The sequence below is a fragment of the Solea solea genome, chromosome 20 (genome assembly GCF_958295425.1).
Source record: "Solea solea chromosome 20, fSolSol10.1, whole genome shotgun sequence".
In the NCBI taxonomy this organism is placed as follows: Eukaryota; Metazoa; Chordata; class Actinopteri; order Pleuronectiformes; family Soleidae; genus Solea; species Solea solea.
The window spans coordinates 21,509,721-21,641,567 of record NC_081153.1 but is presented as its reverse complement, the minus strand read 5'-3'; the positions used below and the strand labels follow the sequence as shown (position 1 = coordinate 21,641,567).

General features: G+C 41.9%; 1 protein-coding gene across 1 annotated transcript; it reads right to left on the bottom strand.

Annotated features, from left to right (window-relative positions):
* Positions 1 to 11,454: 11,454 nt before the first annotated feature.
* Positions 11,455 to 121,001, bottom strand: ext1b (exostosin glycosyltransferase 1b). Its single transcript, XM_058619016.1, has 12 exons — positions 120,024 to 121,001; positions 119,004 to 119,952; positions 40,494 to 40,587; positions 37,105 to 37,212; positions 35,800 to 35,919; positions 31,527 to 31,659; positions 29,491 to 29,609; positions 23,583 to 23,678; positions 17,168 to 17,257; positions 14,498 to 14,658; positions 12,910 to 13,081; positions 11,455 to 12,580 (listed from the first exon to the last, which is right to left on the bottom strand). Exons 1-12 carry the CDS (start codon positions 120,040 to 120,042, stop codon positions 12,395 to 12,397), a joined length of 2,247 nt encoding a protein of 748 aa, XP_058474999.1. The 5' UTR covers positions 120,043 to 121,001; the 3' UTR covers positions 11,455 to 12,394.
* Positions 121,002 to 131,847: the final 10,846 nt, after the last annotated feature.

Below are 131,847 nucleotides of genomic sequence, written 5' to 3'. Positions count from 1 at the left end.
AAATCAAGAGCAGACGAGGTTCCAGAGTCGTCGCAATCAACACTAACTGTGTGCAACAATGTTGGGGGTAAACCTTCCATCAGTGTTGAAACGGAAAAAATGGTGACTTTTGCATAATGTTCCTCCCGATCAAGTGAAAGCTGTGTTTCCACAGAGTGGAACGGTTCAGTTTGGTACAGTACAGTGCGCATTTTTTAATTTCCATTAGAAATAGTACCAAAAAAATAAAACCCCAGCCCCAAATCGTTCCATTCTTTGGCACCCTTCGATTGGGCGACCAGAGTAAGATGGTGCAGTATGTCAGGGTGGAGCTCACCCCGCCTACCAACAGCCAGACCCAGGGCTTCACCACTGGACCACTGTACCAAACTGAACCATACCATGATGGAAACACAGGTCTAACCTCCATCACACTCTTGACTTGATGATAAACTGAATGGCACAGCAGAGGAAAGAAGCTGTGAAAGAGGCTATTTAAATACAACTGAGCATTACAGCCATTATAATAATGTGGTGGGAGGAGATGTTAGAGCACACATGTAAAAACACTTCCATCTGCTAACAGGGCTCAGCTGCTTATTATTTCCCATGTTTCACTTGGTCTAGTCTTTATTGGGACGTTGCAGTTCGACTCCCGCAGAGAGTCGAGATGGTGTGGCCTAATCCACCTAAGACAGATGACTCTGGAAATGTTCGCGAAAAGCGAGCGTGATAGATGCTGGACAGAGTGAAACCTAATACGAGTTATATACTGGCATCTGTGTGGACTTAATGTGCACAGCGTGTGAAAAATAACAAAGAATAAATAGCATTAACTCTGCCCCCAGCGATGCAGGATCAGTCGAAGGCTCTCGCCACTACATCTCAAATCGTACAGTCTTTTTCTTTCTCTCCTTTTTATTTCCAAAAATAAATATGTCTATATACAGAGCTGAGATTTGAAATGGTGGTGGTTTATGTTGGTTTTTTTTCTTTTTGCAAAGCTGGGGGATGTGGTTCTCTTGTGACTCAAACAATCAAGACATAAAAAGGCAGATTCAAACAATACAGTTGTCTGAAGATGAAATGGGGACCAGATGCAGACTAAGTGAGGGCGATGTTTGCATTTCCCACAATCACATACTATAGATGATTAAACACTTTTTTGTTGTGACTTCACATTAAACAGATCATAAGTCTCTCTTAATAAAAAACGTTTGTAAAAAAACAAAAGAAAAAAAACAGTAGTGTGGAGGAAAACATGAATATCCTGTTGGATCTGATATGATATTGTGAAAATTTGCTGTGGCAGCATTTTACCATTTACTGTTACGTTTGTTAACACTGCCAAGGCTTTATAATACATTTCCTGTTTGTGAAACAACAGGAAAAACAAATGAGAAATGCTGAACGTGAAGCAGCCGTTGAATCAAGTGACTGATATAGATGTTGATGACTGCTCCACACACTGAAAAGCTTTGGCTGAGACGTCTCACTGAATATACACACTGCTTTCGTTCAAGTGTCTGCAAACCCACTGTGTGTGTGTGCGAGAGAGAGAGAACTGTGCTCCCTCTCAGTCTGTACAGATGAAATGAAAGAGCCACTTTCTCAAACAGCCTCAGAAATCTTCAGTTGTGAAGGTTTATTTTGGGTGTTTGGGTGTCAGATACCTGTGAGGTCATTTAAGGTGCAACATGTCAGTCAGTGATGCAACTCTAAGGCTGGAGCCACACTGGATGTGCAAGCAGAGCATGGTCTTATCTGCGCCATATCGGTATTGGTGATTTTGGCTTTGAAATGTATTATAGGATGTTGGCAAACACAGCAAGATCGCTCCATTATGACAAATGACTAGGCTGAATAGGCTGCTATCTGCTTGTGCCCTCACCAACTATTATTATTAGTGCCTGCTGCTGCAAGGCATACTAGTCAGAACTCCCTAGAGTTGTCACTAGAATTCCTTGCAGCGCAAGCATCTGTTGTAATCCTACGCGTTTATTCTGCTTCTTCTTGATATTCCTCTTCCTCCTAAACTTTGCCGCATAAGTCCTCCCACAGTTTTTTAAAAAAAAAACACACGTTGTATGAAAACATGCGGTTTGATCGAGAATCTTAACAAAAATGTCATAGTATAGTATGTTGTCCAAAATCAGTCAAAAATGTCATGTATGTCGTCCAAAATTTGACGAAAATGTCATAGTATAGTATGACGTCCAAAATTTGACAAAAATGTCATAGTATAGTATGTCCTCCGAAATCGGTCAAAAACGTAATAGTTTAGTATGTCGTTCAAAATTGGACAAAAAAGTCATAGTATACTATTTCGTCCAAATTTGATGAAAACTTCATAGTGTAGTATGTCGTCCAAATTTGGACAGAAATGTCATAGTTTAGTATGTCATCCAAAATTTGACTAAAATGTCATAGTATAGTATGTTCTCCAAAATTTTATGAAAATGTCATAGTTTAGTAAGTCGTCCAAAATCGGTCAAAAACGTCATAGTATAGTATGTCGTGCAAAATCGGTCAAAAACCTGATAGTATAGTATGTCGTCCAAAATCGGTCAAAAATGTCATAGTATAGTATGTCGTCCAAAATTTGATGAAAATGTCATAGTATAGTATGTCGTCCAAAATCGTTCAAAAAAGTCATAGTTTAGTATGCCGTCCAAAATCGTTCAAAAACGTCATAGTATAGTATGTCGTCCAAAATCGGTCAAAAACCTGATAGTTTAGTATGTCGTCCAAAATTGGTCAAAAATTTCATAGTATAGTATGTCGTCCAAACTTGGACAAAAATGTCATAGTATAGTATGTCGTCCAAAATTTGATGAAAATGTCATAGTTTAGTATGTCGTCCAAAATCGGACAAAAAAGTCATAGTTTAGTATGTCGTCCAAAATTTGACGAAAATGTCATAGCTGAGTATGTCGTCCAAAATCGGTCAAAAACGTCATAGTTTAGTATGTCGTCCAAAATCGGACAAAAAAGTCATAGTATAGTATGTCGTCCAAAAGTTGACAAAAATGTCATAGTATAGTATGTCATCCAAAATCGGTCAAAAACGTCATAGTATAGTATGTCGTCCGAAATCGGTCAAAAACGTCATAGTTTAGTATGTCGTCCAAAATTTGACGAAAATGTGATAGTTTAGTATGTCGTCCAAAATTTGACAAAAATGTCATAGTTTAGTATGTAGTCCAAAATTGGACAAAAATGTCATAGTATAGTATGTCGTCCAAAATTTGATGAAAATGTCATAGTTTAGTATGTCGTGCAAAATTGGACAAAAATGTCATAGTTTAGTATGTCGTCCAAAATTTGATGAAAATGTCATAGTTTAGTATGTCTATGACATTTTTGTCAAATTTTGGATGGATTGCTAAAATATGACATTTTGGTGTCATTTAGGACATTCGATCGAATATGTATGTGCCATGGTGGCGAAGTGGTCAGTCACTGTGACTTTGGTTGTTCTTGTCAGAAAGTACCATGTTCGATTCCCGGTCTAAGATCTTCTAAGTTATGGTATGTCGTCCAAAATTTGACGAAAATGTCATAGTATAGTATGTCGTCCGAAATCGGTCAAAAACGTCATAGTTTAGTATGTCGTCCAAAATCGGACAAAAAATGTCATAGTTTAGTATGTCGTCCAAAATCGGTCAAAAAAGTCATAGTATAGTATGTCGTCCAAAATTGGACAAAAATGTCATAGTTTAGTATGTCGTCCAAAATTGGACAAAAAAGTCATAGTATAGTATGTCGTCCAAAATCGGTCAAAAAGTCATAGTTTAGTATGTCGTCCAAAATTGGACAAAGAAGTCATAGTATAGTATGTCGTCCAAAATTTGACAAAAATGTCATAGTTTAGTATGTCGTCCAAAATCGGTCAAAAACGTCATAGTTTAGTATGTCGTCCAAAATCGGTCAAAAACGTCATAGTTTAGTATGTCATCCAAAATTGAACAAAAAAGTCATAGTATAGTATGTTGTCCAAAATTTGACAAAAACGTCATAGTATAGTATGTTGTCCAAAATTTGATGAAAATGTCAGTTTAGTATGTCTATGACATTTTTGTCAAATTTTGGATGGCATGCTAAAATATGACATTTTGGTGTCATTTAGGACATTTGATCGAATATGTAGGTACCATGGTGGCGCAGTGGTCAGTCATGGTGACTTTGGTTGCTCTTGTCAGAAAGTACTGTGTTCGATTCCAGGTCTAAGATCTTCCGTGGTATGTCGTCCAAAATTTGACGAAAATGTCATAGTTTAGTATGTCGTCCAAAATTGGTCAAAAAAGTCATAGTATAGTATGTCGTCCAAAATTGGACAAAAAAGTCATAGTTTAGTATGTCGTCCAAAATCGGACAAAGAAGTCATAGTATAGTATGTCGTCCAAAATTTGACAAAAATGTCATAGTTTAGTATGTCGTCCAAAATTGGTCAAAAATGTCATAGTATAGTATGTCGTCCAAACTTGGACAAAAATGTCATAGTATAGTATGTCGTCCAAAATTTGATGAAAATGTCATAGTTTAGTATGTCGTCCAAAATTTGACAAAAAAGTCATAGTTTAGTATGTCGTGCAAAATTGGACAAAAATGTCATAGTTTAGTATGTCGTCCAAAATTTGACAAAAATGTCATAGTATAGTATGTCGTCTGAAATCGGTCAAAAACGTCATAGTTTAGTATGTCGTCCAAAATTTGACAAAAATGTCATAGTATAGTATGTCGTCCAAAATTTGATGAAAATGTCATAGTTTAGTATGTCTATGACATTTTTGTCAAATTTTGGATGGATTGCTAAAATATGACATTTTGGTGTCATTTAGGACATTCGATCGAATATGTATGTGCCATGGTGGCGCAGTGGTCAGTCACTGTGACTTTGGTTGTTCTTGTCAGAAAGTACTGTGTTCGATTCCCGGTCTAAGATCTTCTAAGTTATGGTATGTCGTCCAAAATTTGACGAAAACGTCATAGTTTAGTATGTCGTCCAAAATTTGACGAAAACGTCATAGTTTAGTATGTCGTCCAAAATTTGACAAAAATGTCATAGTATAGTATGTCGTCCAAAATTGGTCAAAAAAGTCATAGTATAGTATGTCGTCCGAAATCGGTCAAAAAAGTCATAGTATAGTATGTCGTCCGAAATCGGTCAAAAAAGTCATAGTATAGTATGTCGTCCGAAATCGGTCAAAAAAGTCATAGTATAGTATGTCGTCCGAAATCGGTCAAAAACATCATAGTTAAGTATGTCGTCCAAAATCGGTCAAAATGTCATAGTATAGTATGTCGTCCGAAATCGGTCAAAACCTCATAGTTTAGTATGTCGTCGAAAATTTGACAAAAATGTCATAGTATAGTATGTCGTCCAAAATTGGTCAAAAAAGTCATAGTATAGTATGTCATCCGAAATCGGTCAAAAAAGTCATAGTATAGTATGTCGTCCGAAATCGGTCAAAAAAGTCATAGTATAGTATGTCGTCCGAAATCGGTCAAAAACGTCATAGTTAAGTATGTCGTCCAAAATCGGTCAAAAAGTCATAGTAAAGTATGTCGTCTGAAATCAGTCAAAAACGTCATAGTTTAGTATGTCGTCCAAAATCGGACAAAAAAGTCCTAGTATAGTATGTCGTCCAAAAGTTGACAAAAATGTCATAGTATAGTATGTCGTCCGAAATCGGTCAAAAATGTCATAGTATAGTATGTCGTCCAAAATCGGACAAAAAAGTCATAGTATAGTATGTCGTCCAAAATTTGATGAAAATGTCATAGTTTAGTATGTCGTCCAAAATTTGACGAAAATGTCATAGTTTGGTATGTCGTCCAAAATCGGACAAATAAGTCATAGTATAGTATGTCGTCCAAAATTTGACAAAAATGTCATAGTTTAGTATGTCGTCCAAAATCGGTCAAAAACGTCATAGTTTAGTATGTCCAAAATCGGTCAAAAACGTCATAGTTTAGTATGTCGTCCAAAATTTGACAAAAATGTCATAGTATAGTATGTCGTCCAAAATTTGACGAAAATGTCATAGTATAGTATGTCGTCCAAACTTGGACAAAAATGTCATAGTATAGTATGTCGTCCAAAATTTGATGAAAATGTCATAGTTTAGTATGTCGTCCAAAATCGGTCAAAAACGTCATAGTATAGTGTGTCGTCCGAAATCGGTCAAAAACGTCATAGTTTAGTATGTCGTCCAAAATCGGACAAAAAAGTCATAGTATAGTATGTCGTCCAAAAGTTGACAAAAATGTCATAGTATAGTATGTCATCCAAAATCGGTCAAAAACGTCATAGTATAGTATGTCGTCCAAAATTTGACGAAAATGTGATAGTTTAGTATGTCGTCCAAAATTTGACAAAAATGTCATAGTTTAGTATGTAGTCCAAAATTGGACAAAAAAGTCATAGTATAGTATGTCGTCCAAAATCGGTCAAAAACGTCATAGATTAGTATGTCGTCCAAAATCGGACAAAAAAGTCATAGTAAAGTATGTCGTCCAAAATTTGACAAAAATGTCATAGTTTAGTATGTCGTCCAAAATCGGTCAAAAACGTCATAGTATAGTATGTCGTCTGAAATCGGTCAAAAACGTCATAGTTTAGTATGTCGTCCAAAATCGGACAAAAAAGTCCTAGTATAGTATGTCGTCCAAAAGTTGACAAAAATGTCATAGTATAGTATGTCGTCCGAAATCGGTCAAAAACGTCATAGTATAGTATGTCGTCCAAAATCGGACAAAAAAGTCATAGTATAGTATGTCGTCCAAAATTTGATGAAAATGTCATAGTTTAGTATGTCGTCCAAAATTTGACGAAAATGTCATAGTTTGGTATGTCGTCCAAAATCGGACAAAGAAGTCATAGTATAGTATGTCGTCCAAAATTTGACAAAAATGTCATAGTTTAGTATGTCGTCCAAAATCGGTCAAAAACGTCATAGTTTAGTATGTCGTCCAAAATCGGTCAAAAACGTCATAGTTTAGTATGTCATCCAAAATTGAACAAAAAAGTCATAGTATAGTATGTTGTCCAAAATTTGACAAAAACGTCATAGTATAGTATGTTGTCCAAAATTTGATGAAAATGTCAGTTTAGTATGTCTATGACATTTTTGTCAAATTTTGGATGGCATGCTAAAATATGACATTTTCGTGTCATTTAGGACATTCGATCGAATATGTAGGTACCATGGTGGCGCAGTGGTCAGTCATGGTGACTTTGGTTGCTCTTGTCAGAAAGTACTGTGTTCGATTCCAGGTCTAAGATCTTCCGTGGTATGTCGTCCCAAATTTGACGAAAATGTCATAGTTTAGTATGTCGTCCAAAATTTGACGAAAATGTCATAGTTTAGTATGTCGTCCAAAATTGGTCAAAAAAGTCATAGTATAGTATGTCGTCCAAAATTGGACAAAAAAGTCATAGTTTAGTATGTCGTCCAAAATTTGACAAAAATGTCATAGTTTAGTATGTCGTCCAAAATTGGTCAAAAATGTCATAGTATAGTATGTCGTCCAAACTTGGACAAAAATGTCATAGTATAGTATGTCGTCCAAAATTTGATGAAAATGTCATAGTTTAGTATGTCGTGCAAAATTGGACAAAAATGTCATAGTTTAGTATGTCGTCCAAAATTTGACAAAAATGTCATAGTATAGTATGTCGTCCGAAATCGGTCAAAAACGTCATAGTTTAGTATGTCGTCCAAAATTTGACAAAAATGTCATAGTATAGTATGTCGTCCAAAATTTGATGAAAATGTCATAGTTTAGTATGTCTATGACATTTTTGTCAAATTTTGGATGGATTGCTAAAATATGACATTTTGGTGTCATTTAGGACATTCGATCGAATATGTATGTGCCATGGTGGCGCAGTGGTCAGTCACTGTGACTTTGGTTGTTCTTGTCAGAAAGTACTGTGTTCGATTCCCGGTCTAAGATCTTCTAAGTTATGGTATGTCGTCCAAAATTTGACGAAAATGTCATAGTATAGTATGTCGTCCGAAATCGGTCAAAAACGTCATAGTTTAGTATGTCGTCCAAAATCGGACAAAAAAGTCATAGTATAGTATGTCGACCAAAATTTGACAAAAATGTCATAGTTTAGTATGTCGTCCAAAATCGGTCAAAAAAGTCATAGTATAGTATGTCGTCCGAAATCGGTCAAAAACGTCATAGTTAAGTATGTCGTCCAAAATTGGACGAAAATGTCATAGTTTAGTATGTCGTCCAAAATTTGACGAAAATGTCATAGTTTAGTATGTCGTCCAAAATTGGTCAAAAAAGTCATAGTATAGTATGTCGTCCAAAATTGGACAAAAATGTCATAGTTTAGTATGTCGTCCAAAATTGGACAAAAAAGTCATAGTATAGTATGTCGTCCAAAATCGGTCAAAAAGTCATAGTTTAGTATGTCGTCCAAAATCGGACAAAGAAGTCATAGTATAGTATGTCGTCCAAAATTTGACAAAAATGTCATAGTTTAGTATGTCGTCCAAAATCGGTCAAAAAAGTCATAGTATAGTATGTCGTCCGAAATCGGTCCAAAACGTCATAGTTTAGTATGTCGTCCAAAATTTGACAAAAATGTCATAGTATAGTATGTCGTCCAAAATTTGACGAAAATGTCATAGTATAGTATGTCGTCCAAACTTGGACAAAAATGTCGTATGTCGTCCAAAATTTGATGAAAATGTCATAGTTTAGTATTTCGTCCAAAATCGGTCAAAAACGTCATAGTTTAGTATGTCGTCCAAAATTTGACGAAAATGTCATAGTTTAGTATGTCGTCCAAAATCGGTCAAAAACGTCATAGTATAGTATGTCGTTCCGAAATCGGTCAAAAACGTCATAGTTTAGTATGTCATCCAAAATCGGTCAAAAACGTCATAGTATAGTATGTCGTCCGAAATCGGTCAAAAACGTCATAGTTTAGTATGTCGTCCAAAATTTGACGAAAATGTGATAGTTTAGTATGTTGTCCAAAATTTGACAAAAATGTCATAGTTTAGTATGTAGTCCAAAATTGGACAAAAATGTCAGTTTAGTATGTCGTCCAAAATCGGTCAAAAACGTCATAGTATAGTATGTCGTCTGAAATCGGTCAAAAACGTCATAGTTTAGTATGTCGTCCAAAATCTGACAAAAAAATCCTAGTATAGTATGTCGTCCAAAAGTTGACAAAAAAGTCCTAGTATAGTATGTCGTCCAAAATTTGACGAAAATGTCATAGTTTGGTATGTCGTCCAAAATTTGACAAAAATGTCACAGTTTAGTATGTAGTCCAAAATCGGACAAAAAAGTCATAGTATAGTATGTCGTCCAAAATCAGTCAAAAACGTCATAGTTTAGTATGTCGTCCAAAATTTGATAAAAATGTCATAGTTTAGTATGTCGCCCAAAATTTGACAAAAATGTCATAGTATAGTATGTCGTCCGAAATCGGTCAAAAACGTCATAGTTTAGTATGTCGTCCAAAATTTTATGAAAATGTCATAGTTTAGTATGTCTATGACATTTTTGTCAAATTTTGGATGGCATGCTAAAATATGACATTTTGGTGTCATTTAGGACATTCGATCGAATATGTACGTGCCATGGTGGCGCAGTGGTCAGTCACTGTGACTTTGGTTGCTCTTGTCAGAAAATACTGTGTTCGATTCCCGGTCTAAGATCTTCTGTGTTATGGTATGTCGTCCAAAATTTGACGAAAATGTCATAGTATAGTATGTCGTCCAAAATTTGACGAAAATGTCATAGTTACGTATGTCGTCCAAAATTGAACAAAAATGTTATAGTTTGGTATGTTGTCCAAAATTTGATGAAAATGTCATAGTTTGGTATGTCGTCCAAAATTTGACAAAAATGTCATGGTTTAGTATGTAGTCCAAAATCGGACAAAAAAGTCATAGTATAGTATGTCGTCCAAAAGTTGACAAAAATGTCATAGTTTAGTATGTCGTCCAAAATCGGTCAAAAACGTCATAGTATAGTATGTCGTCCGAAATCGGTCAAAAACGTCATAGTATAGTATGTCGTCCGAAATCGGTCAAAAACGTCATAGTATAGTATGTCGTCCAAAATTTGACGAAAATGTCATAGTTTAGTATGTCGTCCAAAATTGGTAAAAAAATGTCATAGTATAGTATGTTGTCCAAAATTTGATGAAAAAGTCATAGTATAGTATGTAGTCCAAAATCGGTCAAAAATGTCATAGTTAGATGACTAATTAAACAGTGCATTTGTATGTAAAAGTTATTGTTAAAAAAAGGTGTGAAGTGACCATTGTCCCCCGAACATCTTCACATTATCAAATCTGGCCCTCGTTAGAAAAAGTTTGGACACCCCCCAGTCTAAAAGCTTTTTTTTTTTAAAATTTAAATCCACCCAAAATCGGAAGCTAGAAGCTGGCTTGATCGCAATTTCGCCGCAGAATTTTCTGGTTCTTTTTAATGTTTATTTAATTTGCAGCTTGAAGATCAGATTCTACTTTGAATGCCCTCCCTGCACCAAACTCCGAGATAAATGGATAAATGAAGGACACAAGGTAATTTGTCCTCTGAGCAGACAATCACGACACCAAAGCATCAGAAAAGTGACGTGTGGAAGTATCACAGGTTCTAAGTGGTCAATGGCAATTAATGTACAAATGTGCTGACCCAGCTTAGTGCACCCAAAGTTTAGCAACCGTTACGCACATCGCTCACATCCAGTGTCGCCCCAGCTTTAAAGGTCGTGGATAAGCGTGAACTAAAACAGAGAGAGGGGTTTCGTTGGCTGAGGAGCCAGAAAAAAAGAAGCTTTCCTCTCACAGCTAGCATTAGCCAGCAGGTCATATTTGAGGGTCAGTGCTTTCACAACACAATGGTCCATAATGTTAGAGTGTTTCATCAACAGCTTGTCCCCGGGAATAAAACAGCACTCCAAATGAAAAAGGCTCACCTAATTGAAGCACACACACACACACACACACACATATCTCTGCCTGACAAATGGAGGAGAAAACCTTTTGTCAATTTAATGGCTCTGAGGTTCTCTGATATGTCACCGGGCGAAGGGAGGGGGGAATATATAATATTTCAACCGGAGAGCATGACGGCGACGTGATGTGCAATAAACAATTTTAAAGGCAGACTCTGATGTCAGAACACTCAACGTTAAAAATCTCTCTCTCTCTCTCTCTCTACACACACACTCCTGTGAAATGACGGCTTCTGTGGTCAGAAATGTTTTCCCTGTGATGATGGAGACAGGAAAAAACACACGTTTGTGTTCAAATACAACGTTCTGCTCCGTTTCATCCAGAAATGTTCATTTCACTCATTCCGTCGGAAATGAAAATGGACTCGGCTTCAGCTTATGGTTGGACGAGCCATCTTTTTCACACACACACAAACACACACACACAGTAAATGAGAGAGTTAGTAGGGGAAATAAAAAGATGATGAAAGTAAGTGGAGAAAAAAAATCTGAAAAGTAAAACAGCCACGAGTATAAGAGGAAAATGGGATATGAAACAATGTTCTTTTCAAATTGATCTTGGCGATAACAGACCGTTGTACACACTGTGCATCACCACATCAACGATGAGGCTGACCACATGTTTTCAGAATCCAGGATGTGTGTGTGTGTGTGTGTGTAAAATATCAGAGTATATAACAGCTGCTTTTCTGTAAATACCTTGTAATGACTGGACACTGATGTAAATGTTTGAAAACATATTCAAGACCAAAAACTCATCTGGGAGTGAAAAAAAACCCAAGAGTTGATTTGTACAATGGAATCAAATCAGAAGAACAGGGTTTCCCACACTGAAAAGCAGGGGTTTGGTAGTGAGTCCAGGCTTATGACCAGTAGGATTAGTGGTGTGCGGGGTGGGGGGTTGCCAGGTTTGCGGTCAAGAACACCTTCCCTCTTCTACCATCCTGTACATGTGCCGAAAGAGCGGGAAAGTCAGTGTCGCTCTTGTTCGTGTTGTACAAAAAAATATTCTATTCCAGAGTTCTCGTCACCGTCGTCGTCAGTAGTGCGCACTGTGTGTTTGTGAAACACACAGAACTGTTTGGCTTGTCTTTGTGTTCTCTCTCTGTCAGTGTTTTTCCTTTTTTGTCTGAGGGTTTCAAATCTAAACACCATCTGCATTTGTCCTCATTCGTCCCTTTCCACGTCCAGTCCGGGCAGAAGCAGCAGCAGCAGCAGCAGCAGCAGCAGCAGCAGCAGCAGCAGCAGCAGCAGCAGCAGCAGCAGCCGCAGTGGCACTGTAGTCATTGGCAATGTGCTGAATGTCACTGTCCGTCCATCCGGCTACAGTCCTACTACTCCTGCTTCCCACCGAGTCAGTCTCTCTTGGCTCCCCCAGTGCGAGGTCTCCGCCCCCCAGGGGGCGCCGGTCCTGTCAGAGCCTCTCGATGTCCCTGTATTTCTTGCGAAGGATGGAGACCTGGTCCTTGAACAGGACGGGGTCCAGTCTCATCTGGGAGTGGACCAGCGGCATGGCGCCAAACCAGCTGGCGAACTTGTTCATGCAAGTCTGTCTCTGGGCGAAGTGGTCGGGGTCGGCCCAGCGCGAGGCCCTTGAAGACTGAGGCAGGACAGACACCAGAGACACAGTCATTACAATACAAGAGAATATGTGCTGTGTATACAGTCAGTCAATGCAATCATTGATAAAATATAGATATATAATTATAGTTCTATATTTATATGGATATAAATATAGACATTCTTATTCTTATTTTCCAATAATCAAATATTTAAGCCGGCTTCAGAGTGAATCAGATAGTATGTGAAGCAACTACTGGATGATGTGCATGTTTTATATTTAAGTTGTAAAATAATAAAAACAAGTGCACGGTCCAGTCACAGTCCAACATTCATACAGTCGTATGAGGGGACTTGTGTGTCTCTCACCTGTCCCATCATTGTCTCCTTGTACTGTTTCTTCTGTGTGACCTTGATGGGCGGCAGCTTAGTGACAGCAGAGACCAGGAAGTTCATCAGGATGTCCTCACAGTTGGCCAGCTGGTCCACCATGTTCTTCAGACTGCTGGGCAGGAAGCTGGTGTAGAGATAATGGTAATACCTGCAGGAGGACACACACACACACACACACACACACAGCAAAGAGTCAGCAGAAGAAGAGGGAACAGATCATCTCATCTTTCATCACAACAACATGTGACTGTGAGACCATGAGTCATGATATCATATCATTTATCCATCTTCTACCACTTTATGAGGGTTGCGGGGGCAGCAGACATGAGGTGAAAGGCGGGGTAGACCCTGGACAGGTCGCCGGTCCATCACAGGGACACGTAGAGACACATTACACACACACACACACAGGGAGAACATAAAAACTCCATGCATGAAGGTCCTTGTTCTGGCCGGGACGTGAACCCGGGTCTTCTTGCTGCAAAGGCAAGAGAGCCAAACACTAAGAATCTCTGCTACTTTGCTGTTATTGCTGTTTTATTTTACACTCGTTGGAGTCATTATTGGATTATTATTTTAAATAATGTTCTTTGTCTTTATTTACATATTTATTCACATTTATTGTGATTAAAAATGATTTGCATTGTTCATTTATTAACTGCATTATTTCCTCTTCTGAGTCTGTTGCCTGAGTGGACTTTCATATATAATTCCATATTTACTTTGTTATACTTTGTATTTTTTCACTTTGTTTGTGTCTTTAGTTTTTGTCATAATCCCGAGTGTGTTTAAAATAGTCTTTCAAAAACATCTGTGATGAGATTAACATGATATATTCACACATTTTCTGAAGATAATGAAACCATGTTTAAATGTACAGATTAAACAAGGACACAATTAATCTATTAATTGACAGAAATGATTTAGCTGATATTTAAATAATCAATTCTTTAGCAAAAACACCAACATTTCCATATTTCCAGCTTCTATTATGTGACATATGAGGGATGAAACAATTAACTCATTAATAAAAGATAAATAATAAATAATCTCAGGTATATTAAACAAATATTAATTTCAGGTATATTAAAATGAATATTTCATGAAAACAATGTGTTTTGAATGCATCACAAATGTTTGACTCAATTCAGCGACTGCCTCGTTCCTCAAGTCGCTGATGGATTGAGCGCCGGACTTGTTGGAAGCGATTAAGCGCCGGGCCGCTGTGATTGGCTGACGACAGATTAATGGAGCGCCGCCATCACGTCTGAGTGAAGCCACATTAAAGCCGACGGGGCCTTAGTTTAAATAAATGCAGGAGCGAGGCTCAGCACACAAACTGACATTTTGGATAAACGTACGCGGCTGTTTCCTGAGGCTGTGCTACAACCGACATCACACCTACTGCCGCGACCTACACATCATCAAAGTGCATCAAAGTGTGCTATCAAAAGAAAGACGAGCGTCGAGCAAAGCTGTGATCTCTGTGCAGCAGATGAGAGAGAAACACAGAGACACATGTTCAGTGTTTAGAAGACAATCACAGGTGTTTATAGTCTCATACTTGTGGTAGATGGCAGCTCCAGTCAGCACCATTGAATAGTCGTTGGTCCATTTGGACGTGTAGCCCCATCGCTCCTTGTTGCTGTCCCAGAAGTGACTGCGGGCCGGATAACCAACGAGACGCTCGGGAAAACTCTGCCACACAGTGAAGGCGAAGTCCACCTGTGCAGAGGAAGATAACAAACACATTTATAAAAAACAGTTTGTAGAAGAGCTTGATTCATTGCAACCAGTGGCTTTATTTATGCTTAATAACTCATTTATTATTGCTTTAAATATTAGTTACAGGACACTGATTATAAAACCCACATTTACAGCCATATCTGTAAAAATATCATTTTGGATTGGTGAACAAATTCGAAATAATTAATAAAAACTTCATTTTCTGTGTGTGAGCCTTACACATTTATCCTAATTTTAAAATACACATAAATCTTAACTTAAATTTCTTTGGGGACCCACAGAGAAAAGTCTCCTGCAACCGATCCTTATCCTTCACCAGCAGGATATTCTATCATTTATTTAGCCAAGTATTCAACTGTAACTTCTAATGTCCACTGTGTATGAATCAGTGACATCTAATAGTGAGACTGCAGAACTCAACAAACAGAGGACGTTACTCATTAGTGCAGTCATAAACGACGGAGACCTCCTCAAAGCAAAGCACTTGCCCTATAAGTATAATAATAATATATAAATTCTCTTTTTCTTTTCATGCAAAAACACAGCGATACAACCACACTCTATAATCAATTTCTGCCAATAAACCCACTTATGTTACACACTGGACCTTTAATCAGTGTGAACTACATTATGTTTTAAATGTGTCACCTTTCATTAAAGTAAAGCATATAAATAAACGCTCCATAAATGCCTTATTAGACATTTGCTCTTCATAATAAAAGAAAACTGTTTGCAAAAGGAACTAAACAAGCTGAAACACGGCGTTTTAAGTGGTATATATTGTGTATAAAGAAATGGAGTGATTACAGAGAGAGAGAGAAGCAACAAAGGAACTGCACGCTTTAGTGAAAACACTGGCGACGCAAAAACCTCATCAAACACAAAGCAGTCTTTCCTCAGCAGCAGCAGCAGCAGCAGCAGCAGCAGCAGCAGCAGCAGCAGCAGCAGCAGCAGCAGCAGCAGCAGCAGCAGCAGCAGCAGCAGCAGCAGCAGCAGCAGCAGCCAACTCCTGTGTCTGCGATCAAAGCGCTCAGTCACTCAAGAGGATGAAAACATGTAAAGGCCTCAGTGTCTCTGCATTACACCACATATTACAACACTGCACTTCACTGAGAGGCTTTTTATGTCTATGACTTAACTCTAAATCCACCATTAAACACAACAAACCTCCATTTTATTTGTCTCCTGCCAGAATTACATGTGCAGACACACTCGTCGCACAGGAAGAGAAGGAGAGACCTGACTCTCTTCTTCACTAAAAAGTGACCATAATCAAGTTGCCATAATTCTCCCTACACATTTAACTTTAACCACGATACTGGTGTGAGCTTTCAGGGGGGCTTTTATTGTGAAGGAAAAGTAAAGCTGCAGGGGGGAAAAAAGAGGAAAAAACTGAATGTGTTCATGGCAAGAGGCCAACAAGTCCACTGAGGTCACTTTAGAAGCTTTACACTTTTACAACAGGGGCCACAAACTCCTGTGACCTGGGGGCCACAGAGCGTCTGGTCAGGTCAGTAAGTGTCGGTAAAATAAGCTTCAAATGTTATCACGATTAATCACAATTATGATAATTGTGACAATATTTCATTTCAAGTTTCTTTTGATATGGAACAATAAAAAAAATGCAACATAAAAATGCATTTATGACACAAAATGAATCTGTCAAATAAAAAAGCAGACAGAAATAACTAATTATCCTCTTCTTTCAGATAATCTGCCTCCTTCTTGTCCTCATGTCCTCCTTTATAGCATCCCTGAACCTTCTCTGTGGTCTTTGTCTTTTTCTCCTGCCAAGCAGCACCATCTTCAACATCCTTTGTCCAGTATAACTTCATATGAAGTGGGAGGGCCGTCTGAAATTGACTTAGGGACCACAAGCAGCCCACAAGCCGCATGTTTGACACCTCTGCAGTAGAAGATTTCAGCCAATGAGAAGAATGAGGAGACGTTTGAGGAATCTGACGTAGGATTTCTGGTCTTAATTTCCCCTTCACTGGCAGCTCTGCGTTGCCATCTTCATCCTCGACACAAACAGACTTTTATGGGATCTAATTCTTCGCTGTTCAAAGCAGCATCTGGCTTCCCATGGTGCCGCGCCAAAATGTGTCCTCGGGAAAAAAACAGCAACAATCCCGACAGCATGTGGAACAAATATGCCCATAACTGAGGAGTTACAGTGTGATTAGACACAGACAGTGAAAGAAAAGTGGAGCAAGAGAGAGAGAAGGATTGATGATGAAAAGAGGGAAAAAGTCAAGCTTGGAGCATGAAAGTTAAAGTAGTTTAAGAGTCAAGCTGCAGAGCCATAAGTGGAAAACACCAGGGACGGAGAGAGAGATAAAAAAATAACAGAAAACACAATCACAGAGTTGGAACGTGTCAAGTCTGCAACTTTGTTTTGACTCAAGAGGACGAAACTTCTGAGGCAGAGAGAAAAAAAGTTATAAAAGTTATAAAAGTTTTATATTTGATGGCATTAGGAGCTCACCTCTGTGGTGGACAACACCGTGTCTTCATCCAGACTGAGGACAGCGTCGGTCACTATGGTCTCATAGGGCAGGAAGCGGCTGCTCATCACCTGCAGGGGGAGACACAGAGCACAGCAGGGGTTATGACAATGAAAACATCCTTCATCATACAGCAGAATAGAGGAGGATTAGGACCACAAAATAAAATGAATGAATAAATAAATAAATAAGACAGAATTCTGAGATTGAAGTCAGATTTATGAGTTTGTTTTTTTGTTTTACAGAGAATTCGGACTGTAATCAGAGAAGTCTGAGATTAAAGTCAGAATTCTGATTTTCTTTCTCTCAGAATTCTAACCTTACTCCCCCCAAAGTATGAAAGTTGAATGAATGAATAAAGCTCTGAAGCAGCACATGTTTTAGTACTGATACACTACAGTAATGAGATGAATGACTTTGATCATTAAGAAATACTGATTCATTCATGTTAAATATGGCTGAAGGAGGAAGTAAATAAACCTGTGACAAATAAAGACGTTCAAACACACAGATTGCAGCTTCCATTGTAGTTGATTTAACATGATTATTATGAGCAAAAATTTACTTTTTTCATGTTGACACGAAAGTTGCCAGCGAGCAGTTTATATATATTATAACATAACATTTTTATACAACAGGCATCGACTTCTACCTTCTGTGTTGATAAAACTAACTTATTAACGCGTGTTAACATCAACATTCATTATCAGCCGTACTTCTTGTCCGATATTCACTCTCCATTAAACACTGTTTTCCCTCGTCTCCATTAACTCGCTTTTAATAGCTTTTTTCCAATGAGCTTTTTAGCAGTTAAGTGTTCGGCTGTGTTCACACGCTAGTTACAGAGTTCCACTGTGGACTGACGCTCCGCTGACTGCAGAGCGATGGCTTTATTTCCTGAAAACAGCTGCGAGTCAAACTGAGTCCAGAAAACAAACGCAGAGTCGCAGCAAACGGTTGTTTTACCAACGATATCCAAACATCTGGGAGATTCATCGTCACTTCACCTGGTCCTTGTAAATGTTCTGGTGATAATATCAACATGTGACGTACAAGAAACAAGACACACTCAAACTGCAACACAAACATTCACAATCTTCTACCACAAGCTTGAATTCACTTATATGAAACAAAAGCAACATGTCATATTAATAAGGTTAGGTTGAACTTTACTGTCCACAATGTGGACAAACAAAAACACAACATCTATCTATCGTTAAATAAATATATCAGTAAAAGAAGCACACATTGGCTTTCGCTGCTCTACTGTAGCCACGCCCCCTCTCACTCACACAGCACTGTGGGATACCTGAGAGGATAAGCACAAGTTAAGTGAGTGTAAGATGTGAGTGGGTGATTCTTACGTCTGACCTCAACAATAAAGACTCCCTAAATGTTGTGTGTCTGCATTAAAATGAGTCAGCAGTAAACAATAAACTGACACTTCCAATAGCCCAGCCTACTTTGGACAATCTTTAGACTTTGAATAAACAAACGACAATTCCGACGGCAAGGTCTCAAATTGAATCCAGCGATAATGGTCGAGAATTTAAGGACGTTTCAGAATCCTGTGGCAGACAGAATAGCATCTTGCCACTCGATTTGACATTGACGTCAAAAACATTTTAAAAGCCGCTCATGTAGCTCTTCTTTGACATATTCACACACAAAAATACAGGAAAAACAGGCACAGACTGAACAGGCTCTGTACTAGTTAAGGACATCACAATTTAAGTTCAATTTACGGGCAAATTCAGTTGAACCTTTTGATAATTTAACTACTTTAAAATTTATTTGCACTTGGTACAAAGGATTATTTGTGTATTTGTATGTTTGTGTGGGAGGTGGAGTCTAAAAACGCCTTCCTGAAAGAAACCAAACTGCATCTGTGTTTGCATTTTTTTGTTTCTAAAATACACTTACTTTAAATTACTTTACTATATAATTCTACATAGACTTATATATGTATATATATATAAACATACATATATACATGTGAAAAATAAAAAGTGAAATAAGATAAATCGAGAAAGCTGAAAAGTAGAGATTGACCAATTGTATTTGTTGAAAGTTTGAGGCATTTAAAAGCATTGGGGCAAAAACTGTGCGATAGCCCCATACATACTCCAAACGTTGTAATAAGACTGTAAAGTAAGTAAGTAATTGTTTCCATTACACATACCAGTTCTCTAAAGATGGGATGTCCTGGTGGTTTAAGCCAACCATCTTTTTTGAATTTGAGGTGTTGAACATTCACGTCCAATTAAACACAGTATTTGTCCCACATCTGGAAACTAGTTTACAGAGTGCAGTTTAATGGTACGTTGCAAATACAACGTGAAGACGCCACAACATCAACACAACAGCTGAACACAGAGAAGGAGAGAAAAGTCTCTCCTGTGTGACGCGCCCCATTGTTTTCAACACTGACAGAAGCTGCTGAGAGTTTTCCATCGCGGCCTCAGAGTCGTCTGCTTCAGATCAACACACAAACACACAAACACACAAACACACACACACACACACACACACACACTACACATGTTTTCTCCTCTGTTGTTGAACAACAGGACATGTGTATTTAATGGTGGCTGAAACCAAAGTGTGTAATTCATGACAGGCCTGAAATATTTACTGGAAGCAGAGGGAGTGACGGTGGGTGGATGGAAGGATGAATGTATCTTGTCTTCATTTAAACAGGAAAGATGTGACATGAAAAGCCCAGCAGCAGCTGCTGCTGCTTATTGAAGAAGAATTCAACCTCACTCACACACACACACACACACACACACACACACACACACACACACACACACAGCACTCACAACGTTCAGATACACAAGCACACATCAGCAGACAGATGTATATATACATACATACACAGTTTATGTATATATATATATATATACAGTATACATAAAAATATAGAACACACACACATGTACACACGCACAATGTTGTCTGAAGTCAGCTGTTGGTTTCCTCGTATCTCTGAAAAACACTCCAGAGGAAAGTGCAGCAGCTGAATGTTCTGACTGTCCAGACATTTACCGGGAGAGAAAGTGCAGACGTATGTGAGTGTGAGTGTGAGTGTGAGTGTGAGTGTGAGTGTGAGTGTGAGTGTGAGTGTGAGTGACACTTGTGTTTACAGGAGAGACAAAAACAGAGGATAAAATGTCCTGCGGGTATAACCAGAGAAAACTGTCTCCTCTCTGCTCTCTAAGTCTTTTCCCAAAGTTTACAACCAGAACATAGGAGAGGAGAGGAGAGGAGAGGAGAGGAGAGGAGAGGAGAGGAGAGGAGAGGAGAGGAGAGGAGAGGAGGGGAGAGGAGAGGAGGTGAAAGTGACAGCAGGACAAACCACAGAAAAATGGGGAACAGAGACAGAGGAGGACGAGACGCTGGTGTTTTAAACCCCCAGATGGTTTGTAATGTTATGAGTGTGACACAGTAGCCTGGGGCTTCCTGGCTCCTGCTGCTGCTGCTGCTGCTGCTGCTGCTGCTGCTGCTGCTGTTGCTGCTGCTGCTGCTGCTGCTGCTGCTGCTGCTGCTGCTGCTGTGAGAGCAGGAATCTGCCTCCAGCACTTCACCTCTCTTCTGAAGGACGTCAGCAGAGGTGACAAGAGAAGGACAGGACAGGACGGAGACCACCATATTTAAGCACTTTAAAAATGACTAAATGATTTCTTTACTCCGTATTTACTCTGTATTTTCTTGTAAAGTATAGTGTAATAGTGTATTTTTTGTTGTTGTATGTTAACGCATATTTAGTGTTTGTCTGAGAAGCAGAACTGTTAATTGTTATGTTTATCATAACAATGTTGACCCAGAGTAAGTCTTTTACATTTTACATTTACCTGGGTAGAACAACACTAAACATATCCTTAAGTTTTTTATTTCAATATTGAGATGATTTTGAATTAAAAAAATCTTTTTTAAAAGTCTTTTAAATAATTTTTTAACTAACCTGACTAACCTGGCACTTCTGTTGCAGGTATACATATGTACCACAGAGACTAGTACTAGGACTGCTACAACTAATCAATTATGAATCGATTACTAAACTATTTTGATAATCGATTAGTCAGTGTTTCAATATTTATAACGAGTTTTCTGATTTTTCAGCTTCTTACATGTGAATATTTTCTGGTTTCCAAAGAAATCATTCAAACTGTATCATTTTAGTTTGTGGACGAAACAAAACATTTGAGAACCTCATCATTTCCAGGTCTGACAAACACTGATCAACACTTTTAGGGACAAAACTAGAACTCAAGATTCATTGAGACCATAATAGTTGCAGCTCTGGGCTACAACACTGTGTACATGTACAACCTGTTGACAGGCTGTGGAAAAGGAATGAAGCTAATGTTTAACTATTTTTGTTGGTTATTTGGAGGCTTTGCAGCAACATTTAAGCATTTGAACACTTGACTCAAATATAATAATAATAATAAAAAAGAGTGTGATTTAAATAAGTTTAAGAGAAGGGAAAGAAATGAGCGACAGAGAGTTAGAGTGAATGTGACAGTAAGTGGCAGGAAACATGAGAGAGATGAAAAGTGTTCTCTCTCGCTCGCTCTGTGGGGAGGACCAACACAGCTTGGCTCGCCATGGTAAACACAGAGTGCACCACAACCACAACAAACCACACACACACACACACACACACAGCTACATAGTGACACAGAGCCGCACAGCTCTGATTGACAGCCGGCAGGAAACCACTCCGAGCCACAGGGAGAGGTAAACTCTGAACCCAGCCTACCAGTGCGTGACTGACACTGATGTGGAAACCACTTCCTCTGACTGGCAGCTGAAGTTAAGTCGTCGTGAGCGACAGCAGTGGATGAGTCTGACGTTTCACACATGAGCAAACACTTCCTTCTCCTCACGTTTGTTTGGAAACAGTGAAAATAATCTCAGATCAGGCTAACGTCGGCCATGTCGGACCTTTGACTACACAAGGAGAGGTCACGGGGAGGTCAACGTAAACAGAGAGGCTCAGTGAGGCTGTCATAATAAACTTCATGGTCTGTGACAAAAAGCAAAACAGAACAGAAATGGATATGCACATCTACAAAGCTCATACTCTAAGTGGGGCTGAATATGAATGGATTATTTTCAGTTCTCTGATTCTTCAGCTTCTTAAATGTGGATATATTCTGTTTTCTTTGCTCCGTATAACAAATAAATCATTAAAACGTCATCATTCCCAGGTTTGAAAAACATTTTTCACCATGTTCTGACGTGTTAAGGACCAAACGACTACACGATTAACTGAGGAAATCATCAAAAGACTAATGGATTATGAAAATAATCCTTAGTTGCAGCCCTAATTTAAGGCTGCACTGAGTAACTTTTAAATTGAAACCACTTTCACGTGAGTATCAGCTCCACACGACTCAACTTTTATTGTTTCTCATTAGAGTGTTTGGTGTGACACATTTCATAACCCTGGACATTCAGTAGTACTTTTAATCTTAATCTGATTTGCGTCTGATATTGAAAATGAGTGCTCGGCAACACCTGCATGCTCCTGTTCCTGCACTAAGCAGCTCCAAGTTTCTAGAGGTAGGTCATGTCGAGACAGTGTCTCCAGAGTCCTCCAGAGGGCGACAGACGTTCCACGCTGCAGCTTTAATCCTTTCCTCACACTTTTTTTTCTAATTAGCTGCGTTCATCCATTTAATATCACAGTAAACAAAACACCTGAAACAAAAGCCATTTTAAGCCTCAAATCATTTCTTCCATGTCGCTATTTTCAACTCACAGACCAAAAAATCGATGAATTGAGAAACTAATCAGCACATAAAGGAGCTGAGGTTCGGTCGCAGCGGTGGAACGCGCACATTTAAAAATAGATCTGGCAGTTATGAGTTTCTGAAATGGTGCCGAGGATCACAAGTTATTAAAACCTCAAATTAATAAAGTCATAAGTCATCTGCCGGGTTTATTTGTTGTGCATATTATTACAGTCTATTATGGCTCAAGTGTTACTTATTCCTCCAGAGATTCTTCAACTTTATCACGTTCATTTGATATTCAGCATAAAAAAAAGGAAAGAACGATATAAATAAACGCCCCTGTGCATTTACGCTCCCCCACTTATTGCCTCCCTTATCTTTCCTAACAATACACATTAGGCTGTCACGCTTTTTTAACAGTGTATATTATTCCCATTACTGAGCTTTAATTAAAACCACACAAACTGTCCTTTTAATGGAATCACTGCAGCACAAATCGAATCTCATTAAGTCTCAGAAACTCTCACACGGGAGAAAACGGGCCGAGATACAGTAGCAGTACAGTTGGTGACTGTGCATTAGATGAACTGTAGAATAAGAAGCGTAAATGAAAGGATGGAGAGCGCGGGTGAACGTTTTTGAGGCTCACCTTATTTTCCCCCTCGATGACGATGACGGGCACTGAGGTGGCAGGCCAGCGCTGCTTTGCAGGGAGAGGCTTGTCACAGTTCCACAGGACGATGATCTGCAAGACAGAAGAAACACGGGTTTCACCACAACTGGGTGTCAGCAGAGAGGAGCCGAAAAAAGGACTCAAGTAAGAGTACTGTTAGTACTCAAATTATTACTCAAGTAGAAGTAAAAGTACTGTTACTTTAACATAATTATTACTCAAGTAGAAGTAAAAGTACTGTTACTTTAAGATAATTATTACTCAAGTAGAAGTAAAAGTACTGTTACTTAAACATAATTATTACTCAAGTAAGAGTAAGTAAGTATGCAGTGAAGTGACTACTTATGTACATATCAGAGTTGGTGAGTTTCCCTGGAAGAAATCAATGTGCATGTATGTGGATGAGCTGTATGGGTGTGTGCGGTGTATTTTTATTTATTTATATATAATATTTGCCTCTGTTAACATCTTTGGGGACAACAAATGGAAACTCACCTTTGGCTACAACATTGGCTTAAATGTTCATTAACAGCACTGTCCCTTCCAAATAAACCACAAATAATAATAATAATAATCATGATGATGATAATAATAATAATAATAATAATAATAATAATGATAATAATAATAATAATAATAATAATAATAATAATAATAATAATAATAATAATATTCTGAGTTCTGACTACAAATGGATCACAGTGCAGCTTGAAAACAGCAGTTCTAAAAGGTGCTACTTGCCTGCACCAGACACCTGCATTGTAGCTAATACGATTTCCTTTAACCCAAACAACTCGCAGCACACTTTCCCAGCTCGCTGTAGAACCGGCCCACGGAACATGTGACATTTACGCGGCAAAATGTCACCTCATTACAGGATGTTAAAAGAGTCTGAAGGGCAACTGAAGTGATAAGGTGAACAATTTGTACCATTGTGTCCGTAAGCAGTCACAGCACATTTTCAGGTTTGTAACAATAGAAGAACATGCTGCTGAACATGCTGTGAATCAGATCACGTTAGCAACGACTGCATCTCTCTTTCAGTCACGTGCAGGACAGTGGACGTGGACGTGTCACATGACGTTCCCCGTCCATCAGCAGTGGCTGTCGTTAATGTCTGATGAAGAACACGCTCATAACAGCACTTTCTGTCCGACCTTACGTCCATTAAAGTGAAACGTGGGAGACCACAGACACAAACAAACTTTGTAACCCATTTTCAATCCCGTTTTAATCCTGAGACGATCCAGTCAAGACACTGGGTGTTTACTCTTCAACGCCCAGCTGATAAATGAACAGACAATATTCAATTTTAACCCTCAGTCAGGTCTGATAGTATTGTTTGACAGAGCTTATTCACAGATTAAGGACATACTGTAGCATACAAACAATTACATCATTAGGACCAATAAGAGGCAGAAATATCAACACCAACAAAAGTCACTAAGAGCTTTATAAAATCATGGAATTAGCAGTGAAAGACAACTGGAATATTCTTTCATAAAACTATGCAAACATCTTAATCTGAATACTGTTTTATTCAGACTAAGGCCAGTAGTTGGATTATTGGTTTGCATGAAGACAATGTTTGTTAAAATAATGAAGAAAAAAACTTTCTTAGGTTCAAAGTAAAAACACTCTTTCATAGCTGTGTGTGAGTTCCTACACAAAATGTCCTTGAACGGTAAATGAATCCAGCGTGCAGCACTGTGGCTGACGCTGAGCACAGACATCGCTGATGGAAATGAGCCACAAGAATATCCCTGCAGGGATCAGTGGAGTTTCACATTATTCTAACATCAACAACGTCACTCTCTGTTTCCCCCTGCGGGGAATCTGCACCCTGACTGCACCCTGACTGCACCCTGACTGCACCCTGACTGCACCCTGACTGCACCCTGACTGCACCTGCCAAATGATGAGCGAGAAGCTGTTCAGATGTTTGTGTTACGGTGTTAACACACAGGAATATGTCATCAGTCTTAGAATAACACATGAAAAGCATCTTTCATGGGTCTCACGTTGTCAACAAGACAACAGGTATGAGGCCACTTTATTAGGTACACGGGATGCCTCTCAAACACAAATGACCTGCCGGCCAATGAGTATCTAGTCTGATCAAGATCAGGTCAGGTCTGAAAAAAATAAATGGACAACGTGAACTTCAAAATAAAACACAATATTCCACCATGATATTGCAATAACAAGATTTATGATATTTCACAGAATTACTAAGTAAAAGTGTTTGTTTTCATGTACATTTATAATGCAAAACAAATCTAAAAACAGCCAGACATAAAATATAATCAAAAATCAACAGGTAGACAACTGTAATGACACACTAAACAAGCTTATATGTGCATATAAGACGCCTCAGAAGAGAAACGAGAAACTTCAAAATGTGAAATCTCCACACAATCCCACCATCCTCTTTCTTTATAGAAAATAAAACACTCACGCATCAGCCCCTCTGTCACCAACACCCACGTCACATTCAAAGCCATTTAAATGCCTTAATGCATGGAGTTGCTGCCATGTGATTGGCTGACGGCGTTAACAAGCTATTAAACAGGTTTGCCTAATAAAACAGCCAGTGAGATCACACACACACGTGACAACAGCCTTAATCCATTAGTCCTGTTGGAATAGAAAGATGCTGTAACTGCATCTCGTCATGAGTGTGTATATATATATATATATATATGTATATATACACATGTACATAAACATATATACTGTATGTATAGGTACACAATCACAACAGGGGTTCCAGTATCAGAAAGCATCCTCCTCTGCACCTCCACATTCTCTCAGTCTCATTCGTTTATTCATATCCATGTCTCTTTCTTCATGCGCTCTAAAGCCCCCACAGCTCCCTCTTTCCTGCACAATGAGGGGGGAATGAACGAAGCTCCTCGGCTGTGTACCTGTGGAGCTCCACTTTGCATGCACACATGAGGAACCCAAACACAAAAACAGGAAAATGGGAGTGTTTTCTCATCCAAGCCGCTCTTACTATCGAGACTGAGTCTGACTTCGAGTGTGTTGATAATGGAACGACAGGCTGGGTTTTACCACTCGGTGACACGGCTGGAAATAACGCAGGCCTCAATACTTGATCGACCGACATGTGTTTGCAGCATAGATGACTAATGTTTGTCCATAATTGTTGTTGTAATTCATTGTTTATCCACATCTTTACTTTTATGAAAACACAAGTTGTATACACATCTATATAGAGGTGAAAGTGTTGTTTCCTGGTTGTGTGACTACATCACTATATGTGTATCATAACTATCAATTAAAATGTTCATAAATCACAAAGTTAAGTACACTGTGACACCTGTGATAAATATGTGGCAGTTTTTAACATGATCTCTGTAATTAGAGGGGAAAACGTTAAGCCAGAGGCCGTTGGTGAACCGTTCAGAGTCTTTCCATTGTTTCCATCTCTCTCAACAGTTATAAAAGACCTGCTGGCTTTAAGCACATTTCTGTCCACAAGGCTCATAGTAATGAAACGAAGGTCATTCACTGGCTTGGAGACATTCTCCACTTTCTTAAAGTAGAGACACTTAGACTTTCCTGCGTGGTTCCACTAGTGAATTTCAGAAAATATTGGATAAATTAAGCAGATCAGCTTCCCATTTATCCCAGACTGATGCATCTTTTATGGTAGTATAGATATTGGCTTAGTGAATTTTAATTATTGGCTTTGAAACGTCTGTTTGCTGACTGATGGTGTGTCTTTTTTTGTTGTTTTTGTTTGTTTCTGTTGTTTGTTTGGTTCTTTTCTTACAGTATATAATTAAAAAGGCGTAGCTTTTATTATACATTTAAACCTTTTTTGTAAACTTTGGTGACACCCTAGTGGCACGTTTGTATTTTCTTGTGAACCTGAAACAAATGTTGGATGATTATTCTTTAAGCTACATGCTGTAGTGCTCCAGCTTTTTCATTAGTGATGGCATCTGGTGAATGGGTGTGAATGAGTGTGAATGAGTGTGAATGGGTGTGAATGGGTGTGAATGGGTGAGTAGAAAAGCACCATATAAATTTCACTCAAGGTCCACTTGTTCTGCCACATCAGAGTTTTTGCAAAAGTTCTCTTTCTTAAGGATAAACTTGAGAATCTGACATTTTTGTATTTGGTATTTTGTGAATTCTTTTGAATCACTTAAAACCTTTTTCACATTCCCAGCCTTTCATTCCTTCTTATAATTATTTTCACCCTGTGTTCTATTACTTTGACCACCTTTATTTAACTTTCCATTAATTCTCTTGTTTGCTCTTTACTTGGTCTTGTGTGACACGGTCTTCTTTTGCCTTAATTCCTACAGATATTTTAGTGTTCTGAATTGTGTGGCTTTGCCCTTGTGTTTCTTTTTCAGGCACTTTATAAACTTACATATTTACAGGTTATGTGTAAACAACATTATTCTTATTATATATTATTACAAGAGTGGAACCAACTGAACCAGACCAGCCAGAGCTTTTGCAGTTTATGCCAAATATGTGTGCATATTAATCATCACAATATTGCAGTGCCATGTTAAAATCTGAGAAACACAAATTCTTCTGTTTCATTTCAACTAAAGAGTCTTTTAAAAATAATATGTTATTATTGTGGTATGAGAACTGGCTCGCTCGCATGGACCACTTCATACACAAAGTAAACACACACACACACACACACACACACACACATAAATATCCCTCCCACGCAGAACAAACATTCATACGCATATCTGTTCCAACACACAATCAAAGCATCGGACACTCATGTACAGCTCTCACACGGAAATGCATGACTCCCACACACACACAACACAAACTCCTGCTGCTTACTCACACACACACACACACACGCACACACACTCACACACGCACATACACACCCACACACACCTTCACTCACACAAACACAAAGCAGCCATCGGGGAGGAAACTCCATTTCATTTCCCACACTGGTAAGGAACAAGTAAGGGAATCAATACGTGCCATCTCCCTCTGTCCTGAGGGGAATTTTGCTGCCATGAAGACAAATGTATCACTGCAACAAAATGTTGCTCTAATTCAATCTACTACACTTAACACACACACACACACACACACACACAGGGAGGATGGAGAATGAGCTCTGTTGTAGCCGTATCATCCACATAAAGTGATGCAATTTTGGGAGTATTTTACTATCCCTGTGAGGGGGGCAATCATTGATGTAACGCATGCCCCCGTAAATCACAACTACACGCTGAAACAAAAGCTAACTAAGCTGTAGCACAATGATATATAAGTGTGCCGAGGTTCGCACCATGATGATAAAACAATAAAGGTTTTTTTAAAAACATGGTTGTAGCAGCTAATGACACCGAGTTCACTAAAAGAATGAGAGATCATGCTCTCGATTTTAGACCGGGTTGTGAACCCGGGTCTTTGTTGCTGCAAAGGCAAGACGCCAACAGTGTGGCTCCAGCAGGGACAGAAGAAATAAGAAATATTGTCACATTAACAAAAGGTTCCTTTAATAAAATCCATTAACCACATTAACGTGCTGTCGCGTTTGTCTCGCGTTGTAAACCAAACTAAACTAACTCCTCACACCAAAGTCCATGGAGAAAATCAAAGATTTGACATCACGGTGAACAGGAGCTGTTGATCCACTGCTTTCTCCATCAGTAACTGTTTAAAATCCTTTGTTCATAATAAGCTAAATAACAAATGCATCCTTAAAGGTATCAAATACTTAAGATGACTTTTGTTTTATCAGGTGAGTCTTTTATAAAGAGGCAGAAACTAGGATTCAACAAGTTTTGACATTCATTCATTCATTCATTCATTCACTCATTCATTCATTCACACACACACACACAGTGTGCTTTACCTGTGCACAGTACTGGGACTTGGCCACCGCTGCCAGGAGCTTGAGAATGGGCTGTGACTGGGACACCAGAGGCGAGACGGCGTGGATGACTGCTGTGAACTTGGGGTGCGGTTTGATTCCTGAAACACAGACAGACAAACACTCATGAAAACAATGTTGTAAAGCGAGTCGACTCAAAGGCCTGATGAGAAATGAAGGCACTTTACATCACATACACAACTCCGTTAAAGGCAGATGATTTAAATGTCAGCGATGTGAGGTTTTTTGAAAATGGCAAATGTCTTCATCACTTCTGTAAACTCCTCGGGTTTAATCTCCAAACCACGACTGATGGGACTTTGAATTCACTCTGACGTGATGTTGGATTAGAGTAATTGAGACTGAAAATTAGAGCAGGAAATAAGATATTGAGCGAGACGGATCACAGAGGGCGTTCAACTTTTCTTTTTTTTGCTAAATTAAATCTAATCTAACCCAAACCAACAAAGCATAGCATGGAGGAGATAGCATTAGCGCAGTCTCCTTTACGCTGAGCAACCTTTATATGGAGGATACACACTGTTTTCAGCAGTAATAACAAAGTATCAAACTTTTAAAACACCTGGGATCTACATGCTCATATAAACAGAACCTGTGACGTAACAATGAAGAATGGAGAAGATTTACTGTTCTGCTAAAGACAGACTTTTCACAGGAGGCAGATTTATTCCCAGTAAGATCATTTGCTCTCATCATCCTCCTCTTCCTCACATATACTTCACACACTGGTATAGCGACATTAGATTAAGATAGAGCGAGAGATGAGGCGACTCTAATTATTATTATTTATCAGTTTCATTTTCTATGCACTCCAGTCAAAATTCCGCAACTCCACTCCAATGACAGTATAAACAGTATTATATACAGCAGAACAGTATTTCTGATTGTCCTCCAAGTACCACCAGAGGAAGCTCACGTACCACTGGTGGTACACGCACCACAGTTTGAGAACCATGGGTACAAGCTATGTCTGTTCTGATTGACTTGTATTTTTTCAACCATTTGCTCCTAAAATCGAATCCACTATCTGATAAATAACTATATATGTATATATATATATATATATATATATGTGTATATATATAAAAAAATTGTTGTTTGTTTTGCTGCAACCCTCTCATTATTCATCGTATAAAATTGCCCATATTATAAATGTGTGTAAATGGAAAGCAAAAGGGAAGAAGCTGTTAGCGACCACTTAGCCATGACCTCAGTAATGACCACAAATCAATGTAATAATTTAAGTAATACCTCTGGGACAAATCTAAACCTTATTATCTTTGCAGAGGCGAATGTTATGCCAGGGCAATTACATTTTTAAAGGTGTACCTAATTAAGTGACGCCTGAGAGTATACAAATCATTCTTTTCTTTATTGTAAGTGTGCGGGTGTGTGTGTGTGTGTGTGTGTGTGTGTGTGTGTGTGTGTGTACGGCATATGTGTGTGTGTGTGTGTGTGTGATGGCCTGGAAGCAGAGGATGATGATGATGGAGTGAAGTATAGAGAGGAGCCTGGGTCACAGACATGTGGGGGGGGGAACCAAAGCAGCTGAACCATAGCAGGTGGAATTGAGGAAATACCATTGCTGCTGTAGCAGCAGCAGCAGCAGCAGCAGCAGCAGAAGCAGCAGCAGCAGCAGCAGCACTGCTGACTCAGAGACCAATGATGGACATGTTGGTGTGTCAGCAGGACTAATACAATCATCCGTCAAAGGCCCATTCCTCCACTGCACTTGCTACTGGAGGAGGGCGATAGATCAGGGATGAAGGCCAGACATCAGCTACTCAGACCAGGTCCAAACCCAGTCACAGCTGGATGCAGATCTACAGGAGTAACAGTCATTGTGACTAAATATTTGGCTGCTGTGTGATGGATACCTCTTTGGAGGACAAACCTCCAAAGAAAACTCTTCAGCCTAAACCTTGTGGACGAGTTCATATGAAGCGTGACAGCGGTGATGTGACGGCACTTTGTCCGGTCTGTGATGTGTTACTGACCCAGTGTTGCGTAGTAGAAGGGGAAGTCTCCCAGGTATCCAGAGTACTGCGGCAGGGCAAAGAGTCCCCCAGGGTGACTGTTCCACATCAGGCTGCTCCTGGAGCCGTGCTCTAGCACTCTGTCCTGGATGATCTGCACACACAGCACACAAGAATGAACACAGATTAGACAACTAATGACATCATCGCCGTTTCAAGGACATGATGTCAGATTAAAACTTCTTTTTTTCAAAAACTTAAAAATGTACTGTTACAAACTGTAATTGTGACAGTATTTTCTTGTTAATTTAACAGGTTTTTTTTCTAGAATCAATGGTGAAAACCTTTATTGTTACGGTGAATTATGGTGTTGAATCCATTTCTTGACTGTTAAATTTACAGGTCTACAACTGTCCTACTGTAATTATAAAAAATGTCTCACTGTAAATTTTACGGGGAAGCTCTGGCAACCACAGCTGCCGTTTTTTTACCGTAAAAACAACTGATTTTTTTTTTACAGTGTATCTCATGAACACAAAAGGGAGATATGATGCACAATCCTGCCAATAATTGAATATCACTCAACTATTATAGGCATGAAAATGATCATTTAATAACAATTTAGTAAAGGGTAGGTTGACATATTAAAATATTTCAAGAGGAATTTAAAACCTATCAATACAGTTATTGTTGGACAGAATCAAACCGCACAGTCTCCATAAACCGAGAGTTGTACCAATTCCTACCTACATAACTGGCAAACAGTCCAATATTCAACAACGTGTTTGAAGAGACCTAATAAATTTTTGTCTGGGGCTAAAATAACCTCATCTGCCCCAACCAATCAGAGACCAGGACAGGAATACAACAATGGTTCCTCCTGGTGAGAGATTACGCAGTGAGAGCATGGACGTGTGAACTCAGAACTTTAGAGTCCTGATCATCAGACATGAAAACACACAGCGATCCTACATCTCTGAAAGTTCTGTCGTGTGAACTCGTGTGGACAGGACCGTGATTGGTGTGGCAGCCGTCTTTCGTGATCCAAGCCACTGAAGGAGGAAACTCTTCATTCAGACTGGGCGCCTCGTAAACCTGAGTGGCACTTACTGGGTTGTATTACTGGCTTAAATCAGATTATTTGAGCAAACACTAACTCAAGATTAAAGTCAAAATTTCCCTTAAATTGCAGATGACTCATGAAAATTCTCTCAAGAAATGATCTGAGTAGATTCAGGACAAAATTAAATATTGATTTGAACGATGGGCCTGGTAATGGAACACTTCACCCCACAAAGACGTCAAGAATGTGAATGAATGTCAAAACATCACCAATGTTCCGACTTCCACTGAGCCCATTTCAGTCCACAGTGAAACTCAGAGTATTCAAGACTCTGTCAGTGAACAGGAACTAAGAGCATGCTGCGGGCGTCGAATGGAAACTAGAAGCTAGCTCAGATTTCCAAATATTTGCTCCGTCATCGCCTCAATAACAACGACTGAATGTGTCAGGAGTGAGAAAAGAGGAGCTGAGAGATTTCTGTTATTGTGTATTATTTTCTCTGCAGGCAAATCAAACGTAAAAAACAAATCAGAACGTCACAGCCAAACAGCTAAAGATCCTTTCTTTGCTCAAATACAGTCCGTCTTCAGAGGAGAGACATACAGTTGATGTGCCTTAATATAACAAGGATGCCTTTTTTTTTTTTGTTACTTAAGTTTTATTTAAGTTTAAAGAAAGACATTAAAACTGTCTTTGAATTTAAATATACTTTTTGTGTTGATTCTACATATATATACATATTCTACATATACATATATATATATATATATATATATATATATATATATATATATATATATGTATATATATACATATATATACACACGTGTGTATTAAATATGATCTACATATTAAAGTCAGTAGCGTCAGGATAGTCAGACAGGAAGCGGGTGAGCAAGTAAGAGCTGATCAAATTGTAAAAAGTGAATAAAACAGCCAGAGGGGGCGTAATGTAATAACACTGACAAAGGCAGGTTCTATAAATTCATCATTCAGAGACATAGATGATGAGGAAGAGGAGGGGACTAACATAACAGCCCAGTGTGAGTTTGTTTTTACTTTCACAAGCGTCGTCCCTGAGGGAAGTTGATGACCATTTGCCTCAGTGGAACAGATTAACTTGAGAAGCCTTGACTATAAAAACACTGGCTGCCACCTTAAAAACCCCCAGCCCTTTTTACGTCTTATGAGGGGCAATTTTGCTCGCTTGGCTGCAGCTCCTCCCCCGTCGGCAGCCCTCAGCCGGGACATGATGGACGACTCAATCTCACCTCGGAGCAGCTACAATCAACCAATTAGAGCATGATAGATAAATCCTGCTTCCCTGTGAGCACACTGTGAGCCCGGCTCTAATAGGCCGCTTTAATAGGTGTACCAGTGCCGCAGATCCGGAAATGTTGACCTTGTGATTGGTCCAAATTAGTACAATTTCTGACAGGAAACGCGGCATGATAGATTGTGTGTCTTTGTTTTGCTGTGCACGCACGCACACGCACACGCACACACACACACACACACACACGCACACGCACAGTTCAGAGTGGATGTTGAAAGTCATTTTAGCGCCGGGGTGTTTGTGAATGTGGGCGATGAGATCCACTCTGTGTGTGTGTGTGTGTGTGTGTGTGTGGTTACAGATGTGTAAAGAGGGCGAGGGAGGGACTGTGGGGAGGGACCAGGCTCGACAGGATGAATAAACCATGTTGCTCGTTATCTCGGGGGCCACGGCAACGCCACACACATATGTCACCCCTTCCCCTCGTCACTCTCTCTCCCTCACAACCTCCCCCTTCTGTTTTTTTTACATGACAATCACTGAGGATTAAGCGTTTAGGCATCGTTATATTCAATATAAACACACACAGTCCAGGCACAGGTTTCCACCATGTCACCGTGCTATTTAGTGTGGATCGACAGCATATCAGCGAGGTTATGGCTGGGTGGTGTCATGTGAATCTGCACCCTGACACACGCTGGGACAGATACACAAAACAGACTAAACTCTAAGAACGTCGCTACTGATCGCAACAGATTTACAGCTAAATCCAAACATGTCCCAAGTCCCTGTTTTCTGGTTGTTAGGACGGAGACACTCTTCCCTCACAGCTGTCCACTGTGTTCAGGCGTCCTTATCACCAAAGTATAATAGTATCAGTATTGATAAGCAGGACTGGTATCAGTATCTGTAGCACTAAAGTAACAGTGATACGTGACTGAACACATGTGTGTCACATTCAGATGGAGGTCGAACAGTAAATAAGATTTCATGATGGAGAAGAGTCTCACTCCACAGCTTTAGAGCTGCATGATCAGACCTGAGAGTGGATTGAGCTGCAGCAGATTTAAATGATGGCTGGAGGAAGCTTTCCCCGGGTTCCGTGGTGGTCCCACCAACACAGGTGAGGCCACCACGGACCATGTGGTCAGTCCGGATGTGACCTGGTCACCAGTCTATCACAGGATCATACAGAACATACAAAGCCACACAACCATGTTTGTCTCTGGACTGTGGGAGGAACTCGTACCTGTGGAAAACCCACTCAGACACAGAGAGAACAGGACGCTGATGCTGAACCACAATCTGAACCTTGTTGCTGTAAGGCACAGCTGATTTTATCACTTTTATTTCTACAAAAGAGTTTCTCACATATTGTGAGAAACGACCTCCCACTCCTCCTACACACGATTACTGTCATCGTGTTTTTGCTTGTTTTTCCACACGTTTTCAGTTTTACGTCACAGCACATTTCCTTGGAACAACTTTGTATGTTTTAGTCATTTTCTGCCAACTGGACAACTTTAAAACAAGCATTATTACACAAGTAATGGCGTCTTTGACTCTGTGGCCCTTTGACCCCCTCACCTCTCCTAACAATGCTACTACAGAGAATGTGATGTGATAATACACAGTAAAATGAGGAGATTCAGAGTCGTAACGCGAGACGAACGCCCTTTGAATAAAACAAAAGAAAGCAGCTCATGAGAACGTCTTGGTGAACATGTGCTGGGAACTCTGTGTAAATGACACTTCCCATCGGTTTATTTAGCTTCAGGCCCTGAATCACAGAGACTGCAGAGTCTGCCGTGACACTGCAGCTCTCTGAGAGAAGGATTGATGACGGAGGAGGCAGAGCGGTGGAGAGAGGCCAAGAGGGCGGCTGGTGTAATGTATGTGCATGCACACGTGTGTGTGTATGTGCATGCACACGTGTGTGCGTGTGAAATCCTCACCTCCAGTGTGCTCAGCACTATCTTTTCCACAGAGGAGAAGTAGGCCTCCCACAGGAACTGCGTCTGTTGTCTGAGGGACAGGATCTTGTCCTGGTGGATGGAGCGCACCGTGGTTGGAATCTGTGAAATGACACACAGCAGTCAGTCAGCAGTAAACACTGAAGCCAGCGTTTAATGAGTGAACTGGGACCTTCAATGTGGTGATGGGAAGATTAGAATGGGTCCCGTGGACACACTCACGAAGCTCTATTAAGTGATGGGAACTGCGGCGGATACTGTATTGTTTTTTGAGCAGCAGCCACAACTATATTTAAGTAATCTGGGTCTGGTCCAAGTATTTAATGACTCTACAGAACTCCTCAGACGAGCTCAGAAGACCTGGAGGGAAAGTCCAACTCATGTTTAGTCACTTATTGTAAGTCGCTTTGGATAAAAGCGTCTGCTAAATGACATGTAATGTAATGTAATGTTTAAGTTTGATCTTTGAGGATCCTGAGTGAAGTGAAGTCTCCTGACTATCCAGTTGGTCGCCAACATGAGCCAAAATGTAAAGAGCTGAAGAAATCAGTGTAGTGTATAGTGCATTAATGTTAATTAAATGATCCTTGAATGAAGTGACCCCATGTGTACAGTGTATTGTTTGCATCTAACACAAATAAACCCTCAGAAATATGGCGTCTCCTGCACAGTGGCAGCTCTGCAGCCAGCTCGTAAATGTTATAAAACTCAATGTCAAACAATATTATCACACACTTACATACAAATGACCATTTAATGGGCAGATAATTACCTTTCTGACGTACCCCCGTGAAGTTCACGCAATATCAGGCAAATTCATTTTCTCATTCTTATTTGCCCTCACCAGGAACAATGACAGGCTTTAGCTCTATTCAGATGGGATTAGTTTTACATGGGTCGGTGGAGTAATATCATTTTACCACAGGACGACTTCCTGCTCCATGATATCACAGACACAACACAATGACCCACAGCGTGAAACTGGACCCGGGAGGAAACGCTGCGGTTCATTTTGGTTTGGAGAGAACATCGGTATCAGTGATAGACTATAGTGCATCACCACACCGTCGTTTCAGACCTTTATTTACCTAAGACGATTACAAGTCTTGTTTGGGTTCAGTATGGTGTTAAACACCTGAGGTTTGCCACAGACTTGTTTTTTATTTTATATTTTTATTAACATTAGAAGAACAGGTTTTATTTCAGCTGCAGGATTCGCTGTTGTTTTTTCCATCTGGTAAAGTTTCAGGTGAGACTTCTGTGGGGGCGTGTCTTAAGGGCCGTTACCTGCAGCAGGAGCCTCTCGTCGCCGATGACTGCAGCTGTGTTCCAGTCAATGATCTCGGAGAAAGGCAGCTCCCAGCCGTTACTCAGCATCACCGGCACACATGCAGCCTGAAACACAGAGAGAGACGGGAACTTCAATTAGTTTGAGTCAGGAATCGTCTGTTCCTGCGACTCCTAGAGAGGCGCAAGGATTCGGAAATATTCTAACCTCCAGCGTGTGAGAGCTGGGAAAAGTAGATTTCTCTCAAACTTCTGAAAACTTCAAAACTACGTCACTGCCGGTGCTGACACCACCGAACAATCCCTGAGTTTTCAGTAATTCCTGGTGCAACCCCTAGTTGAACTGAGTCCCCAATCGCAGCGAGTCTAGCGGAGACTATCAGGTGTGAAAACGACCTCAAACACGAAGCAGTTGAGGATTTTACAACCAAAACAATGAGAGGGAAAAAAAGAGATTTGGGTAATGAGTTGTGTGAGTTCTGAGCGTTCACATTACACGCTGTGTCATGAATTTTTCATAGAAAAACATCGACATGTAGACAGTCAGATAAACATAAGCCAACTAAGCGACAGTTTGGGGCCCCCAATATATTCTATATTTATATTCTATATTTAATTTAGTACACAAAAATAATGTCTTTATTACAAGATGAACAGTTGTTTCTGGTTGTGCTCGTGTTTATTTGATTTCTAACTGAGAGGCTTTGAATCATTTATCTGTTGTGTGAATAACAGAAGAGCAGCACGTTCAGGGCTGTGTGTCAGTGAAGCCGCACCTGTTGACACTTCAATATTAAACTGTGACTCTGGGAGCAGGAGAGTTTATTACTCAGAGCACGAGAGCACGAGACGCGGCAATGAGAGGAGAAAGGGAAATTCAAAAAGCAGAGGAAATTGGATTTAGATGTATGAGTGTGTGTCTGTCTGTGTTACCTCTTTAGGACTTTTTCTGGTCTAAACACCTCATTTTTGAGTATCTGCTTAATTCAGATGTGATTGTGGTTACATTACGTTTAAGGCTGGAGTTAGGATTAACTGGTTCAGGTTTAGGTTTTTGGATAAAGTTTAGTTTAGTCTTTATTCCAAATGAATGGAAGTCACTGCAGCCGAGCCTGAGGGTCACTTCTGGTTTAACTGACACCTCTATGACCCTAACCAGGGGTGATGTCATTACATCAAACACACACACACACACACACACACACACACACACACACACACACACACAAAGGACAGGAGTATAATCCCGAACCTTAATCCTAACCATACAACATGTCTCCACTTTAAAATGCAAGTCCCCATAATGTGAGATAACAAAGTCTTATCCCTAACCTTAACCACAACCAGGTAATGCCTCACCCTAACCTTAACCTAACCATAATTCAAATCTTAGTCCTAAACCTGACTAGTGCCTCATTAGGTCCAGGTTTTGCTTCCAAGAGGACTACTGGTCCTGACAAGGTGATGCTTTCTCATGCAAACACTAAAGCCTGACTCCCTCCATCTTCCTCTCTGGTGTAAGATGATGGATGTGGTGAGTCAGACAAACAGAGAGAGGAGAAGAAGAGAGGACATCTGTCCCTCCTGAGTGAAGCGTGTGCGTGTGCATGTGTGTGTGTGTGTGTGTGCGCGCGTGTGTGTCTGTGTGTGTGTGTGTGTGTGTGTGTGTACGTGTGTGTGTGTGTGAGGAGAGGTAAAGGACAGTGAAGTCGCTGATGCAGACGTGGACAAGGATGAAAGTGAGAGTTAAAGTCTGTAAATTTGAAGTTGATTGTTTCTGTTGTGGTTGTTGATGTTATTATTCTGCCTCTGTTTGATCGAGATGAACAGAAACAACGTCACATGACTTGTTTGCAGCAAGACCTACTCTTTTAACCTGACTGAGGGAGCGTTTGTGTGTATACAGCAGCAGTACAGGGGCGGGCGGGGACAGGAAGTGTTCATCCTGTCAGAACGCTTCTTTATCATTTCACTCGTCATACGTTACTCATGCGATGTTGCTGTTGCCTCCATCTATTTAAATATAAAAGAATCACTACCTCTGGGTTCTCACACCTTTTTTGACATCAATTTCAATGGCTTTTCAAGGACTTTCCAGGACCAATTTCCTTAAATTCAAGAGCTGGGAAGGTAACTTGTAAAAGTCTACTTTTATCGATTTGCAGCCACAACACTGCTATTGATTATGACTCCATGTTTGTTTCGTGTAGGCCTCGTCTATATCAGCATTTAACAAAAAAAAAATCCAATTCACAAACTTTCAAGGAATTCAAGGACCAGTGGGACCTGTGATTTTTTATTTATTTATTTAAATTATTATTTATTAATAATTTAAGCAACACAATTTAAAGTGGAGGTAAAACGATTCATTGTATAAAAAAGACAACAAATGAGTGGAAATGACCTCATTGATGCAGTCATAATCAGACTATGAATCACATTATGTTAGTCGGACTAAAATCAGACTTAATATGCATGTAAACACACGGATTGTTAGCATCTATCACCGTAGCTCAGCTTCTCTGCACTCATTTCATTCAATGGAAAAAGCTCAGTTGCACAAAGTCAACTGGTTAATTCAGTGCTTCATTTAAAAAAAGCCTCTTTATTTGTAGGAGGGTTATAGCAACACTACTGTCCTCTTGCTGGACTCTCTGATTATTCATTCACAAAGAGAACATAAGGAATAAAGAGTGTTTCAAACCTTGGACATTTAATCCCTTGGAGTATTTTTGTGAATGTATTGTTTGTATTTGCCCGGTCTCCCTTGGAAACGAGGTTTTCTGTATATTTCAAGGGTCATCCTGGTTAAATCAGCTTAAATGAATAAATATGACGAGTCAAAATGAACCTTGAAAAGTGCAGGCGTGACTCTGAACTACATAAAAGTAAAGAGAGGGATGACGGTTCATGATCATGGACGTGCTTTTCTCTCTAAATATAGTTTTTATTCATTCAGGAAACTTCAGGATTATTTTCAAAATGAAACCCTTACATTACTACACACATGATGTACATGTGAAAAGTGGTTTAGGGGTTAGTCACACTCTAAATCCAGAGTTAATGTAAGAATTAGCTTAAATCCCTCTCAAGGCTTGGTTGATAAATTCAGGGAAAATACTCAGCTCACTTCCTCACCAGGTAAAAGCGTCGATCACTAATGAAAAGCAAAAAACAAACAAACAGTAGAGCGGAGTCAAGTCGGGCCGAGTAGTGTTTCAAATGTTTTTCTTGTAAAGAGTTGGCTCAACAATTCAGGAAGCATCTTAAGTTCAGCACCAAGTCTAACTGTATTTCAATTTGTGGCAATAAATGTGTGACATGGACGAGGGTGCAGCGTTTTGTCATGTTAGTGTGTGTCTTTGTGTTGTTGTTTAGTTGTTGTTTACCTGCAGCGCCTCAAGGAAGCGAAAGGAACCCAGTCGTCTGCCACGAGGCACCAAACAGAAGGTGGAGTTGTGAAGCATCTCTTTATAGTCGTACCTGCAGAGACACAGCGGACACACGTGATGAGTACATGGTCAGAAACGAGAGCTGCACGTTCAGATAAACACGATAAATCATTATTATCTTGTCACAATATCAATCAACATTCTTCAATAACACAAACAGCGGAAATGAGCAGCGTAAAAAACAAGGAAAAACAAAATCATGATTTGAAGTAAGGCTGCAAATTCAATTGCAAAATAATCGTAACCACAATTTTCAATTCTAAAATATCCAAATCGACGGAATTAACATATGCAATTATTTGATAAAGACAGAATGTGTGAAAAATCAGCCATCAGATCAGATTCTGCAGTTCTGCGGGAATTTAATAACCATAAAATCGTGGCCTACAGATGAGAAACATGTGTTGTGATTGTGACAGACTCAGAGTCATGCTGATTATCAAACATAATGCAACAACAACACAACATATTGTGTCGCTGTAATTTGAAGAGGTTCATATTAAACCCCAACGCTCCCTGTGGCTCATAATTTAAAGGACAGTTCCATTTTAATCCACAAAAAAATGAGGCCTTCCAACGAGTGACAAGAACATAGTTTTTTATTTATTCTTAACTATTTTCCTCGGAGATAAAACTTCAGCCTGTCAGTGGTAATCCTTCATTTTACAACAATTCCTTAGTGAGCGATCACGACCACATACATTCAATGAATTTGCACTAAATTGTGATGAAATGAGTGAAACTTTAACCTTTCACATACACACACACACACACTCCTGCTCACACCGCCTTCACACCCCTCTATCTTGATGATGATGATGATGATGATGATGATGATGATGATGATGCCCCCATCCCTCTATCTTTCCACTGAGCTGTGCCTCTACAAACAGAGTGATCAACCCTGGCAGAGGTAATGAGCTGAGAGTGACACCTGCTTCCACCACACAGCTGTCTCCCTCTGTGTGTGTGTGTGTGTGCGCGCGCTGAATTCATCATTCATCAGTTGACATTGCTGTACTTAAATGTAAGAAATATAATAATAATAATAATAATTATGATGATACATTTTATTTATATATCACTTGTCATAAACTCAAAGGCGCTTCACATTAAAAGCATAAAAATGAATGCGACTGAGATTATTGTAACGTTGAGTTCTCATCCTTAAAGCTCGGTAATATTTTAAGATATTTTAATGTTATTTCATGTGCTCCATTATTTTTATTCATTAATTAAAGCTTGGCTTATGGAAGGGTGAGGGTTCGATTCCCGGCTCAGCTGACGTGTCCCTGGGTGAGACACTTAACGTTGCCCATGTTGCCTGTGACAGCAGCGTGTGAATGTGTGAATGTGTGAATGTGTGATAGAAAAGATAAAAGTGCTGCACATCGATGCACTGTATGACTGTGTGAGTGAACGTGTGTGAATGGGTGATGAAAGGCAAAAGCAGCTCTTCCCACTTTCTCTTTCCTCCACATAGAAACAGATGAGGTCACTTCTTCAAACAGATTTTTAACAATGGCCACATTTATTTATTACTTTGTTTCCATTGTTAAAAACATAAAAATAGAAATAATGAGGCCCGAGGGTTGTGAAGGTTGAGGGTTAAGAGAGTGGTGAGGCAGAAAATCATTTTTCATTTAGCCATCGTCTGTACAAGGTGAAGGTTATAAGGCGCGCGCACACACACACACACGCGCGCACACGCACACACACACACACACACACACGCACACACACACACACACACAGCTCTACTGATGATTCTGTGAGCGTACTGTAGATTGTACAGGAGTGTGACAGCGACTGCTGATGCTGAGGTTTGTGTGCCAGTGAATGTAGACTGAAATGACAGGGTGAAGCTGGAACAAACAAACTAGAGCTGCAACTAAGGATTATTTTCATAATCGATTAATCGGTCGATTATTTTCTCGATTAATCGTTTGGTCCATAAAATATCAGATAACCTTAAAAAATGTTGATCGGTGTTCGTCAAACCTGGAAATGATGATGTCCTCAAATGTCTTGTTTTGTCCACAAACCAAAATGATTGACTTTTAATGATTTCTTTGTTCATCATGACTTAACTTAACTTTGACCTAACCATAATTTATTAGCCCTACACCAGTTCCTCAGAAATGAGGTCCTGTCTCATTAGGACCAGTGTTTATGTCAGAAAAGGTCACACACACACACACACACACACACACACACCTGATATCACCATTGAAACGTTGCCTTTAACCAATCTGTAATGAAGTGTGTGGACACAGCAGCGTGTGATGACACAATCCCACCCTCACTCACATCTCCATGCATAACACTCTGCATAATGCAGTTATTGCGTGAACACGTGTACACTGAGACGCGCACACACACACACACACACACACACATACACTTGCAGTGTGAACAGGCGACAGCTGCACAGAGACGAAGAAGCTATCTTAGCCCATATTTCCACACCAGCTGTCTGCCTGGACAGGGTCTGTGTGTGTGTGTGTGTGTGTGTGTGTGTGTGTGTGTGCACAACACACCAGCATGTGATGGCAATGCATATCAATCAATTTTGAGTCATACTCCAACCTGTCTGCTGTCGTCTTGCTTTACTAGCGCGGCGTCGCTGTTGCCTTTGTCTGTCTTGGCATAAAACAACTTCCTGTGCGCAGTTATGGAATGTCGCTGGGCTAATCAAGAAACACAGTTAACGCTTTCACACTGACACGGTTCTAGTTCAGAAGGTTTGTTTCCCTTCACTTCTCTGTTGTCATTCTCCTTCCTCTCGTCTCCTCTCATCTCTCATGGTTCATGATCCATATGATGTTCTAAGTGTTAATGTTCACAACACTATGTCAGTGTGAGAAAATGATGATGTCATAGCCCCACCCTCTCCTCGCGTTTTAGTCAAATAAAGATTTATTTAAAAACATAGTAGTTTGTACATATCGTGCAATCTTTACGCGTACACCACGTCTTCTTCTTTGTTTTTGGTGTATTTCTGTGGCAGCGTTACAGTGCCACATACAGGCCTGGCATATGTACTACAGCATAGGATTAAGAGACGGCTGCCACAGAACAAATGCTGCTACTTTTACTGTTAATATCGCGTCTGTTGTATTTGTTTGTATTAGTAACCATAGCCATGTTGTTTGTGTTGTGTTTGTGTGAAATAATGACGTCGTTCTTTTCTTAGGAGAGAGAACACATTTCTGAATATGTACAGGCTTTTGTGGGTTAAAGGTTTTAATGAGAGGCCTTGACAAGGAACATCCCCTGCTATGGAAACCCACTCTCACCTCCCCATTACCTCTCTGTTCCATTTCTCATCCTTATTTCCTTCCTTTCTTTCACCGTGTTTTCCACCTCTCTTTTCTTTTCTCTTTCCTTTTCATGTCTAACAGCAGCTCTGCTTTCTGTCCACATGACCTTGAGCCACCATTGTGTTCAGAGCCTGCAGGGTGTGATTGTGTCTGCGTGTTCTTATTCATATTCAGAAGTGTGTGTGTGTGTGTGTGTCCACCATTAAGAGAAAGAGAGTGAAGAGGACTTAATGTAGGGAGGACAGACAACAAGACTTCATCCAGTGTCTGTGCACGTGAAAGTGCTGCGGAGCTCATGTCAGCGTGTCTGACAACTGTAAAAACTCTCTACCAGCCGCGATGGCAACATCCTACACTGTTGCCGTGACAACCTGTCATTAAGTGCCTTCATTTGCGGAAACTTAATTACACGGGATTGGTGCTTCATCCACACTGACGAGGAGTAAGGGGGTGAAAGAGGAGAGGGATTAGACGTGTGTGTGTGTGTGTGTGTGTGTTTCAGTGACACATTCACAGCTGAGTTCACTGGTATCTCAGAGAAACCTCAGTCAGATCAGACGCCGTCTCTGCCCTCGCCTCGTCCTTAGCAACCCTGACTGCTCCCTCATGACCCGTGAGATAATAATCAGTTTCTCAAGAACACGCTTGGTAGTTAGTTACTGTTGCTATGTAAACAGTCAAATTCATACTCAATTCAGACGCACTCCTCTTTTATTTCACACAGAAATAAAAGAATTTGAAGCAGATTATCAGTGACTCAGTGAATCAGTGGCTTCAGTGGCTGTTCACTCTCTGACCTTCAGAGAGAAGAAAGCGGGATCCAATTTACCACTCATTGAGGCTGTGGTTTGGATGATACACCATAATATTTATCTTACAAAATGCTCAGAAAACCTGCCTCACACTAGAGGATAATTGGCCAGATTTCAATTCCAATCTGGTCCTTCCGACCAAATCATCCTGTAGTGTGAGGGGTTAACTATGGTGGTCGACAGGGGGGCGAACGCACGGCAACGACCCAGAACACATGCAAGAGGAGAAACGAGCCGCAGGTTCATAAACGCTGCAGATTCAAAAACACAAACGAAAACAAACGTGAGAAACGCGCTGCAAAAGAAAAATCATCTGCAGAAAGAAACAAAACACATGCATCGACAAAAACACGCTGCAAAAACAAAACATCGCAAAACCGAAAACACACACAAAACGAATAAAATAACTTTTATTAAAGTAAGTCCCCGAGTATCGTAACAGCTGGTCGTAGAGCTACACGACAACGAGCGCTCCCACAGACCCACTTCTGTTGATGCACGGGTTTGTACGCTGACAGTCCCCCTCCATGGCTGCTTATATTCTGAAGACTCTGTGGGAGTTTGTGTGTATGATCAAATTTAAATTTCATGATAAACACAAACCCCACAAATCAAATAACAATAATGAAAGAAAATAACAGCTGACCCATAATTACATGTGAGTCGACGCATATTGTGGCGTGTGTTCCCACGAGACAAGGACAGATGTGCAGGCTGAGTGGGCTTATGGGTAAAAAGATGGCATCTTAGATTCCTGACTGAACGTGTGTGTGTGTGTGTGTGTGTGTGTGTGTGTGTGTGTGTGGGTGTGTGTGTGTGTGAGGACGATCACGCACAATCAGTCGTGAGCAACTGGAATCCATGTGCATTTATAGCCTTCTGCACCCACTTTATTTTCACCCCCCCTCCTTGTTTACCCCATGACTGAGTGGAAAAGAGTGTGTCAGCATCTGTGCATGTCCAGATGTGTGTGCGCACTGTCCATTTTTGTCCAGTCTTCCTCCTCCTCCTCCTCCTCCTCTACATAACACCTGCTGTACACTGTGCAACAAATTAATTAGCCTAATTAGCACTCATTAGCCCTTAACCCTTATGCTAGTTCCAATTAACATGGAGGACCCAGAGGTCTGCCCGGCCAAACAAACCGGCTCTCTGTGGTCAAACCCGTGATGAGCCTGCGGTCCGTCCACAGCCTGATGACACCCACGTACCGGACTGTGAAGACTTTCCTCTGCACAAAGACAGGCACAGTGTGGTGTGTGACATATATTACTGAAGAATGTTGAAAATGATGTCATGCTCACCACGTCTTCACAGTGATGGGAACATGTGGCTGCAGAAAACACAGCACAGGAAAAAACCACCAGGCAAAAATCTGTACTGGATTCAAGTTTCCACATATGATCCAGTACATACATCACTGTTCACGTGCTTTGTGGCGTGAAGTCACAGACGGTTGATGAAAATGTACGTGCTCAACACGTCTGGAAAGTGAAGCCAAACCACGAGTGCCTGAAACCAACCAGAACTCTCTTGAAAGGCCACCAGGGGGCAACGACACTGGATGTAAAATTAAGCCAATTTGCAAGTCGATGGGAAAATCACCATCTTTCTCACTCACTATGAATCGTAACATCTTCCTGAAACGTTTGTTCTCAGATCCTCAGAACAGAATGACGATTGATCGATTGATCTGTTGATTATTTTCTCAATCGTTTGGTCCATAAAATATCAGAAAATGTTGATCAGTGTTTCTGGAAAGGATGATGTTCTCAAATGTCTTGTTGTCTGGTCCAAAAACCAAAAAATATTCAGTTTGAATCATTTCTTTGTTACACGGAGCAAAGATATCCGAAAATATTCACATTTAAGAAGCTGAAGAATCAGAAAACTTGCTTTAATTCCTTAAATACACTTCATGGATTATCAAAATAGTTATCAGATATTGACAAACACGCTAAGAACACGCTAACGCGCAGATAATGCTCCAGCACACAGTGACTGCTAATTGCCAGGTAGTGTCAGAACACATGTGATGTTGGTATTATAATCAGAAAAGTACCATCAAACACTCGTTACTCGCTAAAACCACCAGCCGAGTCACACTGGACTCCTGAGGGACACACACTGAGGAGCACACATCAGAACACTGGCCGGCTTCATCTGCATCATAAGATGAGAAGAGCATAAGAAGAGCAGGTGTTTGCACCACTTCTGTCAAAGAAATGACACAGTGAACCAAACACTGTACGACATCATTGATTCCTATGAGTGACTGACAGGTGACAGTCTGATAGAAACTGCATGGGTGCATGCAGCTATTTCTATAATGACTTGAGACGCATTGATGGACCACACGTGTTCATCAGAGGCGCGTGAACTTTCATCTGCACTGGGTTTTATCGTCTATACCTGGGCGTAAGATCTTAAGTGGGACTTAATATGACAGGTCTTTCTGCTCCGTCAAGTCCAATTTCTTGAGGGGACTTTTTGATTGATGGGTTCATGGTAATCCCTCGCTTTGACTTTTTTTCTCTCTGACACTCCATCACTCTCGCGATGAAGAGTGAATTCAGAACTACAGTCAAATAACGACGTGTGGAACATTTTCAGACGCAGTTCAAAACCAGCGAGACTTTCTCTGCTGACCAACAGTTCCAGTCTACACACTGTCTCTCAGACTTAAACAATACGCACGTGTCTACAGGAACATAATGTTCCAGAGACTATCTGGCCAACCAAATATAAGCTGTGAATCCAGCATCTGAAGGGATTCCCTCACTTGCCCACCAAGATCGACCAATTTCAGGCATTTATTTAATTCATATGAATAAATAACCAGTTTACTGTTAAGTCCAAGTGATCGATTGTCCTGAATCATATTTAAGACCACCATATTACAGTGACCTTGACCTTTGACCACCAAACCACCATCAGTTTGTCCTTGAGTCAAAGTGAACATTGACGCCAAATATCGAAGGATTCTCTCGAGGCGTTCTTAAGATGTGACATTCAAAAATCAAAAAAGTGATCTTTGACCTTTAAAGTGTAATCAGTTTGTGGTGAAGTGAACGTTCACAAGAATACACCAGACAATCAAAGTGACAGCATGAATTATTCGGCCATGAATGTCGCCAACGTGGAGGCACAAAAACCCAGGGTCTGTGTCAGTGGGAGATTTGTTGATGTAGGTTTTATTTATTCATCAACGCCAATCATTTCACCAGATTTCTGTCCTGGTGTGTCGGAGCAACAGGAATCTGTCTGATTCTGTGTATCTGCACTGGGTCCATAATATTACTATTCAAATGAAGCCGGGCAGGGAGTGGAGCGGCAGGTGGTGGGTGTGAACCATGCAGGACTGAAAAGAAAAACTTGCCGTGAAGACGGGGCTCACATTCGGCACGCTCGGCACAAACTTTTCAATCACTTCACGTTTGCCAGCTCTTTCCCTCCAGCTACGGTCCCTTCTACCCCCCCCCCCCCCCCCCAACATGCAAGGCAGAATATTTTACAAATACCCCGATAACAAGAAGTCTTCCTGCCGCGATACTAATTCACGATGACGGCTTTATCCTTGCAATCTTTTCAATTTGTCCTCTTGGATTTCTTCCACTGCCAACAGATGGAGGCAATTTTTCCGTTACATTTAGTGTCTGCGTCCGCGGCAGTCGGAGGCCCCAACTACTACACACACACACACACACACACACTCCCACGGGCCTCCAGAGTATGGAAGTGAGGTCAATTTCAAACTGGATGACACATATTCCACGCACGTATCCAAGAATATTTTGGGAATGTGTTCTCATAGGCAGCCGCAGGACTGCACCTCTACACTCGTCTACTTAAATACACACACACACACACACACACACAGTTAGTGTAAGTTAGTGCCTGACTGTGTGTTCTTGCAGATGAGGGGTACGGGGTCCAGGCTCCGTGGATGTTCAGTGGACACCAGCTGTGCCTCGCTCTGGACTTCCAGATGGTCCTCCGGGACACCTCACTGTGCACATAACTTTGTGTCTTCATGTGTGTTTTGATCCGTACGTGTGAGACAGTCTCAGATTTTGTCTTCAGAGCGCAGAGGAGGCTGGAGTTGTCCTTTCATCTAACATCACACGCAGAGAGTGAGAGAACACATGTACCATCCACGTTACATCCTGGACAGGTCGCCCATCCATCACAGTGCAAACATACTCACTTTCACACCTACAGTTCATTTTGAATATCCAGTTAACCTCTGCATGTTTTCTGGACTGTGGAGGGAAACAAAGAAGGACTCAAACCAGTGACCCTCCTCCTGTGAGGCAACAGTATCAGCCACACCGCAGGCTCTTTCACGATAAATCATTCACCAACATCTTGAAGCGTCTACACAACACACACCCTCACATAAACCCAAGCCAGCGCACTAATGGACACAGACTCAATTCCGCGTCCACCATTGCACACTAACAACCAGATTTTCAAAGCATCACGACCATTATCTGGATCCCATCTGTTGCTCTGTCTCTCCTCCAATGGACGAGCAGAAACTTAAACGCATCTAATTCTTTGTCTGCAGACACAATTTAATATATTTCCTCTGAAGACTCCCTGAAATCAAAAAATAAACCCAGTCCTGGAGCCACCTGAGTCCCTCAGCACAACACCACCAATCAGAAAAGGCTCAGGAACCAACCCTCAGTGGTGCCAGAACTAATTCAGTAAAAGAGATCCTCTGTCATCAGTCTACATTTCTTCTTCTTCTTAAAATTGCTCTTTTTAGCAGGAATTAGAAGTAGCTGCTATATTTTCCAAACATGGTGTTTGAGCGTAGTGGAGTTTTGGTTGCAGAGACTTTAGCTGGTCCCCACAGGGCATGAAGGAAAGGATACTGATGAGATGGACTGAAGAGGTAAAGGTGACATTTTTAATGGTAGATTTGAAAATAAGTCCCATTTTGGGCAAAATCTTCACCGTTTTGCAGCAAAGATGTTTGTTGGTCGTGTCAGTGGGAGCTTTCAGACGTCACCTCACAGTCTTCATCAAAGACAGCTGTCAGCTACAAACTGACCAGGTTTTAACCATTAACTATCACCATGACAACTGCATTTGTGTCAGACATCCAATGTGAGGTCATCACATGATCTAACCAAAACTTCCAAGATGTTAAATATGCTGAGGCAAAATACGGAGGAGTTTAAGCTTGAAGAATGACTGACATGACTGATAGATCAATAGCTGCACAGACAGTTTCAGCTTCAGAGTTTCAGCATGACAATATTTGAATGAACCACACAGTAGACCATTTGATGTGGGCAATAATATGCAATTTTCTGCCACTTGTTCACCTCCTCGACTGCTTATCCATGCAGATATCTAATCACACGACAGCAACTCAATGCATTTAGGCACGAGGACCTGGTCGAGACGACCTGCTGATGTTCAGACTGAGCATCAGAGTGAGGAAGATTAAGATATGACAAGACATGATGTAGAACATGGTCTACAGTAGTTGTTGGTAACAGGTGGGCGTGGTCTACAGTTACGCAGGGTGATAATTCTGGTTTACATTGGCCAATTTGGGTGATTGACAGCTCCTTTTAATCCTCTACACCAATAGAATCAGGCTCCGCTCTCTAAATTCATGTATATCACTCCATTAGCGCGTGAAAAGGATGCAATTTGATGGACATTCGCCCTTCTCCAATCAGAACTATCTAATGTCGCTCTGGAATGACCAATCAGACCCGCAAATAGTCCCCAAAGCATGCTGGGAAGTGTAGTTCTTCATTAGAAGTGGTTTGTTGTGGTGGAAATGATGAAATAATGATAAACAGCAAAGGTAAGACAACATTTGTGGTTGGTATTTCTTCAACGTGAGTTGTTGTTTTGCTCTTATTTTGCAGCTGGATCCGTGAGTCTTGGTTGTGGAGTCTCTGCTGTCCAGCAGACACATGTTTTTTGTTGTTTACATAATCACGCTGATTCTCGGGTGCCGCTTTTCAATGTTTACACTGTTACAGTGTTTTCTGCTCCAGCTGGTTTCATCGATCGGTGTTTAAACTGTGTTTGGTGAACATAAGAATGTTTTCTTATGAGCTTTGAGCCGAGTTTCTGACCTTTCTGTGGGTATGCAGCAGTCTGTGTTTATTAAAGTTACACATGGCTTTATGACGTGTTTGCTGCACTGGGGGGCGTCAGGGAACAAGAGGTTCATGTCCGTAGCAAAGTTGAACTACAACAAACGATTCCTACGAGTCCTATCTGAACACAAAAGGGATTTTAAACTCATTAGGGAACCACCGTAAAACTTACTTTAGAACAAAGATTTCACTGTCGAGGAAGTGTAGATTACAGCTCTTTGTGGTATATAACTACTGTACAGGAGGATTGAAAATGCAACTGGCTCCTTTCGACAAGTCAACAACTGGGGTGGCCAATCAGAATTCAGGGGGGTCCAGTGCCACCTCTGCCTCCCCTCTAGCTCCGCCTCTGCCAATGATGGTCCCATTTAGAGTAAAACAGACAATAAAGCCGGTTATGCTTCAGGGAAGGATGACATGCTGGTCCTCGCAGTCTCAATAGATCCATCATGAGCTTCTTCTTCCTCATTGTTGTTGTTGTGGTTTGAACAGCCCATTACAAACCATCTTAAAACAACAAGAAAGACAAAAACACACATGTAGCCTGATCCTGATCACAATGCTACATGCTATTTACATCATACATTGGAACTGGATGGGATTGGATCCCAACTCACGGAACGTGAGGTTGCTTCGGGTTGGAAGTCCAAGGTCAGGGGGCAGACCTCGGAAATTCCGAGTTCTGACTCCAAATGGAACACTCCATAAGAAAGTGTGTGTGTGTGTGTGTGTGTGTGTATAGTATTCACCGCCTTTGCTCCTTCATTCACAAACAATCCCTCTTCTTTTTTCCCCCTCTCAAACAGACTGACAAGCACATACACAATCACACCAGAGTGAGTTTGACATCAGCATCAAACACAGAGTGTGTCAGCATCACATGACACCGGAGAGCGGCGTGATGCCTCAGACAGTTCCTGCTCCCAGTGTGTGTGTGTGTGTGTGTGTGTGAGAGAGAGAGACAGAGAGGGAGACAGAGAGGGAGTGAGAGGGGTGGGTGGAGGTACAGTTGTCAATCACACACAGAGAAGCAAGCGAAGTTATATGCTACCTAGTGGGTTCATCAGTGCCAGGTGTCAGTCAAACCCCCAAGATCACACTGACTGTCTGTCGGCACCCATCTGTGTGTGTGTGTGTGCGCGTGTGTGTGTCTGTGTGTGTGTGTGTGTGTGAGAAAATGATAGTGAGAGGCCACAGTCAGTCCTGGGAGACAGATCATGTGGAGAGGGACACAGAGGACAAGAAAAAATAATGAGTGGGAGAAAAAAAGAGGACGCAAACGTCCACCCTGACGCAATTATGATTCAATTTGGATTCGTGCATCAATTATGCAAACGTATTCAAGAGACATGTCAAATATTGATAGGCTTTTCAACTTCTCAAACTGTATTCATTAAGGAGCCAAACTTCACCCGGACTCTCTCATTAATCATGGATAGATGTCAGCTGGAGGTCTACATTCAGATTCAGCCAACATTCCCACAACCAGCTACAGCTATGCCCTGTATCTGTGTGTGTGTGTGTGTGTAGCTGTGGTCACTGTGGAACCGTGACTTGTTGTATGTGAGCAACCCTAAATACAACATGGTGAGTGAGGCGGGGGATTGATTCAAGATTCTTCAATACAGTATGAAAATCAATATCCTGTCTTCCATACCGATTCCAGGACAATATATTAAATCCCTTAGCAACAGCACAATAACAACCTGGTAATAGTATGGTTATAACTTAATAATAGGGAGGTTATATTGTGGTAATACCATCATATTAATTGTAATAAGGCTAAAATACTATGTGAAGTAATATCCAGATAATAGTGTGGTAATGAGAATTTCAATCTAATATAATATAATATAATATAATATAATATAATATAAAATTAATATAATATAATATAATATAAGGTTATGGTTTAATTGGCTCAGTTTTATCTGAAGTCACAAGCAGCAAGAAAATGGAAAATGAACTCTGAAAATTACAATCAAGTACAAAAAAAACAAAGAATATGTCAATAATGCATCATGGATAATACACCAGAGGAAGCTCCTCCATCATAACAGGAAATCTGGATATAATCAAGCATTAAATTGATGTAATAAGGTATTCTATTAGGTATTAATAAGGTAATAATTATAACATATTTATGTAACCATGTCAATTTAAAATAATGAGCTGCGTGTAAGGTTTGTGCCGTCTGTCCACATTCCTCTGCATCTCCGTTACGTCAACACAACAGACGGCTCCTCGGGCTACAACTGCTGCGTCTCAGTCACATGACAAGCCTCGTACACAGAGCTAACCTGCGCTCATGTGACTGAACTTAGGCTCCAAAGCTGGGCGGGGTCATGGCACACAGGTCAAAGGTTAGTCTGGTCCCCACCCTGAAGAACAAAAGGGAGGAATAAGCCTTTCAGTGGCTTGGATTGAGGGAGTTGTGCTGTGTGTGTGTGTGTGTGCAGAGGGTATGATGGACAAAGTGGAGAGAGCTCATGTTCGTGTCTGCGTGGATGAAAATGTGAGGATGAACCCAGAGTGCAAACCTACTGCTCTGACTGCCGGCCTCCCCTGGAGCGCTGCACTTGGCTGGGGAGTGTGTGTGTGTGTGTGTGTGTGAACAGCTGTTCTCCAGTGCTACATGGGGAGGTCAGGCAGAGACACAGCGGAGCTACAGCTGTGGCCCTGGGGCTTGTGGGAACTGTGGCTTCAACAACGTGGGAGACAAGAGGAGAGGAGGGGGGAGGGGGTTGAGTACGAGATATGAGATTGAGCAGAAAATCTGGATTTTCAGGCTGAGATGATGTCAAAGGAAGCACGAAAGACGAGTAGAACAGGAAGGGAAAAAACACACAGGAAAAGGAAAATGAACCACATTAAAAAACCACAGAGAACACCAGGCAGCGTGGACTGTGACGTCGCAGCCACAAGGTCATTGCCCAGGAACATGAGCCGAGGAGCACGTACACAGGAATCTGTATCTGTCATATCACTCACAAACAACTCAGCATCAATTTGGATGATTTGAGTTTGGAGTTGTTGTTTTTGTTTTTACCACCAAAACACTGAGTTTTACAGCCAGAAATGGAAATGAGTTCTTTTTTTATATATATATATTATTAGGTTGTATAAAAGTGTGTAGTTGATATTTTAAAGTCTAACTAAACCCGCTCTTCGGGGGCTAACTCCCCCAATGCCTGATTAAAAAACTGAGAGTTGAGTGAGAGAGCAGAGGAGGACAAGGTGCATCACATTGAAAGCTGGTGTTTACACTGATTTATCACAACAAATATAATTTACAACACTTTACACTAAACACTGAAGATTTCTGCTAGATACCCAGACACATCGGTGGGTTAGTTACACTTTAAGTGCATAAAGCACTCAACTGCTGATTTCGATGCCATGGCGACCTCAAGAAAATGAATCGAAGCTCATTAAGAACTTGCTTTTCCTCGTTGAGAAGCAGCCTGCTGGCAAAAGAAGAAGAAGAAGGAGAAAGAAATCTGAATTAAGAGCCACTGTTGGAGATAATGCTTATTTCAGGACAGCACATAATGTGATAAGTCTGAGAAATCTCCTCTTTGTTTCGCCCGGACCATCACGGGCTGCGGTCGAGAGCAGAGGCCCCGCTCCAATGGACAGAGACCAGCGGTGCTGACAGTGAAAACGAATAAGCTGTGTGCACCGGCAGAGAAATGGACTCATCTCTCTGACGCACAAAGAAAAACGACTGGTGGTGTTCTTCACCATTTCCAAGAACAAAAAAAGATAAAAAACTGAAAAAGAAAAGGGAAAAAAAGCTACTTGTTGATGCTGAAACCGAACACTAAATCCCTTCTGCCTGACAGATTTGGCAAAAGAATAATATCTGCAGCAAGAGTAATATTTGCAGCCTACATTATACATACGGGGGAATAGAGTGAGAAATGCAACTAGACCAAAAGCCAATTTATGGCCTGTGTGGGAAAAAAACCTTTAATAAAAGAGGGAAACTTGTTCAAGGTGCAACTTAAAAAAGAGAAGAAAAAAACCTCTCTCATCCAATCACAGTTATAGATATATAAGTGGACGTTAACAGTGCAAACAGGCGTAGGTGTTAGAAAAGAATGAAGATTTATTAGAGATGAGTTAGAGGTGAGCGTTGACTGGCGAGGTAAAACTGTACATGTGACAGATAACATCGTGAATCTGTGTTATCGCTCTTTGATAACACGTATATGTACGTGTGTGAGTGACTTGGCGAGGTTCCTGCAGGGGATGGAGTCAGTAAAGCGTATCCTAGCAACATGCTCTGACACATCACAGGCTAGATTCCCTGTAACTGATAAACTGCTATTTGATATGCAAGCACACTTAATGTGCCAAAAATGTATTTAGGGCTCAAAAACCACAATCAAAGAAAAACAGAATGTAAGGACGTCACTTTTAAACCTTATAGTGTCACTTATCTGTCCAAAGAAGTCGTGTCTTTAGACAAAGTAGATCATGTTGTTATTGGTTTTATGGGACGTGATGTCAAAGCCGTCATCTCAAATAGAGCAATTTTCCTGACATTAGCCGCGTCTTTGACTTCAAAGAAGCAGCTAATTTTCTATTTTATAAGCAGAATTACTGACGCTGATGTATGAAACACCGCCAACAGAAAACTCAACGCAAACAACATAATGTGCTTTTAATTAACTTGACGACAGATGACAGAATCACTGATGGTTCTCTACAGCGTGGAAGAGAGAGAACATCATTCTCTTTTTTTAAGGATATTACACAAAATGGAGCTTATCTTATATCTGAGGACAATGATGATGTGTTGATTAAATTATAGATATTCTGGATCACTGGTTTCCTGCAAAGACTAAACTGACTGAAAGTTGTAAGTGAAGCTCCGCCTGTATAGTCCATTATTTCTTTTTTTCCAGAACTCGACAAATTATCTGACAACAATCAAAAATTCAAAGTTATTCTTCAACATCGAGGACGAGTGGCATAGTAAAGCACTGGTTCCTCACAGCGAGAAGATTCTTCTCCCAGCAGGAAAGTTCTCTAAATTGACAGTAGATCATCAGCATCTGCATGTAAAGTGTGAACCCTTTCTATCGTACAACATTATTTTAGAGACAACAACCAAATTGGTGGAATTAGTGAGTAAACTGGATCATCAATTAGTTGATAAATCCTTCTATTATGTGTCAAACTGGTGGCTCGGGGGCCACATGTGGCCCACCAATTGATTACATGTGTCCCGCCCACCAAGGTGATGGAATAGAGACAGAATATAAGACTAAATGTATTTGCCGGCAATATTTTTATAATAGTAATAAGACATTGGGTTGTAATCATTGATTTATTAAATGTATTACACTCAACATGAAATTACATGTATTTAAGCTGTTTTAATCACAATTATCCTCGTCATTATTTGCTAAATGTTCAATTTAATTGTCCGTTTTTGTGCATCATAAATATTTTTTTATTGTGAATCATTTTATATCAAAACAAGCACTTTTACTTTCCTTCTAATTCTGTCTAATATCATAATTAATATCTTATATTGCCCACCGGCTATAAATAGTTGTTTTTTCCACTTTTTTTCCTCTATGTCGGCCCCCGCTTGACCAGACTAGATGCTCATTGGCCCCCAGGTCCTTTGAGATTGACACCCCTGCTGTAAAGCATGTTATAAGGCTGGTGATTGCTAAGTGTCCTTGAGCAAAACACTGAATCACCAATTACCAATTACCCTCAATGGCTGTGCCGGCAGTGTATAATGGGAGCTGTATGAATGCTGTATGAATGTGTGTGAATGGGTGAAGGTCAACTGCAACATGAATCACTTTAAGTGGCTGCCAACACTAGAAAAGAGCTATACACTGTAAATGCAGTTCATTTATCAATGAGCATCTATAGAACAGTTTAAACGCCTACAGAAAACAAGAAGGAATGATTGACAGATGACATGACAACCTGCTTCTTTTCATTAATCTTCTCAAAGGTCAGTTTCATTGATTCCCCAAAATTCATCAAAGTGCTGATGTACTGCTGGGTTCACGGAGCTCCAGTAGCTGCTGCAAGCACAGTAACAAAGTAACGCCCTCTGGTAAGCAACGGTACCTCTATAGACGTATATACAGTAGAAGACAACACATGAATCAGCCAATATTTTAACAATTATAACAAAAAACCAACACGATGGAGGAGAGACAGTCGGAGACATTTGACCTGAGTGTTTGTCACAAAGCCAGATTGTGTCTATTAGTTTGGCTCCAGGCTCTTGTAAACTTTCACTGACTCTTATTCAGCTGCATTTTCTACATGTCTCTGGATCGATATCCGTCCTTCTATCCCTGTCTCAGGGATGTGGTGTCATAAAAGGGTTGAACCATTTTGACTTTAACGAAGGGGTGTGCTGTGTCCAATAAGAAAATAAGATATCCTGTTGTCTCTCAGTTTACATACAAGTATCTGGAGAGAGGGAAAGAGCAGCCCTTAACAGTGCTGAGACAGATTTAATGCCAGGGACAAATGGAATGTGGGATTAATGGTATCAGGATACGATCTGGAAACCAGACAAATCTTAATGCCAAGTGTAAAAGAGGCCTTTTCCCCATCTTTTTTCTTGCTCTCTTTGCCAGTGAGGAGCTTTCCTCGCAGGCATTTCTGCAGTGCAGCGGAGCAGAGAAGCAGCCTTCTCCTCTTGTACCTGTAACAGAGGGATATTGTTGCCACAGAAGCGTGACTTCAGTTACGGAACATTCCTGCATCTTCATTTCAAAGACAGAAATGTTAAAAGGTAAGGCGAGGCGAGAGATGGAGAGGACAAATGGGTACAAAATACCAAGGCCAACGCAGGAGGGGGAGGAGGGACTGGAGCCTGTGCTGCTGGTACGAGGGGAAACTTTGATTTAACACAAACAAGAAGAAACTCAGGCTACATCTATACCACTATATACATTTGTGTCTTCAGTACTTATGCCAGGTCTGTATGTGGCGCTGTCACACTGCGGCAGGAATGCAACAAAAACGGAGAAGATGATGATGAGCATTCAAAATTGAAAGTGAAATCAAGTGTTTTCAGAGAGCTTTTAGTTCACAGCTGATAGATGAGACGCGGCCGAGGAGCGAGTCAGGGAGAAAATGCAAATAACTGCATCTTTGCAGTTACATTAAGCAACAGAGAGCAAATTAAGTGCTGACTGGGAAATGCAAACTCCAACATCTCTGGCTCACAAGAGATTTACAAAGACTAGCATGACCAAGATCCCCGAGGTACAGAGCGTCCTGCAAATCAATAACAGTGGACGCCATGGAGGGAGTGGCTCTTACAAGTTGCCCTTACATCTTAAGCAGAATCAGGTCCTTGAATTTGGGGAAATTGGTTTTGGAGTTGTTGAAAAACAAAGGTGTAGGAACCCTGTCTTAAAGACTGGGGTAATGTGGACGACAGGTAGCCTGGCTCACACCACACTGTGTCTCAATCTCATCTGAGATTTAGTAGGAGTCTGGAGAGGGTGTAGTCACCTCCCACTTCACTAACAGGAAGTTTTATGTACGCAGTAGGCTCCACCTACAACCGATCAACAACCAATCAGCCCAGTGATGCAGAACGACAGGAAAACACGTTAACAAACGAGCTTGTTGCAACAGAAGCTGCAGAACGTCGTTGTCATCATGTTAAGTCACCATGGAAGAAAACCCCATCTGTGATTGGTTGTGATTGTGTAGCCCTGCGATGGACTGGCGAACTGTCCAGGGTGTGACCCCGCCTATCGCCCTATGACAGCTGAGATTGGCACAGCACCCCCCGCGACCCTCCAGGAGAGGATAAAGCCGTAGATAAGCGATGGATGGAGGGAGGGATGGATGGATGGATGGATGGATGGATGGTATCCCTTCTCCTAAACCCAACAAGGAGTTCACGGAATAATCTGGGTGCTGTGATTTGAGTCAGCGAGAGAACCCGGGACCCTGGTAACACCGTGGTATATCTGTGGTTAGTTTCTCACTCTGGCCACGGTGCATTTTCTATTCCCTGAGAGTCCCAACATCCCCCAGCACGGCTGCGGCTGCATGGGAATGGGTTGATACACGTTAAACTCACTGAGCTCAGGCAGCAGTTTGTTCACGTGCACTCACGCACACGGAGGCTGCAGAGGATTGTTTTGCATTAGTTCAGAACATTCAGCCATTTAATCACTCGGTAATGGATTTACCACCGACTGATTGTCCAATTGCAAGAGCTATAAAATGCTAATGTTATTGCTTTTCATAAGCGTAGCATTACTGTTGAGTACAGCTATAGCTAGGAGACAGTGCTTGGTTTATCCCAACGACAACTGGAGACAACCAGGCAGCTCCAGGTGATTTAATCTGTTATCACAACAACTCCCTCCTCCCTCTTTATTGCTTTCTCTCCCACAAAAGGCTCAACAATTTCTCACTCTATTTTTTCATCTCGTATTCCCCGTCTACTCCTTTAAATGTCTATTTACTGATTTTCTGATTATTATTCGCTCTGCTCATGGACAATAAAACAACACTTTTGAACTTCACTATACTCCCAGACAAAAACCTTTAGCTCCTATTTATAGATCTTGATGGCAGCTTTTAAATTATAAATTGTAGTCATCTATTGTTAATGTCACATTTTAACTGTATATATGCTTCTTTTCATTTTTACAGTGTTTTTGAGTGCACGGTTCACATTGTTTGAATCCACATGGGAAATGATGTGTCTGACTGCTATTAAAGATGTTTTTATATTCTAATCATGTCCCAAAAATGTAACTACAAATTCACCTTTGTTTGAGCTTCAAATCAAAGAGAAATGCCCTGCTTTGTTTTACTAATTGTGACAAGACATGGTTCAAAAAAGAAACTGAAATCATTTCCTTGTGGTTGGTGGGTCTTTTTCAACTTAGCACAGTTTTATGAAAGTCACTTTTAAAGTGTCTATGTAGAGGGAAATTCGGCAAGGGAGTAATGTTGATTAATTCACTCTTTGTAAGACATAAAATGAAATGGTTTGAGCGTTAAAACAGAAACTTGGATTGTGGATGTGGATTTTAAAAAAGCCAAACCAAAGGAAGTATCTGAATATCGGGTCATAATCACCTCCCATTATCAGTGTTAACTGGGTCATCTGTGGGAGAGGACGGTGCTCTCCTGAGACTGCCAACACACACACACACACACACACACACACACACACACACACAGTGAGTAGTTCAAAAGAGCCCAATAAAACATTTACAACGTGCTTCAGCCCTTTTTTCTTCCCCGCTCCTTCACTCTCAGTGTGTTGCTGTGGTGTGTTTTGTGTCGTTCTCCTCTCTCATGATTCTCCTCTGTGCTGTTACAAGTCTGGACTTCTACACCGAGTCCCACCTCGTGTCCTTCGCTCGGCTCTGGGACCTTAGGTTTAAAACACGTTTAATTAGCGCTCACAGGATCTACACGCTCCCTCCAAGTGGCAGCTGAAGACGGGTCGACCAGCGTGTGCGGCACCTGTGCATGTATACTGTATATACTCTGGGTTCTCTCTCCATCCTTTAAGCCTTTCCTCAAATTACACAAAGCTGAGCATATTCTGCTCAGCTTTGGTCAGAAGTGTCAATACAAAGTGCCGTCTTTGCACGCTTTCATGTTTTTTTGGACAGTGAGTGGAAGCAGCGGGAACTTTGACTGCACTTACAGAGAACAGTTAAAGATATGCAGGCCTGAGGTGCCAGGCTGTTTGCTAATGAACAGCATACAGTGCCCTGCTAAAGTCTACAGAGGTCCTTGTAGGTACAATGCAGCAGGTTACAGCCTTTTACGGATAATGAGCAGTGTGTGTGTGTGTGTGTGTGTGTAGAATCCAGATAGTTGGTTGCACAGGATAAAGCAAGGAAAAGAATTCACCATTAAGTTCTTCAGGGGACTTACATTAGTAGAATGGTTCTCAAACTGTGGTACGTGGCGCATCAGAAATACTGTTCTAGGGTATGTGATCGGATTGGAGCTGAGGAATTTTGTGTAGAAAATGAAAAAATAACAAATAATAAATACATGAAGTAAATAATAATAATTAAAGTCACCTTATCTCTCGCACCATCGTAATCTAAATTCTCTCAAGTTGTCTAAGGTATGTATGAGGAAGAGGATGATGATGAGAGAGCAAATCATCTTATTGGGAATAAATCTGCGTCCTGTGAAAAGTCTGTAGCCGACTTTGCTCGATCTATTTACGCCACTGTATTTCAACCTTGGTGATTTTAATCATGGTGATTTTAACCATGATGATTTTAACCTTGGTGATTTTACCCATGGTAATTTCAAGAGCTCAGTATTTTCTCAGGTGGTACTTTTTATTGGTAAGTTTGAGAACCACTGCATTATTAGGAAATTATAGAGGGCTACAGAGTTTTGCATGCAGAGAATAACAGTGTGTTGACAGCGAATGCACCAATAAACGGTTTATTACAGATGTTCTTGGTAGAACAACAGATTTTCTTTTCCTGAGGGTAATCAAGACAACAACAGGATATTTGGTTGATCAGAAATTACAGCAGCAGCACTTGTGTTTCAAAGCAGAACAAAAAGAGGAAACGAAAAAACCAAAAAACATGTTTTTGCATCTTTGCTAGACAACCACAACAGTGGAACAAATCACCCTCACCTGGAAATGACAAAGGAGCAATTTACCAGACAAGATGATAGAAAATAAAGCTGCGCTGCTCTGTTTGAAAGCTGATGCAATCTACTTTGCAGTCGAACATCTGGGGAAATAAAAAGGTCACATAGATTTATATTTAGACGCCAGAGGAAAAGCTGCTTTACTCCACTCATCTGCACCCAAAAGCTAACAATGGTCTGCTCGGAAGAGCTAAATGCATGTAGCATTAACGGCAGCACACTGTACAGCTAATGGCTGCTGGTTTTGTGTCTGTAAGCAGTTTGACACTATCTATTTTGTAACAACATAAACAAGAGTTTACAATTAGGAAACACAAGTATTTACTTTCTTGCATCTGTGACTGGTAAAGCTACGGTCAGTAGCTGGCTGGTTAGCTTGGCTTTCTGCACAGCAGTCTGTGGTAACAAAACAACACTTAGCTCAAACACAGGAAGTCAATGAGAAAATGTTGATTAGTTAAGAAAAAAAAGTACATTTGTGAAACTTAAAAAGTCTTTTCATTTTCTTCCCAGCGAACAGAGCCAGGCTAACAGTTTCCCTCCATGCTCTATGCTAACGCTGCCGCCAAACCCAATGTGAATTTTCGCACCATTTGCATCATTATAAATTATATTATAAATCAATTACTAAATGAAGCGTCAACTATTTTGTTCATCGTAATCAACATTTTCCAACATTTTATGGGGCAAGCAATTTCTCCCTTCACTGAGAAAAGAATCAATCATGAAAGTAAGTGTTAGTTGCAGCTCTATTTGCATCTATTGTGAACATCATTCACGACTAATATTAAACATTTACAGGTAGACCGACTTCTTTGCTGATGTTGTTCCTAGATTTTTATTGTGTTAAACAATGTATGCAGATAAAAACTGTAGTGTCGTCGCCAACAGCCCCTGGAGGCAACACTAACATTACTTGGAGAATGTCAACAATATGTCACCGTATGAGGCGAAGTTTTTACCACAGTTAAAAAAATCTTCTTCAGATGCAGCGAATGACGTGTAAACACAACATGCATGTCCACGTGTCACCACAGCATAACAAGGTAACCAGCAGGTAACTGGGTGGTAGCTTCATATTTAGCACAGGAGAGTGATATCATCACCTTATTGTCCAACCCTAAGCAAATAAGCATACAACGTGTATTTACAGTCACATGGTAAATATCTATTCGATTAAAGCACTCACATTTGCAGCTCGGGCCAGATAGACAAGTCCTCTCCACAGCTAGATAGACGAGTTCATGTATTTTGTAACATTATCTCCCCTCTTTGCTGGGTGTGTTTAGTTGAATATAAACTAAAAATCTTTACTGGCCTGTTTAATGTCATTTATTGCAACACATGCAAATAATTAGTTTTTGGGGGTTTTTTCATAAAAATTTTTGTGTTGGAAATCAACCTCTGGGAATTAGAGAGAGGAAACATAATACTCTATATATTAAGCACATGGAAGGAGATTGAGACTAACAGCAATGGGGACTTGACTGAAGAGAAAGCAAGGGAACATTTCAGACAAACGCAGGACTAATTAGGGTGCATGAAAACACCCAAGGGTGCCCACAAGGCCTCGCTGCTTGGAAAGGCTTAGCAGTCTTCTACAATATCTCTACAATAAAGACCTTGCAGACAGACTGTGATTAATGCTAAGACTTGCTCGTGGGCCTCTTCTCTGCATTAGATCCAGAGGGGAAAACTTTTAACCTGTGATTGAGCTGCGCTGATTCACCTCTAATAAGTCAAAGTAGACATTCCACCACCTAAGCTCCTCTGGAAAAAGGCTGATAGTAGCCATGGGATGCTGGTGGAGTGCTAACCCTTTCAAAAACACCATCTGTTGGCTGTCTGTTAGGGATGGAAGTAGCTGATAGGCAGGGAGGGAGCCTATCATCATCCTGGTACCATGGGGTGGAGTGTGAGTATACCGGAATGGCAGAGGAAATTAATCTTTGCTTCAATATTTGTACGCTGCTGTGTGTGCGCGCTTCTGTATGGATACCTGAGGAGCAGTCGAGGATATTGGCCAGTGTTAATTGGGTGGAGTTCAGCCTTGAGTTTATTACCAACATAGCATGAAAAATGAAATGAAATGCAGACAGCACCAAGTCCGCAATGAATATAATGAATAACAAACTCTGCTTTTCTTAAACAAAGCTCTGGTTCACAAAAGGTAATAGAGCAACACAGGATTATTGTAAATTCCAGTGTAAGATTACATGGTAGTTCCTTTATATGGTAATTCTACTTGAAAATGAATTTTTTATTAATAGGCCACATAACGCAGAATGGCTTGTGCTGTTGCCTCACAGCAAGAAGTTCACCGGTTTGAAACCCGGTTTGGACGTGGGCCTTTCTGTGTGGTGTTAGCATGTTCTTCCTGTTTCCCCCAATAATCCAAAAACATGCAGACCTAGGTGTGAATGTGTTGTCCGTCTCTGTGTGTTTGTAGATATTTGAAACAACACTTTTCACAAAGCAAATAAAAGATCAATTTAATCATTCAAAATATTGTATTGTTTGTTTGAAAGTACACTTGTTCTTTGCGCTCGCTGATTTGTTCTTTGTGCCATGTTTTTTTGGTTTTGTAGATATATAGCATTTGTCAGATTATAAACGTTAGATTACAATTATCTTCTTGGATGTCGACGGGGAAAACTTGGGTTGAGAATGAGTTCCAGACGGACAGCGACTCCGAGCCTGTGACGACTTCCTGTTCATTGAGCTGCTCCAAAATTCAGTAGCCAATCAGCAGGCAGCTTCCTAAGGCCCGCCCACAAACAAAAAACCACGGCACAAAGAACAAATCAGGGAGCGCAAAGAACAAGTGTATTTTCAAACAATAAAATACAATATTTTTGAATGTTTAAATCAATATTTTATTTGCTTCTTAAAAAATATTGACACAAATCTAATTCCATATTTGCCCTGCTCTGGATGCTCCACCTTTTGCCTTATATAAACTGGGATTGGCTCCAGCTCCTCCCACAACCCTCATATGGAGGATAATGAGTGCAATGAGTTAATTCATTCTCTAATAATCTTAGGCTAAATACTGCTTACACATAATGTGAACACACTGAAAACAATCTGTGATTCGAGGGGTTAAAACTCGCAGTGAGAGTGTAAGTAGAAGATGAATTGTGTATTAGGAACGCTCTAAAGGTTAAGCCGGAGCCTCAGCTCTAAAGTGGATTGTACTGGTCATTATACTTTCAAACACACAGCGTAAAATATGACCATGGAGCTCATTTATCACCGAGCCACTTTATGTAAAAGTTTAGGGCTTACTAATTCATCAATGATTACCTTTTTCTTCATTTGTTATCCTTACATGTTGAACCTCCGTCTCAAACCATCTACACTGATTCCACGTGTGCTCCTGATCAGCTTTTCCAGACGCGGTTTCAGCATGACTCAGCGGGTGCTGCCCTATTCATGATTCACCCTGTTATGACAACAACACCAACTTCTGGGGATGAACAATGACTTCTTGTAGACTTAGCAGATATCTGTAAGGGCCCAGGTTCTCCTGTGACAGCACTCATCTTTGAAGGAGGGCTTTAAAGGGAGTATTGCCAGCCTCCTCAGCCAGACTCATTACTGCCGAATTAGACCGCATCGTCAGGGTAAGCTCTAGTAATCAGACTACCTTGGCAGCTAAGCTTAATTGGCTCATCACTCAGCCGGCACTCACTTGATGCACATTAAAATAGAACCAAAGTGTCTGTCATTTTCTTCAACACACAACGAAAATCAAAAGACACAATGAAAAGAAATGTGGTTTCCTAGAGACGGATTTTATTTGTTTAACAAGTCGACGGAGAATCTGGGACAAAGAACAAACCAGACCAGTCATCAAGGACAGTGTTATTGTTATATTGCTCATGTTTTAGCCACAGCTGCAATATGCTAAAATATCCCCAGTGGATGATATTCTTACCATTCTGCTGCTGAATGTTCACATAACCTTCAACTGCATGTGTGGAATTCTGAGCAGCATCGCAAACTAAAAGAAAAGTCACTTTATTAAAACGTACTTTACAGTTCATCCCGCTCATATAACCCAATCTTGTAGATCTACAACAAGCCTGAGCAGCACCTTCAAAATTAAAAAGCTGTGTTTAATTTTGGCACAACCGCCTGCATATTAAAGTCAATACGGAACCTAATTTGGCAGCAGTGACACACCAGGGGAAAAAAAACAGGAAACAGATGAGTGAGAAAGATGGAATCAGGCAGACTGTGAGCGGAAATGAGTGAGTGGGAGAATGTGATCGAGGCCAGCAGTTGTTGTTGGCTTGCCTGGGCCTCTCTCTCTGAGAAGCTCAGATATCCATCAGGTCTGCCTCTCTCTGTGCTCGACAGCAGGTCTACAGAGGGTCCTTTTTAAATCAGGCCTCCCCTACTGCTGCCACAGCTCCAGATAAAGGCCCACTCTGAAGGGGATTCCTCAGCCCACGGACCTTCGCTGGGATACAGCCGAGATGGACGAATGAGTGCTTTTGTGACGGGGAAGAGGAGGGCACGGCGGTCAAGGAGACAGACAGACACACAGAGAGGAAATAAATGACAAAGCGGGAGGCACACACACATGTGAGCCGGAGGAACGACACACAAGCTCGATGGGGGTCCTGTGGGGACTATTCGACATTTGTTCAATGCGTCCTATAGACATTGACTCTGCCGTTTCTCTAGAGGGCCGATGGGACTCTCGCTGGGAGTGTAATTAAGAGCTGCAGCTATACGTTTCACTTAAAAAAAGAAAAAACCCTCATGAAATGTGACCTGACTGTAGAGAGTTCACACCTGTGGATTCAGTGCAACCAAAGAAAATAGTCGGTTTGTGTTAGATTTGTGTTCCATTTGTAGAAAGAATGCCACCAAGTCAAGTCAAGTCTCTGGTCTCGGATTTCCAACTCAGAAAATCAGAACAAACTCACCAACCCCCAAAGTTGTTGCCACTGTACAAACACTACGTCACGTTGACACTGATTTGGAGAGTCATACTGAGACAAAAACCAGCCTTTGATTGATTAAACGACACCTGTATCACTGCTGTTACCAGCCACTGTATCCCACTGCTACACTTATCACTTATCAAGCTTCTTGAAGCAGCAGTGGAGAGCCAATCTGGCATCGCTTAGCACCCTTCACCACCCGTCTTCCCCTATCTCAGTCGGTGAGACTTGTCAGGAAGTTGTGACGCTCAGATGAGCCGTCCTCAGGGAGGACAAACAACTTTTGTGTTGACTGAAGTAAAACAAGCCTTCAGCTGTTCTGCACTTCCTACACAGGACAACCTAATATGCACTCGACACATTAACAGACAGTGTGGTTCTGGAACTGGTCGGGTTATCTGTCCACCAGCTGACAGCTGCTTGTGTTGCACTTAGCTTTGCAGCTCAACGTTGGGAATATTCAGCAGTGTTTTCTCCATAAGCCCCTTGAGAGTGTTTACTTATCAGTGGGCACACACCCCTATCAACAGCTTTACACCAATGCACCGCACACTGAGGAGTGGCAGAGGAGGAGAAAAGATACAAGGAGAGAGAAAGAGGCAGCAAAAGAGGAGGCTTTCTAGGAGGCTTTGGTATGCACTCAAGAACATACATGGTCTGATGCTGCACTCTTTGAACACATGTGTGTGTATGGCGGGAAGGGGCCTGGTTTTCCAGTGCAGGGGAGTAAATCCCTCACTCTCTCCAATCCCTGGAGAGCCATTCTGCTGCCTGTAGATAAGTGTGGAATTCAGGCTTGGTGGCAGACGTGCCGAAGTGAAACGGATGCTGTGGTTTCAGCTCATACTTCCTCTCACAAGACTGAGGCCTGCCAGAGTAGGGGCCCGAGCAAAGATGCTTTATAAAACATGATTAACACTCTTATGACAGGACAGGCCGAAAACCAGACACCTATTGTGAACTAGAAAAAAACATTGTCAGCATGATGCAGTGAGCCGTGTGGGCTTCATTACTTGTGTTGGCCGAGCCGGCACTAGTGAGTTATCCCCCAGCTACTGCACATGACTGCTGTCTCAAACCAAAGAACACTCACTTCTAATTAAATTTATAGGAACTGGACAGGTTGACAGCACATTGTAAGTGTGTGTGTGTGTGTGTGTGTGTGTGTGTCGAGTGGAGGGAATGAAGTGAGATCCACACACAACTGAAAGGCCCTGACAGTAGTTGTCGCTCAGCGATGGAGTCCAGTGAGGAAGAGGAGACACACTGGGGCTCACGCCTCCCTTCCCATACAATAACGAGCTATAGACTTTTATAAATCCTGCTCGGAGGAAGTGACAGTGACGGCTGAACCTCCGTGCAGAGATGTTCACAAGTCAAGTCTCCAGTTTCTGGTTGAAATGAACATTCTCTCATTCCATCTGCTCTGTCCCTAACACTGCTCTGTCAAACCTTATGAATTTAGAGCATGTAGTATCTACTGTCAGTATTAAAACTGATCCGTTTATAAAGGACTATCTTATCTTATCTTATTTACAGTAAAAGAAGCATCTTGGAATCCTAACTTGGGGTACCAGAGGTTGTATCTTGTACCTCCGTGTATCTAAGTAATCCAATTCAGACGCCTTCTCCGTGATCTAACCAAACATATTTTGTTAGTAATTGATCAACAAGTGCATAATGTCTGAGAAACAGACATTATCCAGGTGTTTTATAAATTTTTCATCCACATTTTCTGCCCAGTAATTGATGGATTAATTCATGTAGGCCTGATTTGTATATAGTAGGTACAATGGCATAAAACATAAAAAAAAAAATACATGTAAATGTTTTTACACCTGAAAAACTGCAGTAAACTGGAGAAAGACAATCGTAAATGGTCTGTATTTATATAGCGGTTTTCTAGTCTTGATGACCACTCACAGCTGCTCCACACTACAGTTTTGCCATTCACCCATTCACACCCATTCACTCACACATTCATACAGCACATGTATGTGCTGTATAACATGTCCTTAAATGTACCAAGTTCCTAAAAAAAAGTTTCATTTTGAAGGCCTCAAAATAACTTCCTGTACATTTGTGACACTCTCTGATTTGTTGAGTGAACATCGGATTCTCTGCAGACAGTGCCTCAGCATCCAGCCTCAAGTGAAATGGGGTGTGTGTGTGTGTGTGTGGGGGGGGGGTAGTACCGATGCTGATAAAAAAACAAGGCGGTGTGGGAGACCCGGCGGCCACTGAAGCGAGGTTAACATGGGCAAGCGACAGGAGAGGTGCACGCAGGAGGGAGTGTGTCTCGGTAAAGGCCCACGCATGCCACCGCCGCTACCACTCTCCACCACTTTGTGTGACTGATGAGTTCAAACAGGACATGGTAATAGCCTGTCTCCAACATTCCCCTCACCATAAATCTCTCTGCAAGAAAAATGGGGAAGCAATCAGGTGGGAAGAAGGGTTCGTGTGCACGAGCACGTGTGTGAGCAGAGGAGCAGAGTGAGCCATAGTCTTAAAGACAAGCTTGTGTGAAAGTGAGCCTGAAGAATGCTCCGACGCTGTGGTCAGTGGAAGACAAGATGGAGTTTGTTAACAGCATTTAGACATATATACATATATATAATATGTATATATGTATATATATATATATATAAATCCAGAGTCCTGGACTCGCAACCCAGCTGTGACAGACTACACACACACTGTCAAAATGATTTATTAACATAAAATAAATGATGTTATTATGTTATTTGACTCAAATAGACTCAAAGAATTTGGCTTAAATGTGGTTACATTGCCATTTAAAAATGATAATTGTGAGAATTAAAATACAATTATTATAAAACATACACACATATATACAATTTTTGCTTCTGCGTTGACGTCCGACACAAGAATCAAACCTGGAATCTTTTAAAAAACAGCCAGAGTGTTAGAGCGAGCAGAAATGGCTGCTGCGCTCCATCCAGGTAGAGTAGAGTCGAGTGGAGCTGGAGTAGTGCTAGAACTGTATAATGGAAAAGTGCCATATGATACAAGATGATGAGTGGGCACTTGAGCGCTGGAGATACAAAGCTTGTTTTAGTGCACATCAAAAAGTGAAGCTGTCTTTCCTGCCCAGCACTTAACATGATTAAAGAGTGAGAGACAATAGGAAGTCCCGGCCTTTTCTTTAAAGTAGTTACACCATTAAATAGGGCAAGAGGAAGAGTTATGTTGAGACTTGGCAGACAGAGCTCCTGCTGTGGCCAAGTCTTTACAGTGAGAGGCTAACGGCGTATTTCAGCACCGAGTCTGCAAATTGGTCAGACCGTGACCCTTCCTGTTTTTCATTTACCATGTGATTACGATTAATGAGCATCTCGTATCTCGACTCCGCCCCCCCCCCCCCCCCCCCCCGTGTCAAATGTGACCGCACAATATGGTGTGTTTGCATGTGTGTGTGAGTGTGGACTCGCCGCTGGCTACGCATAAACACAGGCTCTCGAGTGACTAAGACGTAGAGCCTCATCAGAAGCACAATGCAGGCAGTGTGCACTCGCTGCAGTGCATTCAACCATCAATGCTGTGCGTCAGGGCCATCAGGTCTGCCAAACACACTGCTGCAACACTAAAGCAAATGAAGTTGGGACTTTATTGAATGGGGAAGGAGGGACTGATGGAGAGAGAGAGAGAGAGAGAGAGAGTGTGTGAGGGGGAGATAAAGAATAAGAGAAAAGTTCATTATTCACTGCAAGGGAGAGGAAGGAAAGAAGTTGGGGAAGAAGAAGAAAGTACTTAACAAACTACTATGATCTACAACAGTGTTTGTTACTGCTGTATGATATTATAAAGTGCTCAGTCGTACACGTTCTCCTGTGAAACGGATACGACAGAAGTGCTATTAATAGTAACAGCAGCAGTGTTTATGGTGACGGCCAATCTTGGAATCCTAACTTGGGGTACGTGAGGTCGCGCCGAGATTCCGAGTTGGAAATCCGAGTTCAGGGAGCGTTCCTGTGTAAGGAACGTCCCATGACCTCAGAGTTCGGACTACAGACGCAATGCACCGTAACGCCGGGCTTCTTTTCTTGTAACCACGGTGAGACGTCGCCAACAAGCTCACAGTGGAAGATGATCAACCTGTGAGTTTGACAAACAACCCAGAGGAGAAGCAGACACACAACGTCAGCTCACACCCGCAGAGAAGTGCGCCATGACATGCTCGTCAGCCAATAAGAAGCAGCATAATGAGATGGAGCTCAGGGGGTTCCAGCATGGTAAGCCTCCTGTAATGAGATACTGAGCCAAATATTATTAAAAATAAGTGAAATTAAGAAATGTAAAGGAATTCTTAGGTTTTAAATCTGGTTAAGTGTATCTATGTTCTCAGTGGAGGGGAGAAAATAACAGTGCAGCACATTCACTATTTCTGCTGAGTTTTTAAAGGAGAACGATGATCTTTTAACCTGCAATAAAAGTAACAATGCGAGCACGACTGCAGACATTAGTCCCCCGACGCCTGCAGCTGCCCCACAGGTCGCCGACAGTCTCCTGTGGAAGCTTTATTTGTGGAGGACAGTGGATGTGAAACTAAATAGCAGTGACTTTGAAAAGTGACCTTTACCAAGAGCTCCACATACCATGAAACTACACACACACACATTCCTTCTCCTCAGTGGGGTCAGGGTGCCCCGCTCTAGTCAAAACAGTGGACTCAATGACCGCATCGTTTCCGAGACGTCTCTCTGTGCTTTGTTTGTCTGCAAACAGTCCACAGACAGGAGAGCATGCACAAGAAAGACAAGAATTGTTGACGTAGACAGTATTTCTGATTTTAAACACTTACCGCCGCCTCTCTGTGATATTAAATACAAGCGGTGGAACAGTTTCTGTTTGAATTCATTTTAGATGTAAATTCATGTCTGAGTAACTTAAAGAGTAACCTGCACAAGAATAACATGCAGTCATTCCGTGCATGTTTTTGCTATTGTGCACATAATCAAACCTGTATGTTAACTGAGGAGCCGCTCATCTCCTCAGAGGGTCGCTCGTCTCCTCAGAGGGTCGCTCATCTCCTCAGAGGGTCGCTCATCTCCTCAGAGGGTCACTCGTCTCCTCAGAGGGTCGCTCATCTCCTCAGAGGGTCGCTCATCTCCTCAGAGGGTCGCTCATCTCCTCAGAGGGTCGCTCATTTCCGAGCCATATACCTCACTTTCATGTAAATACACAGAGCGCTTCGTTACCGCTACCTACCCCAGTGTGGGTTTTACATATAAACCCACACTGGTTTGGGACTCTCCCAGTGAGTCTCAGGAGCATCGCTCTCGTCTCACATCAATTTATCAGTTCATAACAAAAACCTCTTCAAAGAAAACTCAAAGCTTTAATATTGTTTCCAACTGTTCATTCTCCACAGCACTTTAACAAATGAGCCCGTGAACAGGGAGCTGGCTCCTGCTGCCACCTGTCAGCCGACACTCAGCTCAGAGAATGACAGATAACTCACAGCAGAGACAAGTCTGTTTCAACAAAATATTAATATCCTTCATGTTTATTTAAATAACCTGCATGGCTTTTTTTGCCATAGACCATCATCCCAACACATCGCTGCTGTGGGCTTAATGAGAAAAGATTGAAAACATATAACGCGTGTTATTCTGTCCAAACTTAACACAGCCCAAAAGAAAACTCACCAAAGTCAAACTAAAATATCTTAAATTACAATTTGTCTGACTATTTGTAGTTTTAATAGATTTAATAAAAAAAAACGGAGCATTTTCACATGAGATGCCATCAAAAATATGAACTACTGTACTTTAATGCAAGGATGAAACCTTCAAGATAAGCGTCGTTTCTAACATGTTCTGCACTTTTTAAAATAGAGAACAAAAAGAAATTAAAAATGAAATAGCTGCCTTTGTGATTGGTTAATTGCGTTGTTTAAAATGACAATTTTAACTTTAAAATGATGAAGTGCTCAGCGCTTGTTTGAACTATACCTGGAGTGTGTATTAAGGATGACTTAATATCACTCTGTTATTTCAGATACCTGCTCCCGTTATGAGGCTCAGTTCTTCTAATAGATCTGTTAGAAGATCCATTAGTTTTATTTATGTGAACGTCATGGCAACCTGGCTATAGCCCGGTAAATCCGACCAAGCCCGACGTGACCTCAAATATACAGTTTTAAAACTTTTATCCAAACCAGGTACAACCCATCGGGTACTGACTTGTCTGAGCACGTCACACACATTGGTTGAACACATTTTCTGGAAAAACCAAACAGATTTATACTTTATAGAAATAGCATATGGAAAACTACCCAATGACAATAAAAATTTCTTCTCATCCACTAAAAAAGACACATATTTGACTGGTCTTTCTTCTTTTGAACGAAAAGCCCTTTTGTCTGCAGATAATCTCTCCTTACGGCAAACAACAGAGGACAAAAGTGTCTCTTTCTTCAGTCAGTGGAGAAGAAAAAAGGTTCCATGAGAAGCACAACGGTGTCGCTTTGAAAAGAACCCGGCCTCTTATTTCAACATGTGTGCTACATGCTTTGAGAGCTGTGTGTGTGTGTGTGTGTGTGTGTGTGTGTGTGGGTATCATTGATACACCGGGCACGTTCCCGCTGCCACTCTGCCAGTTCTCACGCCCCACACAACCTCGCACACAGTCACACAATCACACAGTCACACACTTGCAAGACGATAAGGGGAAAAAAAAGAAAGTTTTCTTACCTGTAGATGGTGTTGATGGGAGTGGATGACAGGTGGAGCGCGGAGGCAAAGCGAGGGAGAAAACACAAGAAGAAAGTGGGATTAGTGAGTGACTTCAGCTGTAGTTACCTCTATTACAGTGACTTCAGCTGTAGTTACCTCTCTTACAGTGACTTCAGCTGTAGTTACCTCTATTACAGTGAGTTCAGCTGTAGTTACTTCTCTTACAGTGAGTTCAGCTGTAGTTACCTCTCTTACAGTGAGTTCAGCTGTAGTTACTTCTCTTACAGTGACTTCAGCTGTAGTTACCTCTCTTACAGTGACTTCAGCTGTAGTTACCTCTCTTACAGTGACTTCAGCTGTAGTTACTTCTCTTACAGTGAGTTCAGCTGTAGTTACCTCTCTTACAGTGAGTTCAGCTGTAGTTACTTCTCTTACAGTGACTTCAGCTGTAGTTACCTCTCTTACAGTGAGTTCAGCTGTAGTTACTTCTCTTACAGTGACTTCAGCTGTAGTTACCTCTCTTACAGTGAGTTCAGCTGTAGTTACTTCTCTTACAGTGACTTCAGCTGTAGTTACCTCTCTTACAGTGACTTCAGCTGTAGTTACCTCTCTTACAGTGAGTTCAGCTGTAGTTACCTCTCTTACAGTGACTTCAGCTGTAGTTACCTCTATTACAGTGAGTTCAGCTGTAGTTACTTCTCTTACAGTGAGTTCAGCTGTAGTTACCTCTCTTACAGTGAGTTCAGCTGTAGTTACTTCTCTTACAGTGACTTCAGCTGTAGTTACCTCTCTTACAGTGACTTCAGCTGTAGTTACCTCTCTTACAGTGACTTCAGCTGTAGTTACTTCTCTTACAGTGAGTTCAGCTGTAGTTACCTCTCTTACAGTGAGTTCAGCTGTAGTTACTTCTCTTACAGTGACTTCAGCTGTAGTTACCTCTCTTACAGTGAGTTCAGCTGTAGTTACTTCTCTTACAGTGACTTCAGCTGTAGTTACCTCTCTTACAGTGAGTTCAGCTGTAGTTACTTCTCTTACAGTGACTTCAGCTGTAGTTACCTCTCTTACAGTGACTTCAGCTGTAGTTACCTCTCTTACAGTGAGTTCAGCTGTAGTTACTTCTCTTACAGTGACTTCAGCTGTAGTTACTTCTCTTACAGTGAGTTCAGCTGTAGTTACCTCTCTTACAGTGACTTCAGCTGTAGTTACCTCTCTTACAGTGACTTCAGCTGTAGTTACTTCTCTTACAGTGAGTTCAGCTGTAGTTACCTCTCTTACAGTGACTTCAGCTGTAGTTACCTCTCTTACAGTGAGTTCAGCTGTAGTTACTTCTCTTACAGTGACTTCAGCTGTAGTTACTTCTCTTACAGTGAGTTCAGCTGTAGTTACCTCTCTTACAGTGAGTTCAGCTGTAGTTACTTCTCTTACAGTGACTTCAGCTGTAGTTACCTCTCTTACAGTGACTTCAGCTGTAGTTACCTCTCTTACAGTGACTTCAGCTGTAGTTACTTCTCTTACAGAGACTTCAGCTGTAGTTACTTCTCTTACAGTGACTTCAGCTGTAGTTACTTCTCTTACAGTGACTTCAGCTGTAGTTACTTCTCTTACAGAGACTTCAGCTGTAGTTACTTCTCTTACAGTGACTTCAGCTGTAGTTACCTCTCTTACAGTGACTTCAGCTGTAGTTACTTCTCTTACAGTGACTTCAGCTGTAGTTACTTCTCTTACAGTGAGTTCAGCTGTAGTTACTTCTCTTACAGTGAGTTCAGCTGTAGTTACCTCTCTTACAGTGAGTTCAGCTGTAGTTACCTCTCTTACAGTGACTTCAGCTGTAGTTACTTCTCTTACAGTGACTTCAGCTGTAGTTACTTCTCTTACAGTGAGTTCAGCTGTAGTTACCTCTCTTACAGTGAGTTCAGCTGTAGTTACTTCTCTTACAGTGACTTCAGCTGTAGTTACCTCTCTTACAGTGAGTTCAGCTGTAGTTACCTCTCTTACAGTGAGTTCAGCTGTAGTTACTTCTCTTACAGTGACTTCAGCTGTAGTTACTTCTCTTACAGTGACTTCAGCTGTAGTTACTTCTCTTACAGTGACTTCAGCTGTAGTTACTTCTCTTACAGTGACTTCAGCTGTAGTTACCTCTCTTACAGTGACTTCAGCTGTAGTTACCTCTCTTACAGTGACTTCAGCTGTAGTTACTTCTCTTACAGTGAGTTCAGCTGTAGTTACTTCTCTTACAGTGACTTCAGCTGTAGTTACCTCTCTTACAGTGACTTCAGCTGTAGTTACTTCTCTTACAGTGAGTTCAGCTGTAGTTACTTCTCTTACAGTGAGTTCAGCTGTAGTTACTTCTCTTACAGAGACTTCAGCTGTAGTTACTTCTCTTACAGTGAGTTCAGCTGTAGTTACCTCTCTTACAGTGAGTTCAGCTGTAGTTACCTCTCTTACAGTGAGTTCAGCCGCTCTTTCTTGTTTAGCTCAAACAGGTTGATGCTGGAGTACACCGTAACAAACCCAGCACACATTCCTCCGCGTACAAAAACCCTTTTCTGTGCTTCCTTCTCTTTTCCTCAACAATGTAGAGGCCATCTTTAGCATTCTAAAGAGAAGGAATCAATCCTTCTTTTTATTTTATCACTCACATCATTCTCTACTTCCACTTTCAATCCAATAATCTCCTTTTGTACTTCTTCACTTGTACCCCCCCCCTCCCTCCTCCAGCTCACCAGCCTCCTATTTGCTGCCCCCTCACCACTTGTACCACAGCAGACAGAAAAAAAACCCCTCTGGGAAGCCGGCAAGTGGCGACAAGTCCAATTAGAAACAGCCAAACCAGCCAAACCAGCAGGTGGGTTTTCCTAACACTGCTCCACATGTTAGACGTGATCCTTCACCACATCTTGCATCATTTACTCCTCTGCTCACAAGCCTTGAGGGGAAATACAGCAAAAACCAGGAGGCACAGGTGAAATGTGAGGGCAGACCTGGAATGATAAGTTCAAACTTTTCAGATGCTGTTCACTGAAAACAAAAAAACTGAATCAATCCCTTTTCAAATCTCCATTCTTCTCCTTTCACGCCAAGCATCACTACACAAGGCTATGCATTATAGAATTACAGCAATATTCTTCTTCTAGAGTTAAAACATACAGAGCAGAAATGTCGCTGGGTGAAATAATAATGACTGAGAAACATGTGTTGAAGTCACAAGAGTGTTAACTAATTAGACAGAGGTTTAAATGCAGAAGTCACTACAGCTTTAATTTGTCTAGGGAAGTGTTTTTTTGTTCATGTTCAAAAGTCATAAACAATCTCATTTAAATGCCATTTAAAGGCACGAAGCACAAACTAAAATAAACCAGCACGTAGATTGTAATAGACGGAACAGCTGGATTCAGTTTCATGTATTAAATACATCTGACATTTGTTTCTTCTTCTTCTTCTTCATCCCACAGGAGCCGGGAATCCTTCAAAATAAAAGTCATGAAAGGCCGGAAAATAAATGCACGGAAAACAAGAACAATATGAACCGCTATAGATGACATACATTCTCCCAGCAAACGTTCACGAGTATTTCCTTTAACATTTCACACTTTTAAAACCTTCAGCAGTCGAGCGAGGTTTCCTGTGGAACCTGAATCCAGTGAAACCAGGACCTGGTCTATACTGTACGTGCGTCTCTCCACTGCCTGTGGCTGTGGCCGAACATGCAGCGAGTCCTTTATTTACAGCAATTATGAGAATAATTACTGCAATATTTTATAGATGTTTAAGTGCCACAGCCAGTAAAACTAAAACCTCTTCAGGGACATATTACAGCTTCTACTGTCATTTTCTCACACTCACACACACACACACACACACACACACACAGTCAAAGGTCTTTCCAGGGACCAGTAGCTGCTTACTGTAAATATTCCAAATGTCCTTTTGAAAGACAACAACATCCTTTGCATACGCAGCCCTAAACCTCCCAGTTACTGTAAGCCGAGGACACTGAGCAGCAGCCCAAGGTCTGAAAGTCCCTTTCAAGTCAAACATGCAGTCAGTAGCTGAGAGAACCTGCGGCGATAGGGACATTTCCTGTGGTTAAGACAGGAAGTCAGAAAGAGCGCGGCTTATAAACAAATACCCATCAGTCGCAGCGCTGTCGGTTTGCTGCTGTATGACGTTGGCATTGTGTATTGAACATGTGGGAGGTGTTTACTGTACGCAGCAGCTGTGGGTGACGAGGTGAGCGCACACACACACACACGCGCTTGTCAAAGGGTTTTTTCACCTTCAGGAAGAACAAACAAGTATTTGCCACAAGAAGCGTCTAGAAATATCACAAAGTACTAAAAGAAATAGAGTATAGTAGATAGTAGATATAATTAAAAACACGTAGCATGTTCTGAATGAACGTACATTTATATTACATTTATTAAAATAAGAGTTTTTCAGTTACAGCCAACAAATAAACATTAAATAAACAGATAATAGAAAATAAAATGGCCACAAAGAGTCCAGTGTAGTTTAAAACTAACTATAATGAGGAAAAGAAAAAACCCGGCAGCAGACTCCGGGATCAGACCTGGTATAAATCTTTGCGGCGTAGGGAACAGCTGCTCCCAGCACTGAGCGACGCCTTCTGAACAGCGGCGCCTTCTTCTCTTTGTTAAATGTCACGCCGCCGAGCGCATGGCCAACAAACTACCAGGCTATCGTCAGTGAATATGCAGGGAATATATTAGATGGAACAAAGACTTTATGGGACTGTTAATAGTCTTGCTCTTGTGACATATGTGCATGTGTGTGTGTGTGTGTGTGCTGTATTTGTTTGGGGGGGAAAAGAACAGCGGTGGATTGCACCAAGTTAATTTGTGCCAGTTGAAAGAAAAACAGGAAAGAATATGATTGGAAAACAAAGAAAAGGGCAAAGTGCTTAGTGAAAAGGTTACACAGTGATCACAGAGGTTTCCAACCAGTTTTTGTCAGAGTGCGTGAGGCAGAGGAAGGTTGATAGTTGTCAGGTCCAGGCAGCAGCCGTCACCCCCCTCAGGTGTTTTGACATTTTAAGTGAATTTAAGCGCGGCGGGTTCCTGCCACAAGCCTACACCACAGCAGAAGGAGCAGGCCTGACATTTTGTCTTCTCCCCTCTCTCTCTCTGTGTGTGTGTGTGTGTGTTGAAAAGCTGTGCTGCTGCACTGCTTTTCCTTCCACCCACCACTTTCTATAGATAATGAAATACACGGAACCTGCACACACTCAGGTGTCAAAGCGCAGAGGAAAGTCTGCGTGGGCTACAGAGTGAGATAGAGGTAGAGTGAGTGTGTGTGTGTGTGTGTGTGTGTGAGGTGAGGGCGGGTATACCAGATACCAGGTGTTTTCCAGTGAAGCTCAGACCACAGTGATGCTCTAACAACCAGCAGGAACACACACACACAGAGGCTGCTGAAGCAAATGTCAAGAAATGCTATTTCTTTTAAGTTGATTGCGACGCATGCATCATCAGACAAGACTAATAATTCACTCTCACTGGGAGACTAGAAAAGAAGATTCAAATGAACTGGATTACTTTAGGCTGTAGCTGCTGAGGAATTTACATTTACACACTGAAACAGGAAAGTCATGTTTGTTCTCTGACAGACGGCGTGTGACCGCTCACCCGCCAGGTTACGATGTCGCTCATTTTAGTATTTTTGATTGATAAACATGTGACCTTGGCTTATTTCTTCGCTTCCCTGGTGTGGCTAAAACTCAGGAGGTCAAGACGATCATCAGTTAACCAGAAGGTTGCTAGTTTGGCTACTCCGAAGTAGTAGAGGATCAAATGCAGGACTGATAAAGGACTCATTTATTTATCTTTATTAGCCCTTCCTTAAAGAAGTCAATTTCTGCAAAAATCATTGATAACACAACGTGTTAACACAATGTTTTCTACCCACAATCGCAATTTGAAATAACAACATTTTTGACCTGTAAATCACAAAGGCTACATTTGCTCAAAGGCTGGGGTTTACACTTAAATGTCAAAGACAGGACTGATTCAGTCATATCTTCATTATTCAAAACAAGTTGTACTTTTATTTCATTTTTATTTTCGCCTTGAGCTAAATTCATCAGATCTGTGTTGACACTAAGACATTATTAGGAATCAGATCACAATCTTGACCCACACTGGCACACACGGCTAGCCCCGGTTGCTTCACGGTAACTGAACACTGTAAATTGCCTGCGGGTGTGAGTGTTGCTCGTCTCTGTGTGTTCACCCTGTGATGCACTGGTGACCTGTCACGCTTGTGACTCCGCCTTTCGCACTATGTCAGCTGGGATTGGCACCAGCAGCCAAGCGGTAGACAGTGGATGGATGGAAATCGCAATCATGATATCTGTCAGAAAAATAAATGGCAATGGGATACTTTCACCAAATTTGTTCCACCATAATCACACTAAGTACCAGTTGTTTGATAAGCGACGTATTTGACGTCATTCACGTCAAAACAACAACAACATCATCGCTGCTGCTGCTGCTGCTGCTGCTGCTGCTGCTGCTGCTTCAGATTTCCTGCTCAAAGCAAATCAAAGAAATGTCAACTCATGAACGTCCATTATTACTCCCATTCCATTGTGGCCTCGAGGCTCCTGCAAGCCAACGAAGCACCAGAGCGCGTTCCTGACAGCCAGCGATAATAGCGTGCTGCAGGGCGCACATCAACATTTAGGACTTTTATATTTAATGTCGGAGGATGAGGCTCCTCTCAAAACTATGACGCTCTCTCTTCCAAACTTCAGTGGCTCGGTAATGACGCACAACGTTGTGTTTTGTAGCTTTGATTGTGTTGTGTTGTTGAGGCTTTTTCAACTTCACAGCTCTTCACCAGCACAGATACTGTAACAAGGCTGCTAATGAACTCGTCCTCCACTTCACTCCCACAGTAAAAGACACTCATGTGTAAATGGTTAAGTTGGGAGGAAACGACCTGCTGCTTACCTCCTGCTGAAACACAAAAGAACGTCAAGTATAACGATCATGTACAAACCCAGAGCCACGTCTAACACACCAGCTCACAGCACCGCCCCTTCCTGTCCTCCAGGTTTAAGCCTATAACGCTAATCAATAGTGAGTAAGAATGTTCATGCATGTCAAAGTGTGTCACATCTGAAGTCCTGGAGATGTTTTTCATTTCTGCGTCCATGTTAACTAATGATATCACTCACACTGCGCGTGACACACTCTGTTCCCAGCACAGAGTTAATAATGATATTGACATTGACTGAAGGTTTATTGATGTCACTTTTTTGGTAATTCTACTGGATTGATCTACATCAAAGAGCTTCAACTTTCCTTTAACCCTGTTCTCTATTTTAAGAAAGCATAAGAAGCAACGGGACAATGGTGATGTTTAAACCCGTCTGTGTCTGATACTCATTTCACTATAAAACCACTTGACAACCAAACCACTTTTTTTTAATAGACAACAGCAGAGGCTTCACACTGTTGGTTCTCCTACAGTATCTTATGTGTAGCGATGCCTTCAAGGGTCAAACAACACCGTGTCCTGAGAAAACCCAGACTCACTTCCCTTAGACCTCTGACAATTGTGTCCACACAACAAAGAAAAGCTCAACTGGCCAATTACTACAAAACAACAACAACACATCACTGACACTGACTTGAAATAAACAGAATTGGCTTCTGATTGTGTTTGAAACTGTAAATTACCTTTTGAATTCAGTATCAAGTCTGACAATGAGTGTTTACTTCACGTCTTTTCATGTGTGTGTGAGTGAGCTCTGATCTTAATCTGCCTGCACATCCTCACTAGGCCTCACTTTGGAAAACAATAGTCATTGTAAACAGGACGTTAAATCTGGGCACTTCCTGTCAGTTTTCCATCAGATATTTCCTTATCGCTCAATTCTGGCTGCACTTCCCTGTCTTTCCGTGTGTGTGTGTGTGTGTGTGTGTGTGTGTGTGTGTGTGTGTTTGCTGTTGTTTTCCTGGAAGAGCCATGTGTGCATTAAGCTGTTCAGGATGACCTGGATGATGCAGTGAGGCAATGAGTGAGTGAGTGAATAAATAAATAAGCCAACCACACACACACACACACACACACACACACACACACACTCAAAGCCCTGACAACTCTGTGGTTTGTATATGTATATAGGAGTGTGTGTTTTCCATGTATAAGCAGTGGGCGTGTGTTCGGCAGGTCAAGATGGATGTGCATACGAGGTACATACACAACAATATGAAGTGTGTCTGTGTGTGTGTGTGTGTGTGTGTGCATGACTGTTCTTGTATTTGTGAACTCTTAAGGAAATCAATGCAGGGTCCTATAAAACCTATAAACCAGCACAAACCTGTGTGTGTGTGTGTGTGTGTGTGTGTGTGTGTGTGTGTGTGTGTGTGTGTGGACCCCTGTTACCTGAGGGGCTTGAAGGTTGATATTAATAGAGTATTTCTCGCTGCAGAGCTGCGTCACTACAACAAGCCCCTGACATGATTAATAACTGCCTTGCTTCCTCTACGTGTGTGTGTGTGTGTGTGTGTGTGTGTGCATAAAGACATGATGAAGTGTGTGTGTGTTTGGTCATCTTGGTAATAAAGGCCAATTTGAGCTTGTATAATTAATGACGACAGTTTCCCTTAAGATACAAACTCCTCAAAATGTGTGTTCTACAGTTTGTCCAGTCCAGTTTTTCTTAAACTTAACTTAAAGTAAACTTAAAAAACAGGGGAGTGAGCCGATATGATGTTCAGTATTGTCTGATATCAAATATATCAGAATGTCAAAATCACTACATTAGATATTGATAAAAGGAAAAAGTACAATCTGGTACAACACCATGTGTAAAAAAGACCAACGCTTCACCAAACACAGATGCTGTAATGAGAGATGTGCATGCACACAGGTGACTACCGTAGACCACACTACACCAATGAGACACACCTGTGCTCAATCACACCTGTCCAGTGTGAAGATTGACTAAAGAAGACCTCCTGATTCTAAGGACTCTGCGTCTGTGGCTCTGATCTTACGAGGCTGGTTTTCCACTAACAGTCAGTGGGGGAGACAGAATGACTGTGAAGCTGTTAAGTTCACAGTCTGTGAAGTTAAAACTCCTGCAGTTGGCCTTTGTACTGTACGCGTGCTCATGAGGGAAACAAGCCCATATCATTATTATTAAAGAGAGGATTACATTAGCCCTTCCTGTTTACGGCTCTGTAATCTGCTGCTGCTGCTGCTGCTGCTGCTGCCCGTCTAATAAGATCTTTATATCGGTGTTGTCTCTCTCTACAGGACAGCGCAGCACTTGTAATGAGCCAAATGGTTTTTAATGCAGCCACCAAATAAGGATCGAGAGCTAAAACCATTTTTTTTATATGACACAGTGTGAGGTTTATAAAAATAGGTTCTCCTATAATCTGTGTTCACTAAATTGGTGGCTGTAAAAAACTCTGTGTGTGTGTGTGTGTGTGTGTGAGAGAGATATTATCTCCTAGGCTTCTTGCAACCCTTCTTAGCAAGGTGTTCATCATCCATCTTTATTTCCCAGAAGCCAGTGTGTGTGTGTGTGTGTGCGTGAGAAAGAGAGAAAAGTGTGGACATGAGATTCAGAGAAGTGTTTGTGACTACCCACGCATGGCTGTTAAAGAGATCCACTGCAGCTTGTGTGGTTTCACCTGTTAGATGTCATCACTGTCTTACAGCCTTTACCCCAAAATACGTATGAGTCAGCACTTTTTCAAACCCGCTAAATAACAACAATAAAAAGGACTGCTTTTCCATTGTCAGTATACATTTCTTTGATTGTTTCCTCTGGAACATCACAGTGGAAACAGGAAACACAACAGTACCATTTTATATCTTTCATTTCAGCAAATTTCAGATTCACAGATCCACTTAAAACAAAGAACTCGACACCTCCAAGTATCAACAACAAGTACGTGTCTCTCTAAAACCTCTGCATTATTAACATCATGCCCTCGGGCAGATGTTAATAATGTCTAATCACAACTGGTCTCCACAATTACTAATTGAGCTGAAATATGAAGTTTCCTGGTGTAGAACTCTTAAATCAGGCTCAGAGCAGCTCTCCCTCGTTAGTTAGCTGTATTCTAATTGTTATTAAGCCCAGCGTGGACTCCTTTTATGGAGTGACAGGAATCAGAGGGATTTTGTAAAAAAGTGTTTTTGAATTTTGAAAAGTGTGAAATTACAGCCACTCATGCAAAAGAACATTGTTAAAGAATCAAAGGATGTGAACGGCGAACACATTATGGTCTCTCTTGATTAAACTATACTATGGTTTGCTGCTAATGCTGAATATTATCATATTAAGTGACTGTTTTTGTACTAAAATGTGGGATGTTAACCATTAGATTATATCTGAGACACTTTTGCTTGAAAACAGACTTAAAAATGTCAAAGAAAATGTTTGGACCATCAATTAGGGCTCTCGGTGTTCCTCTATAATCCCATTTAAATTCCATTCCTTATTATTTTTAATATTTGAAGTATATTTTAATTTTTAATGCCATTTTAAAAAAAAATAAATTTTAACTAAATATGTGGTTAGCCAAAGCCCCAAACCTTCCACACATGGCTTTTTAGACGGTCAGGAGTTGTGACCTCTGTGTGTTTTATCACCGTTTCTGACTGGACGGGAGATTGTTGTGATTCATAAAACTTTATTGTTCTACGAGGGTCATACGTGACCAGAGCATTTTGTTTTTCACACGTGAATAGGCCGAGGAAAGAGGTCCGGGCGTGAGTCGCCACATTTTAACACAAAAATTAAAAATACACAATCAAACAGTTTTATTACACCATTCGATTACTATTGATTTTTTCTAATATTCAAATTATATTTGACTCCTGAAATTCATTCCAACAGCCCTACTATCAATTGTCCTTTGTTCTTGTTTTTGTTTTGTTGTTTTGTGTTTGTACAGCGTCTTTGAGTGTCAAGAAAAGCGCTATAAAAATATGATGTATTATTATTATTATTATTATTATTATTATTATTATTAATTGACTATCGCACAAAAACATACATTTAAAGAACAACAACAGTTTATAAAGCAAAGCATAATAGTATTCTTTCAAATACTTGTTAGAAAGACGTCAACATTAAGTAGCTGCACTGAAACTTTCTTCCACAAAACAGGACATATGAATAAAGTGAACAGCTTTAGTTTCCAGGCAGGATATTTTATGAATTTAAGAAATACTACACATGATGAAGTCAACAAGAAAATGTCCGAGACCCATTTCTCGTTAGTTGTACTTCTAAAATGGCTTGACTGTTAATCATCATCATCATCGACATGCATACATTTCATTATAATGCACATTTGTTTGCTAATCCTTCATCAGTAGAAATGAAAATGGAGAGATAAAGGGTCAGCAGGCGCAGCGTGGTGACATTCTCCTCCAAAGCCGAGCACAGCAGCTCATCAATCTTTATAAATCATTCAGTTCTCCTGCTTTAACCTCCACACATTAACACGACAGTGACACAGGACTGTGTGTGTGTAAAAACACACACACACACACCCTGTTCCTGGGTTTGGTTTGAACCGTTCTCCTGCAGTGTTTCAGGATCACTGCAGTTTATGTAAGTGAGGGTGACGACACGGCTTCAGCTCAAACACCAGCTCAATAATTCAAACGTTCCATGGGGCTGTTTTCAAACAGGAACACGGAAAAACTGGGTCTAGACATTTTCCAGAGATTATTGTTCACCTATGAATGATTAAGCAGGAGATGACCTGCGTCAGACACATTCACAACAGCTGGAAATACTCCAGGAATGTTCCGGAAGACATCTGCAAACTTGCTGTGGATTTTCCGAAGAGAAAACTCATTTTGGATCGAGCAGGAAGAATTTTGTCAGACATTTATCTCTGCAAGCACCTTCATATTCAAACTGCTTAAATATTATATTTAAAAATACATTCATTCATTCATTCACTGAAAAAAAACAAAAGAAGTTGTGCGGGCTGCTGTCTACTTGTGGGCATCCGGGATATTGCAGACAGCCTCAGATTGGGCGATAAAAATTCTCATTAACTGTTGGAAAACTGTAAATTGTAAAAGTGTAAATTATATATATATAAAAAAAAGTTTAATGAAACATTTTCCTTTTTATATTGTATACAAATGTATGTCATTAATATTTAGATTAGTATAGAGATTTATTGAGTAGACACAACACATTTTAATTCAATGCTTCAATGTTGTGCGACATTCTCGCTAATATATAGATTACAGATTATATATATGGAGATTTTTTTGAGGGCTATCTATATAATATACAATCTGATCTATATGACATTATATAGGTACATATATATATATATATGCTCCCACATGTCTGCAAACATACATTCTTGGTACTTAAAGACATGTTTTCTGCTAAGGTAAGGTAAGTAACTAGCTTGTGTTACCGCTGCTAGCAATAACTTTAGTGCAATTTTTTTTTTTTTTTTAACCCAAAACACCTCAGTTTGGGAACCTTCAGGGTCCAACCTGTCAATTTTTGCTACTTGACACCTGCTATTATTACCACAATTACTTCTTCAGCCACGCCTTTAGCATGCGTTTGGGTGGTGCAGCAGTAAAACACAGTGTTTTTACCGTGACACGTTCTGTTTTTCATGTCATGAAAATTCATATCATAACACGTACATAACACATGAATGACAGGAACCTTCTCAGAGGAAGTGTTGTGCACAATAACTAGAGTGGTGTTAGCAGTATTTAGCTACCGCTAACTTGAAAGCGCGTGACAGAAGCAGACCATATCACTTTCAGTGTGAATGACAGACCGTCACCTGAATCCTGTTTTCTACTGTCCAGACTAACTCTGACAAACCCTTCACAGCACATGCTCGCGTTAACTCTCCGAGGTGTCAGGACACCTGTGGACAACAAGTCATTCTTCAAGTCCCAAAAATGTGAATCTGAGGTCACCAAGAAGGAAACAAGTCGTGACAAAAGATACAGGAGTAAGAATTTAGTCGAGTGTATCTGGAGAATCACAGTGAATAATTCAGTCCTTTTGATCTCACCCAGGAAGGAAGGAGATTTTAAATATTCTTTGGAGAGGAAGGAACCGAGTCGGAGGTTAAATCTCAGCATTTTGTGAGGATGTAAATCATTTAATAACTTGTCAAGTTGGACTCATGAGCTCAAAGATTTTATGGTGATGAATGTCATCTGGGGCCAGATTAAAAAGAGGCTCTTTTTTTCATGTCCTGTCACAAGTGTCCCCCATGGTCACCTTGTATTTAAATAACATTGTGGCCCATTGATCTCTGGGGGAGAGGCCATGTTAGCTCGAGTTAGCATGCAGAGGAATGCTAGAATGTCTCTGGCTCCAAGCCAGGAAGCCTTTTCCTGGCCTGACCTTTGACTCCAGCCACGGCAGACGGAGGGGGAGGGGGCAACACGAGTGAATGAGGCTAAAGAAGGTGGCGGCCACCTGCTTCATCCCATCTCATGACCTCGTCTTCAAAGCGCAGCGACAGTCGCAGACATGGACGCACATCTAAACTCGACTCACAACGTCGGCGCCCACTGTGCGTCTGTGACGAGCAGCTCCGGCCACCAACACATGCACGGCAGCCTAAGGTCACGCTCTGTGGTCATGGGTAAACACACACACGCACACACACGCACACACACACACACACACGCACACACACACACACAGTTTATCGACAATAAATAAGTCATTCACCAACACAATAAATTAACTAAAAGCATTTTTTATGCTGTAGATTTTTACATTTTAGTTTTTTCACTGATATTTATGATTGATGAGTTGGACTGCTGTGTAAAGTCTGGATTAAAGTGTGATCAGTCCTGTAATAGTCAGCCTGGAATATGCCTGAAAAACTGACCTCTTTTTTCTGTTTTCTGTTGATGACAAATAACATTGTTGAGTGTGTGTGTGTATGTGTGTGTGTGTGTGTGTGTTTAGGTAGCCATGACATATCATTAACAAGAGCACTCAGAGTGCAGACTTCCACCAAGGCTTAAACACTTTGGCTCTTGAATAGAATGAGAGTCCGTGTCTCAAATTCATCCTGATCTCTTAAGATGTTGCTGGGATACAGACATCTGAACTCGGCTGTGTTGTTTTGTAATTGCTGAGGTGAATCAGCGTGTGTTACTGTAGAACTTGGAAATATGTCGCTTTTCTCCATCCATGTGATGGAAGGATCATTACATCATCTGGTCCTGCGTGAACCTCAGCTGCTTGGCACCGGTGAAAAAGAAAACAAGGCCAGGAGCAGCAATGTGTGCTGAAAGCATTTTTAAAAATAAACATGTGTAGAGGTAAAACACTGAGTGACTAATCGGTGTGGAGGGCTAAGCCAGGCAGCGTGACCAGGAGGGGGGGGGAAATCAACTCTGGAGCACAGCCGGAGTAATCAGCCTGAAAAAAAGGCTTCACGCGTGGTGGTGTGCCAGGTCTGCACACATATACACAGAGAGGGACAAATAAAACAGAGAAGACAGAGAACGTGTCCATGTGTGAGGCAGGAACACGGAACTAGACTAGAATTAACACCCACAGGTTACACCCCTCCACCCCACCAGTTGAAAAACAGTTTATGAGGTCACACCAAAATCATGTCAGTTCATCCTGATGATCAGGTCAACATGTGTACCAGAAGTCAAAGGATTCCCCCTCGAGGGGTTCTTAAGCCTTAATGTCTGTGATAGTTGAAAAAAGAGGTCACACCATCATTTCTTCACGGCTTGAGTTCATCTTTGAGTCCAAATACACATTTGAAAGGATTCCCCCACGTGTTCCTGAGACAGCACATTAACTGGGAGTTCACAGTAACCGGAAACGTTTGACCACAAGAAAATCACTCCTGCGTTTATCCTCGAGTCAAAGTGAACAGTAGTGTCAGATTTGACATGATTCCCACAAGACGTCCCGGCGATATCACGTTCACAAAAATGGTGCAGGCGCTCACTGACAACGTGTCAATGAGAAACCCAAGGTGCACATGGGAGTGACTGAGTGAGTGAGTGAGTGAGTGGGAGTAAATAAATAAAGTATTAAAGCAAGCAATGAGCTATATGGAAAATATTTATGCCTCTCTCTCTCTCTATACATATATATATATATATATATACACACATACATATAGGCAGGTGGGAGTGACAGTAATGAGCAGAGAGACAGTTGGGGGATGAAATGAAAGAGGAATGTAGATGAGAATAGTGAAAGCCTGTAAGGGTGCTGGATATAGAGGGAGTTAAAGGGTCATTTGAGATGATGACAGTGCTTCTCTTCCTAGTTCTGGTATTTCCATCACAGACGTGCAGCGAGTGAAAGACTCCGGCTGTAACATTATACACGCGTCTGCATGTATGTGTGTGTGAGGCTTTTGCAGGTCTGTTTCAAGAAGTCAGAAAAAAACCAACATGTACATATGTGCACACACACACACACACACAGGTCTGAACGTCCAGCTGCAGCATCTTAGCGAGAGCAGGGATAAACACAGGGTTTTCCCTCATCGCCTCTGGCTCTCACTTGTGTCGACGGCATGGAAACAGGGAGAGGAAGTCTCAGAAAAGAGCGCAAGAGGCAGAAAATTATAGATCTCTTTGACACCGTCTGCTTATGTCATGAAAACCAGCCGACCACATAGCATTAGCTGAGAAGGTTGGCTGCACTCAGACATTGAGACATGGTATTAGCAGCATGTGAGAGGTTTTGTGCAAAAAAATAAAAATAACGAGACACAGGCCAGCTGCTTTTCCCTAATACCCCGTTCCCAATGCTAAGAAAACACAGTTTAATCCCAGGTTTAAATGGGCTTTTGACCAGTGGGAATGACTTTAATTGTTCACCCCTGACCTGCTTTAGTGGGAACTAAAGATTTCTTTTTCGTGTAAAGTCCGGCTTCATTCCTCGCACGATGCTACGATGCAAATTAGCAAACTACTGGAGACACTTCTTAATATATTGTTTATTTCCTCTTAGTTAAATTGTTAACTCACAGACAATCACCTTTTATTGAGCAGTTAACGCAGGTTAAAAAATATCTTTTAATTTGAGTCAGCACTAATAATTAATATCTTACTAGAAAATGAGACGTATTAAATCCTGGTAAATATAAGACAATTCTCCCTAAACAAGCGCTTTTTCCTGTTTCCTGCGAATCACACGGCCCACAGATGATTGACAGGCCTCTGGAATCACTGACCATCAAGACACATTCATCCATCCATCCATTTTCTACCGCTTTATCCAGGTCTACACTAATTATGGCAAAATGAGCCCAATTTCTGCTTTTGTTGTGTCTCTTTGTCAGTCCTAAAAAGGCTGTTGTCGTCTTCTGTGTTCCAGCTTCTTCTATCATTCCTTTGTCAAAGTCGTCAACTGTTGATGCACAGAGCACCTAGACCTAGACTCCCAATCACATTATCAGGGAGTCTTAGTGTTAGATTTAAAATTCTACCTGGTACGATTTCAGTCAGAATACTTGTAATAACAACGTTCACGTGCATTTTGAAATTCATTTTCTAACGTCGTTTAAACATTAAAGCAAAAAGGAAGTTTTCAGAGAGCGGGGAAAGGAAGGAGCGGGATGAAGGGGAGACTTCCCGAAGACGATGGTGTGGGTCTTTGAGCGTCTTAATTGTGCAGTCGCTCCCACAGCGGATCAAAGGCAGAGAAGTGGCTCGGCTCTCCGTGGCATTAAGTCACTTTAAGCCTAGACGGAGGCCATACACATGCTCCCCTCAACTAAAGCTGCCTGGGATTAGACTGACAATAGCCCACAGTGAGTCACAGGCTTTCCAACAAGGCAGGACGGCGGTTTCACAGGAAATAAAAGATGGGCTGAGCTGTTTAAAGGAGATTTAATTTACTAGAATAATGAGTAAAATTACCTCGTTGCTTTATCTGAAACGTGTGCAGAGACGGAGAGTAAAGGTGTGGAGGTCAGTGCAGGTAAGTGGACTCCAGGTTTTAATCCTTAACGCTGCGTTTTTGGTGATACCGGTGGTCACCAAGGTAACGGTGAGTGGAGTTTAATACGGCAGTACCCATTTCTACAGTGTGTGTTTTTGATGTGGCTACACACACACACACACACACACACACGTTTCCAATCACAGTAATTACACTGTAATCAAATAATAAAAATTAATATAGCACTTATCTAGTGTTGATGACCACTTGAAGCTGCTTTACACTACAGTTTTGCCATTCACACGTCAGGAGACACGTGTCTTACCACGAGCAGAGCCGGGAATCGAACCCTCAACCTTACCAGCTGAAAGACACCCAAATGTGACTGTAACTTTAACTGCTACTTAAGTAAAAAGTATTTATTATTTGCATCTACAAAAACAGAAATTGACTCCCCACAAGCCACACATGCATATATCTACTTTATTATCTATGTCAAAGGAGAAGTATTTCATTACCCACAATCCTCCAGTGAAACGCGACGTCTCTGATTGGTAGAGTTTTGACCATAAACACATTAGCTACAATCAGATCCTTCAGTATTACATGACCTGACTGTGATTTCCCTTTTCTAACAACATCACAGGGGTAAATTGAAGAAGTTGGACACTGTGGGAAACAGAAACGTTCCTCATTCTTCGAATAATCATGTACGGAGCTGTTCTCTCTGTCAATCACTCACCCTCTCACACCAGCATCTTACGACCTTACAACTCTTTCACGTTTGGATTTTCTCAAAAGTGAAGTGAGAAAATGAAACGGACATTTATTACCTGTGGAAACCAGAGATGCTCTAAAAGTAGAGAGTCACTGTTACACTTGATACAGCTCAGAGAAATAAACAGTGTGTGTGTGTGTGTGTGTGTGTGGAACAGGATTACACCCACACTGAAATCTGACACTCCACAGTGAGCTTAGATTGAGGCTGTAAACAGGAGAACGGTTCACTTTAAGACGACTTTCTAAAAGTCCGTAAGGTCAGACTGAGTCACACGCATGTAAAGAAAATAAAAAAAGAGAGAGATGTCAAAGCGAGATGAAGATGAAGATGAAAAATTCATACACACACACACACACACACACAGAGTGTCACTGAGCTGTCAGTGTATTGGACAGCAGAGCACGGCGACACATTTGGACTTGCCAACAGAATCTGTCAGCACCTATAGAAGCCCTCGCTCACACACACACACACACGCACACACTTCTGAAAACAACGCGCCACAGCCAGCGAGGGGACGGCTTTAAATATCAATGTGGTGCGAGGGTGAGGGTCCACGGATCCAAGACAGAGAGAGAGAGGGGACGGCTTTAAATATCAATGTGGTGAGAGGGTGAGGGTCCACGGATGAGAGGGAGAGAGAGAGAGAGAGAGAGAGAGAGAGAGAGAGAGAGAGAGAGAGGGGATGGCTTTAAATATCAATGTGATGAGAGGGTGAGGGTCCACGGATGAGAGGGAGAGAGAGAGAGAGAGAGAGAGAGAGAGAGAGAGAGAGAGAGAGAGAGAGAGAGAGAGAGAGAGAGAGAGAGGATGGCTTTAAATATCAATGTGATGAGAGGGTGAGGGTCCACGGATGAGAGAGAGAGAGAGAGAGAGAGAGAGAGCGAGGGGACGGCTTTAAATATCAATGTGATGAGAGGGTGAGGGTCCACGGATTGAAGAGGAGAGAGAGAGAGAGAGAGAGAGAGAGAGAGAGAGAGAGAGAGCGGGAGAGCTCACACACGGGGGCGGGACTGTTTGACAGGTGGTGGCAGTCACCAGGTACGACAATCAACACATGTCAGCTTTACCTGCTGTACACACACACACACACACACACACACACACACACAGCCGAGAGTAAATGGTCTGTATTTATATGGTGAGGACCACTCAAACACACTTACAATTCAGTTCATTCACCCATTCACCCACACATTAACACATTAACCCAGCACGCTCCATTTACATCGGGAGCGACGAGTCGACCGCATTCCAGTTCAGAAGTTAGGGGGAAAAAAAGGGCGGGACTAGCTGCAAAGACAGGAAGTGCAGCCGCTGATACAGAGTGAATACAGAGATATTGATTAGTGCTCAGCTAAGGATCGACGCTGACCGTTAGTGATCTGATAGAACACTGTGATTATGTGAAAACTCCATCTTTTATGTGAGCTTTGTTTTACATAATGAAATGTTTATTTCACAGAGAGAGAATCAGATAGAGAGGGAATAACCAGTGGTGGGCTGTCAGGGCCAGCAGGGCCTTCTCTGCTGGCCCTGACAATATCAAAAAAGTAAAAAATGTTATCATTATTATTATAATTATTATTATTATTTTAATAATCAAATTAATGTGTGTCTGAACGTGTCGGAATTCAATTACTTTTTCAGTATGTTATGTTGAGCTGGATTTTCCTGGATGTCATTAAACGCATCATAGCTCCGTGGACCTGCTCTGGTATCATTGCTGGCCTTTCGTTGAAGCTGCCATTTCCTGTTTGGTTATAACTTTGACTGACGTGTGTCGTCAGCCAATCAAAATGTGATGCATAGTGACAGAACGCCCCAGGCCCAGCGATGTGTCTGGCATGAGCCCCCGCTGTTGTCATCAACGACGTTTGAACCTTGGGCAGGTTTTGAAGTAAACTATGACCACTGCAGTAACACCACCGATCATCATGTTTCTGATCTCCTTCGTGTGCACTTTTCACAGCGATCGTTTGGAGAATAGAAGGAAATAATTTCAAGAGGAAGACCTACACCTAAGAGGTACATCATTTACGGTAGTTCGAGTGTTAATTATACTTTTTTTTTTTTACTGAAGGCCCTGACTGAAACCCCACGGTACTGGAATAACACACATCTCATCTTCTCTCTCAGCCAAACATAATATTCATTTTCAGCGTCTTTGTGGGAAAGCAGTCGCAGACTGAAGCGTTTTTCTTCTTCTTCTTCTTCTTCTTCCTCTTCCTCCTCCTGGCACAAACACCAGCTATTGTTTCGCCGTCATTGTCCACTCACATCTGTGTGAGCCGCGCGTTTGCAGCTGGACAGAGGACGACGGCGACTTTAATCCTCGTGTTGTTCCCATTGACCGGACTAATAAGTGACGGCCGGGGTCATTTATCTTACACACTCCTCACATTAACACTACACGGATACACAGAGGAGGAGGAGGAGGAGGAGGAGGAGGAGGAGGAGGAGGACGAGGAGGGGGGAGCATGTGTGAACAGCTGAAGTATTTCTCCCCAGACGTAGGACCTCCATGGGAAGTATGATTCTGCCTTTACTCTGTTTGTGGCCTGCTGACAAAGAGAGAGGGAGAGAGGGAGAGAGGGAGAGAGAGAGGGGGAGAGAGAGAACACAGAGGGGGAGATGGAGGAAGCAGAGTCCAGGATCCATCCTTTCAGGATACTGACCACATGTTTCCCCCCACTGTGCTTTCGCTGGCTACTGGATTAGTGTGTGTGTGTGTGTGTGTGGTTGGAATTGGTTGATGGGCTGTAAGGCAGAGTGTGGTCTCTCTCTCTCTCTCTCTCTTTCTCTCTCTCTCTCTCTCTCTTTTTCTCTCACTAACACACATTCTTGTAAAGCAGTGGTTCCAAATCTTTTTTTCTATGAAGCCCCTCCCCCCCGCCAACATAAAGCCCTGCCCACAGACACACACCAAAAGAATAACAGCAGACCACTACCCACAATTCAAATCTTAGCCCTAAACTGAGGCCACATACACACGTCGCCTCCACGAGCCCATGTTGAATAACAATTTTGACCACACCAGATTATTTTCAGAGAAGTTTTCATTCTACACAAACCCTGAAACCTCAAATCTCCGCTTTGGATGAAAGTTGTCGTTTTAGTTTTCATGAGAATGAAAGGCTATCATGCATTATCTGGCTTTATTCAGATACTGGGCTACAGAAATGAGGTTATGCCACACTGGGACCAAGTTTTGGTCTCCAGGAGGATTACTGGCCCTCCTGTCCTAAAGGGGTAACAAATACAAGAACACACAAAGGTTTGTGCAGCTATTCTTGTTAGGACATTGCATTGGATTCTTATGGACAGCCTTAACCATCGCAGCTAAATGGCTAAGGCTAACTCTAGCCTAAACCCAGTTCTAACCCTAATCTTCTCAAAAAGCCCTTAGAAGTTGTAAGGAACATCTGAAATGTCCTCACAAATATACGTTTGAAACAAAACTCGTCCTCACAGTCTACCACACACACACACACACACACAGACAGACACACTCAGAGTCAGATGAGAAACACCTCTTCATCATGAGACGGTTGAGGTTCAGTTCTTTTAAACCTGATGTGTTTTCTTGATGAAATTTTCCTTTTTCAAACTGGTGTCTGTTCCACGTGATGCTTTTACAACAGACGCAATTTCACCAAACAACACTGAGGCCGTTAGGTTTCTAGACCGAGGTCAAGTCGTCAGAATTTATCCACTGAAGTGACTCACAGCAGATCAGAAGTGAAACCTGCAACAGCTTAAATACCAAAGTTACGGCTCCAGCAAATTAGCCGGACTTCAACCGCTAACCTCAACAGACTGCACACCTGAGCATGAAGTCTAATCATCATCCAATAATGTGAGACTCTGAGCACCAAAGCTGTCATTACCACCTCACTGTTAATGTCCTCATCTCCCTGCTGTCTGGTAGCAAATCGTCCACATGGCTCGGTGTTTTGATTTGTAAATCTAGCCAATTTAAGACGTTAATGTGGGTCAAGCCAAGAAAGAAGAGGTTAAAAGAGGCAAAACTGGCCAAAATTAGCTCTTAGAGCTTATCAGAAGCAAATGAAATTAAAGTTCTCCTCTGTAGTTTCAAGCAGTCCTGAACACTGAGACCAGCATTTATTACACTGTTGACAAAGGGGAGGAAATACAGTATACAGTTATAAACAAATCGTTCTTTTGATGAGATTTTACAAGGTTTCTTGAATGCATCTTGAAGCTGCTTCTCTAAGCATAACATACTGCAAATCCAACAGAAGAAGAGTTGTTGGAGTAAAACAAAGCCAGGTCAGAGAGCCAATTCATATTTCTGCATTTTTTCATACATGACCGCGGTTCTGTTCATACTTAAACTAACGAACTAGCAAATCCATGCATGCATACTCAATTTCACATCCCGTTTCTCAGCAGGAAGTTACCCTTGTTTGTATGTGCGTGTGTTGTACATGTGTGAGTACCACTGGACCTCCTTGAAAAACCTCAAGCAAGTTTCCATGGTTACCATCTGACTGCAGCGGGAACATGAAGCAGGAAAAAGGTGAAGATCTAGTGACCAGGATATCGCCTAAAACATGGGTAATAAGTGGGGGAGGAACGGGGACGTTGAGGAACATAAAGAGGCCCCGCCCCCAGGGGCGTGTTTTTGCCGTCTTTCTCTTGTTACCCTCTTCCCCTCAGCCAACAAAAACCAAACGATTTTCAATGCAAGTGAAAGAAGCAGCGGATGCTCATCATTTGATGATCCCCAGAGATCCATTTCCCTGTCTGTGCTCTCACTGCTCAGACACCTATATATTCTCCTCGAGCCCTCCTCCACCACCATCTGCCTGCGCTGCCTCTTCCTTGTGCCTCCTCCTCACTGCCAGAGTCCCTAATGAGGCTCCGTGGGAATGCTCTCTGGCTCCCTCCCTCAAGATAGACCTGTTCACTGTCGGTTGTTTCTGAGGAGCTGCTGGAAAGGATTGTGCGCTGCTTGTGCCATATGGCCTCACCACACACACACACACACACACACACACACACAAACGTGTGTGTTCACGTGTTCTTCGATTTTATATTCACACCCACACGCACTTAATCTGGGATGAACACATGTAGCCATACGCTCCTTTGGCACATGCTCACACACCTATTTAAGTAAAGGTTACGAGGACGGACGATCATCCATCACTGGCTCAAAATCCCTCGGCGTGATTTAAACGTGTGAAACGCAAATTAAAGTCATGGAGACGTGTTTATGGCAATCCCTCCGGACAGATACTCCGATTTGATTTATGACGTTTATGATAAATAAAGCTGCAGTTTGTGCGTTTTAGGAGATTTTCAATGTATTTCTGTGGCAGTGTTACAGACCTGACATAACTACTACAGCCGCGACTTTTTTTCCTCTGTTAAATATTGAGATTTTAGAGAATCTGCATTGAACAGCAACACTGTTGAGATTCTCTCGCTCCGATAATAAGCAGGTGTTTGGATAATAAACTCCACCTTGATGGAGGGTTGCGAATAGTGATTTTCCTTGTTTCGTGGAGGCTGACAGGCTTAACAGGTGGTTATTGAGAATATCAAGTGCAATCATGATGGGTGTGTTTTGCTTGCCCCTCCCCCTCTCTCATCCTCTCCAAGTGGGCATCTCTCTTCCTCCTTCCTCTCCACTCTCACTCTCGCTCCTCTCTCCATCTCTGAGTCATGCAGTCAGTGAGCAGACTGTTTTGTCCAGGTCTATTTCTGGACGACATGGTGCGGATGAGAAAATAAGACAAACACACAAATACAGGGACAGACATCTCCCTGCAGCTTAAGGATCCAGGAGATTGAAACGGCTTTATTTAAAAAAAATAAAAGAAAAAAAAGGTTTACTCAGCAAAACAGCCTGTCGTAAAGAGTTGGCGTCCACATTAAAAAGAATTTAAACACCACAGACGTTCTTCATCTCCCACAAACAGCATCAGTGGCTGCATACACCCACCAGCAGATCGATCAATAATTGAACCTGATAACCATTTAACAAATTGATCATTGAAATGGAGCTTTAAGTGGATAATGGCAGCAGATGCAGATACTCTATGTGTTGTTCTCCTTCCTTCCTTCCTCACTTCAGACGATCCTCCATCGTTTTTTTCCACTTCAATATTCTGTCAGTTGACTACACGAGAAATACGTCTCATTTCCAATGGAGCTACTTTCTACCTTCAGAAAGACAATTTATTCTTTTCATCCACACTAAAGGAGGAGAGCCTGAAATGTACTTTTCATATTGTAGTGACATTTAAAAAGCTCACTTGATGGAAACTCAGTGAGTTATTTGGGAGGAAAATAAGGACATAGGGAAAAAAAATCCAGAATAAATGGTTGGCAATTTAAAAAACAAACAAAAGAAAAACCAAGAAATGGTAGAAGTTCATTGGTCAGTCTTTGAAAAACACAAAATCCATAACTTGTGTTTTTCCACATTATTATTTTCCTCGCATTTAACCTTGGAAACCTGAATCCATGTGTCCTCTCTTTGATAAATGTCACCTGCTTCAAATCCTGTACAGAGGCAGTGGAACAGGAGAAGTCCTCCCTTCTCTCATGCATCATATCAAACACATCCATCTTTCCTCCCATTACATCACTCCTGGCATAAGTTCCTCTTCCCCTTTTACCGAGGAGGTCAACGTGAGTTCAGTTCATCCCTAATATCCGAGGGTTTGATCCTATGGGGACCAATGTTTCAAACACACACACACACACACACACACATGCACTGGAAACAACCACGGCATGTCTGTGTGCATGACTTATGATTTACATGGAAACTTGAAATTTGAAAAGAAAAGGGCAGAGTGTGAGACACCTTCTCATCTTCTTCAGCAGCAGCAGCCGGGTTATTTCTGCTGGAAGCTGCCAGAGACTTTTCACGGCTGAGCTCTGAGTTTTAATCCCTGACTGAAGAGAAAGTCAGTTTCTTTGGGTCCCCAAAATGTTGCTGGGATGTGCTACAGCTGCTTGGTTACTGAACTAACCTCCACATCCTGGATGTCATCTGCTGTTAAATACCACAACCAACCAACTAACCAAACAACGAGGCATGAGATTGTATGACAACCTAAGAGAAGCTGCAAGTGTGTTGCATTAACTCATAAACTGGCCCTGATGCATCATGAGAGAGCGAGGAAACCACTGCAAATACTGATGATGTGGAAAATGTAGAGATGTAGAGTTACTCGTAGATACATTCTCTGGTTCGTTGGATCGGTTCCTCAAACTACCGGACAGCCTTGAGTCTCCGGGGAGACTGGGTGGCAGTAACTGTTTGAAACTCTAGTTGCACCCAGGAGGACAACGCAGGTTTGAGTACCTGGCTCAGGGACACCACAGCCCTTGACCCGCTGGGACAGTCAACCCAGTCTACGTCCATAATGTTCATTCATTCATTGTCCACCACATGATGGGGGCATGGGGGGCTGGAGCCAATTCAAGCTGACAGAGTGAAAGGTGGTCCACACTGTGGTCACACAGGTCCCCAGTCCATTGCAGGTTAAACACACAGAGAAGAACAAGCATTCACTCTAAATCCCACAGCGACAGTCAGTTTAGAGTGACAGATTAACCTAATCTGCGTCTATACGGACTGTGGGTTTTGAACAGGAAGCGGATTCTCTTGACGGAGACTGATGACGAGGTGAAAGTTAAAGTAAGCGTTAACAGAACCTTTTATTCACGGCTGATAGTCGAGTCGAGTCCGACAACAACAAGGGGGAAATTAATTGTGAGTAACGTCATTGTTTCCAAGGGTCTCAGTTTTTGCCAACTCAGACTTAAACGCAGCCCCAGAGTTTTCAGTCCAGAGAAAAAGCTGCTGGCTCCATGGCTCCATGTTTTCAGGACTGAAAAATGCTTGGGTAACAGGGACGGGGAGGATGGCCCATCCAAAGCAGAATGAATGTGTTCTTAAACTAAAACAGAGTCATGTGGATGATGCCAAAGGCAAAAGGTTTGTGTGAGCGTGAGAGTGTGAGAGAGAGCGAGAGATGGAGAGAAGAAGAAGAAGAAAAAAATGGCAGGATACATTCTCATTTTTCAAATCCTTTCTTTCACCCCCACTGACCCCAAGTCATTTCTCTCTTGGCGACTGCTGCTTAAAAAGCTTTTCGTCAATGAGAGGATGATGCAGAGCACTGGGAATCATCTTCAGTGTCCCAGTGTACCAGAGATTCCCAGTGTACCAGAGATTCCCAGTGTCCCAGAGATTCCCAGACAAGTGGGGAACAATACAGTGACATGGCATAACTAATGGATATGGGGGACGGGGGTCAGAGCTCTTGATGTTGCAGGCCCCCATCTCTCCCAGCCTTTTCCACTCATCCTCTTCACTCCTGTCATCCGTCCACACCCTTCATTTCCTTTCTCAACGGACTTCCTTTGAAAAGCTGAACAATCAGTTTCCCCTCCCACACGACACACAGCTACAGTCAGTTTCTCCGCCTGCTCTTCACCTCGGTGTCTGAGGACGGTTGAAAACAAGCAGACACTGAGTGGAAGACGTTGGCTTTCATTTACCATGGACTCATTAATCCTCACTGCAATTCATTCAGCATCTTGTGTCTGAATAAGAACCCTTCAGCCATGACAGGTTTATTTTATTTCTGCATTATCTAATATTCTGCATGTCATGTTAGGTTATTATCGGTTTTCTTAAGTTTCACCTACAAACTGAAGGTGAAATGAATGAATCCACTTGTGAAATGTTGGGTTGTGGATAAAACATTATTTTGAGGTTGGGGAAACAGTGATCCAAGTTTTTTCATGGACCAACATGCGAATTAATTGAAAAATAATAGAGTGATTAATCAGTGATGAACTAATCACTGGAGCTCTGTGTGGAAACACAAAATGTGCAGAGGAATATTTGCCTATATATATATATATAAAAAAAAGACAATTCATTTCCTTACAAAACCTTTTTTTCCCAAACCCCGGATTAGAAATGCTGACAGAGAGAAGATACACAACATAGACTGACAATTCCAGCTAACAAGGCGTGAACTCACTGCTGAGTGTATCTTTCTGCTTTTCTTCATTACGCCGCTCAAACATCACAGCCTTTACATCAACAGTGCTCTTCTGAGAAATCCTTAATTAATATGGGCAGAGCAGAGGTGCCTGCTTCCAAGTCCCAGAACACCCCGGAGACTGAAGTAGGATGTTAAATGAGGTCTGGACCAGGGCCACACTGGCTACAACAGCTGTTTTCCTGTGCTATGTTTGCGGTTTTAAACAAACACCGTCGCACACGCATACACATCATACATATGTATGCACACACACACACACACACACACACAGAGAGAGAGAGAGAGCCTGTCTGTTGCTGTGTTTGGGTCGGCAGCAGACCGACTCTGCCTCTGTGGTCTGGTTGGGATCAGTAACACACATGCTCTCTGTTTATGGTGAGCTCACAGGCCTCCTGTGGTTGGCCTCTCTCCTTCCCGACACTATCTGACTTCCCAGCACATTTTTCACTCTTTTTCCATCACATCAACTCCGTGTGTTTACAATAGTGAGAAAAACATGGAACCACTGTGTTCGACTAAAACTGGACTTTTAAAATACATTTTAGTCTTAAACCGAGAGACAAACAGAGATGATGCGCTGCAGTAGAATCACTGGGATATATCATTATAAATGTTTAACCTCTGAATTTATCCAGAGAAGTCAGATATAAAACATGAAAATGAAAACGTATCCCGGGGTATAGGCAATATTTAGCAACCTCTGCAGTACAGCAACATGTCCATGGATAATATTTAAACAGTACTCTGTGTGTGTGTGTGTGTGTGTGTGTGTGTGTGTGTGCTCTGCACATGCTCCACAGTTTCCACTCTCAGGCTTTGACCCAGAAATGATAAAGGGAAACACAAGAAGAAAAACATAGAAAAACCTGATTTAACTGGTATGAGGAGACTGCTCTGTCTGTTGAAAGCCTTAAATATTTAAATATAAGTTAATTAACAGCAGAAAGACCCAGAACGATGCTAAACATAGAGTCACCAACTAAAGACGACCAGAAAACAAGCTGAGAGGGGACATGTCACCACCTCGGACACGCCCCAGTGTCCTGGGACAGGGACAGTCGTCCAGTTGAATGGAAACATCGTGACTTCATAACAGTTCTCGATGTACTTCAAAAATCTCACTTCATTCCCTCCAAGCGTTGACTCATGAATTATTCTCCAATATTGTTCCTCTGTTTGTGTTTGTGCTGCACATGCAGAGATAATGGGAGTGACTTCACCTTCATGTGTTTTTAATCTGTGAATGAAGTCTTTGTTTAAACTACTTTCATGACACTTCAGGACAAACAGGTGATTTGAATTGAACCTCTGAATCCACCGCGTTCCACATAGAAATTGGAAAAAATGGTATTTCATTGGCAAACACAATCTGCATAGCAACATGTCCATGGATAAAAACTAAAGATCACTACGTGTGCGATTGATTCTCTCTGAAACAAATTAGACGGAAGAGTAAAAATGGCAGTGTTTGTATGGGGCAGCCATCTTGGAATCCTAACTTGGGGTATGTGAGGTCGCTCCGAGTTGAGTGGGTATTCCCATTGAAGGAATGCCCCGTGACCTCAGAAATTCCGAGATCCAACTACAAATGGAAGTCCACATTAGCTCTGTCCAAATCACTGGTTCATGCTGTGTGTTTTTGTGTGTGAGTTCAGTCTCGACTCATTTGCCTGAACTCGCTGTCTCTCCCTGTTAATCTCTCCTTTCTATAATCTCCGTCTGCCCCTAACTCTGTCTGCCGAGTCTCATTTGGTGCTCCATTGTTGGAGGCCAGCGAGTTTACGGAGGAGTTGGTTGGCCCCGAAACATAAGCGGGAAGTCGACGTGGTTGCAGCAGAGTGTGACGGATACAATAACCCCTGGAGCGGAAGCACCCATGTGCTAAATTACTGCCACAAATGTTCTTGTGTCAGGCCGCAGCAGGACCATCAGAGACATTCAGCGATCTCAATCCCGCACCACTTTCCTTTCCCGTTTCTTAATTGCACCCTGAGCGAGTGTGTCCAACAAGTCAAGTACAGTCAGAGGTGGGATGAGGCAGAGTTCCATCAGTGCAGGGAAAGGGTTTTTTTTTCATGCAGCAAATTCCAATATCAACACACACAACCTGTATTTATCCTCCACTTTTCTAGTCTCCATGACGACTCAAAGCACTTTGAAGAACTTTTGACCACTGATCCACAGCCTCTGATAGAAATCCTCCTCTATGAACCCAAATGAGCACACAATAATATTACTTCAATGACATTTGGATTGAAAGCATATGTTAATTCTTGTCAGTACCAGTACAGATAATAAAACATTAGCATATCTCCAGTAGCAACACGAGAGAAGTTCCATATAAATATTGCTGAAATGTTTCTGCCTTGTTTCTGCATTTCTAAAAGTCTTTCAGCTTCTCGCTCTCTAAGGACCAGAGCATGACCCTCATACTGTGTTTGATTTGGCAGAGATTTTTACCCCCCTGACGCAACCCTCCCATTGACCTGGACACAAGGAGAACACCGGAAGTGACAAACTCAAATGACCTGGGCGCCAATGAGCATCTAGTCTGGTCAAGCGGGGGCCGACACAGAGGAAAAAAAGTGGAAAAAACAACTATTAAGTAGTCGGTGGGCAATATAAGATATTCATTATGATATTAGACAGAATCGCAAAGTAAAATTGATATTAAATGATTCACAATAAAAACATATTTATGATGCACAAAAACAATAATGACGAGGATAATTGTGATTAAAACAGCTTAAATATATGTAATTTCATGTTGAGTGTAATACATTTAATAAAGCAATGATTACAACCCAATGTCTTATTACTATTATGAAAATATTGCCGGCAAATACATGTAATCGATTGGAGGGCCACATGTGGCCCCCGGGCCACCAGTTTGACACATGTGACTTAGAGTGTCCAATTCACAATGAGCAATGGGGATTGGGTACCCCAGCCCTTGACCTGCCAGGGACTCGGTCACAAGCCGTTCTCTAATTGCTTTAAATGTTTCACTTAGAAAGAGTCTGCATGTTAAGAAGCTAAAATGTTCTAATGATTTATTATAATGATTATGTTTTCACTAACAGGAGAACCATCCATATTCTAGATTAATGTGTCAAGTGTATTTCTCTAAACTTAAGAGGATTTGCGTGAGAAACTCTTGCAAACACTGAGCAGTTTGATAGAAGATAAGAACATCAGATGCTTCCCTGTGGCTTTTCCCTCTGCCTTGTCAGTGAGTGATTTAAACGTATTTAAACACCGTCCGGCCCACAGCCACAGCAGCCATTGTTTGTGAGGAGCGGCCACTTCACATTTCTGCAAACCCATCCATCTATTCAACCATACAAAGGAAGTTGCACTGCAGCCACATCACTGTCTGCCAGAGTCACATACCTTTGAGATGATATTGGTTTCTGAGGCTGGGAGCCATTTATAGACGGGATCTATGTGGATATTGTGGACAAAAAGGTACCGTAGCAAAGAAAAATGTCACAATAATAATAATAATAATGATAATAAAAGTGTGATTTAAGGCTTGGAGAAACTCCGCTGCTTCTTTCTGGCAACAAACGGTCTTCAAATTGGACCAATTTAAAGTCAGAAATTAAAGTATCGATGTGTCTCCAGAGAGAATTTGATGGTGAAATCACTGATACGGTCTTTAGAGCGTCATGAGACACTTAAAGTCTCGGCTGCTGCTGAGTGTATTACTGCAGCAGTTTACAGTGGACGTGCTCCGCCCAGCCCGAGGTAAGAAAAAAATAAAAGCCAATAAAATAATGAAATACAACATTAGGCTTATTGGGCTTTAGGGGAAAAGACATTTATGAGTGAAGTGATTGTTTAAACCCTCATCAGGTACCTATATACTGATTAACGAGACAGCATGAGTCACAATCTGTCTCATTTGGCACAGCAGGAAAACGACTGATGTGGATCGGCTTCATAGTAATTAATGAGGGGTGAAAAGAACATGAACAAGCCAACAAATGACTACGAAACGCTTTAAAAAACAGAAAACAAAAAAGTAAAGAAGGTGACATAAAAAATGCTTATTGAACACTGGCCTGTCTCCGTGGTTGTTGCTGAGGAACGTCCATCATAATAAAGATGGTCCTACGACAGGTTGATAGATGATATTTAAAACCAGGTGCTTGTTCTGAAATTCACTACATAGGAAATGGAGCTGCAACTAATTGTTTATTGACAAACGTTGCAAATTGTTTTGAGAAAATCAATCACTCAATCAATCGTTTGCTATATAAAATGACACCAGTGACAAACATCAATAGCAATTTCCCTCAGTCTCCCAATGTCTACATGACTCTGTTTTCATTTCACATGGAGACATTGACAGCTGTCCACGAACCACCATGGAGTTTGAGGACAATCTTTTTCATTTGGATCAACACGGCGTCATTTCAAGAAACGTCTTCATCCACATGTTCACTGCCAGGTTTGAACATGGCACCAAATCTTTTTCTTTAGCATTTCAGTGCTCTCAAAATGAGGGTTCCATGTTTTGGGAGACATTTTTGAGTGCATCTTTTCATCCACAACACAAAAGTATGAAGAAAAAAGCTCCTTTAACTCACTTTCATTTTCACTTTCACCTTATTGTCGGCCTCACAACAAAAATCCTTGCTCTTACTGTTTCTGCCCAATACTCTGGATGTACCCCAAACGTCCAGTTGATAGTATATGACAAATTAAGGTTTAATTATGGTTTTAATTTGGTCACAGTTGTTACAGATTATTAGCTAATTAACTAATTACCTGAATATTGACAAATGAATAATTGATTTTAGCGTTCAGGAGGAAAACAATCTGTATTTTCATACATTTAATCGATCTCTTAGAATACACAAAGATCTACAGTGAGGTTATTTTGGCCTTGTGTACTCTCCACTGATATATGCACTTATTTATTGGCATATTGACTTATAAATGCCTGATGTGCTCCTACAGTCAATTGGCTATAAATGGAGCCATTAAGGTAATGCACCTGCATCCTATTTTACTCTGCTGCAGCAGCAGCAGCAGCAGCAGCAGCAGCAGCAGCAGCAGCAGCAGCAGCAGCAGCAGCAGCAGCAGCAGCAGCAGCAGCAGCAGCAGCAGCAGCAGCAGCAGCAGCAGCAGCAGCAGCAGCAGCAGCAGCAGCAGCAGCAGCAGCAGCAGCAGCAGCAGGGTACAATAAAACTTTGTTGATAAAGAAAAGACAGTTTGGCACACAGGGGAAGAGCTAGTTGCACAGAAGTGCTTTATAACAACAGTGGAATGAACATGATTTGATCTCATTTCTAAACTCACATTCTCACACAGTTAAAAGGATCGTTCACAATCACACACACACATAAACACATAAACACAAAGAAAACACTGGATGATGTGAAGAGGAAAGCGATTTGGAATCAAGGCTGATTTTGTCACTAAACATCTGCACATCATCACAGCAGTAAATAAAGGTGTGTTTTTATTTTCAAAAGTATGTGAAACAAATCCAGGAAGAAGAAAATACAGTGCAATCACCTCACCTCGCTGCTCAAGGGTCAAAATGAATAAAAAGAAAAAACTTGCTGAACAGGTTGTGATTCAGCTCATGATTCACTGGCTAAATACAACAGACTCCTCTGTTAAATACTGAGATTTTAGAAAATTCTGTGCTAAATGTTGGAGATTAACGCAGATTTTTCTGGAATTTTAAGTCTTTTTATCTGATCTATTTATTTATTTATATGTTTATTTCGGTCATGACATTTAGATCATTCATCACACATCAGTGTAGTTCACACAATACACATAACCGAAAGGGAAAGCGGGAGAAGCAAAAGCTTATCTATTCCCGCCCCCATTATCATCATACATTACATAATTATTCTTTTCTTATGACATTTACAAAGAAAAACATGTTTCAGCATCAGCTAGCACTCAGAGATATAGTCTAGCTCTAGACAGTCCAATCAGACTCCATGTGTGTCTGTACATGTGTCCATGATATTCCATCTCGACTTGTTTCCTGTTCAGCATTGTAAAAAAAACATTCCATCCCTGACGGAAAAGCAACAAAAATAAAATGTATACAGGCCAACTGAGACGTGCTGGGACTGTAAAATGGAAAAGTGCTGGACACAAAGCTCTGGATCCATGTTAATGCATGCCTTACAACACTGTCATGGGTGTTCGCCTGGTTCCCACTGCCCACTTGTGTTTGGCACAACATTGGCTGACTTTCATTTGCAGCCCTTTCTATTCTCTCTGATGTTTATTTAATTTATTGGCACACGTGTGTCCGTCATACACCGATAAGGAGAGACAACCTTCCAAACACATGACCTTGATAAGGTTACGTTACCTGACAATGATTAACCACTCACGTCTGACCTGAGGAGAAGGAGGTGGAACATAAACGAGTCTATCAAATAATTAAAGCCACTTACTTACTTACTTACATTAGAAAAGCACACAGCTGTAGCCCACAGGTAAAAAGAGGTCACTCTATGTGAAAGTGCAGGACATGAAATATGCACGGCTGTAAACACCACGCACTTTTCTTGAGTGCACCGTGAGTTACAGCCACATGTGCACTGACAAAACCAGGGATGAGATTATCAAGGCTAACGTGCTAATCCCCACTGTGTGCTTTTATTAGCTTAGAGAGTGGAGCTAATGCTAGCTTAGCTAATGCTCCATGATACATACAAACATACACAAATACCAGTTATAAATAGAACTTCAATCTTTTTTTATTATTTGGTTATAAAGGCCAGATACTGTCACGTGGATGTGCTGCCAACTATACATTTATTGACAGGTTTGTTTAAATCATGTGAAACTATGATATAACTGAACAAAATAGATGAAATAAAGAAGGTAAGACACTTGAAACGCCCTCTGTATAGAACGATGAATGATTATGCATTATTAACTTTACCGTTTGTATTTCTTAAAACTGCCAGATCATATTTTAAACTAAAAGAGTAAAAAGAAAGTAGGTCCATAATGGAGCTGTGAGAAAAAAAGTCCCACACTGGGGAAGTGGTTAAATGAGAAGGTGCAGCAGCTTTTTTACAGTGCGTGTCAGCCTCAAACTTCCAACATGTAATAAAGATGATTGCGGCCTTTTCTCTCCCCAGTGAGCACTGAAGGGGAAGCAGGGCCACAGCTTGGGCTCACATCACAGCTGCTGGCAAATGTTTATTATAAACAGTAACTGGACTCAACACCTATAATCCTATACGAGCGACAGTGAAGCATGAAAATAGGTCTGGGTGGGAAGGGTCAGATCTAATGATGTGTCTGCTGCCAACCGAGCTAAATCCAGTGAAAGGCGTTTAGATTAAATACATTTAAATGGCTGCAGCAGAAACTCTGAGAGTGAACAGCTGATTCACAGCTGATTATCATCATAGAGAGAAAAGGGAGGGAATACAACTCAAGGTAAGCTACAGATCAAGTTAAGAAGTTAATAACAGAGACAAAGGAAGGTTTACACACCATTTCGTGAAGATGATTTATTTATGGAGTTTTAAAATGAGGCAGAGATGATGCAGTCACTATAAACTCACTAACGATAGAGCACTTAGATCTGCTTGCCTCAGCTGTCCCAAAAGGAGCAGCGACATTCAATGCTATTTGTCCGGCGATGTCGTCAATCCTCCACCATGTCGTCCTCAAAAAGCTTATCAGCATCCAGAGATGCCGCCGGCTTTTGAGACTCATTTGGTTTCACTTCATACTCCACACATTAAATGCAATTTATTGAATAATGAATCTCCCTCGGCTCCTCAGACCGTGTGAACTCAGCGACTTCACTCATTCGCGCCCAAAAAAAAAAAAGGTCAGTCTCTCTGATCCTGGATGAGACTCAAATGAAATGTTCTTGAGGGGAAATCCAGGGCCGGAGGATGAGAGCAGCAGCGTTTGGCTACACCGCCAAATAGGTACGCGTGAAGAAAAGCTCTTCTCACTGATGCATTATTCATGTGTTGTAGCTTCTGGGGTCTGGCTGTTCCAGATGAGTGGCCACAGTTAGAGAGTGCCGGGTTCCGGCCAAACAAGATGTTGCTGGGTATGCGAGAGGTAAAAAGGGACGCGTTCGTGTATGTGTGTGTGCCTATAGGAGCATGTACACATATGCACAATTCACCCCGCACACACACACACACACACACACACACAGCTCAGACTGCAGAGTAAACGTAACACACACTTGTCTGGATCTCCGTCTGTCACCTCGTCGGCTGCAGTGCAAACACTTTGCAGACCGAGAAGCAAATCCTCCGCAGTCCAGACCACTCACTAAACATGAAGGTGAAGACTTCCAATCACACAATAAAGAGCAGATATATTCCAGCGTTATGAACTCAGGATTTCCTAAAGCTCCAGAAGAGTCCGTGTCCCAGTAGAGTCCGTGTAGTGAGGGGTTTATAGACGGTAAGCTACGTGGCAGTGAGCAAATACTCCCCAAGTTACCAGACACTGAGGCCGCTAACAAACACAAGTGCTTTCCTTTGCACACACACCTGCACCTGGGGAACCATGGGAACATCTGAGCCATCACCTTGATAAAGAGGCAGCGATACTGAAAGCAACTGGTAAAAAGAGCTTCTTTAGGTCCGATCCACGCAGCAATGGAACGAACCACAAACCATTATTTTCATTTGTCGTTTTGAAAAAGTTTTCCGTAAACATCGTTTCAGGAAATGCAAACTCAAAATGAGGAAAATCGCTCTTTTCTTTTCAAGTAGTTTAAGAATCATCTGAACAGTCTTGTCTGGTTTAAATTAGCATTTTGAATGTGTCGACCAGTAGACTGTGAGAATTTGCTAAATTACCATCAACCTTTGTTTGACAGGAGCAGGGGTAACTCTCTCATTAATTTCCTTTTCAAACTTCAAGGCCATGCATGCATAGACTTTTCTCCAGAGTTGAGGCTGCTGCTCGGGCATCCAGGGTTCAAACTGAAGCAGCAGGATCTTCAAAAAACACAATTAGTGGTGTTCTTGTGAGTGGGAAGCTAGTCAAAGAGTGCGTCTTTGGCATGTTTGGCATTAAATAGCTTCCTCGTGCAGGGAAAGTTGGCACGTTCCATCTAAAACCTTCTGCTCGCACATCTTGCCCGTTTACCTTCAGACAATCAGAGTGCATCGTGTTTTGAACGAACTGCTACGGCAAACAAGAAGCAGACCCTCAGAAGACAAAGTGCTGTTGTGTTCCATGTTCCACTTCAATTCAACCCCCCCACAATCACACCCAGTCCAGCTAATACACAGAGCAGGATGCTCTTTCTGCTGCACATCTCTTTGCTCCCCGTCATATCTCCACTTTCATTTTCTCTCTGGATCTGAGGGTTTAAAGTTCTCACTGGTTTTCCACACTTGAGCTCTTCAGTTATGGTTTTACTGAAGGACTGGGACGTGCAATGGCTCAGCGATAGCGGTACATCGAGAACAGAGTAGGGAAAACAAGAACGTGTGCCTTCAGACAAAGCAGTGGAAAATTCCGCCATATTTTAAACAGAACCTCTGAGGAAATGACTCAGCTAGAAATGTTGTTACTTCTAAAATCTTTCCATCCATGATGTCATGAAATCTCACAGTCACTCTTTGATGTCCAAAGGCCACAGCGGGAGATTTAATAAGGGCACATTCTTTTTATGAGACTTTCCACATGCAGAAAGAAATTATTGTGGATTTGGACTCTGTGGCGAGGTGAGTGTGGAGCAGGACGACTGATGAGGAAGACAAAACAGAGACGGGAAGGGGGGAAACATGAGGGGAAGATATCAAGCATTTCTACCAGCAGCTGCACTTTGTCCTACATCGGCTCCCAAAAACAAGCGTGCACGCCTTCCACTTTATCTGAAAAGGAGGCCCCTGTTAAGCTCATGAATAAACACCACGCAGCAGCACAGCCAAACTGGCAGGAAAACTGGGGAAAACGATTCTTTCCTTCCTCTCTCTGGTCAATCATACACTCACAATGCTATAATGACACTCTCCTTAGTGAGGCCAGATGCCTTCTGCCCTTGCAACCCCTCTCCCCCTCTACCTACACCCTCCTCCTTCAGTTTTGGCTAAGCTGCTGATCCGTGAAGTGTCAGTGGAATCTGCCAAACCTGTGCCTGGTCGTTGACGGCTGCAGCGGCGTGAGCAGCGCCCCATTGTTGCCCCTGCCCCCTGCTCGAGCTTCAAAACCAAAAAGGGAAGAGAGGCAAGAGAGCGGGATAATCACGGTTGATGGAGAAGGGTGAAACATGAGAGAGTAAAGAAGGGGGACCATGAGGGAAGGGTGTGCGATGTCAGTAAGGCACAAGTGTTCCCTCTAGAAAGAGAGTAAACTCCAGCACAATAGGAGCCCTTTGGAGGGCCTGGGGGCAGCCCTAACTTTTACACTCCAAGAGTGGAAGTCAAACTGAGCCATAAAGAGTGATGGAGCAGACGAGGGAAAGAGCCCTTCCATCAGCCTGCCAGGCAGCCAGATCTGCTCCAACAAAACCCTCTTTCTCTCCGCCAAGCCGTGGCCCCTTCAACATTCAGCCATGCACACATTCTTCAGTGACATAATGCTTTTTTAAGCTCTTGCCCTCTTCAGCTCCACCACCACCACCACCACCACCACCTTCTCCTCTCCTCCTTTACTCAGATTTCCTCCTATTGCCAGTTACCATTTGAATATGAATACCAGCAGAGGGGAAGGGTGTTTGTTTTTGCTCTTGTGCTGTTGAGAAGTGGAGGAGGGAGGTCAACGTGCAAACTGACGTCAAAGACCTGCCGCCCCATTGATGTGCTGTAGGTAGGTGTTTGCTGAACGACCTCTCTGGGCCATAAAAGCTGTCATTCTCTGGGGCCGTAAAACGCAGCTACTCCCCCCCATCTCCCTTCTTTCCTGCTGCAACACCCCAAGGAAGCCACCGTGATCACAGACAGCTGCTGCAAATGCCTGCGAACGATTTCCTGATCAGTTTGTGTTTGTTTTATGATTGAGATGAAATGTTTGTGGATGCGCGAGTGTCTGCAGCCAGACTGTCTGTCCACTTCCCCGCTGTGATGACATGACTATGGTCAGGTGCTCCACAGCCCGGGGACTGCAGTCACTGAGGAAGAGGGCGAATCCCATGAAGCACCGGAACCCGTGTCAACCTCTGTTCCTTCTCCACACACACAGACCGTGACCTCTCAAGCACTAAACCACTAAACCTCCACACTCAAGCAGCAGAGATAAGAACCATATTAGTGCAGCCTGAGGGCCTGCACACATGAGAACTAAGAGAGTCGAAGAGACTCCACCAAAATGTTGAGCACTAAACACTGTTTCTGGAAAATGGGTCACAGAGTGAAAGCGTCTTAAAACGCCGCCCTTCAGTTTCCGTGTACGTGTAACATGGCATCGTCCCACCTTTCTCTTGTCTTTGCATTTGCTGCATTCATCTTCATCGTAGCCATCTTCGTCTTGTGTTTACAGTTAGTTTGGTGTTCACTTCATGTTAACTTCTATTTCCTTTCCTTCGTTCCGTCTCTCCGCGATTGTAAACGTTAAAACGTAAAAAACAAAGCTTTATGCACTGCAGCGTTTAGAGTCTTTTTAAGTCCTTTTAAAAGATGGCATCATGAAAGTCTGGTATCTTTGAGGGTTAGGCCTAATTCACCCACGTGAGTGAGCAGCTTTTAATAGAAGCAATGATTTCAGGGGCTGGCCCACTGCTGCTCTAATTCACTCATTGATTTTCATTTTGGGGGGAACTCTCCCACCAGATGAGCCTCTCTCCGTCTAAACCAGCAGCTGCCTCAGGAGGGGGTGCAGAGGACTTCACTGGGCCATCACTGTCCAATCCAGTGTGTGTATGCATGTTATCCGAGTTCACGTCCACACCCCCCACTTCTCTCCCTGTCTTGCCCCCCACCTCTCCACCCTGCACTGCCACCACTTCCTCGGGGGGGCGGGGGCTGCTTGGCTGCGCTGCTAATCCCTCAGTAAATGTGGGTCAGTGAGCAGAGCGTTGCCTTCGTCACTCAGTGAGGGGACAGACAGCGGGGTCACGACGCCGGTCACGACGCCGGTCACCCCCCATGCACTCGTGTGCGTGTGCACAAACACACACATGCTTGGATTCACATGTTCTGTGTAGACAATGACGACAAAGATGAAAAACAAGCAGCAACTTAGAAAACAATCACTTAAGCTCTGCTTTGAGGGAAAATGACCTGGTTTCTATTTACAACTACCACATATCCGTCTTCCATACTCCTGGAACTTTGAGGGTTGCAGCGGGACCTGGAGTAATCCTAGCAGACACTGTGGAAAATGCAAGTGCCACAAATGCAATTGGAACTTGTAAAGAGCATTTTTCACTATTTTTAACTCATGACTAGCTCAGGACAAGCCGGTGTCCTTAGATTAAGGATGCATCACCATAAGCTTCACAAGCCAACAACTACAAGGTGACACAAGAACATGTGGGCACCCCCTTATTCAGAACTACTCCAATATGTATTCCTGGGGTAATTCTCCCCTAAAAGGTCAAATAAAGAAGATATTTATGTTAGAAAGCTTACGTCGTTAAGAGCTTAAATCTCTTACACGCATGTAGACCAAAATATCAAAGAGTCCTAAATAAGCATCACTGCATTCACACTAATTAAACTCAGCATCATTAACATTCTCCATTATGAGCTTGGTACTTTATCTACGAGGGGGCAGGCAATCATGAAATAATGATGATTTAGTCATGTGACGACAGATAAATAAACAATGGTAACCTGGAGAGTGGGACTCCCTCATCCTCTCCTTCTGCACAGGGAGGTAAGTGGGACTCCCTCATCCTCTCCTTCTGCACAGGGAGGTAAGTGTGACTCCCTCATCCTCTCCTTCTGCACAGGGAGGTAAGTGGGACTCCCTCATCCTCTCCTTCTGCACAGGGAGGTAAGTGGGACTCCCTCATCCTCTCCTTCTGCACAGGGAGGTAAGTGGGACTCCCTCATCCTCTCCTTCTGCACAGGGAGGTAAGTGTGACTCCCTCATCCTCTCCTTCTGCACAGGGAGGTAAGTGGGACTCCCTCATCCTCTCCTTCTGCACAGGGAGGTAAGTGGGACTCCCTCATCCTCTCCTTCTGCACAGGGAGGTAAGTGGGACTCCCTCATCCTCTCCTTCTGCACAGGGAGGTAAGTGTGACTCCCTCATCCTCTCCTTCTGCACAGGGAGGTAAGTGGGACTCCCTCATCCTCTCCTTCTGCACAGGGAGGTAAGTGTGACTCCCTCATCCTCTCCTTCTGCACAGGGGGGTAACAACATGGCTGTGTTTGCTCTGCACTCCACTATCAGGACAACATTCTGGTGAGTGTTGCTCGACCCACTCATAATCCGTGTTTTGCTGAGATAAGGTGGAGATGAAGTGCTGCTGGTTTTCTTCACTTAGCCGTGCTCAGTGGCTGGCTGTTATTTTGTGCTGTTAAGTCAAGAAAATGTCAACGACAGGAAAAAGAAATGAGAAAAAGGAGAGAGCTCAGTCATGGAAGGGAAAGGGGAAAATGAAAATGGTGGATGGGGCTGAAAAGCCTGCGTCTCTTTCCTCACATGCTCTCACTTTTGAGAGGATTTTCTCAAGTGGGAAAATTTCTACTGATGATACAGTTGTGAAAATGGAAACGCCGCCGCCGCAGCACCCTTGATGGAACCGTCATTGACTCCTAATGGGAAAAAATCTCACTACACGTGTAATATTCTCAACCCTCCATTTCTTTCATCCCGACTCGTGCGGCGACACACACACGCACGCACACACACACACACACACACACACACACACACACACACACACACACACACACACACACACACACACACACACACACACACACACACAGTTTCCCAGGTACGCTCGTTCTCCGTTCCTCCTCTGGACTTTCTTGTTCTCTAAATCATTTCCTCTATTTATCTTCACTCTCCTCCCTTTCTCTTTTCCAATTCCAGGTCTTGCCGGTGACCTTGAGCAGCAGATGCCAGTGAAGTAGCTAAAGTACAAAGTCAATATCCGCCAACAAAGCTGGTTAAGTATTAAATGACGGGATGAGGACGCCGCAGAGTAACAGAGAGAAACCACTTAACAAAGAACAAACAGAAGGGACATTTGCAGCAGGACCTTAATGGAACACTCAACACTCATAATGATGTACACTCAGATATGACTTTATGTACTTTAATGCACGTGCAGCACACTCGGTATCACAGTCCAGAATCACTGATGCTCTCTCTTTGAGGAGGAAACCTGAAATGACTCTAGTTAGATACTTTTCCACTCAATCGCTGTGATTTTTTACGACTCTTTCTCAGATATTACCTGGAAACGTGACAAGGGAGCTGGCAGCAGAAGTTAAGGAAAATATCTGCAATGACTTTGCCTTTTCATAAAGAATCCCGCTTTAGTGCAAGTCTAAAAGCAGCTGGAGTGTGTAAAATACTGGGTTACACACATGACGTCAGAATGCCAACGTGCTTCCCAGAGACAGTAAAAGGAACATCATCACAATCTCTGTCTTTTTATAAGAAAACCTGAAGTGATTCTTTGCTGAAAGGGGAAGCGGCAGCGATGATGAATGATTACCCAGAACTGACATGACTGCAGGAGAAACACACATCTTTTCATATTTCTACTTATTGCTGTTGTAGTCGAGGGAGTTTAATCGCCACAAGGCATAGCATTAAAGCAGAATCCCATGTAATGTGAAAATTTCAAGTTGGCCAGCTCATAATAGCCGTTCACTGCCTTCTGCCAGGATCATTGTCTGCAGCTTTGAAAACTGAGTGGATAAAATAGCAGAGAATGGGGCCTTTCATCCACGCTTGGCCGTGGATGTGGACCAGAGTGACTCCAATTGAAAGCTATTGCAGCTAGATTCAAGATTCAAGATTCAAGATTCAAAGTGTTTATTGTCATATGCACAGTAAAGAAACACGTTTCCCTGTACAATGAAATTCTTACTTTGCTGTCCACTCAAAAAACACCAGCATAAAGTAAAAAAGTAAAAAAAAGTAAAAAAGAGATGCTTTTGTAAAAAAAAGTATAAATATACATAAGAAAAATATAAATATAACAAGAGACTAAAATAACAACAGCTAAAGAAAATCAATGGAATAAATGTGTAGAGCTTGTGTGTGTGTGTGTGTGTGTGTGTTTGCAGATACTGCCCTCCAGTTTGCTGCATTCCTGTGCAGAGCAACATTCCTCTGGAAGCTAGCAGGGTCAGAGGTCACGAGGCAAAGATGAGACGGGATGCAGCCATCGGCAGCCACAGCGGTGTAAGCGTGGGTGTGTGTGTGTGTCATTGGGTAGATTTATATTGATTGCAAACAACAAGTACAGCCTGTGTTTGCTCAAAGAAATTGGATATAAACGGCAATATCCAATAGTTCAAGATTCACATCAAAAGACACAGCAATTATGTGATAAAGATAAAATGTCTTCGGCATCGCTGCAGGAATTTAATCACACTCTTCACTGAGAAGATAGATTTTGTTTGTTGATTTTTTTGTGATCTTGATTTAAAAAAGAAAAGAAAATCATTAAAATAAGAGTTAATGTGCAAAAATAAACAAAAAACACGTCATAATCATGATATAAATAAACGAGAGAGCCTCTGTGTACGTACAGTATAACGTGCAGTCACACGGCGACGCCAACAGCTGCTTTGACACGTGTGTGCATTCCTCAGTTTGCGGCACAGACTCCACGTAAGACACGGCCTTCCCACCCACAACCTCTGGAAATGGAGCGGTGCCACTGACCTGCTGGCTACACCCAGATCCACTAACCTGAAAAAGCCACGTCAGGGTTTCTGTAAAGCACGGGCTGGCATCCAGAGGGGTTTTTAAATCACATTAAAATGAAAACCCATCAGGTTGATTAAATCTAAACAGGTTGTTAAATAATAACAGAGGGAAAAAAAGGCTTTTAAACTATTGGTTGACAAAACAGGTTAAAACCTGCAAAATCAACTCTAGATCTGGAGAAACAGTCAAATCTGCGGCCGTGCACTCTGATTTTTCACAATCTGTGTCCAGACCAGAATTTCTGCTGCTTATAAATCTGCAACGATACTAATGTCTGAAAATGACGATCACATGATCATTCAGGTTGATTCAGCGCTCTGTTGTCGTTCACTTAGTCTCACAAAAGAACTTCTTTTATTCGACCAACAATGAGCTGAAACTAAAACGCTCAGCAAGTGTAACAGGAGCTCTTTGGTCACACCTGAGTGTCCAGTCATGGAGGATATGAACCAATCAGGGAGTGAATGTGGGGTAGACGACGTGGCTAATAAAACAAGCTCTCTGAGTTCTTGGATTTCAATATTTTCTGGTTTCTTTGCTCCACATAAAGAAATCATTGAAATGTGTGGAGCTGAATGGATTATTAATCGATTACTAAATTAATATTTTGATAATCGATTAATCTGTTCAAAGCTTTTTTTCATGATTAAAACAGGATTTCCAATTGTTTAAGCTTCTTAAATGTGAGTATTTTCTTCATTTCTTTGCTCTGGAGAACAAAGAAATCATTAAAAGTGAATCATTTTGGTTTGTGGACAAAACAAGACATTTGAGAACATCATCATTTCGTCCAGAAAATAATCCATAGATTAATCAATGGTGAAAATAAAAAATAAAGAAATGAAAAATCACGGACATTTAGCTCAAGAACCAAAAGCAAACTCGGTGCTAAACACTGTAAAAGAGACACGTAGGGTTGAAATTGGATTTATTGAGTTTTAGTGGGGACTGAACTCAGAAATGGTATGACTAAGAGGCGGAGCTATTGATCACAGTTAATCAAGCATGAAACACACCACAGTGGAAAGAGTGGGCAGTGATCGCTGCAATTTTCCATGAACTCGCTCCGATCAGCTGTGTCATTCAGCCGATTATAGCATCGAGAGGCTCTCCGCGATCCAGAGGTGAACATCTGGAGATGGACTGGAATGTCAGATAATGAATGACACATTTGTCCAGGTGACACCGAGCCCAAGGCATCCAGTGAGACGTAGGCAGAGAGTGAGTATGTGTGCGATAGGGAGGGTGTGTGTGTGTGTGTGTGTGTGTGAACTGACAGACAAGTGCATGCTTGTGAAGATTTGTTAGGTCTCTTTTTCAGAATTACAGTTTGGCTGTTGAAGGTTTTTGAGTTCATGTCAAGTTCAAGGAGAGTTGCATGCTCCCCCAACCCAACACACGTCCTTGCACTCTGGAAATATGTGCAGGTTAACTTTCCATACGTTGCTCAACTGTCCTTTCCCTTAACCTTTGCTATGCAGTACACACACACACACACACACAGGTACAGGTACACACACCCACCGGGAACCCTGTGGACATGTGCTGTTATCACACGCCTGCGTTTATCCAGACTCTGTGGGATCCACCGGTTTGATAAATGCAGCTCAAACGCTGTCACTCACACTCACGATTGAACCTGACAGCAGAGTTCACCACGTAATCCAGCTATGTAAACATCAGACAACACCGCCTGCTATATTAAGACATGCCGCTAATATTCAAGAGCAGCCTGGTCCAGGGCGGGGGGGGGGGGGGGGGTCATGAATTACAACCCAGACAAAAACAAGACCTCCAAAGTTCCAGCTAATCAACTGTTCCTGGAGACCAAGTGGAACTGCAGCTGATAATTAACCCATTGTGTCGTGATACAATCACGTCACACACACACAGGCTGATGTAAACACCAGTGCGTGCACCTGATGAGTGTGAGATTGAGTCACATTCTCCACACACACACACACACACACACACACACACACACACACACACACAGCGACAACAGACTTTCACTTCATTTGCACAACAATCACAAATCAAACATGTCCGTGCACATCCTGGAGAAAGGGCTGCTCTCATGACGTGGAGCTGGAAGGTGGTGGTGGAGGGAGGGAGGGGGGGTTGAATTCCTTCTTTGGAAAGGAGGGGGAGAGAGAGGGGGGAGGGGAGTGTCAAGGGAGCTAATAGACTGTCTGGAGATCTTTTATATGTAATGCCCAAGAGGGAGAAAGGAGGTTGAGTGCATAGTAAAAACCAGTCATGAAGCAGCACAATGTAGGGGTTGGTTAACTGTGACCTGGAGGTTGGAGGAATCATTAAAAACCCACATTAGTCATTCATTGTTGATCTTTTCTATCTCCTGAGCAATATGTGGGATTTTCTAAGCCTATATTTGATCAATTAGTGTCATTTTTTAAAGCCTAGATTTAAATTCCAAGCGTAAACATGTGATTGACTGTGTCACGTGTCACAAAGACTAATTACATTTTACTACAACATATCATGTCCAATAATTATCAACTATTCCGGTCTTCCATTCCATCACAGTGTTATTGTATCTATTAAAACAAGCTCTCAGAGTTCTTCAATTTCAATAGAGGTAGAAAGCAGACAGAGTACAGTAAAAATCACTTTGTGACCTGGAGGTTTGGGATCATTAAATCACCCACTCACCCATTCTATGTTAATCAGTTACAGCTCTTGATCCATTTTATGGGATCTTTGTAAGCCTAGATTTGAATTCCAAGTGTAAACACATGGCTAACTGTGCCCAATATAGAAGAAGCAAACTAATATTACGTTTTATAAAAAAAAATGTATTTTAAGTTCAATAAAAAGTTATTAATATCAGTAGCAACTGAACCTTCACGTTTTAGAGGCTGCACCGAGTAAACGTCTTGGAACTGCTTCTAGCAATCTAGAACTCCAGCTGCCATTGATAACAGGTCAATAATAATAATAATAATAATAATAATAATAATAATAATAATAATAATAATAATAACAATAATAATAATACTAATAGGACAACTTTCCAATAAGAAAAGGCAAAGTGGAGGTGAAATATAAATGAACACAAACACACACACTGTGCGCCACAGACGCGCGTCTTGTGCGCTGCTGACGTGGATGGCAGGTGTTTTTACGCACGAATTCTGTGCGTAAAAGTATAAAAATCAATATAAAATATACTTTGATTTGAGAAACATCAACGCCCCTCAGTGACGGCAGCGAACTTACTTGTCATACTCTGCGTTGTCCTTGTCACAGCGCGCGTCCTTGTGCTTCTGCCAGTCTTTGCCGTGCTTGCAGGTGGTGAGCAGAACCACGTCCTCCGCGTTATGGACGTGGTATAAGGCATTCCTGGTGTCCGAGCCGATACCGGTCAGGTAGCGTTTCCCCTTGAACACCAGCATGTACTTTCTGAAAGGCGGGATGGAGTTGTACTTGAGGAACCCCCTCTCCCCGCCGGTGCGCGGGTGCTCCTTGGAGAAGAGGGGGATGGAGACGTCGAATCTGGGCCTGAAGTTGTCGGTGCCGATGCTGGCTTTGGCCAACATGGCCTGACCGATGTCGAAGCCCAAGTCTTCCGTGTAGTCCGGCCACGTCCCCGAGTACAAGTTAAATATAAGGTGGTTCCTGCCGTCATTCCACAGGGGCAGGTTCTGGACCTTGGTCTTTAGGTTGTGGACGTATTGCGGGGACAGCTGGTCCCGGTCCAGGGTGTCCAGACTCAGGACGAACAGACACGCCTGTCCGGGGTCTGAGGTGTAAAACCTAGACCCCTCAATAGTGGATAAAATATTCTGATAACTCTCGGAGATCTTCTCCCCTTTCTGCTGCGGGTAAACATAAACTTTGAATCCGTTCTTTTGACACCGAGAGAAATCAAAGCATGAATCCATGCGACAGTGTTTCCCTTTGTAAACACTCGCGTGGATGTCCCTCTTCTGCGTGGGGGATATGTGCAGGTTGTACTCCTCCGTGTCCGTGTGATCCCAGGGCAGGAACGGGTGTAAAGGGTCAGAGAAGTGAGGCCACGGCTGCTCGGGCCGGTATCCATGTCGGCTGCGGTCGTGCCGGCTCCTGCTCGCCGCTGGAAGTTGAACACCTCCGAGGTAGAAGAGCAGCACGAGACACGCGCCGGCGGAGAGCAGGATCAGGTAGCGTTTTTTGGCCTGCATGTGTCCTGGGAACAGGGGCGAGTTGTTTACAGAGAAGAAATGTGGAAAAGTGGCCCGAAGTGAGGCTCTCACCAACCCCGGCTACACCGCTCCATCCTCCGGCTGCCTCCTCCAAGGATCCCCAAACCCCCTTCTGCGTATGTGGTTCCCAAATCCAGCAATTGATCCAGTGCATGTGGGCGATTTTACAAGTGTTGCCCGGTTCTCCCTCTTCTGTAGAGTTTCACCATTTAAACACATGCAGCGCGTGCGGCGACGCTCGGACGCTGCTGCTGCTGCTGCTGCTGCTGTTGCTGCTGCTGCCGCTGACACCACGGTGATCGAATCAAATCCACACTCTCCGTGTTCAGCCTGCGCTTCTTCTCGCCTTCATTCAGGCCGGCGGTGTAAAGGAGATATTCACATGGAAAACGACAGCGGCGTGGGAACTCTCTCCTCCCGGGGTAAGCAGCGGCTGGGTCCCCGAGGCTCTCCCAGACGCAAAGGTACCCCGGTTTTGGATGTTAAACTCGGTCACTCACTGACCGGGGAGTCGTAAAAGGAGCCGCCGCGCTCCGATCCCAATACCTCCGGGTGAATTCGTCCTCTCTCCCCCCTCTTCTAAGGCTCCATGGTCCCGAGTGAGGAGATGCAGAAAGCGGGGAGGTCGCGCCGTTGCGCAGGCAGAGAGGAAGCGGCTCAGCGGTGCAAGAGTAACCTGACGAATCCCTGCATTTTTCGTCCTATCCCCGCATTCCCTCGCTGGTATCAAATAAAAGCCTCATCGGCGGGGAGCTGAGCCACGCAGCAGCGGTCGCAGGAGGCGAAGTTACACGCGGACACGCGTGGAAACGACACAGAGAGGACGGAGCAGAATAGCGCAGAGACGGGAGAATTCTTTCAAAAAGACGCGATTCCTTGATCCTTGTGTCCAATTACTGAGTGCTCAGTTGTTCCGATTGTTAGTCGGTTACATTCCAATCCCGACACGACGGCAGCTGACGTAACGTCCCATCCATGCTCAACACCGCCGCTGATTGGTCCGTGTGTGCATCCGGAAGAGGCGGGACTTAAGGGGAAGCGCCCATTCATAAGCAGAGTCTACAGCATGTGCACATTTACCACAGGACAGACACACCGAGAGATAGATAGATAGATAGATAGATAGATAGATAGATAGATAGGTAGATAGATAGATAGATCATTAATAATGAAGCAATTATTCTTTTTTTCTTTGTTTTTTTCTCTTACATTAGCTCAGTTTATTGCCAGATTCAAGGTCCAAACATTTAAAACCTCTTTCTTTTTCTTCTTTCTTTCCTCTCACAAAAAACCCAAACCACAAAAACTCATTTTTATATACTAGTTTATTTATATTCAATATGTAAACTATGAAACTCTTATTAGACCCTCAGCATCTGCGCATATGAACAAGTTCTTTGTTCATTTAGACCAGGATCTAGCACAGTGACATGCTCAGGCATATGAGTATTTACTGACGAGAGGTTGTTGTAAGTCGACCTCGGCCTGAAGTTTTCCACTAACAAACCAAAGTGACGTAACAGAGGAGACACACTTGAGTGGGGAATTAACAGCAGAGAGGAGTGGTTCTCGCTGAGTGTCACCATGCCTCATAAACCCACATAATCCTCCCCACTGCCATTTGGTGGCACAACACTCGTGCTGGGTGAAGAGGCCATACTCAGTTTTTATCAGCCAATTTCCTAATGAGCGCGGCCCTCTGGGAGAGCGGCCAGCGCTCTTCATCACAACACGCTGGTGATGAAGAACCTCAGCGCTGTTCCAGAGGGCTGCGCTCGTCCTCCTGGTTCGGGGCCTCCTGTATCGGAGAGTTGTGTATCGCCTGAGAAACCCCTGAGTTATCAGGTGTAACTGTTGTACAAGTTAATGGTACGAGTGGGTTTTCTGTGACGCAGCTCTCAAAAAGGGTCTATATATTCTTATTTCCTGGTTGGCTTCAGGAAGAACCTGGAAGACTTCCTCCAGTCCATGGTCTAAACACTACTCTGCTTTGTGTGAACTCATTTGATAAGAGTTTATGTTTAAAAGCTATGAACTACACTTGTGCATGTGCACATTCACATACAGATAACACCACTGCCTCTTTGTTGAGAGCCGTGCTGTTGTTTATGCCTCAGGTGATTTTCCTCTGAATTGCCTGCAACTGCAAAGGAAACGATGTCTAACTGCAACATGACACTTGAAACTTGAGACTGTGTTAATCAGAGACAACGGTGTCATCTGAATCGTCTTTTTTGAATGTATTGCATCTTGTGCACACCATTAAACATCAGTCTTAATTGAAGGCAAGGAAAGACACGGCAGCTTGAGCAGCGAGCGTTAACTGCTGCACCATCAAATGCACCATATACCCTGAGTTTATTCCCTGTTTGGGAACATTCTGTAGCTGTGTGGTCCCTTCATGACAGCGCTGAGGACTGGGAGTCATTCCAGCGAGCTTCGCCTCGCTCCACTCCTTCATCCTTTACTTGTGTACACTTCTAATATTTCCACCCCAGAAAAATTCCCCTCTTTAATCAAGCTTTGGTCTCTCTCTCTCTCTCTCTCTCTCTCTCTCCCTCTCTCCCTCTCTCCTTGACAGGGCTGAAGCAGAGCAACAGCTCTGAGATTCTGAGATAGAAGGAGAGGAACAAACCTGCCCAGCTGTGAAACCGTAAAAGCTGGACTAAGCAAGATTGTAGAGTAGAGCACCACTTTGTTTAGTGCCTCACTGAAATAGTATGTGTTGTGTGTGTGTGACATTATTCTGTCAGCGTATAGGAACAGGAAATTGCTCTGCTGGTGGAGAAAGAAAATGACAGGAAATGACAAATTTAACATTGACAGAAAAAACAAGTGATGGATCATTACTTTCCTTTGATTAAAAAACAAAACAGAAACACTACATACTCAATTGCTGGGATGGAAACCATCTGCATGCTGATGCTATGCTTACTTATCGCTATGGTAACAACAGTGTGGAAATGTCTCCTTCTGACAATGGGTTAAATTAGACTTCAAATAAAGTCTAAGATCCATGATCTCCTCTGTGACTCGCAGTGAGATTTCTGCTCGGCTGTGATGCGTTCACTGATGCTCATAAAATCCTCTAAACCTACGCCCTTTTTTTTATAATGTCCAGATACTATCACCTTAGTTTTACCTATATTTCAATGCAGTCAAGGGACGTCATGTCAATCGCTGTGTAATTGCTGACAAAACAAAACACTTTAACTTTTCCACCTCTCTTCAATGTCCAACTGTGTCCCAACTTTTATCTTAGCCAAATTATTATCATCATTATTATTTTGATTTTGTTTTTGACAAATATTACGTGTGGCCCACGAAACACCAGCTACTTTCCTTTTTGGCCCGCCCACATCTGAAGTTGAATAGCCGTGCTTTACATTGTCTATACATGGTATACAAAAACAGTGTAGCAATATGGTTAATATTAAAATTAAACAATACTTTGTCTACCACTGTTTTAATGTGGATGTTTAAATGCACTTATTGTAAGTCGCTTTGGATAAAAGCGTCTGCTAAATGACATGCAATCTGTAATCTGGAAGTTCAGGGGGGCATCCCCCATGTAAAGACATGACTTCCTGCTCAAAATGTGAATTTTAATTAAACATTTACTCATGAACATCTTCTGATATTCTTCTCTAGTATTATACAGTATGTTCTTCAAAGTATGTGCACTTTTATATATGAATTTCACTTTTATATTACTGATAGAGCTAAGGCATACAGTATCACACACAAATCACACACAGACACAACTTATCGTCATCGTGTTTAACCATTTGTGATTGGATCCCTTGTTTTGGAGATGTTGGCCAAAACAGTATCTGCAGTGCAGACTCGGCTACAGAGGAACTCTATGTGTAAACACACATTTTCTCATTCTGTAGATTTTCTCTATCACGATACCTGGTTAATGTCCAGGTGAGAATACAGCAGGAGAAAGTCTATCCATAAATCAATAGATAAATGTCCTGGCACCCGCAGCCCCACCCCCACCTGCATGCTCTGCAGATCATCCTATCCTTGTGAACACGCCTCACCCACACACTCTCCCACTGCCTTTATCAAATGTGAACAGCAAAGTACATGTCAGGACCAACTCTCCGTACTTAATCCAGAGTTCATGGCTGAACCAGCTAAATATTGCCAGGTATTTGTTATTAGGAAAATCTGATGCTTTTCACTGGGGCTTAAATATACACGAGAGGCACACCCAGGCAACCCATGGCCAAGTGGAACGGGAACTTGGCTTGTGACCAGAGGGTTTCCAGTTTGTATCTGGAGGTCTGAGTAAGGTACCCAATTCCCCATTGCTCCCCAATGATTGGGTTAATTGGACACTCTAATTTGACCCCAGCCATAGGCCACATCCCCTCGCCGGTCCCCAGCCTGGAAAAGGGTTGCGTTTAAATGTAAATAATAAATAATAATAACTCTGCCAAATCAAATAAGCAAATGATCCACTGAAACAGAAACAAATAAAACAACGTAAGACCACACCCCACATTCATATTAATAAAAACAATAAATACAATATTCCTCATACTCTTCACTTGGCTCTTGTTTGTGAGTCTTGCATGAACTCAAGAAGGTCGTGCATATTGCTTTTCTTTCATAACGTACGTCCTCTGGGTTCATGAAGAACACATGTTTCTTTTCTTTTTTTTAGTGACTTTAGTAAGATTTAGTCATTCATGGATACCAGGTAATAAAATTAGGGCATATTTGCTTTGTATGAACGAGTGAATGCAAACCTGAGCTAAATCTATTGAACTGGACATTACAGTAGCATATATATTAAATGACAAGATCATAACCTGTATCAGATGCTGACTGCAGAACCCGCCTGAAACGCTGGTCAACGTAAGACGTGGATTACCTGTGTGCTCTCTGTGACTCTCCTGGCACAGATGAAGTGTGTGTCAAGCACTTCCCCTCGGTGATGGCAGCCATCCATGATAAAGACTTGCAAATCCAGGCCACGGTAAACAAATACCCATGGCTGGAGGGTAATCTGTGGGTAGGGGGAGTTTTCAGGCAAGATGAAGACAAAACAGTCTTTGAGAGTCTTCGGGCTGCTGCTGATCAGTTGCTGATAAAACTCCCCTTCTGGATGATGTAACGCGCTGGGCTCCTGCAGTGACAAAGAGTGTGTGTGTGTGTGTGTACATACTGTACCATTTGTGACCTCTATAGGACCTTTTCTGGCATCAACACTGACCATGTCAGGACTAGTAGTCCTCATAGAGACCAAAACCTGGGCCTAATGAGGCAGAACCGGATTTCTGAGGAACTGGTTAAGTTTAGGACTAAGCCCTCATAAGGATGGCTGTGCAAACGTGTGTGTGTGTGTGTGTGTGTGTGTGTGTGAGAGATCCAAGTCCAAAAACCTGTTTCTAACCCAGGTTTAAGCAGGTTTTTTCACCACTGTGTTTAAGAATTCACCCAACGTTCAGATTATTCTGCAATTCATACTCGTTTCATCACTTTTGACTTCATTAGCATTATTGGGAATATCAGACCTGTGTGAACATGTTCATTTCTTCTTTGTCTGCTCCATTATTGGCAGTGACGCGTCATTTCCCGTGCTACACTGCCTAGCCGTTAGCCTAGCTGTTAGCCTAGCTGTTGGCTGCAGTAAAACATGTTGGAACAGTGCTCAGTGTTTTTTGTTTTTTTTAACTTTATCAATCAGATCATCGAAAAATCGCTTTAAAGAGAGACTGAAGTACACATGTAAACATGTTAGACCACGTGAAATGGAACTATTCTGAGTTGGACTAACATACCTCGATAATTTGATTTTAAAGTCTGATTACTCCTGCGGAGGAGGAGGAGTCAGACGTACACAGTCAACCAATCACATTTCTTTTCTTCTGCATGTATTGGAAAGTTGTTTGATTGCTTGACTCAGTCGAGCGGTTCACAAACTGTACGCCAGCTAATTTCTATTGTGAAAGAAGCTTGAGAGAATAAAGAACCTCAAAATCCAATTGAGTTTGCTTTTAAAAGTGTGTGAAGTGGCTCCTTAAAGCTGAAAATAGACTTCCTGTGATGGAGTGTGTAATCTTGTCTGCATAGTCTCATGGGGAGTGTGCTCTTCTTTACCGAGGCATATAAGAAAATAACACAAGTTTATCATGCATTCACGTCCAGTCTTTTGTCTTGTCCCAGTGGTTATTGTTGCAAACTGTAGAAGCAGTAAAAGTTGGAAGAGACAAAAAACATGAACATGCTGAATAAAACAGCGACAACGGCCACTCAACCTAAAGCGAATCTTTAATTCCATACAGTTGACCACAGGAACCAGCACAGTGACAACACGGGTCAGAAGTTTCACTAAAAGAGCACAAACGAGACTGTTGTAGCTGTGGCAAGTGAGTGGGAGTCATGTGGACTTTAACTTTGTGTTCCTCCGACTGCCAGCCTCATGGATTGCTCCAGGCTACTGACTGCTAAATGATGTAGCCTTGGCTATCCTTTCAAAGTGCTGCTCACTCTGTGTGTGGGATGCTCAGTGATCTCCCCATTCTTTATTTATTTATTTAAAGTGACCTTTCGACTCTGGAGCTGAGATTGCTTTGGGCAAATTGAGGCGGGTTTAAATGTTTGGGGTGTGGGAGGGAGGCCATCATGTGCTGCCAGGGCCCTGAGCGAAGTGCACTGAAACTCCACAGTGTTAACCCTGGAACTCTTCAGTGTCAAACGAAGCGTTTCAGGTTAGATGTGGTGATAGGTTTCTGTCCTCATTAAGAAAGAAATCCCTGCCACTGCTTCCTCATTTGTATTCCACAGCGACTCATTCGAGGTGGATTTTCATTTAGGGTTTTTGGATGGTATAAGGTTATTGAAGCCAGCGACAAGGAAGAAGGAAGGAAGAATCTTTTAGTTTTGTATTACGCAAAACCCAGAAAGAGCAACTTTACATTTACATATATACTAGAGACAATGAACAAGTCTGGCTTGGCTGCACATAGTGAAAGTATTCCTGCTTCTGAAAGGGTCTAAACTAGGGAGGCACTGATACCAGTATCAGGTAGCGGATACTCATATTTGTATCTGTAAAACTACACCTGATACCACTTTATGTATCGTCAAGTGAGCTGAGCAACTGTCAAGAGAAGGAGGTGAAAAGTGGTTCCTTCAGTGCAAGTCATTTGATAAAACATCTAAAGAACCAACACGATGCACAGCAAAGGATTTACTGCAAAATATTAGAATTCGTATTATTCCTTTATCTAGGTCAGTGGTCTCAAAGTTGCGGCCCGGGGGCCACATGTGGCCCTCCAATCAATTTCATGTGGCCCTCCAAACAATATCAAGTTGTAACAAGTCCTTTCTCTATGTTGTTGTTGTTTTTTTTTTTTTTAATTAATAGATTAATTTTGCATTAATTATATTATATAATATATTTAGTTTTTTTATTGTGAATATTGTTCAATATTAAAACAAGCACTTACATTTATAAATGATCCGATCCAACTTTATTTGTAAAGCACTTTAAAACAAACACAGTAAACCAAAGTGCTGTACAGAATAATGGATAAAAGACAGAAAAGCTCACATGAGGCAATAGAGTACATATAAAAAAAAGGAATCAATGCGGCATATTGATATGTCATTTTGAGCTCATATCATCCACCGCTAGGTTTGTTGGTTTAACTTGACTGGCCCCCGACTGACCACACGAGACAGTCGTTTGAGTCTAAGTCTGTCTTTTCCTTTACCTTTGCTCACCTAAACAAATGCTGTTCCATTACATATAAGCTATCTTCTAAGATGCACACATTCTGTCTAATGTGTGCTGTAATGGCACGATTGAAGTACTCACTATTGGCAAATACTCACGTTAACCGTATGTATTCGCACTTGTACTCGGTGAGAACAAGGTGGTATTGGTGCATCCTGTGTTTGAACCTCATGTCGTGAAAACATCTTGTTCTTAACCACACTCGTGGCTCAATGTGCCAATCACTAAAAAAACATTGGCCCCACTTCAGGGAGCTGAAACATAATGAGTGTCAGTATCATTAAATCTACCGCACGTGTATTAAATCACGATCGTTCACTGGGGCTCTTGCTGATATCATTGCTTCAGAAAGTGCTGACGCTGCCCTGGGACCTGCTGGCTACAGTACGAAAGGATTTTGCATCCATTCAGAGACTCTTTCATTCCCTCAGGGACTATACTGCACAGTAATCTACTTAATTTACAATTACCCATGCATGCCACTCATAAAGTGATAAATGGGCCGATGTAATTCCTCCGATAGAGCCGGTGAGCTTGGAAAACAGACCATTATAGTATATGCATTCTGTTTTTTTGAGCTTCCATCATTTGTCTTCATCATACAGCGTGTCATATCAAATATAACCTGCACATTTGCAAATACAGCATGTGCTGCACACACCCTGCACATCTCCGCCATGCATACTGGATGAACTTCCTCCATCTGTGAGGAGATGCAGAGGTAAAGCCTGGCTGTGCAGGGTGAATGTTAATGTTTCTCCTCCCCCTGCCAAAGATCAGAGCAGTGCCTGCTCTCCTCGGCCCTTTGAACTCCAACCCAGACTTCACTGTACCGACCTCTGTCCTCACCTCATCTGTGCTGTTGGCTGATGTGCGAGACCTGCGAGGAATTGTTGGCAAAAAAAGCATGGGGTTAAGTTTTAACCCCGAGCCTGTGACTCGAGCTGTTGTCAGACATGAAAATGTCCCGAAAATCGGGTCCGGACTTGTTCGGTTCATATATGTATGAAAGAAGCAGGACATTGTCTGGGGCAGACGTGTTCACCACAGGAGGAGGAGGATGTCTGCAACATCCAGGGCTCGGGCAAGCAACAGGCACAACAATCAATGGCACAGCAGACAACGACGGAGCAGCTCATTTGACGTGGTTGATAAGAATCAGAATGTGAATGCAGGTAAATGTGCCCTCGTTTCCACCTGTTCAGACACAAATGCAGCCTCAGGGTTTGTAGTTAAGGATTAAGCCAGCGACGTTGTGGCTGTAGCCTCACTCATTTATCGAGATATGTGATTTGGGAGCGCAACGTTTGTGAACATCTGCATTCTCATGTAGAACACTTTTAAATGATTTGGGGAAAATGTCTAGATTTCAGTGCAGGTTGGAAAGCAGCCTTAGGTTCTGGATGGGCTCTGTGAGGCTGGACTTTCTCAGACCAGTCTTATAGACCACATTTTCAGCAGAAACAAGGGTGTAGGGACTTCTGTTTTGGCATTTACTCTCAGTAAGCTCTAGGCAGAAGACAACATTTGAAGACAACATGACTGCTAAAAAAACAGGTATCATATGTGCATTCGGGGGTTGCTCTCACAGTTGCTTTAAGCAAAAGACTTGAATGGAACGGAATGTTTTAATCATTGGCTGCAAATTGAACTGCACATCCATACGTCTGTTCATTTGTAGGAGACGTGGAACCCTAGTTACCTCCACCTTTAAAAATAAGGTCCACAGAGTCAATTTATGCTTGTAGCTGCTGTCAGACATGCACTACAAATGTGCCAGTTTCCTGTAATGACTTCAAGGAGCTGTATGTGTGAATGCAAGTGAGCCTTCAGTAGAAAAAGCCCCTGCAGGTTCAGCCAAGAACTTCACTAATCATTCAGCGTTCCTAGAATTTAGTAAATGTTGAGAACGAATCTGACGCAGGTTGAAAGAATGGCTGCACGTGGCAAAGACTGAGCGAGGCAGGGATTGTATCTGGTTGTGAAAAACCAGGCCGAGTGCCGCCTGGCAGGCAGACAGCTATCCTCATCAAAGTCCATTCCGAACCTTAATCACAAGCAGTTACTGCCTAACGCTAACTTTAAACTAATCTCAATTTGAAATCTTATCCCTACACTTAACCAGTTCCTCAGAAATGAGGTTCTGCCTCATTAGGACCAGGTTTTAGTCTCCATGATGTCTACTGGTCCTGACAGTGTTTATGCCAGAAAAGGTCTTAAAGAGGTAACATTCTAATTCTAATTCTAATTCCTCTTCCATTTTTCTCTCTTTACTTTCCACATTGGATTGGCCCAAAATTTCAATTTCTAGTCAAATTCAAATCTCCTCTTACCCATTTTAATCTCTGTCTTTCTCTTTCTCTCTGACTTTAATTGCCCATTTTTCCATCTCCAGAATTAATGAAATCTTGATTCAAACAGATTTACATAGAACTGGAATAGACAGAACATGAAACGGAATATTTTAATTTCTGCCAACTGCAAACAACAGATGTTGATCATCTCGTATCTGAACGGCAAAATCCCTCCTTATAAACAGAGAACCAATCACACCAATCAAACCTTAAAAAAAAGCAGGAGGAGAAGCCCATTTTTCTCCCTCTGTTGTGAGTATAATTTGCCGTCCAAAGCCTTTGAGAGCGACGCTGTGAGGGAAACACAGCAGATCAAAGTGCTTCTCTATCCCTGTTTCTCACAGCAGTCATGCAGGGAACGACAGACGCAGAGAAAAAGGTTAGAATGACATACGAGGACATGTTATGACTGCTGCCTTGACATGACAGTGCAGGGTTAATTATGAATGGCCTCCTCTGTTGGCAAGGGCTTAACACTAAGTCGCACAGACGACGGAGGCCCGGCTGCCTTCTGGCCGTATGAATTAGGCCCTCTTACGTTTTATTGCTGGTGGAGGGTTGCGTCGGGTCGGTGGGGTTTCACTCAGGAATTGAAACGAGCTTTCTGACATTAGTAGTTAACAACAGTTTCAGATGATGTTTTATGGTTGACCCATTTTACTCGAGGGCTATTAGTGAAACGCATCCTTCGAGGACCACGAAAACCCAATGTAATGACTCCAAACGAGGCTGAGCAGAGGTTTCAAGGCATTTTTCCTTACCGGAGAGTTGTAAATCAAGTTTGATGCAGTTGGTTTGCATGCTGTGTCCACAGTTAGGGAGTTCCTGATTACTCACCGGGATCTGGATGAATGTGGTGAAACATCCACATTAATGCCACATGAGAACAACTGTGATGAAATACAGAAGCTTTGATCAAAAACATGAAGAGTAGCAAACGAGGGTTGATGATGGTCAGGGATCCAGGGTGAAGAAAGCAGGGGGAGGCTGATTCTGATGGGGAGAAGGATGGTTGGACATGGCAGTGGCTGAGCAAAGCCGGGGGGTCGCTGGCAAACTGACAGATATCTTTTTAGGGACTCTCATCGAATTCCATTCGTTTGGACAGCCTATCATAAAAATGAAAAGTGCCTTTCAAAAACTCTATCAGACAATATTTGTTTACTGGACCCTGGTTTCTCTTTTGACCCTTCAGCTGCATTAGTTAACCTTTAGTTTACAAGAAGCAGCCACAGCACCTTAGACACGGTGTGCGTCAGGCCTGTCTGTTTTCTGCTTGTTTGTTATCAAATAATATACGTAATATAGAAATCTGATAAAGAGCTTAGAGCTGCACACTTAATAAAATGTGTATTTATGATGCAAGTATGTCATTCTATTTGGTAGAAGTTGTTTTGTAGGATAGTAGCAAGAACTTTTTCAAGGTCTCAAACTTGTGTCTCCTCCTCAATTTTCTGCAGACTTCCAGCTAAAAGTCTGTTTTTGTTATAGATTCATTGTGTATAAATATATATATTGTTTATCATGAACTATATGTCACTCATTACCGAAAAAACTCAGTGATTCTTGTTAATGTGATACTATGACAGATATCATTGTAAGCTCATATCCCAAAAAGTTCCACTTTACACTTGAGAACCATGTCTTAAGGCCGTGGCAGGATATTAAATAATGATGTTGGCTTGAACTGCATGTCTGCACAGAGAGCATCAGATATAATGTTGAGCTGAACGACTGTCAGTAAACAGTAGATACAAACATACGTA

What these genes read in the sequence shown, in the direction of transcription:
- ext1b (XM_058619016.1), bottom strand. An exon ending in GCTTCCTTGAGGCGCTGCAG is followed by an intron (nt 37,213 to 40,493) that starts GTAAACAACAAC and finishes TCTGTGTTTCAG; the next exon opens with GCTGCATGTGTGCCGGTGAT. An exon ending in GGAGCTGCCATCTACCACAA is followed by an intron (nt 13,082 to 14,497) that starts GTATGAGACTAT and finishes GTCCTCCTGCAG; the next exon opens with GTATTACCATTATCTCTACA.